General features: G+C 37.2%; 1 protein-coding gene across 1 annotated transcript; it reads left to right on the top strand.

The window, feature by feature from the left end:
- The first annotated feature begins 39,255 nt into the window (after nucleotides 1–39,255).
- Nucleotides 39,256–85,971, top strand: LOC146005375 (CIMIP2 protein CG18335-like). Its single transcript, XM_083144587.1, has 6 exons — nucleotides 39,256–39,402; nucleotides 41,249–41,345; nucleotides 46,979–47,075; nucleotides 52,106–52,218; nucleotides 61,411–61,573; nucleotides 85,337–85,971. The coding sequence occupies exons 1-6, from the start codon at nucleotides 39,368–39,370 to the stop codon at nucleotides 85,741–85,743; spliced, it is 912 nt and encodes a 303-aa protein (XP_083000713.1). The 5' UTR covers nucleotides 39,256–39,367; the 3' UTR covers nucleotides 85,744–85,971.
- The last annotated feature ends 58,208 nt before the right edge of the window (nucleotides 85,972–144,179 follow it).

Raw genomic sequence — 144,179 nt, 5'->3', positions numbered from 1 at the left:
CAGAGGGTACGTTTGAAACACGTTCGTCATTGAATTTTTTTCTGACCAAACAAATCAAATGCCTCCGTGTGACATAAAAATCCTGTAAAACCTATAAAAATATATAAAATCCTAAAAAAAAGTCTTAATTTAAGCGCATAAACCTAAAATAGGTTCTAACAAGCAAAATAGTTTTTTTTAGGTACTATAAAACTTCATCAGTCATTGCGTTTTTAAACGAAACGCTGACATAACTTATTATTTCTTACATACCTGTAAAGGAAGGAATACGTTAAAAACCTAAAATGCCAGGTCTAGTCTATAGGGAGGTCGTTCCACGCTCTGGTAGCAGTGACCGTGAAGGAGTTTCCGTAAAGAAACGTTGTCTTGTGCGAGGGGATGGTGCATTGTTCCGAGAGTATTCACAACTTCCAGTGATAAAGTCGAGTTGTGATGAAAACCGTAGCTACGGGGAAGGAGGGGGGGGAGGGGGTGTAGTCGTCCCGGGCGCCGAAGTCAAGAGCGCGCGAAAGGAACTAAAATCAATTGGAAACAACCTGGTGGCCTAATTATATAAAAGTAACAGAAGTGTACGTAGTAACAAATGAATTATATTGCATTAATGTAGATTTTTAATTCCCCAGTGAAGCTATTATAACTCATTACAAATTGAATATAACGATGAATTTCTTCCCTTAGGAAAATTAAAAATGAACCACCAGAATTGCGCCTTGGTGCAGAGTGGCGTGCCCAAGGGGGGTTTGGTTGGTGTTATTACCACTGCTGGGCGATATATCGGCCAGACGATATATCTTCCAGGCGATATCAACAATACGATATATCGTCCCGATATTTTGGCAATATATATCATGTAGGCGATATATCGTCACGATATTTGGCGATATAGCTATATCGTGTAGGGTATTCGATATAGCGTCACGATATTTGGCGATATATATAGTTGAGATGATATGTCGACGATATCACAATACGGAAACAAATATCGTATGGACTGTGATGATATTTTATTGACAATGTATCGCGATATACATTTTGATTTGTTGCTTTACGTCTATTTAATGCACAGAAAGGCTAATTGGGACTGGACATACAGTTTAAAGTTGAATCCGAACCACTGTGCCTCCACCGGGTATCGAACCCGGGACTCCTTCTTTACGACGTTACCACTACGCCATCGGGGAGACCCCATCGCGATATCAGATTTCAGATATCGTCTATCACTAGTTATAACCCCCCCCCCCCTTTGGCCCAGTATTCCTAAAAAAAATAGAACGTCAAAGGTAGGAAAAGTTGGCAAAATGAGGACTGACTACCAGAAAAAGTGTAAGTAACCCTCTCTTTCGAAATCCTAGGCACGCTACTGTTGCCACAAATAATAAAAAGTTGGCAGCAGGTCAGACGTCTTAAAACACCAGATCTGGTGTTAAAAACACCGAATTGGCAACCCAGGAGGAGAGCCGAGTCCCATTGAGCAAGCTAGCAGGAGGCTCGGGGCGTGCGTCGCGGCCGTTACTTGCAGCGCCACCTGGCCGCTGCGGCAGCTGGCAGCGACCGTTAGCGGGCACGCGTCACGGCATAGCCACGCTTCACAAAGCATTCCCACAGTCTCACATGTCTCGAAAACCCATACAAAGCCAGGTCGTGGACTCCGGCGAGATTTAAAATATCCCACCGACCCAGTGAGTTTCATTCTTGCAGCTGTTGGCGAATGGGATTTCAGGGGAGGCGATTCTCTCAGAGGAAACGATAGCCCATCTGCCTTCATATTGTATGAGCGTAATCTGCGAGCCCCTTCAGTCGAGTGAACGTTGCAAATTTGAATCAGAGTTGGGGAGGGATGGTCTTCACAATAAGATCACGCAATCACGTTGCTTCTTGAAAATTTTTTATTACTGCTTTCAAAATCCTTTCTTCACGTTACGTTAATACAGGAAACAAAGAGGAAAAGAAAATTGACAATCCAGTAGGGATTCTAATGTTTCCTCTGCATGTACATATTTTAAAAAACGTCTCAACGAAAAAAATGTGAATGCATGAATATCTAGTTATTTTCAATGTCATTGCTCTAAATACATCGAACTGTGCATCTCCAGTCCTGCTGGATTTCGTTCACTGGAGATGCACAGTTCGATGTATTTAGAGCAATGACATTGAAAATAACTAGATATTCATGCATTCACATTTTTTGGCCTGTCCAAAATGTTAAAGAAGGAAGGAGAGTTTCTATGGTGTAACAAAACCAATAAAATATTAGTTTGGACATCTTTCTTTCCATATAAAGAACAGACTATTGGCGGATTTCGGGAGATGGGCACGAGGGCACGTACACTCCCCCAAAACAAAATACTAAATGTTGATGAAAGTAATGAGTAGACCTCGGATTTTTAGGATCTAAAAAGTGTGCTTTTAGGTTCCTAAAAAAGCTCTAAAAATCCTAAAAAACGTTCGAAAAACCATAAAATAGGCTCTAAAAATCCTAAAATACGTTTGAAAAAACATAAAATAGGCTCTAAAACTCCTAAAATACGTTTGAAAAAACATAAAATAGGCTCTAAAACTCCTAAAATACGTTTGAAAAAACATAAAATAGGCTCTAAAACTCCTAAAATACGTTTGAAAAAACATAAAATAGGCTCTAAAAATCCTAAAATACGTTTGAAAAAACATAAAATAGGCTCTAAAAATCCTAAAATACGTTCGAAAAAACAAAATAGGCTCTAAAAATCCTAAAATACGTTTGAAAAAACATAAAATAGGCTCTAAAACTCCTAAAATACGTTCGAAAAAACAAAATAGGCTCTAAAAATCCTAAAATACGTTTGAAAAAACATAAAATAGGCTCTAAAACTCCTAAAATACGTTCGAAAAAACAAAATAGGCTCTAAAAATCCTAAAATACGTTTGAAAAAACATAAAATAGGCTCTAAAACTCCTAAAATACGTTCGAAAAAACAAAATAGGCTCTAAAAATCCTAAAATACGTTTGAAAAAAACATAAAATAGGCTCTAAAACTCCTAATATACGTTCGAAAAAACAAAATAGGCTCTAAAAATCCTAAAATACGTTTGAAAAACCATAAAATAGGCTCTAAAAATCCTAAAATACGTTCTAAAAACATAAAATTCGCTCTAAAAATCCTAAAATACGTTCGAAAAACCATAAAATAGGCTCTAAAAATCCTAAAATACGTTCGAAAAAACAAAATAGGCTCTAAAAATCCTAAAATACGTTTGAAAACATAAAATAGGCTCTAAAAATCCTAAAATACGTTTGAAAAACCATAAAATAGGCTCTAAAAATCCTAAAATACGTTTGAAAAAACATAAAATAGGCTCTAAAACTCCTAAAATACGTTCGAAAAAACAAAATAGGCTCTAAAAATCCTAAAATACGTTTGAAAAAACATAAAATAGGCTCTAAAACTCCTAAAATACGTTCGAAAAAACAAAATAGGCTCTAAAAATCCTAAAATACGTTTGAAAAAACATAAAATAGGCTTTAAAACTCCTAAAATACGTTCGAAAAAACAAAATAGGCTCTAAAAATCCTAAAATACGTTTGAAAAACCATAAAATAGGCTCTAAAAATCCTAAAATACGTTCTAAAAACATAAAATTCGCTCTAAAAATCCTAAAATACGTTCGAAAAACCATAAAATAGGTTCTAAAAATCTTAAAATAAGGCTAAAAATCTTAGGCTCGAAAAATCCTGAAGTAGGTTGAGAATAACTTAAAATAGTTCAAAATTCCTGAAAAATGCTGATTAGATATAGTCACCGGCAATGAAAATGCGACACCTATATCCTGAAATTATGAAATACGCACTATCTTGCATAACGTTGTGTGTGTTGCCTAACCCTACGGCGATGGCAGAACTTACCATTGGATATTTGTTATTAAAATCCACTCTTCGCTGTATACTTAGGCAAAAATCCTTTTTCATGTTATCGACAGTCAAACTCCGCAACTTTGTATGTGAGGATCATCTTGATATAATCTTTTGCACAAACATAACGGCGTAGATAAGCGAGTATTTCAGGATCTAGGTTTCCCATTTTTATTGTCTGTGACTGTACATGGCACAGTGGATTGGATCCAACTTTAGGCCTAATATCGATGAGCTTACCTGGAAGCAAAGGAAACCATAATATGGCTGCCATTATTATGTAGAAAACATTACATTCTATGTGTTTATTCTGGGCTTATGTATAGGGTGATTATAAAGTCACTATACATTTTAGTGATATCGTGACAAAATACATTTCGTTAACATGTTATGTGAAGCAATGCTAACAGTAGAAGAAAGAACAACCTTTGTTTGTGCTCGTCTCCATGGAATGACGTATGAACAGGTGCGGACGGACTTCGCTCGGAAATTCAGAAAACCAGGCCCCACCAGGCTGGCTATTAAGAACCTGGTCAACAAATTCAAGCGAACAGGTAGTGTTGTGGATGAAGAACGTCCTGGTAGGCCAGCCATAACACCACAAATTGTGCAAAGTGTACAGGACGCGATCACATGTAACCCCACCGCATCGACCAGGAGACTCAGTATCCATAATCCCAGCATCTACCAACTGTGGCTCATAGCACGGTGGATTGGGGCACACCACACTTCTTACTATGCACCAACAGGATGGGGCACCACCCCATTTTGCCATCATCGTTCGTGATCACCTAAACAAAGTTTCCACGGGTAGATGGATTGGTCGGTCTCGCAACGGGGAGTTGCCCCCCCCCCCTTTTTCGATCTGACCCCCTTAGACTTTTTCATTTGAAGGTTTATCAAGTCTAAGGTGTACGGGGCGAGGATCCACAGCATAGCCCAGTTGAAACAACGCATTACGGCCGCAGTTGCTGAGATTCCACCAGCTACGCTGGAGAAGGTGTTTCGGGCTGTGGTGGATTGTTGGCATATGCGCCTAGACTTGAGGAGTGGTCACATTGAGTTATACTGATTTTGTGTCCTACTGTGATGCATGTTTCAGCACATATTGTATTTTGTAAAGTAAATCATGTTCATGCAGAAATGTATAGTGACTTTATAATCGCCCTGTATATTCGTTGCTCTTGCTCTCAAAAAATAATTCTAGATTTACCTGTGGGACTGTCCTCTACACCACATAAGAAAAATATGAAAATATGTCTTTAAATCATAAGAAGAAAGCATATCGGGACATTCACATTACAACGCATCAATACAAAATTGGGTGAAGCTTTTATCTTACTGATATATTTCATACAGCTTCTATTGTAGTAACTTTGATTGATTTCTGTAAGGTATTTTTTTGAAAATATATCGAAGTATGAAAAAAGATGTTTTCAACGGGTAATTTTCGTCAATTCACATATTCATTTAACCTTACCCCTCCCCTTTATTGTATTTTAGCATAAAAGTTACAACTAAAATTGTATATACGGACCTCGGGATGTTGTTGGACCCTGATTTCCGTATATAAATCCTGACTTGTAGAAAAAATCACTGTACTCTGTCCCAACTATATCTGGAGCAAGCAAACGAGACGGCTCCACCAATGAACACGTGAGAGGAACGAGATTACGTGAATGGGGGAGCGACTGCAGCTACCAGCCTTCCCAGCAGTGTGTACTGCTTCGCTCTGCCCACTCGATTTTCCGCCTCTTCTCGGCCGCTATACGCGGCCTAGCTCCAGAGATATGCAAATATTTACGTCATTTGAATTTACATAGCATCTAGTTTAAGTTCACTTTATGCATAGGAATACTAATCGGGACTGGACATACAGTTTAAAGTAGGATCCGAACCACCATGTGCTTCCACCGGGAATCGAACCCGGAACCTCTGATTACAAAACAACGACATTACCACTACGACACCAGGAAGGCCCATATCATCGCTGCCGTTGACGATATTCTCTTTTTAAATCCTAGTTTTAAAGAAGTGTTTACTGAACTGTCGCGCTGCCATCTGCGATTAGGCTTGCCTGAACAGCCGCATTCTCGCAATGTCACCCGAGAGCAGGATCGAGAAGTTTTCAATGGAAACCCAAAAGTTTGGCATGCGTCTTACTTCCTCCTTGCAGGAAGCCTTTCATGCTAATCTTCTTGTGGAACCATTCCGCTCCCTTGCCTTCCTCTGCATGGTGCTAAAAGGCTGAGGAAAGTTGAAAGCAGCACCATCCCACCCACACTCCACTTGGCACGAGAGCCGCCAGTCTGAAAGTAACTACACGCATTCTATCGGTGCATAGAGGCGAGGAGCGAATTTACAATATAGAGAATATCTCCAATTTCGTTAATATTTGGTATACTAACTAATTTTGGCCTTCTAATCACGAATCTGTTGTTAAAATGCGGGGGTCACGTGTGCAAATGGGAAAAAAGCCGATGCAAGTGGATTTTTTTTAGCTGTATCGCATTGTTTTACGAACAAAATTTTAACTAAGCTTGCCTAACCTAACCTAACCTTACCGGAAATGGTTCTAGGGGCTACCCGTGCATGGTTCGTGGGGCTACCTGTGCATAATGTAAAATTTCATCCAATTATTGATATTATTAGATGTCCAACTATTATATTTGCTGCTAGTCGCACTGATAGAGTTATTGGGCGAATTAAATTTCTAATTATTTCAATACCTACTATAATTGGTATTAATAGTGCCTTCGGGTACAAGGTGTGCTAATATATGCTTTGTGTTATTAATTCACCCAAATAATATAAATGATAGTCATATTGGTAAGGCTAATGTTAAGGTAAAAACTAGGTGACTTGATCTAGTAAATACATAAGGGAGTAGTCCTATTGAGTTGTTAAATAAAATGATTGAAAATATATTAATAAATATGAGAGTTCTTCCTTGGTGATTAAGCATTCCCAAAAATGTTTTGAATTCTTCATATAATTTTGTTATTATTAAGTTATATATTATAGAGGTTCGTGATTGTATTAATCAAAACGGAGTAGGAATTATTAGTAATCCTAGGAATGTTCTTATTCAATTTAGTGATAAATTCATAATTGATGATGTGATTAGAAGGCCAAAATTAGTTAGTATACCAAATATTAACCAAATTGGAGATATTCTCTATTTTTGTAAATTCTTACCAGAGGCGACTGCCTTAGTCAGGCATGGGCTCAATGGGCCTCAGACTCTCCCGAAATTTTATTACACTAGAAATAGGCCTCCCCAATGTCGTAGTGGTAACAGTAGGTCCAGTCCCGATTAGGCTATCTGTGCATAAAGTGGACTTAAAACATTAATTCAAAACTATCTAGAAATGGTGATCAGTGTTAGCCTTAATTTTTTTTTCTTTACTCCCCTTTTCTGCCACTTTTGGTAATCGCGAAGATGAGGATGAATGGTGATGAGACGCCAGAGACTCGCTAGTCTGTAAAATACAGTCAGTGGCGTGTACTGGCTACAGCATCTGGGCTAATGGACAAAAAATTAATTGTGGGGATGGAGGGGGGTTCTTGTTCATTTTTCGGGATTTTGAAGTGATGTGATATTGTGAAATATTTATCTAGACTTAGAAGTGAGAATATAATACATATATAATAAACTTCTTACCTTGTATCCTTCTTTTGGAGTATCTGAGACCTACATATCTTCACTATTTGAAGCTTGGGGCCTCCTCGTTAGCGTAGTGACAACGTCGTCGCCTTGCTTGAAACAACAGGGTCCTAGGTTCAATACCCTGTTCGGATCCCACATTAACCTATAGGCCCAGTCCTCTCTCTGTGCACAATGTGGACTAAAAACAAAAATTCAACAACGATTTGAAGCTTATCCTCATACGTAAGCCTCTCCCTCTTGTTCTAATTGTCTGCAAGTGATGTACTTGGTCCAGAGGGGGAATTTCCCTGTCATAAGCAACCCTTTCCTGTTCCAAAATTCCCCGTTCCTGTGAAGATTCCACGCTGGGAACAAGGGATTCGCAACACTGACGGCATTCATGCTAGAAGACTGCCATCCTAAACTCACGGGACTTCTTACGTGCTTTTCTGCGTTTGGCTACCTCTGGAGCAAGGCCGCATAGAAGGGAGGGGAGGGGGATCTAATGGACAGAAAGAAGCAGTACACGCTGCGGAAGGCTGACAGCTGCAGTAGCTTTCTCCCTTCACGCATTGCCGTTCCCTCTCACTTTTCATTGATGCAACCGTTTCACTTCACTACTTGCGCAGGGACTTCTTTTCTTTCGTCTGCTCCAGAGATAACCGGGAGAGAGTATATGTGGAAATGAAGTTCACATTTTGAAATATTTAGAAAGGGCCATCTCTTACACCCTTAAACCCCCTTGTTCATAGAAATACGAGGGTCGTTCGGAAAGTAACTTCCGTTTGGGTATATAAGAAACACCAGGACATTGTGAGAGTTTTTTTATTATTTACAACTGAAAGAGACAACTCTAAGCTATTTTTCCTGGTCATTGTTGAAGCGCTGTGCCCCTAGCCACTTCTTAATTTGAGGAAAGACGTGATAATCGCTAGGAGCCAAATCTGGGCTGTAAGACGCAGGTGCCTGCAGTCTCATATCGCTCCCTGCTTTCGTTTTGAAGCCAGTGGGCGGAGCTTAAGTTTGTCTGCGTAAGCTGGCCGCATCTACTTCAACCAATGACTTAAAAGACAGAAGAACATCGCATCGGCTGCTGCTAGCGCACGCGGGCTGGAAGGAGCATGGAAGTAGGCTCCAACTACAAAACGCAAACTCGAGGTCTACTTTACATGTAAATACTACAAAACAAACTATAACTAGCTTTATTTGCTTATAGATTATTATTCCTTCAGGTTTTCTGTCGCTTCTGTTAGTACAGCCGTGTGTTGAGCAGGCACCATTGCTTCCTAAATCTGATTCAAATGTACACAAAATGACATGCTTTCTTTCGGCGTCTTGGAATATTTTGGTCTTTCTTCTCCGGTTCTGTCACGTGACCCGGCTTCAGGAAAATCGCGCTAGGCTTACTCCTCCCACTTCATACCTTCATGGAAAGGAAGTATGGTCAAACAATTCCCACTGAAAATGTTGGAGAAGGTCCTTGGTTCGAGCAACAGTATGCGGGCGAGCGTTATCATGCACGAGAACAATGCCAGAACTCAACATGCCACGTCGCCTGTTTTGAATTGCTCGTCGCAATTTCTTCAAGGTTTCACAATACACTTGGGTGTTGATTGTTGTGCCACGTTCCAACAACAACATCGTCTGCTGTGAGCTCAAGGACAGTGTTACTGCAGCGCTGAATGCACAGGCGGCAGATTTCTTTGACATGGGTATTGTAAACCTTGTTCGCTGATATGATAAGTGTCTTAACAGAAACGGTACTTATGTAGAAAAATAGCTTAGAGTTGTGTCTTTCAGTTGTATATAATAAAAACTCTCACAATGTCCTGGTGTTTCTTTTATACCCAAACGGAAGTTGCTTTCCGAACGACCCTCGTAATATATCACTACAAAGCTTTTCTGTTCGTCATCTGACACAAACGGATGTGTGTGGTAGGATGATGTGAGTGAGTGTTTCTTAACAAGAGCTTCCACAAAAACACCTAACACAGCTTTAAATTATTGCAGCTATTGAAACCAATGAAAGTAAACAAAAACGATTGTTTGCTTTCATTACTTTCTCATTTATGGCGGAAGTTGTGTTCATCCATTCTGGTGGGCGGCATTTCTTTGGAACCAGGAAGAATCCTGAGCGTGAAAGAGAAAGTGCTCTCGACACCAACCGACACTTTGCACTAGGACGTGCTTGTCAATTAGGCATTCTGTTATACTTCTGCTGTGTCTATTTGTGAAGTCGGCACATACAGTGGAAAGCACGAAACGTTAAACAAAGACAGGCCGCGAAGCAGAGAAGTATCCACGGGGAGGGCGGTGGGGGCTATAGCCCCTCCCAACTGCTCAGGTTAAGTTTTTACATACTTTTTTTTACGTTCTGCTTCATAATGTGTGTATATAGCTTATTTCATTGGCATGCTACATTATTCTTGTAACTGTTATTGATTTATTAATTGATTTGCTTTATTTTACCTTGCGTTTCTGCCACTTTTGGCTAATTGCGAAGATGAAGATGAATGGTGATAGTATGAAAGAAATTAAGGGACAATCACAAACACATCTAGATAACACACAACAAAGCCCAATGCGGCAGTGGTTCCCAAAGTGTGCGCCGCGGCGCCGTGACTGGCTTACAGGGGCGCCGCGAAATATTCCAATATTTATTGGATATTGATATGATTGTTGTTCCAAATATGTGCTTATTTAGCACTTTTTACACGTCTAACCATACTGAGCATTGCAAGTGTTAATAGGCCTACATTCTGACTAGGGTGCAGCGGAAAAAATCTTGAAACACTAAGGGCGCAGTGAAACGAAAGGTTTGGGAACCCCTGCCATAGAGTATTAACGCAGGGGGCTGTTTTCTCGGAAACCGCCATCCCTCCGGGGAGGGGGGAGTCTGGTGACGTCAGTTCTTGACCTCGACAGAGGTGAAATACAGCAGCGCCATCTCTTATTCTTTCTCGCAGGATAAGTGGAACCAAAAGTGTGAGTGGTGCCTTCAGCGCCTCTCAACGGATTATTTCAAAACTTCTTGAGAGTGGCGATTCTCAGCAGGTCAGTGCAACGGTTTTCCTGCCTCTTTCCATATCTGCTTATATACCTCTATAGTCTGCAAAATGCAGTCCAGACGTTGAAGGGAGGTTGACATTTGGGTGTCAGAAAGGGTACCAAATGGGCATGTGTAAATATTCGAAACAGCGATGGTCCAACATGTACATCAAGTCTGCAATGTTTCCTACTAAGAAAATAAAAATAAATAACTGTCTGATGTAAAATTCCATTTTTTTGACTTCAGTGCTTTTTCCCGGACAACACAGAATTGTCGCCTGGAGATACAACAAGCCATGAAACGTAACCTGTCGATATTTCGAAAATTACAGAAAGTGAATATCTAAAATTTCCTACAATGGAATGCCTATGAAATGCTAGTGTAAAGAAACATAAATTAATCTGATCGGTTCCTTCACCTATCTTTGGGGATAGCCAGGGGCGCAACCACGATTTTTTCTCTGGGAGTGCAAGTACCAATAATATAATAATAATAATAATAATTATTATTATTATTATGACATTATTATTATTATTATTAGAGCCCGGAAGTTCAGGCATTTATTTTCGTTAAAATAGGCAGGCAAAAAGGCATTTATAATGTGGTAAATAGGCACTAAAATGAAAAGAAAAGGCAAAATAATCCGAAAAAAGGCACATTTAGAAGTCGCTTACTTTTATCTATAATTTCTGGCAAAATGTTAAAATCTAAATTGGGAAGAGCATTTCAATTTTCTCCGTCTTGATTGCACATAACTACAAGGTGCTTTTTAAGTTCTCAACATTCATTGATAGTCGTCTGTCAGAGAGAATGTTTTTCATAATAGAAAATGATCTTTCTACTTCGACAGAAGTTACTGGAGCATACATAACAGCATTTTCACCTTTTAGAATATCACAAATTGTTTTCAATTGTTTCAAGTCCTCATTTGCACTCACTACCCGTTTGTACTTTTCCGCAACAGCTGACCCCTTTTCTCCTGGCACTTCCATCATCTGCTGCATAGATTCCTCGAAGATTTTCATGGATGCTATAATTGTAATTGTCTCTGGCAATGCACCATAATGTGCAAAAGTAAACTTTGTCACGGTATCCAGTGACATGTGAAACGCAGTTCGAGATAAATTATTTTTGTTTATTGATTCATTTTATGTTCAAATATAAAAGTGTGAGGTTCTTTATTTTGTGGATAAATTTGTATCCCAGCCAGACGTCGGGAGTTGGGGACGGGTTTTTCTTGAGAGACAGCCACCGCTTAGAACATGACATATTTGCACCAACGCGGAGATAAGGAAAGATTATTTTCGCCGCTACCGGGCTTGAGTCGCAGCAGGCGTTCGAACCCATGTTCACGGATGACCAGGAAAACCAGCGGGAGCCCAAGCCTGCAAGGATCGAGGACGCGTCGCCGACCGCGCCTTTCAAGACAATGGACAGAGGTCATTTCCATCCCCTGGGAAACCGAAGCGAAGCCAGCTTTAGCGTCCTTCCCAACGGACAAATTCGAAAGTGACATATAAACAAGAGTACCACGATCCCGGAGACAGTTTTTACCCGGATTTCATAGAGAGAGCATCTCCGCGCTACACTCTCGCGTGATCATTGTTTTGCGTCCGTGGACTTCGTTTTCTTACGTACCGTGAACGAATCGCAGATAGAGAGTTACCAGTGTGCGCCTTATTTTGGTGAAGATTACGCGGTGATTTGTTTTTGCCAAGCGTGGACTACATAATAATGGAGGGCTAAAGAAGATAGAGAAAGGAGTCCGTCGACTCCCCTGACGCCTGCAACGACGCCGAAGCCAGTCAGACGACGCCAAAACCAAACACTGCCCAAAGCCCGAATGACGCTTTCAGATCGACGTCCCAACCAAAGCCCGAAGGACGTTTCCAGATCGACGTTCCAAACGAAGCTCGTTACCAGAGAGAGAGAGGGAAGGACGATCCCAGAACGACGCCCAAACGAAGCCCGTCACCAGAGAGAGATGATTGCAGATCGACGTCCAATTGATGCCCGACACTGGAGAGATTCCTGACCGGCGCGTGACCACGTACATCCGACGCTAGTGGCTAGAGGAACGCCCAAAGTACTAAGGAGGTGCAAGTACACCAGATCGTCGCAATTATTCTTCGTCGCGATCGACCTCGGAGTACAATTTCGCCACAAAGGAACCGTGTGCAAGTCCCGCGTCCAGGAGAGATGAATGACCACGCCATGTAGCAGAGTCTGGTACAGTATACTTCAGAGGGTCTCATGTCCATGTAAACGTGCGTCGTTAGTATCAACACCGTACAGTTAACGCCGAAGTCTCACTTATTTGCAAAGTTACTCAGGAAACCCCGAACCTAACCCCCGCGTCTGATAATTTTTGGTATTGTTATAAAAAAGGGTAATTTCATGTTCAGATGTTCTAATTTAATTGTCTGCATTCAGGGTTAGAAGCTCCATTTCATTTGTTTAATATTTAGTATAAATTGTCAAAGTGTGCTCCATTTCTTGTGTAACCGACCGCCCCGTCGCGCCATTTAATTTGTCAATAGTTGACTGATGAGTCCTTTTTAATTGTGGAAAGCGTAGTTGTTTTTATTGCAAGGTCGTGTGCGTGAAATAGTATTATTTGTTGCATAGTGGTTTTTAAGGTAATTTTTGCTCGCGCCGACGATTGATTAGTGTATTCCGGCAGCTGGAGCCAATTAAGTTTTTGCATCACTATGTAATTGAATAGTTGTTCTCATTGGACGAGAGAGGCTTGTGTGTAATACCCCCGTCCGAGAAACTTGTATAATGTCGTGCTTACGACTCGATGCATACGTTCATTCGAACGAAAGATTTAACCACGCCGACCCAATTGTCTTAGTTTCCGAGGGGTGGCACTTAAGTTAATTTAAGAGAGCACAGGAGCTGGCAGACAAATGCCCTAACTTCACATAAAGGTTTAAAAAATTAAAAGGAATGATATGTTAATGAGATCCATGATTTGTATCCATACTTCACATGTAAAAATACCTCATGTGTGTGAAAGAGAGAAGAGTGAATGTTGTGAGCGTTTGTGGAGGCTTTGTAAACAGTTGTTGATTGCAATAATTTTTTTGTTGTTACAATATATATTCACTTTTTACCGTTCGTCAGTGTTGTTATTTGACGTTTTTTTTAGGTATCAGTGTGTTATGATTGTTCGAATCTACATATCAAAGGTAAACAAAACAGTGTAACATTTCAAGGTATTAATCCCCGCCTCGCAATAGTATGACAATAAACGACCGTCTCAGTACCGAACTTGAAAACCTGGACCGAGAGTCACGACCGGTCTCCCGTACACATAACGACGTTTGGCCCCGTGCCGGGGTATGATTGACACGTCATTTCGGGGACCGTGAGTGCACTCGTTACAACTTGAATAGCACAGGAGTTTTTTCACTTCACGAATTGAAGCCGCTTCATTTTCTGGAAGAGCATCGATCACCTCACTGATTTTTTCAAGGTTGTTAGCATAATATATAGCTGCTGATATCCAGGTTCCCTATCTCGTCAAGACTGGTTGCTGAGGTAAACTAAGCTCAATCGCAACTTCCTTAAATTTTCGGGTTCGAGAGGGAGATTTCAGAAATATTTTCTTTGTGTTCGAAATCAACCTGTCCACTTCAGCAGTCAATCATGCACAAGAAATGTTAACCGAAAAATGACTCAGCATGAAATACTTTTTTCTCACACTTTTCTCCTTCAGCAATGTTGAAACATGCGTGAGTTCAATATTACTTAAATAAGGCGAAAATTATTCACATAATAAACGGAAGAAAAATAAATGCCAACAACGTTTTTGGAAGAAAAATAATTTATATACAATTTTTTTTTTAAATGTCAAATTTCATTGAAAAAGACAAAAAGGCATTATAATTAAAAATAGGCAGTGGGGTCCCAAATAGGCAAAATAGGCAAAATGAAAAGGCTTCCAAAACATTCGAAACAACATAAGAAACGTATATCCGGAAAAATTTTATCAATATATGCAGTAGATAAAAAGAGGCATTTTGCCAAACTTCCGGGCTCTAATTATTATTATTGGTGGTAGTGGTAATAATAGTAGTATAGTAATGGCGGGGGGTTACGTGCTGGCCCCCACGTCACCCCATTACTGGTTGAAGATCTCCACACCTCTACGTAGGATTGTAGGAGAAAGAAGTAGGTCAAGGCCCGTACGGGCTGTAGACCAACGGATTGATCGATTGCTTGAGTTGGTGTTTTAAGTCCACTTTATGCACAGTAAGGTTAATCGGGACTGGACCTGTAGATTTAAGTGGGATCCAAACCACTATGTGCCTCCATTGGGTATCGAACCCGGGACCCCTTGATTACAAGGCGACGACGACCACTGCACAATTTTGGAGGCTCTGTACAGCCACAGGTTTTTGTTGTTGTTGATGTTGTTGTTGTTGTTATTATTATTATTAGTAGTAGTAGTAGTAGTAGTGTCGATTTATACCACCGTGCCTATCGCCTATTGCCTCATATAATAATATTCCAAACTTGTTGTGCCTAATATAGCAATATTCCAACTTTATTGCGATAAAACTGTTAGCATCAACAGTCTGAAGTATATAGTTTGCCTTCATTTTTCTCACTCTGGTAATTTACAATGCATATACGGCTCTGAACTTGAAGAACTGTAAGAAAGCGGATATTGCGGGCGTAGGGAGCAAGACAATTTTACGAAATGTAATTTTATTTGTATAGTATAATTTGAATCGAAGACAATTGCCCTTCTGTGGCTCCCCCCTCCAATTTGCAACTGCCTTTGGCCATCTGGAAGAAAAAACATGCAAGAAATAGGTGAAAACTAGTTCCATCTTGAGTATCCTTAGTCCTGCTTGTCTTGCTTTCCTTACTTCAATGTTTGCTTTTTCTCAACTAGAATTGATTTCCGTCTAAGGTCTGAGTAGTAGTATTTACAATAGGATGAGCACCACTTATAAGTGTAGAAAAGAAGAGGTTATTTGATTGAACAGCCCGATTTGCCTACACTTAAAACTATGCCAAGAGGGGCTTATACCCCAATTCTTCAAGTGTGATATGCTCTTAATTTTAAGAATTTTGAATCCTAGTGTAGAAAAAAAGAAGCCTCAACAGACAGATTTGCCTACACTTAAAACTATGCCAAGTTCCCATATGATCTTATTGTTTACAGTGTGTTTTTCTGTCAAAATCCCAGGAATTTTGAATTCTAGTGTAGAAATGGTGAGCCCCCCTCAGATTGATTCTAGAGGGGGCCGACTCAAACACAGAAGCCTCTGATTACTAAACCAAAAATATTTATATTTTTTTGCTCTTCAACTTCCCGATCAATACATTAGGGCAAGGGCAGGTGTGCAAATTGCTTGCGAGGCCTCCCCTGATGGCAAAGTGTTAATATTGCTGCCTTGTAAACAAGAGCTCTGGGTTTGAATCCTGGTAAAATGTGAGGCCTCCCCTGATGGCAAAGTGTTAATATTGCTGCCTTGTAAACAAGAGGCTCGGGTTTGAGTCCTGATAAAATGTGTAAGATTGAAATACATGTGGCAAAATAATATCTCCACACGTGAGATTTTGAGAATAATTACTGCTAGTTGATATACAACTGATAGCTCCCAGATCTGAAACCTGGTAAAGTGTGTTATACAACAGCATAATAGAGCAAAATTATTTTATATTGGGGATCACCAGAGCGTAGTTATTGCTGTTGTCTGGGTATTAAAGCACCACCTCAGCCACTAACTGCTGTTATAATTGTTTTGGCATAGTTCTGTTTTTTTGGACCAGGAAATTTTATATAAATAAACAACAAAAATGCCAAAAGAAAAATATTGCAATCAGTGTAATAAAAATATATCTAGTTCTAATTGGTCTAGGCACCGGCATATTTGCAACCGTAAGAAATGCAGAAAGACCACAAAAATGTGTCCAAGATGCCATAAAATATTAAGCAAGGCATATTACAAATGGCACAAGTGTAATTCTTATGTACAGTCATCAACATTGCCCCCACAACCATCTACATCTGGTCTGAAAAGAAAGCATGAAACACCTGTTAATGCTAGACCGGCAAAGCAGCCACGCTATGCACCACCTATCCATAGCAGTTTTAATGGCCAACTTAGGGATCACTATTTTAAATCAGAGCCAAGATGTGGTATTAAGAATTTTTTGAACAATATAAATCCTGATGTGCAGGAAATTCTAAATGCACAGAATGGCTCTTATAAGCTGTCCCTCAAATTGTTTACACAATATAAGAAACCAAATGGCACAAAATTTACACAGCCCCACATAACAGAAACTGTACCTGTATATTCAAATGCAAATTCAGACAAAATAATAAGCAGTTTGATAGATCAATTGAATATTAAACACTCTGAATTTGCAGCAAAAGAGTCTGGATGGAGCCTATGCGGTTCTCCACACAAGTTATATGTTAATATTTCTGAATTCAGCCCATTACAAGGATCTACACATCTGCCATTACCTGCCAATATTAAAAACAAAAAAGCCGTGGTTAATATAGAAAATACCGACCAGAAATGCTTTTTGTGGTGTATTTTAGCTGCTTTGTTTCCAGTTTCAAGGAATCCTCAGAGAATAAGTTATTACAAACAACATGAGCACGATTTTGATGAGGCAATGGAGGGTTTAGAATATCCAATGTCTGTTCAGAATATTGATAAATTTGAAAAAAAGGCCCGGGATATCAATGGTAAACAATTATCTATTAATGTATTTATTTGTTCCACTGGCCGTGGCAATTGCTTGATAGCACCTCTCAGAATCAGTACATTTGATGATGATTCTGCTGTTCCGATTGATCTGCTCTTAATTGAAGGGGATGGCACATATCATTACACTCTGATACACAGTCTTGAGGCTTTAGTCAGAAAACAATTAGACAAATTTAAGACAATATTCAAGTTGTGCCGAAGATGTTTAACTGTATTTGATGGTCAAAAAATGGTGAATGGGGTTCGGGAAGTGAATGCAGAAATTGCTAAAAACAAGTTAATTGAACATTTAAAATACTGTGGCAACTATAAACCTGTTCATATGGTGATGCCAATGCCAAGTGAAAATGCAAAATTCAAAAAGTTTGAAGCCTTGTTGGAACTCCCAGCATATATAGTCTGTGATTTTGAATCAAATCTCAAACCTCTTGCATTCTGTAGCCCAGACCCTGATGAATCTTCAATTACATCATATCAATTACATGAACCTTCCAGCTTTTGTTATATAATTATACAGGATGGTGTAGCTAGTGAACCACATTTATACATGGGACCAAATGCCATCAAAGAATTTGCACATAGAATAGAAAATGAGTGCCATAACATAGCATCTAATGTCTTATTAAAATCAAAACCCATGTTGCCTTTAACAGAGAAACAGATTGAAGATTTCAATAATGCAGAAAAATGCCCGGTATGTGATTCTGAATTTTCAGATATAAATATCAAGGTGAAACACCATTCTCATACAGATGGTAAATTCTTAATGGCCCTGTGTAATAGCTGTAATATTAAGATCCAGAGACCAAAATTTGTCCCCATATTTTGCCATGGTGCATCTAATTATGATTTCCATCATCTGATCAGGTACGAGGGGTTTGAGAAGCAGAATTTAAATATTTTAGATGAAAATGATGAAAAATATATTGCTATTAGCAAGAAAATTGAAGTTAATGGTGTTCCTATTCACTTAAGATTTCTTGATTCCTACAGAATTCTGTCTGCTAGCCTGGCTACACTGGCCACTCAATTATCAGATGATCAATTCAAAATCACATGTGCTTTGTTTCCAAATCAGGACCTGAAATTAATTAGGCGGAAGGGTGTATATCCATATGATTATGTTACAGATTTTTCTAAATTTGATGAGTGTTCTCTGCCACCACAACAAGAGTTTTACAGCAAAATCAGAGGATCTGGAATCACTGATGATGATTATCACCATGCCCAATTGATGTGGAACAATTTAAAATGCCAGACATTTGGTGATTATCACAAGGCATATTTAAAACTTGATGTGACCCTCTTAGCTGATATACTTCAGGCATTCAGAAAATCTTCCATGCAAAAATTATAAACTGGATCCAATGTATTTCTACAGTGCCCCAGGCCTAGCATGGTCTGCAATGTTTTTAAACACTAAAATGCAATTGGATCTGATCCAGGATCAGGACATGTATCTGTTTATGGAGCAATGTATAAGAGGAGGCATGGTGCAATGCTCTCAGAGATATGCCAGAGCAAATAACAAATATATTCCTGATTATGATCCAGCACTGCCATCAAATTATATACTGTATGTAGATGCCAACAGCCTCTATGGTTATGCTATGATGGATAAACTGCCATATGCAGGGCTTGAATGGGTTGAAGATTTTAATATTGAAGATCTTAAGGATTTTGATGACAGTGACTATGGCCTATTCTTAGAGGTTGATCTGACAATTCCTGATGATTTACACAACACAGTTTCTGATCTGCCCCCAATTCCTGATGTTGAGTGCTCATCTGGCTTTAAACAGAAGAAATTGATGATGACTCTAGAGCCAAAACAGGATTATGTCATATATTACAAAAACCTCCAGTTCCTGATGAATCATGGTATTCAAGTGAGCAAAGTTGCCAAAGTTTTGAGGTTCAGGCACTCAAGATGGTTGAAACCATATATTGATACAAACACAGAGCTTCGAACATCTGCAATAAGCCAATCTGATAAATCTTTGTTTAAATTGATGGTCAATTCTGTGTATGGCAAAACTATTGAAAATGTCAGAAAACATACTGATGTTAAAATAATTACTGACCCCAGCCTGAGCAAAAAATTGATTGCAAAGCCTAATTTCAATTATAGAAGAATTTATGATGAAAATATGGCACTTTTGAATATGAAAAAAACAAAGATTAAGTTTGATAAGCCTATTTATGTAGGGGCTGTGATATTGGAATTGGCCAAATTACACATGTTAAAATTGTATTATGATGTGTTGAAGCCTTTTTATAAGGATCGTGTAAAACTGATGTACATGGACACAGATAGTTTTGTTCTTGATATTCAGACAGAAGATGTTTATCAAGATATGTCACAGCCTGAATTGCTTGAATATTTTGATAGCAGTGAACATACAAGGATTCAACCCCACAACAAAAAGGTGCCTGGCAAGTTAAAAGATGAGACACTTGGTGATGTTATTGTGGCATTTGCTGGGTTAAGGGCCAAGATGTACAGCTTTGAAACATGTAGCGGTGTTGTTGCCAAAAAGGCCAAGGGCATTGGCAGAGTAACTGTAGACCAAGAGCTTGAATTTAAAGATTATGAAGATTGTCTCAAATCCCAGAATTTAATCAGAACATCAGAATGCAGAATTCAGAGTGTGGATCACTTATTGACTACAAATATTGTAAGAAAAGTGGCTCTAGACCCACATGATGATAAGAGATGCATTTTATCATGTGGCATACATACTCTACCATGGGGTCATTGTGATTTGAAAAATGGGAAACAATGCCCAATTACAGAGCATGATTTGAAATAAATAAACATGCCAATGAACTTATTTGGGTTCAAAAAACAGGCTGTTATGGACCTGCCAACACCACAAGCCTCTCCTGATATAATATCTAAACTAAGTGCTTTGTTAATTATTCACCTGAACAGCATATTTACAGATGTTGGTGATGAAACAGGTAAAATATTGTACATATTTAACAATAATTTAAATCATTACCAATTACCTGTAGGTGGACAATTGCAATTTATTACAACTCCTGAGGGTAATGTCAAGATTTCAATAGGGAGAAATATTTATAGAATTAAGCACTCAAACATGGTTTCTGGCACTGTATATACTGTTTCTGCTGGTGACTGCTTATATATTGAGGTCCCGGGATCATATGACAAGCTTATACCCTTTTTTATAGAATTAAGAATTAGATATTCAATAATAAATAACCGCTAAAACAAAAATGCCTAATGATATATTTGGCCATACAAGACATGAAGATCACAGTGATGAGATTCTGATGCTTGATGTCAGAGTCAAGAAATTAAGAAGTGATTTACAAGCTTTACAAACCACACTGAATGCCAGTCTTCAACTAGAAATTACAAATTTGCAATCACAATGCATGGACCCTCTTCTTAAAATTGATTCTGAACTCAAATTATTGCTTCAGAAATATACTGATTTGGCCACATTGGATAATTTTCAAAGTTTAGAAGAAGCTGTAGCAGCTCTTCAAGCCAAATTTAAGACCCAGGCCACCAACTCTGAGCAATTGAAACAACAATTGGAAGAGCAAATAAATAATGTCCAGGCACAGCTCCAAACAATTGTCAAAAGCATAAAATCACAAGAAGATTTTGATCTAGTGATTTCCACTCTAAAAGAACAGATTCAATCATTACAGATACCTAATCTGGACCCCTTGAACAATGCCATAGCCGAGGTTAAAGAAAAAATTGAGACACTTGAAAATTTTATGAACAACTTGCCTTCTTCTGATGCTTTGAGTGCAATAACTCGCAGTGTAGCCAATATTAAGCTGCAACTTGAAACATATGAAGATTTTGGAAAAATTCAAAGTACCATAACCCATCTTGAGGGTACAATAGCAGCAGTGCAAAATGATTTGACAAATGTACAAGAAACTCTAGAATCCCGCCTGCCCGGTATTGTAGACACACTTATCAGTGTCCAGCAACAAATCACAAAGCTTGAAAACCTCAACACTGAATCTGAGTTATCTCATTTTCATCACTTGATCGATGATATTCAAACAAAGCTTGAAATTTTACAACAATCAACACCCACTCAGGCAGATATAGCCCTGCTCCAAAATGCTATGCAAAATGTGGCTGATGCTTCTGAATTAAATAATGTGAAATTGGCACTTGAATTTTTGCAAAATACTGTATCAAATCTGCCTACATCACAGGAACTTAAAAATATTAAGAGAGCTGTGAATCGCATATTGAATTCAGAAGATATCAAGAATATCCAGACAGAGATCAAACAACTCACTCAGACAGTGGCCACTCTACCAACCAATCAACATATTAATGAACTGCATGCCCTGTTTGAGGATATCAGAAGACAAGTCCATGATCTTACTGCTCAAAATTCAAAATTGGCAGTTGTTGAAAATTTACAGCAAATTGTAGCTAATATCAAGCAACAGCTAGGGACCATGGAATCCAATCAAGCAAATGCTCTGTCTGTTTTTGCCACCCAGCTACAAGAAATTGTGCAACAATACAAGAAACTTGCTGTGGACATAAGAATCAAGCCGGGGCACGATGAGATTGTTAGGACCATCAATGAGCACCTTGAATCTGTAACAAGCAGATTGCTTACAGCAGAAAAAGAAATAACAAGCATAATCGAGAATCCAAAACATACAGTAATTCTTGAATTGTACAGCATCCCCAACAAAGAATATGATTCACCATTTACACCAGGTGGCAAAATATATATGCTGTCCCCTGCACAATTTTATTACCAGTTTTTTGTTGGGGGCACACTTAGACCAATCAAGATCAAATATTGGCATCAGCCACAGGCACACCACTACCCTACCTTATCAATAACAAATGCTGACAACAAAGCAAAAATCACCAGTGTGGAGTTAGAGGATTTTACAGATCCCAATACATTAGAAACATCTTATGTTGAAGATGATGGCTCTCTGGAATTTCATATACAAATAGGAGACAAACTGTATTTAGAAAATCCTGTAGTATCAGCTGCTGAACACCCCATAGTTGCAATATTCTTGTTTTCATATTATGTCTAGACAAATTATTGTTGATGAATTACACAGACAAGCCAGACATAATTATAAGAGACTGCCAGTAGTCACAAAAGACATAGATGATTTATGGCAAAGCGACTTGATTGAGATGGCAAGTGGACAGCTGAAAAACTTAGACAAAATCAACAAGGGCTACAAGTATCTACTCACTGTCATAGACACATTTTCAAAATTTGCCTGGGCTGTGCCACTCAAATCCAAGACTGGAAAATGTGTTACAGAAGCCATCAGTACAATCATCAATCAGAGTGGAAGATCACCGCGCTATTTGCAAACAGATAATGGCAAATAATTTTATAATTCTGTGTTCCAACAATTTATTAAAAGCCAGTCAATACAACATTACTCGAGTTACAGTGATCTCAAGGCCTCAATTGTAGAGAGATTCAACAAAACCCTAAAAAATCTTATGTATAAACAATTTACACTTCAAGGTAATTATAAATGGATTAATATTATTCCAGAACTTCTACATAAATATAACAACTCGGTCCATTCCACAATCAACATGAAACCCTCTGAAGTAACTTCATCTGATGAGCAAAAATTGATCATTACTGTTTATTATCCTAAATATCAGCCAACAACAAGAAAAGCAAAATACAAGGTGGGCGATCAAGTAAGAATCAGCAGATATAGGCACTTATTCAAAAGAGGCTTTACAAGAAACTGGAGCACTGAATTATTTACAGTGGTTCAAGTTAAACCTGGGACCCTTAACACATATATAATAAAAGACCACCGAGGAGAAATTCTCAAAGGCAGGTTCTATGAAGAAGAACTCACCAAAACTAAACAGCCTGACACATATCTCATAGAAAAAATCATCCGCAGAAAAGGCAACAAGTTATTTGTCAAATGGCTAGGACTTCCAGAACACAGCTGGATCGATGCAAACAAAATAATAATATGAACACCTGGGATGTTATAAAGAGGCTGCCAGAACCTGAACAGCAGATTAAGAAAAATGGCAACTTGCTGCCTGATAATATTAGATGTCTTATTGTTGGGCCATCAGCTTGTGGTAAAACTACACTAATGATTGATATTTTTTTATTGGCACCCAACTGGTTAGACTGGAAAAACAGGCACTTGTATGTTTTCTCTAAGAGCTTGGAACAATTAAAATATCAGCAGCTGATGAAGCTTTATGATGGATTGGATATTGCCACTTTTGAACCAGATGTTAAGCCACTCCATGAATGTCTCGATAATTCTGTTGTTGTGTTTGATGACATTATACTGGATAATCAAAACAAGGTTAGAAATTTCTTTACACAGGGCCGACACAAAAACATTGATTGCTTCTACCTTGCACAGACTTTTTCAAAAATACCCAAGCAGCTGATCCGAGACAACAGCAATTTTATATGTGTGTTTCATCAAGATCATACCAACCTCAAACACATACATGATGAATATGTAGGTGGGGACCTGAGCTACAATGATTTTTCCAAGATTTGCAGTAAGTGCTGGAACCAGGACAGTTATGGGTTTGTTACAATTGATATGACAAGAACACCTAATACTGGTAAATATAGAAATAAAATTAACAATTTTCTAGACATTGAAACATATATAAATAACCATGAAAAGGCCAATTATTGATGATCTTAAATTAAGAGATTATCTTGTAAAAAGATTTAAGGGATGGAAATCAGAGAACCGAGGAATTTATGAAAAACACAAACAAACAGAACAGCCTATTATTGATGCTATTGGTGAATTAGGTAAAAATATCAAAACTGTTACAGAGCAAAATCAAAATTTGATCACAGAGCTTGTACCTGTAGCTGCAAAGAACATATTAGATTATCCATTCACCCCACTTTCTAGTATTCATACACCTAGTCCTATTGCTCCTCGAAGAATTGAAGCTACTCAGGATCCTATTGAATTGGGTCTTCTTGCTCAAAAATATTTAAGCACACCTAAAGACAACAAAGGTGAAACATTTTGGCTTATATGCTGACACAGAGCGTGATGGTAGCATCATACATAGAATTGGCAATTTCAGAGTAACATTTATGGGAGATGAACTAATTGTATATTCAGAATTTCGTCTCGGAGAAAAAGGTGCTTTTGTTAAGTATCCCGGAACACCTGGATTGTGGGAACTGATGACTAGGAAGAGACCTGGCAGCTATACAGATCAAGATTATGAACATTACAAAGAAATATTAATAAAATCAGATGCTCTATACCAGAACAATGATCCCACACAAAAAAGAGTCAAGTCTAGCAGTGGAGCAAAATATAACAACTTAATCAAGCCCATATGGTCACAGATCAAGACTGGCAGTGGAATCAAACAATACAACACCCTGCCCAAAGAATTTGTGTGGGTTGATGATGTCAGGAAACTTGTAGATAGGTTATTGGTAATAGCGGGGGAGGAAAATGCTGGCAACCACAATTTTTACAATGAAAAGGTTGGAATTATGGACATGATAAGCACAAAATTGTCTAATTTTATAGTGAATGACACTAAGGGGATTGGATATCTTATAAAAATTATTAATACTCTACCACCTAAATTTTGGAATATTTCTGAGGGTCGGGGGCTGGTTAATGACATTATAAACAAGCTGCCATTTGAACTACATATTCCAGGCTATCGGTATTGTGGTCCAGGCACAAAATTGGACCATAGATTAAACAGAGGTGATCCTGGTGTTAATCCCCTAGATGCTGCTTGTAGAGACCATGACATAGCATACAACACAATTCTGATCTTGACAAAAGACATGTTGCAGACAAGAAATTAGAAGAGGCTGCATTTGGTAGATTTGTAAGCAAAGATGCTTCTTTAAGTGAAAAAATAGCAGCATTGGGGACCACCATAGCTATGAACACCAAACAAAAACTGGGGTGGGGTTTGTGAATATGCATATAATAAACCTACAATGAAGGCCAAGGGTGTTATGTATCAAATACCTTATGCAGGTCTTAAATCTCTTAAAACTATTGATAGTCTTTTAACCAAAAAGCAGCGCAAGAAAAAAAGCTCTTGTATTGCCAAGGGCCATGGTATGAAATTATTACTTAGTACCCCCCAATTAAAAAAATTACAGCAATCTAGAAAAAAATCACATGTGGGGGGATTCATATTTACTATCCCTGCCATCTTAGCTGCTCTCGGGGCTGTTGGGAGCTTGGCTGGGGGATCAGCTGCCATAGCAAAAACAGTAATACATGCCAAGAAGAATAGGGCAGAATTAGATGAATTGAAGCGCCATAACGTGGCCTTGGAGAAACAAGGCAAAGGTGTTAAGAGAGCCATGAATAAGTTTAAAAAAAACAAGAGCCGCTTACAAACCAAGATATTGAAGCTTTAATCAAGCCAATCAAGAATTTTCAAAAGGCCCTGTGGTATCTGAAACATCATGGGGGTATTCCATCTCACCAGCCAAAATTCAATATTGAAACTCAGATTACATGATGACATAGTGTATCCCAAAACAATAGCTCTCAGAGCATTTTACGGCATGTACTTGATCCCTAATATTACACACCACAACAACACAATTGTAGTTGGTGATCAAAAAATTGTCATCACTCCAGGGCAATATAATCTATCTCCTCTAAATGCTCAATTACCCAGAGGAATAGTATTAACTCAAAATTCTGTCACTCACAGAGTAGAAATTGTATCTGCTACAGAAACAGTGGATCTGGGTACTATAGGAGAGCTGTTAGGCTTTGAGAACAACACAAAACTTGAAGCGGCCATCAAACACACTGCTATTAATATACCTAAATTCTTAGCCATAGAGACTCTGAATATTCACTGTAATGTAGCTGAGGGTATGATCACCAAATCAAATGGCATAGGCACTCACAAACAAACTGGCATTATTGCAACATTTAAACCTAATTCTGAATTTATGGAGCCCATCATCTATACTCCATCCCCAACATTATATTTTCCTGTGTGCCATAATAGAATAGATTACATTGAGTTGATGGTCACTAATGAAAAAGAAGAATTAGTTGATTTTGCTGGAGCCACAACAACTGCAATTATAGAGATTAATATTTAAATAAAAATACATACAAGAAAAAAATGGAAAATATTGAGAGTTATGAGCTACAATCATTCCTCCCAAACAGGAGGACATTTGCAAATTTAAATCAACCCAACACAGAGATTGAGGTTGATCTTGATGTAGGGGATGGCTTTATACACCCCCACAGAGCAGATCTATACATCAAATTTGATGTTGTAAAACTCGATGGTACAGATTATCCGGCAAATTCAAATATAAGATTGGTGGACAATTTTGTGCCACATCTGTTCTCTGAAATTGAGATCAGAAAGCATGGTGTTGTTATAAACAGAGTAGATTATCCCGGCATTACCTCCACAGCTTTGGCCACACTAAAATTATCCAAAACCGAGGCTTCTTACTACAAAATAGGTGGATTTGAGGCTGGTGATAAAATATTATCCAAGAGCCATACTGTACTGTTCCCCATGCGCCTGTTGCCAGGATTCTTCTCAGATTACAAAGATATTATGTGGAAGGGTGGTTTAAGAATCACATTTAGAAGACCTGCCAATGATAATAATGCTTTGATGAGGTACAGTGCAATAAACTCCACAGGGGAAGCTCTGCCTAATACCCTAGCTGATGAAGGCAAATGCATTATTCAGACTATGGAGCTAAGAATCCCGGTTGTTGAATATGAGGCCAGTTATGCTCTTAAATACAAAGCTGATATCCTAAAAAATCCACAGATTCCTCTACAATTTTATACATATCAATGTGTACAGAAGCCTGCATCTGGTACCTATTATGAGTTTGATGCTACAAATTCATTCTCCAGTATACAATATGACATGCCGGATTTTGTGGTGGTACTGTTTCAGACTGGAAGACACAATAATCAGGAAAAAAATTCAAGTAAATTTGATAGCTGCAACATCAAGAACATGTATCTTAAAAATGGCAGAAATGAGGTATTTCCTACAGAAAATTATAATTTAGACATGTCCAAGGATGATTTCCTCAAATTATATGAGGCATTTACATCATACAAAAGGGTCACTACTGGCAATACTGACATGTATTACACACCAGATGAATTCAAAGCACAGAGACCCATGTTTGTTATCAACACTTCAAAAAGGAAACAAGTTGTGGTTAATGACAGGACAAACATTAAAATTATCTGTGAATTCCACGATACACTCCCCGATAACACCATATGTAGTGTTATTCTCATAGGTGAAAAATCATATGTTTATGATGTAAGAAATGAGAGAGTCACAGAGCAATTCTAAAGGGCCGACTCAAACACAGAAGCCCCTTGATTACAAAGCAATAATACCAACACTTTGCCGTCAGGAAGGCTCAGACACTCTCCCAGGTTTCAAACCTGGGGGCCTCAGGGAAGCTCAAATACAGCACTTCTGCTTATTGCAGGGAAGCTCAAATACAATTCAAAGTGGGACTTTGAAATGTGCAATAAATATTCTTGTAAGTCTCTCTCGGTATATATTATCAGAAGAAGGCAAAACTTGAATTGGCTCGGGCATGCAAGAGTGAAGTTCTGTGCTCTTCCAGTAAATTGGAGATTATATCTGCTGGCATGGCAATTTTCTCTGAAAGATGAAAGAGCACAGTGTAGATTATATGTCTTGCATGCCAGCAGATATAATCTCCCACGCGTGCATGATTTATTGCTGGCCGAGACATGGGACTGATCAAAAGATTAGAAAGAACATGCAAGCAATTAATTATGCATGCCCGCTCTTGTCCTATTGTATTGATCGGGAAGTTTTGCTTGCATGAAAATATAAATATTTTTCGCTTAATTTCAAGTATAGCCAATACAATATCAAGAGGGCCATATTTTTGACAAGCTTATAGACAACAAACTGAGAGATTCAGCCTTTGTACACATGGCAGAATCAATCTGAGAGGGGGCTCACCATTTCTACACTAGAATTCAAAATTCCTGGGATTTTGACAGAAAAACACACTGTAAACAATAAGATCATATGGGAACTTGGCATAGTTTTAAGTGTAGGCAAATCTGTCTGTTGAGGCTTCTTCTTTTCTACACTAGGATTCAAAATTCTTAAAATTAAGAGCATATCACACTTGAAGAATTGGGGTATAAGCCCCTCTTGGCATAGTTTTAAGTGTAGGCAAATCGGGCTGTTCAATCAAATAACCTCTTCTTTTCTACACTTATAAGTGGTGCTCATCCTATTGTAAATACTACTACTGGTCTGCCTGCTCTTCCCCCTTCCCCTGTAGTTGCGGCACTGGGAATAGCAAATCAACAATCTAATGTGTGGCCTACCCGATGCCGCAGTGGTAACGTCTTCGCCATGTAATCAAGAGGTCCCGGGTTTGATACGCGGTGGAGTCACATAGTGGTCACATAAACTGAAGATTTAGCCTTACTGTGCACAAACTGGACTTAAAAAACACCAACTCAGCCAACAAACCAACAATGGATGTGTTTTTAGTGCTGCGTGCTGACATGGTTGCGAAATTATTCTAACCATATTCTTGTTCATAAATGCAAATCACTACTCATCGAAACCAAAGTTCACGCTGCAATATACTGATGGTTCAACAAATAGCAGTAAAGACACACATATTTCATAAAAAAAAAAGATACCAACTCAAGAAAAATGTTGCTCCGTTTGTTCGTGCAATCATCTTGCACTCAGAGTGAAAACCTAAAAAAATAGAAAGTTGCAAGAGGAAAACACTAGAATTTAAATGAGATGTCACAAGTCTCACATGAAGCTGTGATGTTTACATATTCACCTGTTCTGCTCTAACAGCATTTCTACACTTTCTACGATTTTATATTGAGAGTGAGGAGAAAGAGAAGAAAATACTAATGCATGTGGACTATACATGCGACGGTAGACTAGAGAAATAACCTTAACCGCGGCTCTGCTTAGATCTACAAAAGCATCACGCTACAAGTAAACAGTAATCACACATGTTGCTGACCCCACGTCACCCCATTACCGGTTGAAGATCTTCACACCTCTATGTAGGATTGTGGGAGGGACACTGACAGTCGGGAGACAGGTCAAGGCCCTTCCAAGGGCTGTCGAGCCACGGATTATTATATACAACCCCCTTCTCCCTCCAAACATGGGTGTCAGCTGTTCCCCCCCCCCCACCAGAGGAAGTCAATCAATGAACCCTCTCCCCCTACGCCGCTTCTGCTTCAGTTTGAAATTATCGCGTTATTACAACAATTTGTACCAGCTTACTTGTAACTATCAGTAATAATATAATAATAACCCGTGGCTCTACAGCCCGTAAGCGTATTTACAAACCCTATAGTGCTGCAGAACCTGCAGCCATGTTTGGCTCCTGATTGGCTGTCTTCCGGAAGTTAATAAAGTGTTCCTTCAAAGTAACGCTAGATGGCAGTGTTCAAATTGACAGTGTAGATTTCAGACATCCATCCTAACATGATGAGAAACTCCTTTAAACTGAGATTGATTTCTGAGCACATTTTTAAAATTATTACACAAAAAAGGTATTATTTAACACATGTCAAGTTATGAAATTTCTCCTATAATGCGGTAATACGTTACAAGCGCTTTCAGAAATATTCAACATTATTGTTTTTCTAGGCTTATTGATTTTTATTGCCAAGAAATCCTGATGAAAGAAAGGATTCAATTGTATTTTTAACATTTTCCATATTTTTCCATACACATATATACATATTTCTTATCATAATTTTGCCAATTTGATTACAAACTTTATTACTAGGTAATCACGAGTCTATTTTTTCCTGTAAACGACCAAGCAAGAAAGGACGGACACGGATCATTGTGTAAATACTTCCGGTGCTCACAGCCAATAAGATAGCGTTATATACCTCTGGTTCTGCAGCATTCCAGGGTTTGTAAATACGCAGCCCGTAAGGGCCTTGGCCTATCTCCCGACTGCCAGTCTCCCTCCTACAGTCCTACCTAGAGGTGTGGAGATCTTTGTAGTAAGGCTTGATTCACATCTACGCTCAAGCAACACACAGGTCACCCTCCCCTAACGCTCCGCTCGCGGTCAGGGGTTATACACTAGCGGTCAAGCTTCGTCCCGCTCAAGGTACGATCAACGTGAGTCTGGTGTTGGTTTCTTCACAGAGTGCACCGATTTTTCTGTATAAAAAGCCTGCCGATTGTGTTAAGTGCAATGTTTAAGACATTTTCAACGACGGACTTGACTGTTGCAGCACTGGCGTTAATTAGAAGAAAAAGAATTGCGAAAGCGGGGATTAATTGGCTTGATTGATTTACTTTGCCTTTATGCCAGTTTTGACTAATCTTGAGGATGATAATGAGTGGTAATATGATTAAATTGATGAAGGAACATCACAATGAACATCCATGCCCAGGCGGGGATTCGAACCTGGTGCCGTAGCACGCTGTGCTAACCATTCGGACAGGAGGTCGGCTATTATAAATACAATGTTGTTTATTGATGTTATACTTTTGGTTAGAAATCGGCAAACGTTTATTTGCAACTACAATGTGCAAAACTGTAAATGTCAACAATGGTAACACTACTTTGTTGGTCTAGGTTTGACATGAAAAATTTCGGGCTCATTGTTTCATATCGACATTGTTGACCATTATTTTATTAGAAAGTTTCCGATACAACACGTGACAAATATACAGCAGGTTGTAAGGCTAGTTTCAGGGACCCGATTGTTACGCACATCGTGTGAAAAGTGGCCTCTCTCGACTTTTTTTTTTTTTTTTTAAAAAAAAGGGAGTAATTTTGTATTGTTTTCCGTAAACGAAGAACAAGTTCGTTGTTAATCTTGATTCGGGGCTGGATATCAAGAATGATTTTTCCATTGGCGGAGGGTCGAGCACCACCTCCTTTCCCTTTGTACACACAAAAAATGACAATTTGGTTGTCCGGGAAAATGTGACCGCCAATAGGTTAGCTTTTTGATTTAAGGCTGCAACGGGTTGGAAAATGGTCGTGATAACTATTGTTAAAGATCATATTTGTGGTTAGTCCCCTATTTAATTTTTTCATTTGCTAATTGTAATTTGGTTGTTTTGGTCAGTTTTTTTTCTTAAATTTATTTTACTCTAGTTCATCAAATCGTATACTTTGACCGATGTTTTAAAAACAGAATAGGGAGGAAAATATTGTGGGATTTTTTTTCTGAATGCCCCCATCCAGGCAGGTATCCAGAGGGGGGGCTTAGGGGGCTCGAGCCCCCCCCACCGAAAGTTTTAGGTTTACACTAGATAAAATTATTTTTTTTGTTTCTTGTGGTGTGAAATAAAATAATGTGACAATAATTTAATTAGAGAAATAATTATCAAGGCAAGATGGAGAATGTTCCGTAACCCTGTTATTGATAATAGCACGTTTCTAACCCTCTCCCCAGGAAATTTTTCAGTTTACGTCAGATAAAATTAGGTTTTTGGCTTCTTGAATAATGTGATGATAATTTGGGAGAAATAATTATCGAGACAAGACGGAGAATGTTCTATAACCCTGTTATTGTTAATATCACGTATCCAAGGTGCGGTTGAGGTGGCTCGAGCCCCCCCCCCCCCTAGGATTTTTTTTTTATTTTACACTAGATAAAATTAGGTTTTTGGCTTTTTGAATAATGTGACGATGATTTAAGGAGATAGACAATTATCGAGGCAAGACGGAGAATGTTCTATAACCCTGTTGTTGATAATATTGCACGTAAACTTTTCTTGCGCTTTCGGTGTTGTCGCAGCGCACTTGAGCACTATGTAGAAACTTGTCAGCATTTGGAATCTGCACAACAAAGGTAGCGCCACACGTAGGGCGATTCGTTGTAATTTCTAATCTCTGGAAGGCGGGAGAGGGTACGTTCTTGAATGAGAGAAGGAGTTAACTACTGGCAATATTAACGAATCGTTTTATCTGCGGAACGTTCTAGAATATAATGAAGATATAAATACGCGGATTCAATTTTTCGGTTGATCTGTACAAAGAATCGGTTAATGAGATTTCAGAGGTAAGTGTGACAATTCATACAGTCAATTGGTGATCAGATCAGTCAGCGTCCTCTGGTTGCTTTATAAGACATAGTGATTCGAAAATGAAGACATTGACGACAGCAGAACTTCCGGGGCCTCAGTGTAGTGCTAGTTCGGTTCGAGGGCCGAAGAGATCAAGGCATCTCTCTCTCTCTCTCTCTCTCTCTCTAAAGTGAATATTTCAGCATTACCGGATATTGGAGTGGTTTATTAAAACAAAAATAAGCTGCATAGATCAACTGAAAATCAAAGTTTTGAGTGATGATTTAGTTCTGCCAAAACTAAATTTCGTATATGCAGTCCGAGAAAGTCATGGTATAAAAAATACTTTTGTTTAAGCCTACTGGGTTCGAAACACATTCAAACACTTATCATAAAGAGACAGCCGAAAATTTTATGAATGTCGAGAAGAGAAAGCAAGATGTTGCATATGTAGACATTTTAGGTGGAAATTGCAGGCTCTACCAGGACCCAAATCAGGGCTCTACTAACTGAGCCACCTAGCCATCCTTGACTTTAACCGATTTTTCGTTAAAATGTCTACATAGTACATGTCCTGTATATATAAAATCGTAAGGTGTTGCCTGTATAGTGAACAAGCACAGAAAATATAGGAGAGAGAAGAAAACTGAGGAGCATTCCCACCGGTTGAGGAGAATTTTTTTCTGTGGTCAACAAGAGCTACTACTTCGAGGTGACAATGACAGTGGCCTAATAAGGGAGATTTCACACCGTGTCGCCTGAAGATTAGGTTTGTGCGGCCTTTTGTGTCGCTACGGTGTGAAACGTTGCTGTTGATTGGCCCATTCCAATCGACATGTATCGCGTGACCCTTCGGTCTGAAACCTGCCTAAGTCTTGAAATCCAAGTCACAAGGATGGAAAATTAGGTCCTTGTTAAGGTTAGGTGTGAAAGCAGGCAGACAACAGCACCCTAAAGGATCATATCCAAACCTGCAGGAAGAACGCATCTTACTTCAATCTCCAATACGGAATGATAAAAACTTCTGGTGAGTTGATTTTATAAAATGTGTCAGAGATAAAGTGAGGCGTGCCCAGGATTTTCGGAAGGGAGAAGGGTTACGCATACTATTTTTGGAGGTCAGTCCTGATTTTGCCATTTTTTTCCTGTCTTTGACAGGGTCAAATTGGGTTATGACCTCACCAACCCTCCCTTGGGCAGGTCAATGGAGATAAATGAGTAAGCATTTGATCATACTGGGAGACGAGACATTACATGTGTTGGGAACGGAAGGGTTTTCACTGTGCATTAATTGTTTCGTGATCCACCTGTATTCGAGAAGACTTCCTTTGTTTCGTGCCGATATATGACAAGACAGCGGAAGCTGTGGCAGGCATTTTTGAACACTTGTGAGTGCTAAGGCCTGAATCTGAACAATTTGGTGGGTTTTGGCTTTTTATAAGAGCTGCAAACATGGGAGCTCATGTTAATGCATGGAAACAGAGGAGTCGAGTGGTAAAAAATGTTCCGATTTCACGTTCTGATTAAAATGATAGCCTTACAGTGGCGACGATTTAAGGGATAGTTGCTCCCCATTTTTTTATTTTCTTGCCTCAACATTATGGCCTCTTAATGTTAAGCCTTGTCTACCAAGAGAAAGTAAACTTTCCTTGCAACGCCCTCCGCAACCCCCCCCCCCGCCCCCCGTTTTGGAACCCAATTGCCACCACTGGTCTTGAACATGCAATTGTGAGGTTCTTACTATACCCCTTAAAAAATGGTTTTGAGCCCCCCCCCCCCCCCGAAAGGAATTCCTGGATACGTGCCTGCCCCCATCAATCAATTTTATCATTACTCACCTTTTTCTGTGTTCTTAATAGGTCTTTTGCCTTCTGACGGGTCATCTTCTACTCACAAAACTGGGTTACGTATCTCTGCATCGGGGCTGAATACTGCTGCTGAACCGTATCAGACGTTCACATCTAAAATTCCTGCGTCTTGACACAAATTCACAAAGTTTTCGGGGAGACTTGTAAACTATTGATGAATAATATAACTGATGTCAAGAAGATTGGTTCCTCTTCTAAATACTTCTGGCATTACCCAACTTCAGCGTAGGACTAACATCAAAGGTTGATGAGAAAGGACGAAAAATGCGATGTAAATTATACCGATATTAAATAATTAATACTTTTTGACAAGGGAGATCATATTTAATTAATAGTTTATGATGTATCATTTACGTGATCCTTGCTTTAATAAATAATAATAATTCTTTAATAATAATAATAATTTTATAATTAGGCCTAACCGATTTTTCCTGGAAGGGGGGTGGGCCCGTTTTTGGGTCAAAATATTATGGTCACCCTATCTAAAAGTCTTAGCTCCCCCGGAAAGGAAATCACAACACCGCACCGAGTGGGCATCCCCATCAAAGCAAAAACTTAATTCGCACACTGAACTTTGCTCTCCGTCATAATCAAAGTCGACAGCAGGATTTTCTCTCAGGGGGTCAGCAGTGCTCAAATTAGGGGGAACGTGGGGTCATGCATTTTTCCTAGTTAAGATAATTCTCATAAAGCATCCCCAGCACTACGATAATTTGCATAGGCACTTAATTTGCTGTCTTTCACGGCACCCTCGTCCATGTTTTCAAGCTAACGTTCTCAAAGTATGACGATGGTTATATGAACGACGCAAGAGACATCTGTTAACAAAAGTATGAAGCTGGAGAGGAGAAACTTCCGCAGTTACCTAAACGATGGCGCTGTAGTCTGCAACTGAAGACGCGAGAAATAAGTTTCGTAAAAAAAGAGAAAATCGAGTAATTTTGCTGCAAAGGAATACAAAAATGCAAATTAGCTACATACGACTGCACAGAGGATTAGCTATTCTGCATTTTCCGGTGTGTATTAACCCCGTCTAGTTCGCTGAACTTTTTGACACTCGGTGTAGTGCAGGTGAAACCCGCTGTCACTGTCAGGCTGGTGCAAGGTCTATTCTTCGGACAGTAAAAATATATAAATAGTGCAAACTACAAGTATGGAAAAAGTGTGAAATCGCCATCTCCATGGAGCACAAGCAACTTTCTTCAGTTGAGTCCACAGTAGTGTCCAATATCGTACACAGGATATCATCAGGATTTCATCAAGGGGGGGGGGGTTATTTCAAAACTATTTCCAAATTCACATTACCGTTGTTTTATTATTACTTTAATTAAATAATAATACTCATAATTAATTCATAATGCTTATAATTAATTAGTTGAATTATATTAATAATCCAATAGCGCTACAGCCCAATATTGGGCCAAGGCTTACCTACCGACTGCTGGCCTCCCTCCCACGCGAGCCACCAAGGAGACGTGGAGATCTGCAGCCAGACTAGGGGGACGGGTGGTCAGCCCGACCGACCCCCAGCCGTTGTAGAACTTCGCGACCGGATTACGCTCACTCACTCGGAGCTCCCCAATTTCCTCACGATGGTGGGTTGCCACCGGCCCTATACGTAGGCCGAATAAATTCCGACCAGAGCCGGATTCGAACCTACGCCGTCCCGCAATTAGTTGAATTACTTCTACTAATATTACTAATACTACTACTATTAAGTAGTTGAGATCTACATACTGTAAATATATTATTTATGAAAGCAAAACAACGAAATTACTTACTAGTCATTCGATTTGTAACAAATTCTAGGGAGCATTTTTTTGTTTCTTTCTTACGAAATAATCGTGTAGTCAAGGAGGTGAGACATTTTAAGGGCGAAGAAAATACATGAAAACAAGACAATTTATTAAAATAAATTGAAATAATTAAAGTATGAAACTCTATGGTGGTCTGGTCTGTAGGATGTCTGACAACCACACAGGAGATCCGGGTTCGATTCCCGGAATTGGTTGGATTTTTTCCGGTTTTGTTCCCGATAATTCACATCTGGATTGTCTCGCTGTTCTTACCAACAAAGTATTTTTAAATAATTAAGCTTATTGTCGTTTGAATTCAGAAGTTCAAACGTTCCGTGCGGCGGTAAACAATGGGAAGGCGGACTGGTGACTGTTCTTGTCCGCCTAGCCTTTGTCTATACATTAGCAGCTTACAACGAACCAAGAACTTTATTTAGTTAATGTTCATTGTTCACACCAGCGGCGTATACTCTGGGTCATCTAGGTAATCGCAGATGACCCAGCTGTATTTTTTTAATATATATATATATATATATATATATATATATATATATTTCTTCCCAATATTCTTCCAAACCAATTTCGATGCATACATATCTTTGCTTCCAGCGCGCGAATGCTTCCAACCGTTTGCCGCTGAATGTCCGCGAACCTTTCTCTAGCCGGTGGAATGACATCAGGGAATCTCACCCTGACGTCATTCCTCCCGTTTCCCTTACAACCCTTGGCGAGGAGGAGGAGAGAGGAAAGAGGGGGAGGAAACACTTCTTCTCAGGCGCTGTGATTCCGTGCCCAGGGTAACCTCCTTCTTGTGAGAGTCCACCGGTCGCACTCTCAACCTTCAGAGCCTTTTCCGTTCCCTCCTCTGAACTAGGGAAAACATACCCGGTAGAGTGCGAAGAACAGGAAAACTGAATAACATGGGCAAAACCAATTCTACGCTAATTTTCACTTTACATTTGCTTCTGTCTTGCTGATTTCTGTTACTTGAACATAAATTTATCAAAAGGGAAAAGCTTAAATATTGAAGATGAAGGGTTGCTGACTCCCCCCATCCTTGTATTTACAAAAATAGTGATTGTTTCTCCTCTCTAATCTTCAAAAGCAGGGAGAATACTTCTTTCACGGAACTGAATATCTTTAAAGGGAAAGATATCAAAAATAAATTTTATATATATATATATATATATATATATATATATAAAATATATAAAATAATAACCCTTAGCGCGACAGCCCATGAAGGGCCTTGGCTTACCTACCGACTGCCGGTCTCCCTCCCACACTTTCCTTCGTCACCTCTAAGCGTGAAGATCTTCAACCAGTATTGGAATAGTCGGGGGGTCGGCCCGACGTATCCCCAGCCGTTATAGTAGGTCGTCTCGACCGGATTACGCTCACTCACTCGGAGCTCCCCAATTTCCTCACGATGGTGGGTTGCCACCGGCCCTATACGTAGGCCGAATAAATTCCGACCAGAGCCGGATTCGAACCTACGCCGTCCCGCAGCGAACGATCTCAAGACGAATGAACGCCTTAACCCCATATATATATATATATATATATATATATATATATATATATATATATATATATATATATTAGTTAATTTAAGTTGCTATATTCCGCCTGTTTAGATTAATAGTGATGAAGATGAACGAATTAAACATAAAACGAAAAAAAAACATATCAGGCACATAACCAGGTGGAAGACTCGGCGGGGCTGAAACCCCCCTCCCCGAAATCCTACAAATATCTAATTTAAAAAGTGTATAGTGGTAATTAATTTTACTTCATTAGCAGGATTAAACACTTTGCATAATACGTTGTAATAATCTGAGATTCATCTTCAGGACTTCTAACCCCACTGATTCAACTTTATGTGGCGGCTGCTAATAAGGGATGATCCCCATCCCGAAATAAAATTCTGGCTCTGACCTGCAATGATTCGAACTTTTAGTGTTAATAAGCTTTGCATTTTTGTTGGCCGTGCTTACTTTTCGGGGCTGAAAAGAATGTATGGACGCGTGGCTGATACTGTAATCTTTGCAACACTTGTGCCAAACATGAAAAATCCAAAAGTCACATAACTTCCTTTGTTAAGCTGCAATCTTTCGCACAGACACGTATTGACGTGAACTGGACAAACAGCGTGCTTTGGATGTGGTACGGCACAAGTAATCGGGTCCTGGAGTAAGTTGAATTTTGCACTTAAATTAATATTGCGGGTTTTTATTTCACTAGTGGACGTCTTTCATTTTACTATATTTCACAGGCTGTTTTTTATAGCTTTATAATACTGTCTTGTTTTATTATTTGAAATTCTACGCGTATAGTAAACTGCAATAACGAGAATTAATTGATTGTGATCGTAGCAATAAGACAAACATTCCGACACAATATTCCTAAATCCAATATGGAGCTTGACATAAATTGCACGGAAACTTTTGGAGTTTGAGGATCAAAAGTTCGGAGATTACTCACTCGTTAGAACCAGCATACGCCACTGGTTCACACACATAAAATACATGTTCATTGGACATTGAACATTATTGCAGCTGAGATACAAGACAACTTTTTTCTCTTTTATATCATAGTTGGCCTCATATTTTATTTTGAAGGTATTTACTCTGAAAGACACATGTGTTTGAAATGCTGTGATTTTCTCCGTGCTGCATGGGAATAATGTCAAATTATTATTATTTGTAGTAGTAGTAGTAGTATTGTCGCAGATCTTTGACTGTGATAAATTGGCCATTTTTAATTTTTGCACAGCATTTTTCATAATATTTCAAAAGCTCATTGGGTTTGGTTTGAGTTGCTGTTTTAAGTCCACTTTATGCACAGTAAGGCTAATCGGGACTGGACCTACAGTTTAAAGTGGGATCCGAACCACTTGTGCCTCCACCGGGTATCGAACCCAGGACCCCTTGATTACAAGGCAATGACGAAAAGCTCATTGGGGTTAAACCCCGTAACCCCTCTTGCGTACGCCACTGGTAGTGTCAAGTAGAGTCTAGAAAACCACAACTTTTTGTCTTGATACACTTTCATAACAGTGGCATGCGTGATGCAATTATTAAATAAAATAAACAATAACATTATTTCAACGATGCAATGATTGCTTAGCAACATTCTAACATTTCGGCCATTACTTCATTTCAGTCCGGCATCTAAATTTTCAGTTTTTTTTAATATTCAAACATATTTCCTTCCAAAAGTTAAATTATAAATTTTGATAAATTCTAGTTCGTCGAAACAAACAAAATGTCGATCGCTATCACAAACCTAGGCAAACTCAAGTAAGTATTTCTGAATTATTATTTTAAAATATGTACTGTAAGAAAGTGTTAACACAGCCGAGAAAATTTACGACTCGAATATTTTTATATCATAAAAATCTCCTATAACGGCTGGGGGTTCGACGTGCTCACCCCACGTCACCCCATTACCGGTTGAAGAACTCCATAAGGATTGTCGGAGGGAGACTGGCAGTCGAGAGATAGGCCAAGGCCCTTAAAGGGCTGGCGAGCCACGGGTCGAAGGTAGTATTTATATGCATTTTTTAAAAAAGAAATTACTTAATACATTTTAAAAGGTGATAAATATTTTACACTGTTATATATGAGGAAATTTTTTAAAAATATTGTGTAATTGACCATAAACTATCTACATATTTCTATTTATTCAAAGAAATCTTATAGAAAATCAGATTTTTTAGTCATCTGCGAGATAACAGGACGTAAAATTAAAAAAAAAAAAATGCAACATTAAAAAATGGCCTGTTATCTAGTTAATAATTTTCTTCTTCATTTAACCACGTGCAACGAGGTAAAATCTCATTTCGCCTAGACAGATTTTTTCGCATCACACCGGCAACTCCTCTCGCTATCCGCGGGTGTTTAAATCCATGAGAGAACGTCAAGTCAAGTAGCCAACCAACCTCTGGGATCCACATCGCTAGAATCTTACCATTTCATGAAATTCCATGAAATATTTCCATGATTATAGGCTACTATATTATATAACGTTTATGGTGTCATTGAATTATCTGCACACGATCAGTACTAATTATTTAGTTTAGTTTAGTTTAGTTTATTTGCGTCCAAGGACTACCGGTGTGTACAAATTACAGTACATGGTAATATAGGACATGTCAATACTTACATTACAATACAATACTACATTAATAGATTTTACAAATACAAAATATATAGCCAAAAATTGTAAAAAATTGGGTCTTACTCTGGTATTATATCAAAATCACAAAAAAAATATAACATGAGAAGATATAGAACATTACAGCCTACTTCTAGGTGATACTAATTATCCACTTTCATTTCACATTTAATTTTACAAAAATAATATGTGATTATACTACATTATGTACATTTGCCTTATGTAAAAGTCGCTTCCATGTATTCAACTATAGAAAAAAAAACATGCTTCAGAAGCATTGATTTTATCTTGTGCTTGAATATCATCAATTTTGTAATTAATTGCCTCCTATGACACAAATGTGTGCTATTTGAATTCTTGTGCCGGTAACATCTGCCGTATCAGACAGATGTTTTACACTTGAATCAAATCTTTAGGGCTATACTAACTACTGTGAATAGTTATCACACTCAATTGTGTTTCGCCGGGCCCTGTGGTCGAGTGGTTAGCACATCGCGCCGCAACGCCAGGGGTTCCGGGTTCGAATCCCGCTCGGGCTTGGTTGTTTGTGAAAGTCCATTCATCAATTTCATCCTTTCATCACTTATCCCCATCTTCGCAAATTAGCCAAGAGGCACAAAACGCGAAGTAAAATAAACTAAATCAAATAATAAAAAAAAATTGTGTTTATTTACCACTAAACGTGTGACAAATTTAGTATTTTCTCAAAAATATTCTACTTCAAACTTGACAGATAGTGTTTTAGAAAATCAAATTAATTTGTTTACGTGTTTGTTGTCTTTATTTTTAAACTTCAGGTTCTGAATATAGATGTATGTACGTACAGTCACGGACACTTCTGGGTTGTAATGATCCTATTGAAAGTCAACGGGGTTGTTACAACCCAGAACTGTCCGTGACTGTACAACTCACAAGTTTTTTACATTATAAGAGAACGTTAGTACTCCTAGCTTTGTTTGTTCTTTCTAGACTGGAGAAATTGTGTCCCTGCGAAAGGGCTAAGGAAGAAAGGGAACGGGCGGCCCAAAAGGTTGATGTGTGTTCCTACGACTACAAGGTCCCTCGGGTGAGTCAAGGACACACCCTATATTCTATAATTATCAACTAGAGGGTTCATATGCAGTAAAATGTTCGAAACGTGCTTTGAAATCATGATAACAATAGAAAGGATGTTCGTTTACCTGTAGATCCCTGTAGACATGATCGTCTCCGCTGATTTGGTAGATAAGGCACGGTCCTGAAATGAGACGTCTTTAGGGAGCGCAACTCCCCTCTTCTAACTCTAGTGTAGCACCGATATTCAATCTATAACTTGAAGACAACCACTGTTTACTCTATAACTTTCGGACTACAACTGGGGTGAGATCTGTTATCGCGATCTATTAAAAGGGGATTCAAATTTCCGATCGTTAAAGCCGTTGAGCGAGTTCCATTCTGTCTTTAACTGCACTTTTTGCATAAATCTGACTTTATTTCATAAGATTTCCTGTCGATTCCCGTGTTTGCGGAGTTAAAAGATCCACTGAAGGTCACCGGTGTAATATGCTTGTAACAAGCTACTTCCAGCGCCTCAGCCGGACCCCTTGTTTTAGTGATCATACTATCGAGTTACGACGCCAGGGGTTCCGGGTTCAAATCACGCCTTTGACGTGATACGATACTAATATAGAGGATAAATCGAACACAGAAAAAATAACTGTTGATGTAACCAGCCTTAAAGTGAATGTGTTCTAATTTATTGCATGTTACGGCATGGTATAGTTATTATGTATTTTTATTATTATTATTATTTATCTTTCAACCCGTAACGGGCGTGGTGCCAGATTGTAACACAAAGGGCGTCGTATGGTCCCGTGGGCAATGAACTTGAGTTTACTGTTTCCAAGAGTTATCCAAATATTATTTTGGACCTTCTTTATGGAATTATGACAAAAATTATTTAAACTATTTCCGTTATTGCCGTTTCTATGACTTACTTTATCTAACGCTACAAAAATATTGTCACATATTCGTATGTGGCTCTATAAATACATTGTCATATCGTAACAATCTGTAGATTTTTCGAAATGTAACGTCCAACGAACTCTAAAATCCCAGTCATTTAGCCATTGTGAAAACGTCGGCCCCCCATCCCTTGTTTTATCCGGGCCCTCTTGATTTACTTTCTGCCTTAATCCTTCAAATCTCTCCTTTCACCTCACCCTGGGTGCCAAGCGAGCAGATTATATTTGCGCCGGATTTACAAAAGGGGGTTTTCACATAACAATTTATATTTTTTAGTCCCTGGTTCGTTTACACATGTACAGCAAGTGAATAGACAACTGGTTTAAATGGACAGTACCGTAGTTCTTGGAATCATAACATTTCTAGTAGGATATATTGGTTTATTATACCTTGTTATATATGTACATATTTACATACTGCTTCCATGTGTGCATTTACATAATCAACCAATTTCCTTAATTCAACATAATTGCGCACCTATGGCTTACACCATCGGCACTTCCTTTACCGCAGCGTTAGCATAACTATCTCTGAGGGCCTACCCTCAGCTTAAATGATATTCCGTTCATTACAATGCGTTTCCTTACGCCTTCACTCTTTCTTTCGGGCATCAATTATTCAATACGGAAATATCCACATATTGAAAGCTTTTTCTAAAAGGGGACTTGGGACAGCAACAGGGGTTGGCTTACACCAAATGCTATATTATTATAGTAAGTCTAGCCACCAAAAATGGACTAAACTTGAGGAGATGTTCCTCTTTCGTCGATCAATGGGAAAACACTGTTTTTCTCTAAAGCCCACTGGCCTTTTTTATAGTCGGGGTAAACGTCCGTGGAAGTGGAACCCGTAGCGTTGGAAAATTCCACTGAAACGGTCTTTTGAAAGATAGCTAGCTCCCCCAACAGGGGAGATAAAAAACAGGGGAATCTAATATCCAATAAAGCACAATCCAATAAGCACATACACTTACATGCAATAATAACATAAAAGTACACTCACGGAAACATATTACTTAACCCTACACCTTGTAGCTGGCCAGCAATTAATTAATACAATATACCAAACCAGTAATGGTCAATCCGACCATTACACCATCACCTTTCCAAACGGGAAATTGCTAGAACCATCTAAGGAATGTCTTATCAGACATTGCCGAACTTCATTGATCGCCATCGTTGCAGACTGACGTAACCAATGGCAATCAAGGAAGAGACTACAGGTCTGACTCTGCATTTGTTTAGCAAAATCAATCTGAATAAGTATCTGGGGAGAGAGAGGTCAGTAGTCAGTTTCTAAACTAGCAGTCAGAGGGTGCAGAACTTCGAGCAAGAGTCAAGGAGAGAGGGAGTCTTAAGCAGTCCGATGTTCAACACCTCGAGGGAGCATTTCCATGCAGTGAGAGACATGTATTTCCATTCACCTTGCAGATCCAGTCTGTAGGAGTTTAAAACTCAGGTGTTGCATTTTGCCATTCATATATTTGTAGTTATTACCTCTCGCACCTACCATGAATAGCGAGATGCTCAATAGACGAGAATGAATGATCAGTGAGCTACATCAACCCATTGGGACATCTAGAAGTCCCCAGTTCTAGGAGACCGTCATGATATGACTGTAAAATACAAAAGATGATTTAGTTGTTCAATTATCACATAGCATAAATGCCGTTAACAAAATAAAATAAAATCAGATAAAACAAATCACACATAAAAATGTCTGCACAATATCAAAATGAGGGGAGAAGCTCATTGATCGAAGCGATAGTCAGTGGAAATAAGTGTTTCATTATAACCTTCATCACGTAGCATATCCGTTCGGTTAAGAAATATTGACCCTGGCAGATCTTGTCAGCTCCTGCTCAGAAATGTGCAGGATAAGCTTTTTACAGGAAATGGTAAGAACACTGGCCTTTGACTAGAGGTGACGAGAGCCCAAGCGAGGGTTTTAAATAAGTGTGCATGAGAGCGACACGAGGTCTTTTTACTTGAAATCATCGGAGAAGCAGGAGCTATTGGTCTGTTTTCTAAACCGAACAGGGTAAGGTAGCCTGCACCCTTTATCTGCCATTCGCATTGCCCATTTCAGTCTAAACCGAATCATGAGTCTATATTAATGTTAAGTTAGATATTTGTACCTGGCCCGTTCAGGGCTGTCTCTACCATCAATAGTAATAAACGGGAAGGGCAAGTTGCATCCCTATTTCATGTTGGAACGCTACGATCAGACTCCAGATCTGATAATTCAATTTCAATTGAAATTTTCTTTATTAAAAGGCGAGGTTCAGCCTTTCGCTTTCTCCCACCTAACCTAATTCACTTCCGCTTCCAACTTCTTGAAGTATGAGGAGGATATTTCCACTAAAAGATTTGGATTCTCGCACCAGGTTCCATATCGAAAGACTTGCGCAAAGAGCGTCGCGTGGTCCGTGGGACCCACGTGGCTGTTGCTCTGAAACTAAAACGCAGCGAGTGAAGTGGCGCCATTGGGTTACGTGTCCAAAATATGAAGCAACCGAATAGCTGGGGGACCGCGTGTTACTGCTTCCGTGAATGAGAGCTTTGTTCTCGGCCGTGGGTCCCAGGGACCATGCCACGCCACGGGTTAAATATAAGGAAAACATGAAAAGATTTCTCCATCACAACTGTTAGCTATTGTTTTACAAGTGTCTTAATTTTATGTTTGTTTCCTAACTCTGGTTTCAAGAAATACCGGGTGTCCGAATTAAAACGCCCTAATTTCAAATACTTATATTAGACATAACATACAGGTAAGAACAGTGAAATAGGGGGTATATGGTAGCTTAGCTGTGGAAATTTTGAATTGGTAATGATAAGACGACGGTTTCGTGCAGAGTGTCACAGAGACTCTCCTGATGCCAGGATAATCAAGGCGCGGAAAGCAGCGTTTCTATGTAGAGACAGGGTCTGTCGCTAAGAGACATGGTGGTGGCCCATCACGAACATCAGATTGAACATCAGCGCATTGAAGATGCATTTGCACGAAGTACCAGGTTTCAAGAAATTCGTTCGTACGGTGCCAAAATCCACAGTCCACGATGTGCTTCACAAGCGTCTTAAGCTTTATGCATCCCAATTCTGCGTACCCCCACACAGTTTGCGCTTTTTCAGCATTGATTGTCATTTTCACTTTTCACTCCCTGGACCGATACAAAATAAACGAATCCTTACTATTCATTACCTATTTAAAATTTTCGCAGCTAAGCTACCATAGGCCACCAACCACACCGTTCTTGCCTGTATATTATATCTAATATAAGTATTTGAAATTAGGGCGTTTCAATTCGGACACCCTGTATTTTAAAGTAAAAGTGCTGACCAATGTAAACGTAACATTTCCACCCTCTATACTGAACGCAACTCCAACTGGCGGCTGGGAAACAGCGAATCAGCGACCAGTTTAATTTTCTTCGACCGAGATCGGGCATTTTCGAGTCACAAGGTACCGAACGTTGTTCGCGGGACGAAACAAATGAGCGTTGCTTCCCCCACATGTTGCCAAACGTACCTTAAAGCGAAAGAGTCTTCTCGGCCAACGATATGTCAGCACCAAAAATCAGCGGGGTGCTAATGGTACAACTGAACACGTGGTCCTACACGAGGGAGTTCCACACGCAAACACTCTATGAACACGCAAATAGACAACTGGCAAAAACAGAAGTACGCTTGGCAACGTTGCTTCGGGAGAGCGATGTGACCTCTTCAGCTTGTACCTCGAAATTGAGTTTGTTGACACCCATCGAGCCCCCCCCCCCTGAAGACGATTGGTGGAGAGAAGGGGTCAGAAATAACCGTCAAGGTCAGTCGCCAGTTGAAGTTGCATTCAGTATAACAGGGTCTTCTTCAGACAAAGATTAAAACTAAAACACTGCCTTGGTCAGTATTTTCAGTGTTTTTTAAACATGGAAGGAAGGCTTAATAGTGTTACCATTTTATATTGATACTAAAACCTTTCTTTATTAAGAAATAGATCCGTACATTCTGCAAATTTTGCAATAGTCAAAATTCTGTCCATGAACTGATTATATTAAACATCAGAAAAATGAGTTAGATGTAAACAGATATGGAAACTGAAATTTTGAAAATCTAAAATAAATCGTCACGTTACAGTTAAATATTATACAGTAAAACCTCGTTAATCCGGACTAATGGGGGGATAAGTTGGCCGGTTTAGCGAAAGTCCGGTTTAACTGAAATAACCTAAAAGAAGAATAGAAAGTGCATTAAAAGTCCGTTTATAGAAACAAAACACATTTATTATGGTGTATATAAAGGGCATGGGCCTAAATACACTATACAGTACAGTACAAAGTCTGCGGGAAACAGAATTTCATCAGTGGTTGACTGCCTTTTCTTTGGGAAGTTCTCTTGTTGACTTCTAGCCACATTTAAAACCTTGCATTCTGCTATATATATTTACCTTTTGCCTGTCCGGATTAAGCGAAGTCCGGCTTATCGGGCTCCGGATTAACGAGGTTTTACTGTATAAATAAGAAACGTGTGCAAGATGGCAATTACATTTCGTTTGCTGAGGTTTATTTGCCCAGTGGAGAGAATACCAGACACCGTCGTAAATTTCTGCTTTCACAGAATGATGAACTTATAGCAGCCTAATCTGTGATTTTCAGCAGTATTTTGACAATTCACACCGTTTTATCTTTTCTTTAATATTTAGGACCCGGAGGATGGACACAAGCATGTCGAAATGGTCCCCAGTCGAGAATGGTACAAGAACAACGTTTACAGAAATCCTATGGTGCCTGGATATAAAGGTAAAGTATGCAATGTCGCTTATTCAGGGCTTGTGTCTGGTAAGCAATTAAAATCAATATTGAGGGACTGTTGTTTTTATTATGGTTACTTGCAATTTTTATCCAGATTGCTTGAGTACGACGGTTGTTTTGCCATTTAACAGAAATGGATACATACTACATACTAAAGGCATATTAGAAAAAGGAAGAATGAAACACACAAAGCAAAAGAAATACAAAATTAAGAACAAAAGCTCGGGAAAAACAAACAATAAAAAGAATTATTTATTTATTTATTTATTATTACCTTCAACAGAGGTATATCCTCCAATGTCAGAAGGCGTACATAATAATAATACTAATAATAATGAATAATAATTACAAAATTACAGAATTACAATACAACTACAATTACAATAGATACTTACGCAATCCAGTCACAATGTATTCATTACATAAGACATACAGAACAGTTTATAAATAATATAATGAAAAAAATAATAATCATATAATCTTGAGTATAAATACAGTTATTATGTATTAGCTATCGCATATTCCTACTCTCAGAATTGACTCTAATGTTTTCTTGGAAGTCAAGAATGGCATTGAAAAGTCTATGGAATGATTATTAATCATAATTTCATTATACATATCACAAATTCTATTAATCGGACAGCTCTTAAATTTTTGGGGTTTTGGAATTTTAGGGATGAAAATATTTCTACAATGTAAATTATTCTTCCTTAAATTAAACTGAAGTTGTCCAAGAAATAAACTATTATCTTATATGCCTTTTACTGTTTTGTACAGGAACAATTGATCTAACAATTTTCGCCTATTACGAAGAGTTTCGAAATTGAATTTCTGAAGTAGGTCTTTGTAGGGCGTTGTCATTTAAGGTGGTCTATTATATTTCTTAAAATATAAATATCTTAGAAACCTTTTTTGATTTCGTTCGAGACTATTTTCATAAGTTTTATAAATAGGGGACTCAAGTTTACTTCTCACTATACTTTTATATATGGTTTTAATACAGTCAATATCTCTAAAGTTCTTCGTACTTCTTATAACAAAACCTAGCGTTTTATACGCATTGGTAATCACATGTGAGACATGTTGTTTAAATCAAACTTAATTGAGAAGTGATAATATAATGATAGCTACCTATTATTGCGAGTGCTTGAACAGACATATTGTTAATTTAACAATAGATTTTTGAGTTCTTCTTTGAAGTTGTTGCTATTACTGAGGGACGTTATGGAAGGAGGAAGTTCATTCTACGCTCTTCTAACCGAATAGGTAAAAGATGTTTCGATGAAAATAAAACAAACTCTGGCCTTATGTTTCCCTAGCACACAACGCTTTGTGTGAGTGTGTGAAAGGTTTCACACATTCCCTTGAAATATTACTATAAAGGTTGAAAGTGGTGTTACTGGAAACAGCAAGAAATTTCTGTTATTTTCCCAAAATCAGTCCTGATGTTGAGTAGGATTTGAACGCTGTATCAATCGAAACGGAGAGTGATGAGGGTGTGTGGCATCCTCCCCCTCTCCCAGCTAGGAGAAATTATGCAAAGAATCACCCAAATATTGCATGGGCGTCGCCAGAATTTTTTGCGGGGTGTGGGGGGTTGGGCAAATGATAAAAGTTGAATAGTAGAAAAATAATAAGAATGTATTATTAATAAATTTTACTCGAAATAATAATAATAATAATTATTATTATTATGTAAATGGGGAGACTATATCCAGCACAACATCCATTATCCATTATTTCTTTTGCCTTTTATGCAGTTAGTATCTGAATGCATATTGATATTAACCTTTGCACGTCTCGTTCAAGAAAAGGCTTTAAATATTAGAGGGATTTTTTTATAAACCATGTTGTGTGACCTCTCACCTACAACTGTAATTATTAGAATTTTGAAAACAGTAGAACCATCTGTTCTGTGGATGAAATGGCAGAATATAACTTTCCTGCTATATTTTTCACTCAATGTTTTCGATACAATGCATTTTAACTTTGATTATTCTGGTCGAATACTAACTCAATTAACTTTATTTCTGTTCATAACAATAAGAGTAACAAACTTTCGGCTTTCTTGTATCCGACAAGTTCGCCCCCGCCTCCGACGCCTATGCCATCTAACGCTAAGGTTTAAGGAACCCCTTCTCCCACTTAATGGTGAAATGGTAATAATGGCCATATCCTTGCTGACTGAAATAACAGCAATATAACACTAGACCGGGTGTGGTTCCACCAAGAGGGAGATAGATGTACAACTCCCAACTGTCGAAAACAAGATGACAATTATTTTGACAACCTAGCATCGTTTTTCTATATTTCATTTTTGGTCTTGTGATGGTCGAGAATACCTTACCCGGGATTCAAAACCAAGGACTTCTACATTTCAAAGACTGCGTTACTAGGTCCTCGGAGACCTCGGTTTCTGTTTGTAATACTTAAGTTACTAGTTCACATTAAAAGACAGTTGAAAACAGTACGTAGAAATTGTCTGCCATAAACAGTAGAAATTTCCAGCACTTGCCATATGAAGGGATATTTTCCTCAGTGGAGAGAAATTTAAGTAACTTCAGATGAAGGTGAAAACAGAAAATTGTATGAGCTTACATTTAGATTCAATTTATTTTAAATATAAGGACTATTCTTCCGATGAACACGCAAGTAAAAAAAGATCCATAATTTGAAATGTATTTATATTTGCCTTGAGAAGATCAAACTATTAAAATCATTGAAATGACACAGATACTTAAAGCATAGTCTTAAATATAGCACGAAAATGTTTGCATTCTGTATTGTATTCATCAGGTAGACAATTTCATATATAAATAATCCCTCCTTCTCCCCTCCCCATTATGACAATTATGCTTCCTGCCCTGTGAATGACTTGGGGTTCGTCGTGGATGATCGCCTGTCGCAGTAATCAAAGGGTCCCGGATTTGATACCCGGTGAAAGCATATAGTGGTTCGGATCCCACTTTAAACTGTAGGTCCAGCCCCGATTAGTATTTCTGTGCATAAAGTGAACTTAAGAAAACAAACTCAATGGAACAAACAAGCATGTGGGAGTGAGGCGGGCAGTCGGTATGTTGTTATTCCCAGCGGCGTGCATTCGGAGTACGCAAGGTACGCAATGCGGACCCACAACATTTTTCGTCTTCCCCGAAAATGAAAATTCAACAATTATCGCTCCGAAAGCAGTTCCACTGCAAGAAATTCTGATTTCTGCACGAACACGCTGCTGCCTGTCTCGTGTAGCCTACCTAGCCTGGTCTTCCTGAAGGTAGTCCCGAAATGATCCCGATTGTGTTTTCGGCACCCACCGATCCGCGTTCCTGCCGATTTCCGCAGAAATACGCTGTTTCTTCTGTTTGGTACCCTAGAAATTCGGAAGGTAACCCCATTGGCTCATATCAGCCCCGACCACGTGTTTGGGTCTGCCCGCGCTTACCCTCTCTCTCACTTCTTTCCCGGTTCTAAGCATCGAGGGTACCCAAGATTTTGACAGCGTATGCAGTGTTGACAGTAGTCAACATATTTTTTTCTTCTGAAATGCTTAGTTTACTAACAATTAGCAGCCACGCGTAGATAGATCACTGTGTTGGGTTGCAATAAAAATGCATTATAAAAAATGATACAGGAATCAGAGAGGAGGGCAAGAATATGTAGTGGTGGAAGATCATATTTAATATACGCGTAAACTATCACATATAAAATATTTATATGAGGTTAAAGTTACGCTAGCAAGTTTTTTTTCGTATAGGGAGGTGAGAACCAGAATGGACTGGCCGACTGAGGATTGGGTCTTGCATGAACCCCCTCTTGGCGTCGTCACTGTGTCGAGGGGAAAATATGTGAACAATTTGCAAGTTTCGCACAATTCACAGAGTACGAGAGTATCTGTTTATCTCCTTTCGGGATCAACATTTTTTTTAGTTCCATGGCATGGGTGTTGATTGTTGACCCGACGATTTGAATGAATGATAAAAGAAAAACATAATAAAACACAATTCTTACAATTGGATTCGAACGAGCCCCCCTCCCTCTCGCCAGATATTGCAAAGTGATGTAATTGGATGTTATATTGTGCCTATCATAATTTATTTTAGTGTTCTGGGATGTATGCTGACGTATATTCTACTTGTCCTTAATTATCTCACTTCTGCAAAATACTTTGTAGACTGGCAACTCCGATTCATTCGTCCACAAGAACGCGCTGTTTTCGGGCATAGCGGACCGGACACAACGTACCGTGAGAGGTTGACTTTTGCTTTCTTCTGTCGTGTGAAATTTGCAGCGAGTATTTCGTTGATATTATTTACATTACAGGATCTCTATTGTTTGTCGGTGCAGTGAAGTGATAAAATAGGGGGACCGGGAGTTATTGATGACATTCTGGAGAAGAGATTTTCGGCATTTACGAAAAAAGTGTAAACAATCCGAAATGGAAGGTCTGTTCCTGATTTGGAACAATTGTTTCAGGCAGGAGTTGTAAAGTATATTAGGCATTTTGAGGAAAAAAAATATCTCTACAGAGTGATTGACTGAGTAGAAAAACAGTGAAACTTTATTGTTGGCCTTATTCGTTGATTTCCTCTGTGAAAGGTGTTGTGAAATAGTACAGGATACTGAGATTTATCAAATTTATTACATGAAATTTGAAAGGACGGAAAATGATTGTGCCATTTCCTTCCCGTTCAATGTTCATCGCACTGCATGAAGGAAATAATCTAAGTTAATTTGTTGGACTCTACGTAGCTACTATCAGAATATATTTGCGAATATAAAATATCATACATATATTTTACCTCTTTACATTTGGATATTGATACAAGGATGAGAAATTTCCCATTATAAAATTGTAGAAGGAAGTTATTTTCTGAATAACATGATGGCACGGGAGGGGGGGTTTTCTGGCCCCCATAATCCATTTCGGTTGGCCCATGTTGCGTACCCTAGTCTAAATGTCACCGCACGCCACTGGTTATTCCTGCCTTGTGATGTTATTCATTCGTGTGTTCCTTTCGCAGGGATTGTGCCCGGAAATGTGGAAGAGTTTGGTGAACGCTACGCTCTCACGTCAGCAGACGCTCTGAAGAAGTTCGAAGCGGCACAGAGTGAGAAACTCCGAGCTAAGCGAGACGTAAGGAATTCTCTTTGCATGTTTCTTAGCAGTGTAGTAGTAATTTAGTCCATACCCTAAAATTGAAATTAACAAATTATAAAGTACAAGCCACATACAGCGTGTCGAGATATTATTCAACCAATAAATGTTGTCCATAGAAAACTTTCTATGGAAGTGGAGTGGAGGTCTTTAGTATTAACATAATGGACATCTAAAACAATAAAAAACTTCCATGTACTTGGCAACACTCGGTACTAGATTGCTGCATCGAGGCCTTTTCGCTCGATCGTCTAATAGTTCGCAAGGATGACGCTAGATGGCGTACGGAATGGACAGTTTTTTTCGCTCAAGCGAATAACGCTCGAACATTCAAACGATCGGTATACGCTCGAAGCCCAGTAGTTCATGTGTAACCGTAATTTTTCTGTAGTGGTGGGCCTTCAAATATGGATCCTTAAGTGAAAGATGCAGTGAAATTGAAAGTACAGTGAACATAGTCCATGTTAAAATGTAATTTAGTCTATCTTAGAAATACATAAGCAATATATGAAAATGAATAGATGATTATAGGCTGAATCTACCAGGACGAATTTTTACACATATAAGTACGATTATGGTCCCATTGAAATGATATTTGATATTCTATATATTCGAGTGTGGGAGATTCGATCGAGTATTTTCGAGCGAAAGTGGTCCAATGCAATACTCTACTCGGTACCATCATGCATTGCGACGAAACAGTAAAATGGCGACAGTGCAACACGTGGAGTGAATTCATCAATACATTTGATACTGTGAAAGCCCACGTAGAGGTTTATTAATAATGAGAACTATGTTCACTAAAAATTCTTTGAGTCAATGAATGTTATGCCATATCTGTTGTTTCCGAGATACTTTATACAGTAAGGATATTTGGATCTGTTACCGGCTAAATCATTTATGGATTCGTTGGAGACTGTTCAACAAATCGCTTATAATATGTTTTGATAAAGAAAATCATTATCATTTGAGTGTACCCTTAAATACACTTATCTGACTGCCACCGTATCCATCTAACCACTGCCTGACGGAGTGTCAGCACATCGCGCTACGACGCCAGGGGTCCCGGGTTCGAATTGCGGCCTGGGTATGGATGTTTGTGATTGTCCATTCATAAATTTCATCATATCACCACTCATCCCAATCTTCACAAATTAGCTAAAAGTGTCACAAGAGGCCAAATAAAATAAAGCAAATAAAAAATATATCTATCTGTCAGCTTCAATGATAAAATGTGGTGTACAAATAGCCCAATGCAACATAAATTATCTGGTTCTCCGTGATAGCTAACAATTTTCATAGCTAATGTTTTCTTGTGTTGAGGAAAATGATTCCAATTTTTCTGTCCGTCTGTCTTTTACAGTAAAATAATCAAGATCAAGAAATGAATAATTTTTAATATTGAAATGTCCTTGAAACCATTCAAGATACAAATATGATTTGTTGAGTTGAAAGAACTGCGAATTATAAACTTGAAGCAATGTAGGTACATGTTTTAGAGTGCGTTGTTATCATATACCTTTTGTAGTCAATAATTGAACCCAATAGATATCTAATACTCAGAAACATTTTTTCGAGAAAGCACTGCGAGAAACTGTCTCACTGCAGTATTGATACGCAGGCCTGTAGCCAGGATTTCATTTCGGAGGGGCTAATCCCTTATGAGCACAGGCGTCATTAGAAATATTTGTAGGGGGGCTGCCTAAGGTAAAACTTGATTGGTAGAAATGATGATGAAAATAATAATAATTACCTCGGTTATAATTGTTATTTTACAATAATAACTGTTATAAGTTATGAAAAATAAACCAATTTAAATTAAAATTTAGCGTTATTATTATTATTATGTTGTCCATATATAAAAATATAACCTGCCTCCTCTATTATATACTAAGCTTTTTTCGATCTATTGTTTATTCCTGCTAAGGAAGTAAAATTAATTACCATTATACACTATTTAAATTAGATCTTTGTAGGATTTCGAGGGGTTCAAACCCCTTAGCCCTCCCCCTGGCTACGTGCCCGTTGACACGTATATACAGGTCTATGGGAACCAAACAAAATGTCAAACAAAAATAGTTATTGAAGATTAGGCACAAACAGGAGATGTACTACGTAGAAATTTTCAGCGAAAATAAATTATGTTTAAATTATTATATCTATAGGATATAAATAGAACCTAGATTTTTATGTAACATTAGCTTAAGAATTATGTACATAAATGTGCAGAATAATTTGATGAAGTATGCAAAAATGGCTCAAAATATGTAATTTCCTATATTTCTTGTAAATTCTCACTCACATTCCATTTCTCAAAAATATAATTGATTGATTTTGTTTATTTTACTTGGCTTTTCTTCCACTTTGCTTAATTGCGAAGATAAGAATGAGAGATGATACGATGAAATTGATAAAGAAACACAAAGGACGCCCACGTCCATGCAGGGATTCGAACCCAGGACCCTTGGCGTCGTAAGCTAACCACTCTGCCACGGAGGTAGGCTCAAAAATATAAATACATATATTTCTCAAACACTGAAAAATATTCGGTAATTATATTTTATAAAAGTCCATGCATTTATGAACACTATTAAAGAGGATAATTTGAGACAGTCATCCTTTATATGTAAATTTATGTAAAATCACTAGAAATATATAGGGATGTATGTATGTTTGTTCGTCATAACTCTCAAACGCCTGGAGCAATTTCAACCAAACTTGGTACACATATGACTTACAATCTGGAAAGAAATACTGTGGGGATAAGACACCCCTGGCACCCCTAGGGGTGCGGGTGGGAAGAGGGTGACATATAAAACGACCGATATTAGTGTGGAATCCATAGTTTTCGGGGCCGCTGAGATGAATAGTGACACTCCCAATGCTGTTCAACTCCAAGTTCATTTTACACTATAGTTAGAATTTCATTATTTTCCTGTCCAATAGAAGATTGGGATAAATAAATACCCGGGCAAGGCCGGGTAATCAGCTAGTATAATATACAATCCTTTGAAATATGTAAAAATAGACAAAGCAAAAATTACTATGAGAGCCCCTATTAGTATAATTCGTCGATATATGAACTTTTTATAAGTAAGCTGGAAAATGTGTAATGAAAAAACATATGATTAATACCTCCATTTGTGTGTTCGATTCGATACTCAGAAACTGTTGGTGATATAATGGCAACATTTGCTAATATGCTAATTCATAGCGATCTGGTCGACTTGTTTGTTCAAACACCTGCCAGCAATGAAATATGGATTAGATTATTCTGATTAGTGTTCAGTAATCGCAGTTCCAACTTGTTTTCATTCTGAAATAGAATCGAACCCTTAACCTTTCAATAATCAATTCAAATTACTACAATAAGTCAGTTAAAGGAAATACCGAGTATTTCATTGTAAGCTGCTGTTAAATGTTCAATTATGATTTCGTAGGTGGCTTTCAGACCGAAGTGACGAGTGACATGTGACAAGTGACAGGTGACAGGCGACATGGGAGTTTCACATCGAAGCAACAGGGATCCCGTCCAGCTTATAAGAAAGTAGGGCTGATGCCGATGTATCGGTACCGGCCAATACCAGTAGAGGAAAGTGACCAAAGTAGGATCCCCGTTTTGTTTGTCATCCCTGGTGTCATTATGGCATATTATTTCTATTAGAAATTTAATGAAATGGGTTCTTTCATATGTTTGCTAACGTTTTGAGTAACTTAATCCACCTTAAAGCGATGCTTTGCGAGTAAGCATTTCTGTAAAAAGGGGCGAAAAGTAACAACGAAGAAAAAGTGGCCAAAGTCGGACCCCTCCTTTAACAAGTTCCAAAAATTAGAAAAGACGCAAAGAAAAGTAAATATGTGATATGTAGTAAATGAATTACATTTATTGAGCTTGCATAAATAATATATATGTACAAAAGTAATATAACATAGACTACCAATATCCTAACTGTGTCAATCGCCCTTTCCATTTGTTGGACATCCGACCATCTCCCACCTGCATTGCCTTTTCCCTTGAACATCTGAAACAATATGTAAAAGGACTTTACTAACGAGTAACGACCCTTTGCTTCAATTACAATTGTAATGTTAGGCATCCATTGAGGGGTCCTACTTAGGGCATTTTACTCGTGGAGACTTATTGTTTATATAATAAAACCACACGTATCTTCAAACAAGCCATTACCATAATTTCAAAGTACAATACTTACTAGTGTCTAAATTGTAACAAGATTGCTACTTAACTCTCTCTTAATTAGCAAAATTCCCACTGTTGTGCACCGATGTACAAACTTTCATTCACACAAAAACAAGTCATGGCGGACTACAGCACCTGATACTTACACGTTACTCCTGATACCTTCCCTACGCAATCCTTTCGTTATTCTTGACGTGTTTCGCCCATTGCCACCACGCGGCAGTACCTACTTACGGAAACAGGAAAGGGGTCCGGTTTAGGAAGTGGGGTCTAGGTTTGGTTATTTTCCTCTAGTATAGGAAAGTATTGGTTGGAATTCATCTATCGATACTAGCCGATACTTTTCCGGCGTTATGGTCTTCCGCGGAGTTTAATTATCCTGGATATTATGAAAAATTCAAACTTTATTTTTATTTTGCACAAAATTTGCACGAAAAACTATATTTTTTATTACATAACATCTATTTTAATATTCTGATGTAAGTTTTGAATATACTAAAACAAATTTATTTGTAAATTGATGCATATAATTGGAGAAGAATATTTACACACCAATACTGATCAACATTTTGAACAAATTCTAATTATTGCAATTTTCAAGCATCGGTATCTGTTCAAAGTGGTATCGGTTCAGCCCTATATAAAGGCATTCACTGCACATCCGCGACCAACAGACCTATACGACAAGATGAACGATATTGAGAAAACAATGCAGTCCGAACCACACGCAAGCGACAAGCGACAAGTGCAGCTTGTCGTGTTACTCCGGTATGAAAGGTTGGGCTTATTTCCAGGGTTGTTAAAGGTCCAGGAATTTTAAATAAATTCGATTCCGGTCCAGGAGAGAAAATCAGGAAGCGTAAATGGGTTCTGGACCGTAAGGAACCTTTTTATCTGTAAAGTATTTCAATTCGGTCCACGAACCTTTTTACCAGATCGATTTAAATACGGTCCAGGAACCTTTCTTCAATGAAACAATACGCAGCTTGGACCGAATTTAAATTGTGCGAGAAAAAGTTCCGGTCCTGCGGCGGAACCCAACAGATCGTATTAGAATTTATTGGTTCCTGGACCATTAACAACCATGGTTATTCCTGAAAGCTCGTTTCTGAGGCAGCTTTCAGACCGGAACTTTAAGCACGCCTTACTTGGAAACCAACGTTCAGAAATAAATGTAATTCAGAAACATATAAGATAGGGACAGGACAAGCTTTGACCGGGCGTTTTCAAAATGGTTCATTTTGTCGTATTGGTCTGCTGCTCGCAAAAGTGGATGTTTATAGACTGTGTCGCGATTCACATCGGTGTGAAAACTTCGTATCGCGTGTATCTTGTCCAGGTCCGTAGCAAGGGGTAGGCGGGGGGAGGGGTTTGGAGCTTAGGGCGCCATGCACAGAGGGCGGCAATGAAAGCATCGTTTTTCAAGATGTTATTGAGACACTAAGACCTGAAATAAGGTACCCTAACCCAATATGGCCTACCTAAGGTTTACGATTGTTTCTGATGGTGTACTAAGAAAGGTAAAACTAATCGCGAGATTCAAAAGAGGGAACATTTCTGGACGTTTACTGAAAATTGAAGTCAGTTCCAGATAATAACATGGCTGCAGAGAAGATTTTGTTAAAAAGTTACGTTTAGCCCATATTGGGTACATATGTACCCAATATGGCTTAGTAATATATTTTGTTCTTTCACATAAAAAAATGCAACAGATATTGTGAAGAAAAGTACAAGAATGTTATTTTTACAGGTATTTAAGTATATTAATATACTATTCTTTTATTTACATAACGACATAATGATATTACACAAGGAAATAACATCGTATACAAACCAATAAACAAGGAAGTGGCGTGTCATACTGATAACTTGTTACCGGAAGACCATAGATTTTACACATCATAGTCTGGGCAAATGAAAGGCCCTTCATCATCCTTAGGGATTCCCACACACTCTACGTGAACATAAGAGTATGTTACGTTCCCCGGAATATTCTCAATGGATCTACTTACGTTTATTCCTCCACGGCGATCATGAGACTTATCAGCCTACTTTGAAGCCCTCAGGTGGTGGGGAATCAGATAAGGATATGTTAACGTAAACCTTGCTAACTCTCGCACACCAAAAATATATTTAGATGTCAGTTAATGTTAATATATTACACTTGCACTCGCAATTAAACTTCTTATTACAAACAAAATTGTATTAAAATCAAAATACTTCTTCAGTACACCAATTAACACATTCATATTTCCAAAATCACTTCCATTATCCAGCAACATTCATAATAAATCTCTCACCTCACAATTCTTCTTCTTCTTCTTCTTCTTTTTTTTGTCCCTGTCAGCATTATCTTGTCGACTTTGGACATCGTTATTGTTTTTTTTTTTTAATTTCTTTTAATGTTTTCTTCTAAAGTTGGTAGTTAGTCTCACAAATTAATCAAAATCACAAATATATAACAATTATTATAAATAATTCACTTTTATTTTTGTCCATTTTGCTGTTTCTTAAAATTCACTTTATATTTCAAGTCTACATTTTCGAGAATATGCATACAGCATCCATATTAATGAAGGGGATAAATCTGTTAAAATGGATGATAGTGATATTGGAAATGGAATTTTTAAACGTTGAAAACCTTTGTAGAGTATGATTTGTTGATCTGAATAGATCGGACACTCACCTCACAACCCACAATCAAATGTTTTAAGGTTAGTCCATAACCATAACAGACTACCCAATTGAACAAAACAAATTACGTCATAATAGACAATTAACATATTAAACATATCAAACACTTAAACTGATACAATAAGTGGGTGCGTATCAAGTAACAAATGTCACATTTGCGCATGTTCTTTACGATATATTTCTATGTAGGCCATATTGAATGTACCTCACATGTTGTTCGTTTTTCGATCTCTTTAAACAAGACTTTAGATTAAAGTCTAAACTAAGTACATTGTTGTAAAGTACAAATTATGAGCTATCATAATATGTACTAGAGATATAAACACCTATCACTTGAAAGATGGAATAAGTAATAACTAGGGAACGGAACTTTAGGTAAATAAATGTTTTTTTCTGAGATAAGATAAGATAGAGACCCTTGTTTTTGTCAAAATTCTGATCATAGCCTTACATGTCAACACAGCAAATTTTATTTTACATAAAAACACATATTTTCCAGTTTTCCACATGTAAATACATATTTAGCGAATTTTCATTTTAAATACATAACATCGCTCATTGACTTCAGCTACCTCGAAATCCTCGAAGGAAAAATGTTTATTCTCCGCACCTCTTTCATATCGAGAGTGTTAGGTTTGTTTTGTCTTTGAACACGCTCGTTGGCAGACTTCTGGCGCCTCCCCTACGATCCTATTGGGGGAAAATATTACCCCCACTGGATCGAAAGCACAAGTGCTAATCTCTAAATGTACAGACATTTTTGGAACTTTGTGCCAAATTGCACGTGTTTTGGAAGGTGAAGTAGAGGAAGCTTTGGAAAACTTCAGCGTTAGTGACATTTCGTGTTTCAAATATACAAGAATTGTTTCTTGTGACGTGAAGCGATCTTTCTCACAATATAAGATTTTTTTTTAGAGATAATCGTCACAGATTTACAATGGAGAATTTGGAAAAAACGATGGTGATCCACTGCAACTCTTCCAAAAAATAGCTCACTAAGAGATAAGCATTTAGAAACTGATTTCAGGTGTTTAAAATGCATTTAATGTTTTTTTCGTTACCAAATGTTTTTTATTTTATTTTTGTAACATATTTTCCTGTTTCTATCACATATTTTCAACATTTATGACACATAAAAAAATAAATATTTCTGAGTATTTTAGCACATAAAGTTCCGTTCCCTAGTAATAACTTACATATGCAATATTAGATCACACAGAACACAATCACGAGGTTCAGCTATTTCGCTTTTTTGTCTTCAAGTTACTGTACTATAACGTCCGCTTTAGACGAGAGCATTTTTCATAACATTTGTGCCATGACCAAAAAGCTACCGCATAAAGTGAAAAATCTTATGGCATTTCAGATGACATGGCATCTCTAGGTCACGAGTTAAATTGTAATGGCGGCCGCGTGAGATGTAAACAATGTATCACTTCACGTTTTTAAAAGTCGATAACTATTGAACCCAGAAGAATAACGTTTCTTATAAAACATTATTAGGTATAAAACAATGGCACTGCTGAAATACATACTTTACAACGTTTACTGTACACGTATGGAAGAATATTTTAGTTGTTTCAATTGTAAACACCGTGCACTCAGCAAAGATGGTGTAACTCAACGTGCCTTTCATGCTGTATATAATCGCAATAGCTAACCGAAATGTTACATGAAATGGTTCCGAGTAAAGTACCATATACTATAAGATTTTTGGAAGCATGTACATAGTATTTATGCTAGCAAAAATGATGCAGGAAATGCTTTCGTCTAAAACCGGCTTTAGTCCAGCCAACAGGTTCAATCACGTCATTCGGGCAATCTAAATGACATGCTAACGCCATCTGTTGAATTCATCTTGTAACGACTTAAAAACAGCAAATGGGCCATATTGGGTACTAGGCGATATTGGGCTCAGGTACCTTATTCTTAAATATGCCGTAGGGCCCTGCACGTCAGAAATGCAAACTATGAATCTTTAAATATAACCTAGAGCCTATTATTTTTTAAAGAGTTTTCTTTGCTCGTTTGAAATTTGTAAGATGTATGTAAATATCATAAAACGCAACATAAGAAGAAAATAGCGCAAGTCTCACATAAAATATCAGTACTTGGTATTGGGGGCAGGGGAGGCATAATCCTGCATAGCTACGGGGCTGATCTTGTCGCTCCCTTATGTCATGGAGTTTCAAACGATGTATCTTCTGATAACATTAAAGGATGTAATGTTGAATCTTGGTGCACATTTCATTCCATTGATCTAATTATTTTTCCCACAGGTCGCGACCAGAGGTCCAGCTAGGAAAGGGCTCTGCGGCTGTCAAGGGACAGTTGGGGAGCAACCGCGCAGACCACATCCACAGCCACAGCCACAGCCCTCCGCAGAGAGCACGTCCCCCTACTTCATGGAATGCGGTCGACCAGATAAATACTTCGTGGGAGGTATGGATCCTTATTGTCACTAGGGTTACGTATATAGCGATAGGGATGATAGGAGTATATTATTCTTTATTTTTGCTAGTGTGTCATTAGAATAGAATAGAATAGAATAGCGTAACTCGCCAACTGCACCCACCTCCTGACAATCCCAACACTCACCTCACGTTTGCCTAATTGCTTATTCTGCATTCCTTTCTCTGCTTCCTGCTATCCTAAGACTTCTTACCCAATACCTTGGGTACGATACGATAGAATATAACTTATTTCAAGTATGAGCCTTTACAGCTGTACATACCATACAAGGATGAAAAAAAATTAGTACAATTTTCCTACACCCTTCCTCCTCTGCCTACTTCCACATTCACACTGCTTGGGAGTTCACAAACACTATTTCACTTCAACTCTTTTACTACACTTGCACTGTTACCTGAGTGATTCCTAAATTTTCTCACGTAGGGGAAAGTGGCACCTTGCAACAGCAGGCACGTTGCAACAGTGCTTTTTAGGTTATGTAGGATGGCTCTACTGCGTTGCGCTTACTGTCGTTCCAACACACGTTGTGGTTAGGCGAAACCGTGGAAAGTGTTTTCAGAGGAAGAAGAGAATATCTTCAAAATGCACTTGCAGTGTTCCAGTGAGATTATGTTTGGATTAACACCACAGGAAGTGCGAAAATTGGCTCATCTCTATCCAGTTAAGTTTGATAGGCTATAAGTGCTCCTTCATCGTGATCGGTAAACGGAATGGCTGGTATTGAATGGTTCAGGGGATTCCTGCAGAGAAACAAAGATCTTTCGGTGCGCTTGCCTGAATCAACTTCTTTATCAAGAATGTCCAGTTTCAACAAAGAAAATGTGCTCATGTTTTTTGACAAAGTTTCCGAAGTTCTGTCCGTAAACAATTATTCATCCTGAAGAATGTGGAACATGGATGAAACTGGTGTCACAACTGTTATGAAACCAAATAAGGTTGTAGATCGAAAAGAAACAAACCAGGTTGGCATAGTGAGCAGTGCAGGAAAGGTGAACTTGTGACAGTAAGTGCTCGAGGGACTTTTATACCTCCAATGCTAATATTTCCACGTAAAAATTTTCGGAACCATTTCATTCGAGATGGCCCAACAGACTGCATTGGAGCAGCTACTTGTTCAGGTTGGATGATAGAGGAGACGTTTGTCCAATTCATTCGACACTTCATTTCGCAGGAGAATCCTAACGAAAACTCCTCTGTGCTTCTTTTTATTGATACTCTTCCCATCTCAGCTGTGAAGCTTTAAATAAATGCAAAAATAATAATATTGCCCTTTTGTCGTTTCCTCCACACTGTTCGCATCGACTACAACCCTTAGATGTCAGTGTTTTCGCCCCATTTAAGAAAGTGTGTGGCCGAGCAATTGATTCTTGGCATAAGAATCATCCAGGAAAAACTCGTACAATCTACGACATACCACAGATAGTTAAAACAGCATTTTTGAATGCAGTTACCCCTACCAACATAACATCAGGTTTTGCTGAAACAGGAATATTTCCCTTCAATTCTGACGTATCCCAAGAAAGCGACTTTGCGTCGTGTTTCGTTTCAGATCGACCAAATCCAGCCGGACAGGTAGATAGTAGGCCTCTCGTATCTGATAGTGATGACATAGTCCAAAATGCCAGGTGCGATGCACTGCCAACTAAATCATCTTCAGGTGATGTTCAAAGTGAACTTTTGCATTCGCAAATTGAAATGCCGGGTCCAAGTTGCACACAAATGTCTTCAGTAGTGAGTAGACCTAAAGTTTCCTTCTGCCATGAAAATGTTACCCCATGCATGGGGCACATAGCAACACTCGGACCTGCTTTAAATTAACATACTTTTCTCACTTGAGGTTCAAAACTACAATTTCATATTTGTTTCTTAAGTAGCCAAAACACGTACCATTTCATAGCATATTTGCAACTTGTTCCAACTGTAACAATTTTCGAATAAAGAAAATAAACTGAAAAGTGTTGCAAAGTGCTCCACCTTCCCCTATATTTATTTATTTAGTAGCCTCCCTCCCCCCGTTTCACACATGTTCGCTATCCCCACTGAGATGCTTTGCTCTCTTTGCGCAGGCATAGTGTAGGAAAGTTCCCAGATTCCTTATTTGCTCCTCCCCCCCTCTCGGTCTCTCCCTCCTAATAACGCTTGTCATTATATTCTCAATGTTATCTTCATTCATTTCCCTGATATATTTTTGTCTTGCCTCCCCTGTTTCTTTGCACTGGAGGAGAATATGAAATTTCGTCTCGTCTTCACCGCATAGCGGGCATTCTACGCTCCCGTCCTCCCGTTTTAGTTTAAATTGTGTCCACCTCCCAGTCTGAACCAGGCCAATCCTGACCTTTCTTTTGCTCCACACAAATCCACGTAGTTCCTCCTTCCCCATTCTCGATCCGTATCCACTATTTTCGCTGATGTTAAGGATATTTTTGCGTGGCATTGTGCCAAAATTTTCTGTTTGTTAATGTCTTCCAGTCTGGCACGTATGACCCCTAGCATCTGCATATCAATTCTTCCCTCTGTTCCCCTTCCCACACCCATCCCAGCCCTATACTGTATAATTCTGTCTTTATTTTAGCTACCCATTGCCTCCCATTACTCCCACTTATCTGCGATTGTACACAGAGTTTCTTCAAATTTCCCCCCTGCATGGTGATCAGTTTTGCCCAGTATTTAATGCTCCTCATTTTGGCATCCACTTCCTCTTTCAATTTTCTCATTTCCCTAAGTGACCCACATGTTGCCATACCCCTCCCTACTCCTAGCCCTTGTTTTAGGAATGTAGACTGTACGACGTTTACGGTTTCCCCTCCCTCCCAGACCCATAGTTCGATGCCATAGAACAGTGTTGCCTTAACTGTGGCCTCGTAGACCCCCTCCAGAATTTTGATTGGTATATTTGGTACTTCGTATTTCACTTTCCTTGTTTTCTCCAACGCAAATATTGCCTTACATTTATTCTTGAGTACGTGCCTTGCCCACCATGCCTATATAATCGTACTGTTTCACCCTATCGATAGTGTGTTATTATCTTTTACACACTTTGTGCTTAAAAAATCTACGCAACAGGGATCCCGAGTTCGAATCCCTGTTAGGACATGGATATTTGCTTGATTTGCTTGATTTTGTGTTTTAAGTCCACTTTATGCACAGTAAGGTTAATCGGGACTAGACCTACAGTTTAAAGTGGGATCCGAACCACTATGTGCCACCACCGGGTAACGAACAAGGTACCCCTTCGTTACAAGGGGACGACGCTACCGCTGGGCCATCGAGGAGGAAACATGGATATTTGCGTTCGTCCGCAATGAGAAAACGGAGAATATAGTATGACGAGTATGGTCATAATTTGTTAAATGTTTGTCAATTTTGAGTAAGTAATTATAAATTCGATTCAATGTTAGAATTTCTCGATATATTTGAAAGTGATTGGTTCATTTAATTGTAAGAATTCACGCAAGGTGGCTGGTAACTACGGTTTGGTGCGATCTCCACCCTAAATGCAAGAATGTCATCGCTAGCTGTTTCTTTAATTATGTTCCAAATTTCAGTTATATAATTTCTTCAATTACTAAATATTAATCGACTTCTTTGATTGTCTAACTCCATATTTACGTTTGTTAATAAGTGTGTTGTATATCGTGTTAAATATAGCCTTTTTAGCATATTTATGATGCTTCTAGTTAACACTCTGGTTCCAGGCTAAGGGAGATTTCCTTTTGCGTAGAGCGTGAGTTCAAGATTTCATGTGAGAAAACACACACTTTAGGAACGTTAAAATTTGATAAAATCTTTAATGAATAACTATGGATGTGGGGAGATCATGCTACAGACACCAAACATACATATAAGATCCTTGTCACACTCTACATGTATATATTTGTAATGTTTATGCGTGTGCAACTTCTTACAAAGTTAATGGAACCTGCGGTTTTTGAAAGTGATGAATTGTTGAACGAGCGACGCGGGAATGTGAATTCGTGCGGGAAGCGGGTTGGAGCTCGCAACATGGACGAGAAAGGTGATGGCTTCAGCAGCTGATCGGTGCAAGAAACGGTTTATTTGGATAATATTCTGGAGAGTAGGAATACATAGAAACTCTGAATAAGGAATACAGTTACCAATGAAATCATTCTGCTATTATTTCCTTTGGAGATGCTTCGTCGCGGAGTGGGAAGTGGTGAAGTTTATCCTTGTCTGAATTCTTGAATCGACCCCCCGCCCCAAGTACGTAAGTAAAAAGCTTTGTTCTTTATTGCTCTCGAGAGACACTTTGTATCGAAATTCAAAAGTACTGCTGATTAAGATACCCCGTTCATAGCTAGCTATGCGTGTGCAGTGTTAATTGACAAAAAGCCGTGTCTGATCTACTTGGACATCGTGTACATAACAAAGAAAAGTGCGACGCCATATTAAGAAAGTTTGCAACTGAAAGGAAACCTTGCAAATTCATGTAAAAATCGCTATATCGATTGACTTAAGTAATAAAAGATCGTACGATTACAACGGTTAGGTGAGAAAAAAAGTTATAGGGTAATTTCAGTAGATGTCACGTGGCCAAAATAAATAAGAAAGTAAAGCTCTTATCATAAGGCGTAAACGATTGGCGTTTAAACAATATAGGGCATGCCAAACTCAGGTAAAAAAATCGGCTGAATTGTTTCTTAGGAAAATATGTTGTATGTGATATCCCTCTAATTTTTAATTGAGCATATGAAATGCGCGAAATGTGGTTGGTGAAGGGATGTATACAAATAAACTGCTGTAATCAGTTTTTGGATACCTATGTTTTTTAAAACAAATCTTTTTTTAAAAAAAGGTCATGCCAGAAATAGCGGATCTTTCACCTATTAATTCTGAACTTTCAATCAGTTCTTGCTTATGAAAAGAGATAATTATTGGCAGTGAAAATTCTGTTCATAGATATCTTGTAATTTTGAGAACAGAACTGATTTAACAAGATGTTATTTGTGCGATTGAACTATTACCTTTCTGTTGTTTGAATAAATTTTACATCTTATAAACAAGCAACGTGATACAATTTCACCCAAAAACAAGGTCTTTAATATATTTAGTGTCCTATATATTTGTATTAATGTGAAGTTCCTTTCCAGCAAGCGGAAAAAACTCATGTTCGAGTCAGTGGTTATTAAATGATTGTATATGCACTTCGTCCTGTTTAAACTTCTTGAAGAATGTAAGGATAGGCAACGGGAATTGATCTTATGTGGCAATGTCCTGTCAATGAGTATCCAAGTGGGTGTGTAATTAACCAACTAGTTAGTTGGAATTTGTTCATTTTAATTGACATCAATCAGTTTTATCTTGACATACAGGGCATCCTACATTGGTCAACTGTTCAGTGTTGGGGAGCATTCTTTAAGTGAATACTCAGTTGAATGACAAATTATGGGTCATTGTTTGATGTTGAACTTTGATAAATAACTCAACGATCAGTTACTAGTATTGAGTTAATTGAAATAAATCAGGGTGAACAAATTGGGTAAATGTCAAGACATACACAAGGGCTGGTCAAAAAGCAAGAAAACTTAGATAACACAATACTTCAATTGTAATCTTATATTTGGGTGGTATTTTTTTTATATATATAGAACTTAATAGTAAGGATTTTATTTCAGTTATCAAACCAGTGGTCCGTTAATCCTACTTCTAGCGCTGTAGGCGAGACACGCAAAGACAGTGAAAGTTTAGTGGAAATTGAAGGATGGTATGGGAAAAGGGTTTGGCATTAGAGTTGGTAGTCTTTGTGAAGCGGGTGGTTAGCAGGGTGAACACACCGTCAGCTTAACGTCTCAATAGTAAAAAAATTATGTGTGAAAGGTGAGAAAAAAGTGTATGAGAGGGTACTACTCGTTAGGGCATTCCTTTAAAAAAAAAAAAAAAAGAAGTGTGTGTGGCGTCCGACACGTAGCAGACCCTTGTTCGATTCCCGTGTGTGTAATGTAAGATCAGAACTTTTCCGCCCTTGTCCTCGCATAAAGCAGCTGTGGGGCTTACCCAGCCTGAAACAAAATGGGTACCTGGGGGTAACCCTGGGAGGGTAAAGACAGCTGGAACGTGGTGCTGATCACATCATCTCGAAAATGATGAGATCGAAGAATGTATGGGGCCTATCCCCATATCACACCTTATATGTATCATGGCATGTTGGCGGTGCACGTGAAACTTCCCCTTCCTTGTAAATTTTGTTATCTGTCACGTACAAATCTCATTTTTGGATTTTTGAAAATTTTCAAAATTTCAAAATGTAGGTTTGAAAACATAAAGTTCTGACCTGGTCCTTGTATTTTACGCTAAGTCATCTAGCTACGTTGTCTCTTTGGTTGTCCTAGTGCAATTCTAAATAACTGAGCTGAATGATTGATTGATTTTTATATTATGGACATATCAACACCTACATCATAGATTTGTTGTGTAAGGTGCTGCAACCTAGGCAATCAAAGCTGCACTATGCCAGTGCCTAGGGCAGTACGTCCTCGAACCCACAGCTGGAAACCTCGCTTATCTCTTGATCCTGCTAACACGACAGATTACACTTATACATTACACATAGATTATTACATACCACGCACACAATACGAGTATAAGCCCCTTAACTAATAAGAAATGGAAGACGTTCCTAACAACAAAATAAAATATGCTTTTAAAAACTTCTTAGTTCAATTGTAAAAACTTCTTCCTTCAATTGGTAAAACCAATTCATTCATTTATTACCTAATATGAACTTACTGTTTCCGAGGTTAAAATCTCTTCATCAATAAAAATTTGAGGCTGTAAAGGATCACACAGCACACACAAGGACACACAGGAACCAGAGCCTCGTTAGCCTGCAAGAAGCAGTTTCTGGGATGTACTATGGGAAAGTGTGGTTGACTGTTGGGTACTTTACCTGAACATTGATTGATTGATTTGGTGTTTTAAGTCCACTTTATGCACAGTAAGGCTAATCGGAACTGGACCTAGAGTTTAAAGTGGGATCGGAACAACTTGTACTTCCACCAGGTATCAAACTCGGGACTCCATGATTACGAGGCGACGCCTCTACCACTGCGCCATCGGGAAGGCCTAATAACTAGAACAGAAGATCACCCTTTACACTTATAATCCTGTACGTCTCTTATTTTCCCTTTATAAATAATAAAGAAGTGAGAAGTGGATTATATTATCGGCGCACATTCAGTAGGTAATTAAACTATTTAATGTAAAGCGTAATATTCATTCAACCATAACATTTATTAACAAATCAGTATACTTTCCACATTTATATATGTATCATGGTTCATTCACAACCCATCTAAACACCTAAGAACAACATTTTGGTTTATTCAACAATAATAACTATGTATAATCTCCCCATTAAATTGTAACAGTCCGTCCAATTAAATCGTCAAAAGTCAGTACGTAACGGCTATACGAGTCAACTGCAACCCCGCCCAACAGCCAACATGACCCGGAGCAATCTACCCTAAAAAAAATCCTTCCTTAGCACTTTTAAGAAGTCGAAATAACTATATTAACATTAGGCAAATTCCACCAGGCCATGCAGGCCCAAAAAGGGTAATAAACGGAAAAACAGTATAGGCTACTCAGCCTGTGTCCAGTTAGTCCTACGTCTCGCCCAGTCGGCAAGGATCTGCCACGCCAAACTCCTCGCTCACCTAGCGCAGAAGCCTAGCCAATGGCATACCCTACCTTACATGTATATTGAGTTTTCAATACGTCACCAATGAGTTATTGTACACTATGGGCTGACAAAACAACACCTCCCCCCAAAATACAATTTTTCAGCACATAGCGTACTCCCAGTTACACATATCTCAGAATTCACATTTCAAACATACTGTTCATACATAATAAAGATTCAAGCTTTAGAGCGAGGTTTCGTAATAGTTATAGGCATTTGCGCATGTCATCCCTCCAATTCCATCGCCTGTAAATATTCAAAAAGAATATAAATCATCCATTCTCACTATAATACAGGCAACATACACCAAAATCTACAATAATTTACATTCACAAGATGGGAGAATTCTTCATTAACCTTACATAAATTCTGAGATCTTGCCGATCCAGGTAGTACGTAAAATGACATATTATTTATTGCCTCTCCTGGGCTCCAAATATCTTTTCAATTTATTCACATGTACTTTAGAACATACATTTTCATCATCAACTTTCTTAACCAGAACTGAATTCTCTGTTAGAAATTTACTTATGAAATATGGACGCTCATACGTATTAGAAATACTTTCAGTTATCTTGTCCTCCAAGGAAGATTTAATCTTAGTCCTAACCAATACCTTGTCATTGATTTGAAATGTTATGGGAGCATATCTCTTCTTATACAATTGTTTCTCTTTTCCCATTCACTTTGCATATTTCTGATAGTTCTTTTCCATTTATCTTGCAAATTACCATCTGATACATTAAAATCAAAATCAGATAATTGCCATTGATCTTCCAATGGATCCCACAATTGTCTTCCCAAAAACAATTCCGATGGAGTATATTTCAATGTATGATGGTATGAACAATTTAAACTATACTGTATCTTTCTCAAACCTTCATGCCATTTAGTAGTTTGATCTGCTGAATAGTAACATCCCAAGGCAGTTTTCCAGGTACGTATGTATCTTTCACTTAAATTGGCCTGAGGATTGCCAACAGACAATCTAATATGCTGAATTCCATGGTTAAATAAATATCTGGTAAATGCATCTGATACAAAATATGAAGCATTGTCTGATACAATCTCATAACAATAACCATAAGTCATAAAGATATGATGTAATTTATCAATCAAGACCTTTGAACTCAATTTCCTAATTCGCTCAAATACACAAAATTTAGATGCACCATCTACCAGAACAAAAATATATTTATCAGATACCGGTAATGGCCCACAAATATGTATGTACAACCTTTTCATGGGAATTGTTACAATTTCAGACGTTAATATATTTTCAGGGGTTGTGTTTTTACACTTAGCTCGTTGTGTAAAAGATTGAACTAAATCCTTAACATCCTGAGACATATGCTCCCAAGTAAAGTGTATTTGCAGACGCTTAAGTGTTTTCAACAAATTTCCATGAGATCTTGTTCGCATATTAGTGTGATAATATAATATTAAAGGGTGTTTCAAATTATCTGGTACACATATCCCGTAAGGAAAATTCTTGGCTTTAGTTCTTTTGTACAAGAAACCTCGATGCAATCTATAATCTGGTAGATTTATACCTTGCTCTATTTGCCGTATGATATTAGCCAATTCCTGATCGTTCAACATTTCTTTCTTCAAGGTATCGGCATGAAATGGGTTCACCAACATGGTCAAATTAACATTACTAACATAATCAGAATCTAATTCTTCTGTCTGATATTCTCTCCAATCATACGTACGAGATAATAAATCAGAAGTCACATTTTGCTTAGAGGGTATGTGCAGCATTTCCATCCACCTCGCATATTTGGAATATTTCCTGGATTGTTTAACCATATAACTCAGGCTCATATTATCTAATTGAATTATGAAAGGCTGAATTTTCAAACAGTATTCAAAACGTGATATGGCTTGCATTAAACTCATAAGTTCAATCTCATAAATTGTTAGTTTTCTATAAACTTCCTTTATTCTTTTAGAAAAGAAAGCCACTGGTCTCAGATTATTATTTTCATCCGCTTGCAAGAGACAAGAGCCGAATCCTCTCAAGGAGCCATCACATTGAATAACAAACGGTTTATTTAAATCAGGCAATTTCAAAAGTACATAATCTCGTACACAACATTGTTAACCCATATTCTCATAATCTCTGCAGTACTAAACGTAAATGTTCCAGATGTTCTTTCTCATTAGCACTATGAACAATTATGTCATCACAAAATAAATGTAAAAACCTTCCCTTATAATCATGAAAAACTTTGTTCATGACTCGTGAAATGCAACTTGGCCCAATACTAATGCCTAGGACGTTGAATTTTCACGATGCGCGAAATCGCGAAATGTGGAAAAAAGATGCAATTTTGAACATTCTGCACGTAACTACACCCCGTATGATGAAATATGCATGAGTTTTATTCGCGAAGTAATGCGAAATGTGTGCTTTTCCACGAAATGAACGCTTTTTCGCGAAATAACCGTGAAATATCATCAAAATAAGTAGAAAACACGCAAAAATCGGCAATCGAGGTTGTGCGCGAAAACTGTCGATTTGTAACGAAACGTTTGCTTAAAGTTTCCTACCACTTGCACCTGAAGAACGTTTTATCTTCGATCACATCAGGAAGACGCTGCAAATTGGGATTTTCCATGCACATAATCTCAGTTCGAAAACTTCGCTCCATGTCAAGCTGCATTCCTTTCTTCCCCCGAATGTCTACTCAACTTCCAGTTTCATTGAACTTGCTAGCTGTAGCAGCGATAAGATTTGTCTGTTCCCGCACATCAGGGAAAACAATGGTGTCATTTGTGTTCAGTCATGAATGAATTTTGTTTGTCATCATGTGATTTTCAACATGTGTTTGTGTATGTGCAGTAGTGATTATTTTATTTGTTGGACAGCAAGGACATGCTTTAAATACATACAATGAATAAATCACTTGAGATATACAATTTAGAAATGAAGTGATTTTGTGTTGATGTTTTATTTTTGTTGGACAGCTAAGTACTTGTGTATGTGTACAGTATATAAAAATGAAGTAGTTTATCAATTTATAGCTCTTTTGCATGTTGTTTCCTCTCATGATGAAAAAGTGTGTGCCAATTTTTTTTTCCACCGCTGGTATATACCGCTGATCTAACATTTTATTTACCGCTCTCCTCAGTTTTTATTTACCATAAATTTGTCTCCCTACGTAATGCCAAATGGAATGACCTTATATCTATACTGATTATTAGGAGTTACAAAGGCTGTTACATCTCTACTTGGTTGAACGCTCTTTGTAAGTCAATAACAGAAAACACTCGCCCCTGACTCAATGGAGCCATAGTTACTTCCATATTAGCCACTGTGTGCGCATCATATATTATTTTCTTATTCACTGCAGAATAATCACAAATAAGTCTTTTAGTCCCCCCTGAAGAAGGAATTACAAAACAATGTGCTGCGTATGGTGACGAACAAGCTTAAATAATGTTTTGTTCTAATAATTCCGTAATCACTCCATTTAGTTCATGTTGTTTAGATGGCGAAACAAAATATGGACTCCGATGCACAGGAACATTATCATATAATTTGATTTTATACTAAAAGTTCTTTAAACGTCCTAGCTTAGAAGTAATAACATCAGAAAATTCGCTTTTCAACTTACATAATTGTTGTTCAGTATCCTCTAATGCAAACTGTCCAAAAAATGCGCCAGAAACATCAGAAGATCTGGATTCGAGTCCACGCCTTCTCACTTGTGGCCTCCACGAAGTCCTATATTGGCCACAAAAGGAGTTCTCACCAGTGTTTACATTTTTGACGAAGTTTTCCTGGTTCGCACCTGCTGCCTGCTGGAAAGCTTCATGTTGACCTTGATCTGTTCTCGAGCGCTGATAACACCGAGCTCTGAATCCTCGGCCTTGCTGGCGGAACCATGGGCAGGAGAACGTACAGGAAATGAAGGACGATCTTGTTTTTGACCTATATTCTGTAAAACACGAAAACTTTTGCATAAGCTTTCAGATGTCCACTTGATAGGAATTTTCTCATCACTTCCGGAAAAACGAACAATTTGTTCTAAATAGTTAATCACCATATTGCACTGTTTTTGAAACCTCACACCAAGCACTAAGTCTAGAGGCATGTTTTTACAAACATGAAAGCTTGTTGTCCACGATAAATTTCCAAGAATAACATGTAACATAACTTCGTTATTAATATTCATAAGGTTATTGTTACCAACTATCACTCGCATATCAAGATCCCATTCTCGAACATTTCCTCTAGTCTTGATTCGTTCCAATAGACTTTCACTAATTAAACTATATGTTGACGCAGAGTCTAATCTAAACATGCCAGTAAATTCGGATTATTGATTTTACTGTCAACAAACACAGCAGTCACATTAGTTTCACCACCTTGTCTGAGTCCTCTATGTCACTACGCGATCCTTGCAAGGCAAATTGAGCACCTTTCTCCTGCACCGGGCACCATCGCTCAAAATTATCACTTGCTGAACATTCACGACAATATTTGGGAGTATAGTCTTTGAATGCATGACCTTTAGCCTTGAATTGTCTTTCCATATTATGCAATCCCAAAAACTCCTTGGACAAATAAGAAAGTTTTTCCAAAACTTTTAACTAGTTCTGCAAATCATTTAAGGTATTCGATATCCCCTTTAGATACAGTTTTTCGGAATATTAAGGTTTAAGTCTATCCACAAGATAGCTTACAAATGTACTTTCATCAATATCATACTGCAAAATCTTTGCAGCTCGAGCTCTACTTTCGAAATACTCTAAGGGAGTTTCATTCTCTTTGATTACCCATTAAATACTTATTACATAAATACTGCCTCCCAATAGAAGTTGCATACTTATTTAATATCATTTGAACTACATCATTCCAAGGGATATTTTCAATTATACATTTCATCCATAATTTTCCCATATCAGCATTTAATTTGCGTAAAACTGCGAGCATAATCTCTTGAGAAGGAAACATTTTTCTGTCTTTAATACCCTGCAATACATACAGAAATCAATACAGGCTTTCAGCACTAATTTCCTTAACTATAGGTACAGTAGCTATTAACTGAGTCAAATTTTCTTTAGCCATTTCCATGTTTAACTTTCTCAAATCGGACCTAATATATAATACTCGTTCGTCTTCATCATCAGACGAAGTGGATTATTTTATCGGCGCAGTGGAAGTTAATTATCATTCAGTAGGCAATTAAACTATTTAATGTAAAGCTTAATATTCATTCAACCATAACATTTATTAACAAATCAGATTATACTTTCCACATTTATATATGTATCACATGGTTCATTCACAACCCATCTAAACACCTAAGAACAACATTTTGGTTTATTCAACAATAATAACTAAGTATAATCTCCCCATTAAATTGTAACAGTCCGTCCAATTAAATCGTCAAAAGTCAGTACGTAACGGCTATACGAGTCAACTGCAACCCCGCCCAACAGCCAACATGACCCGGAGCAATCTACCCTAAAAAAAATCCTTCCTTAGCACTTTTAAGAAGTCGAAATAACTATATTAACATTAGGCAAATTCCACCAGGCCATGCAGGCCCAAAAAGGGTAATAAACGGAAAAACAGTATAGGCTACTCAGCCTGTGTCCAGTTAGTCCTACGTCTCGCCCAGTCGGCAAGGATCTGCCACGCCAAACTCCTCGCTCACCTAGCGCAGAAGCCTAGCCAATGGCATACCCTACCTTACATGTATATTGAGTTTTCAATACGTCACCAATGAGTTATTGTACACTATGGGCTGACAAAACAACACCTCCCCCCAAAATACAATTTTTCAGCACATAGCGTACTCCCAGTTACACATATCTCAGAATTCACATTTCAAACATACTGTTCATACATAATAAAGATTCAAGCTTTAGAGCGAGGTTTCGTAATAGTTATAGGCATTTGCGCATGTCATCCCTCCAATTCCATCGCCTGTAAATATTCAAAAAGAATATAAATCATCCATTCTCACTATAATACAGGCAACATACACCAAAATCTACAATAATTTACATTCACAAGATGGGAGAATTCTTCATTAACCTTACATAAATTCTGAGATCTTGCCGATCCAGGTAGTACGTAAAATGACATATTATTTATTGCCTCTCCTGGGCTCCAAATATCTTTTCAATTTATTCACATGTACTTTAGAACATACATTTTCATCATCAACTTTCTTAACCAGAACTGAATTCTCTGTTAGAAATTTACTTATGAAATATGGACGCTCATACGTATTAGAAATACTTTCAGTTATCTTGTCCTCCAAGGAAGATTTAATCTTAGTCCTAACCAATACCTTGTCATTGACTTGAAATGTTATGGGAGCATATCTCTTCTTATACAATTGTTTCTCTTTTCCCATTCACTTTGCATATTTCTGATAGTTCTTTTCCATTTATCTTGCAAATTACCATCTGATACATTAAAATCAAAATCAGATAATTGCCATTGATCTTCCAATGGATCCCACAATTGTCTTCCCAAAAACAATTCCGATGGAGTATATTTCAATGTATGATGGTATGAACAATTTAAACTATACTGTATCTTTCTCAAACCTTCATGCCATTTAGTAGTTTGATCTGCTGAATAGTAACATCCCAAGGCAGTTTTCCAGGTACGTATGTATCTTTCACTTAAATTGGCCTGAGGATTGCCAACAGACAATCTAATATGCTGAATTCCATGGTTAAATAAATATCTGGTAAATGCATCTGATACAAAATATGAAGCATTGTCTGATACAATCTCATAACAATAACCATAAGTCATAAAGATATGATGTAATTTATCAATCAAGACCTTTGAACTCAATTTCCTAATTCGCTCAAATACACAAAATTTAGATGCACCATCTACCAGAACAAAAATATATTTATCAGATACCGGTAATGGCCCACAAATATGTATGTACAACCTTTTCATGGGAATTGTTACAATTTCAGACGTTAATATATTTTCAGGGGTTGTGTTTTTACACTTAGCTCGTTGTGTAAAAGATTGAACTAAATCCTTAACATCCTGAGACATATGCTCCCAAGTAAAGTGTATTTGCAGACGCTTAAGTGTTTTCAACAAATTTCCATGAGATCTTGTTCGCATATTAGTGTGATAATATAATATTAAAGGGTGTTTCAAATTATCTGGTACACATATCCCGTAAGGAAAATTCTTGGCTTTAGTTCTTTTGTACAAGAAACCTCGATGCAATCTATAATCTGGTAGATTTATACCTTGCTCTATTTGCCGTATGATATTAGCCAATTCCTGATCGTTCAACATTTCTTTCTTCAAGGTATCGGCATGAAATGGGTTCACCAACATGGTCAAATTAACATTACTAACATAATCAGAATCTAATTCTTCCGTCTGATATTCTCTCCAATCATACATACGAGATAATAAATCAGAAGTCACATTTTGCTTAGAGGGTATGTGCAGCATTTCCATCCACCTCGCATATTTGGAATATTTCCTGGATTGTTTAACCATATAACTCAGGCTCATATTATCTAATTGAATTATGAAAGGCTGAATTTTCAAACAGTATTCAAAACGTGATATGGCTTGCATTAAACTCATAAGTTCAATCTCATAAATTGTTAGTTTTCTATAAACTTCCTTTATTCTTTTAGAAAAGAAAGCCACTGGTCTCAGATTATTATTTTCATCCGCTTGCAAGAGACAAGAGCCGAATCCTCTCAAGGAGCCATCACATTGAATAACAAACGGTTTATTTAAATCAGGCAATTTCAAAAGTACATAATCTCGTACACAACATTGTTAACCCATATTCTCATAATCTCTGCAGTACTAAACGTAAATGTTCCAGATGTTCTTTCTCATTAGCACTATGAACAATTATGTCATCACAAAATAAATGTAAAAACCTTCCCTTATAATCATGAAAAACTTTGTTCATGACTCGTGAAATGCAACTTGGCCCAATACTAATGCCTAGGACGTTGAATTTTCACGATGCGCGAAATCGCGAAATGTGGAAAAAAGATGCAATTTTGAACATTCTGCACGTAACTACACCCCGTATGATGAAATATGCATGAGTTTTATTCGCGAAGTAATGCGAAATGTGTGCTTTTCCACGAAATGAACGCTTTTTCGCGAAATAACCGTGAAATATCATCAAAATAAGTAGAAAACACGCAAAAATCGGCAATCGAGGTTGTGCGCGAAAACTGTCGATTTGTAACGAAACGTTTGCTTAAAGTTTCCTACCACTTGCACCTGAAGAACGTTTTATCTTCGATCACATCAGGAAGACGCTGCAAATTGGGATTTTCCATGCACATAATCTCAGTTCGAAAACTTCGCTCCATGTCAAGCTGCATTCCTTTCTTCCCCCGAATGTCTACTCAACTTCCAGTTTCATTGAACTTGCTAGCTGTAGCAGCGATAAGATTTGTCTGTTCCCGCACATCAGGGAAAACAATGGTGTCATTTGTGTTCAGTCATGAATGAATTTTGTTTGTCATCATGTGATTTTCAACATGTGTTTGTGTATGTGCAGTAGTGATTATTTTATTTGTTGGACAGCAAGGACATGCTTTAAATACATACAATGAATAAATCACTTGAGATATACAATTTAGAAATGAAGTGATTTTGTGTTGATGTTTTATTTTTGTTGGACAGCTAAGTACTTGTGTATGTGTACAGTATATAAAAATGAAGTAGTTTATCAATTTATAGCTCTTTTGCATGTTGTTTCCTCTCATGATGAAAAAGTGTGTGCCAATTTTTTTTTCCACCGCTGGTATATACCGCTGATCTAACATTTTATTTACCGCTCTCCTCAGTTTTTATTTACCATAAATTTGTCTCCCTACGTAATGCCAAATGGAATGACCTTATATCTATACTGATTATTAGGAGTTACAAAGGCTGTTACATCTCTACTTGGTTGAACGCTCTTTGTAAGTCAATAACAGAAAACACTCGCCCCTGACTCAATGGAGCCATAGTTACTTCCATATTAGCCACTGTGTGCGCATCATATATTATTTTCTTATTCACTGCAGAATAATCACAAATAAGTCTTTTAGTCCCCCCTGAAGAAGGAATTACAAAACAATGTGCTGCGTATGGTGACGAACAAGCTTAAATAATGTTTTGTTCTAATAATTCCGTAATCACTCCATTTAGTTCATGTTGTTTAGATGGCGAAACAAAATATGGACTCCGATGCACAGGAACATTATCATATAATTTGATTTTATACTAAAAGTTCTTTAAACGTCCTAGCTTAGAAGTAATAACATCAGAAAATTCGCTTTTCAACTTACATAATTGTTGTTCAGTATCCTCTAATGCAAACTGTCCAAAAAATGCGCCAGAAACATCAGAAGATCTGGATTCGAGTCCACGCCTTCTCACTTGTGGCCTCCACGAAGTCCTATATTGGCCACAAAAGGAGTTCTCACCAGTGTTTACATTTTTGACGAAGTTTTCCTGGTTCGCACCTGCTGCCTGCTGGAAAGCTTCATGTTGACCTTGATCTGTTCTCGAGCGCTGATAACACCGAGCTCTGAATCCTCGGCCTTGCTGGCGGAACCATGGGCAGGAGAACGTACAGGAAATGAAGGACGATCTTGTTTTTGACCTATATTCTGTAAAACACGAAAACTTTTGCATAAGCTTTCAGATGTCCACTTGATAGGAATTTTCTCATCACTTCCGGAAAAACGAACAATTTGTTCTAAATAGTTAATCACCATGTTGCACTGTTTTTGAAACCTCACACCAAGCACTAAGTCTAGAGGCATGTTTTTACAAACATGAAAGCTTGTTGTCCACGATAAATTTCCAAGAATAACATGTAACATAACTTCGTTATTAATATTCATAAGGTTATTGTTACCAACTATCACTCGCATATCAAGATCCCATTCTCGAACATTTCCTCTAGTCTTGATTCGTTCCAATAGACTTTCACTAATTAAACTATATGTTGACGCAGAGTCTAATCTAAACATGCCAGTAAATTCGGATTATTGATTTTACTGTCAACAAACACAGCAGTCACATTAGTTTCACCACCTTGTCTGAGTCCTCTATGTCACTACGCGATCCTTGCAAGGCAAATTGAGCACCTTTCTCCTGCACCGGGCACCATCGCTCAAAATTATCACTTGCTGAACATTCACGACAATATTTGGGAGTATAGTCTTTGAATGCATGACCTTTAGCCTTGAATTGTCTTTCCATATTATGCAATCCCAAAAACTCCTTGGACAAATAAGAAAGTTTTTCCAAAACTTTTAACTAGTTCTGCAAATCATTTAAGGTATTCGATATCCCCTTTAGATACAGTTTTTCGGAATATTAAGGTTTAAGTCTATCCACAAGATAACTTACAAATGTACTTTCATCAATATCATACTGCAAAATCTTTGCAGCTCGAGCTCTACTTTCGAAATACTCTAAGGGAGTTTCATTCTCTTTGATTACCCATTAAATACTTATTACATAAATACTGCCTCCCAATAGAAGTTGCATACTTATTTAATATCATTTGAACTACATCATTCCAAGGGATATTTTCAATTATACATTTCATCCATAATTTTCCCATATCAGCATTTAATTTGCGTAAAACTGCGAGCATAATCTCTTGAGAAGGAAACATTTTTCTGTCTTTAATACCCTGCAATACATACAGAAATCAATACAGGCTTTCAGCACTAATTTCCTTAACTATAGGTACAGTAGCTATTAACTGAGTCAAATTTTCTTTAGCCATTTCCATGTTTAACTTTCTCAAATCGGACCTAATATATAATACTCGTTCGTCTTCATCATCAGACGAAGTGGATTATTTTATCGGCGCAGTGGAAGTTAATTATCATTCAGTAGGCAATTAAACTATTTAATGTAAAGCTTAATATTCATTCAACCATAACATTTATTAACAAATCAGATTATACTTTCCACATTTATATATGTATCACATGGTTCATTCACAACCCATCTAAACACCTAAGAACAACATTTTGGTTTATTCAACAATAATAACTATGTATAATCTCCCCATTAAATTGTAACAGTCCGTCCAATTAAATCGTCAAAAGTCAGTACGTAACGGCTATACGAGTCAACTGCAACCCCGCCCAACAGCCAACATGACCCGGAGCAATCTACCCTAAAAAAAAATCCTTCCTTAGCACTTTTAAGAAGTCGAAATAACTATATTAACATTAGGCAAATTCCACCAGGCCATGCAGGCCCAAAAAGGGTAATAAACGGAAAAAACAGTATACTCAGCCTGTGTCCAGTTCGTCCTACGTCTCCCCCAGTCGGCAAGGATCTGCCACGCCAAACTCCTCGCTCACTTAGCGCAGAAGCCTAGCCAATGGCATACCCTACCTTAGTCACATGTATATTGCGTCTTCAATACGTCACCAATGAGTTATTGTACACCATGTGCTTACACACTCCATAAGTAACTATATTTTACGTTATCGAATATCAAAATGAGAAACATTTTGCAACTGGCGAAGCCAAGAAGGGCCTACTGTACATGCGCCTCTCACTTCATTTTCACCAAACTATACAAAATTATAGATCAATACACCGAGGATGTTCGCAAATGTTTTTGGGGCACATATAGTGCTGATTTTTGAAAATCGCGTTTTCTTCATTCTTCACGCAAAATCGGTTTGTAATAGCAGGAAAGCTTCACATCCGAAATCACCAAAGGATCTTATGGGAGCACTAGGGTGAGCATAATGTTTTGACCGAAAAACGGGACATCCCAAGGATATCAGTATACCCCATCCCCTTCCTGAAAAATCTGTTAGGTCTAATTATAAAAGTATTTTTAATATTAACGTATTGTTATTATTTATTAAAGGATGGTTCGCATAAATTGTACATCATAAACAATAAACGAAATATCATGTGTGTAGTTAAGGAGTGTTGGAGTTGTGTGGATAAATCACTGGACGGATTTCTGAAGCTTCTGTGGCGAACGATCACCGCCTTATGAGTAAACGGGGATAAGTGCATTTTAATAGCAAATTTTCAATCGCAAGTTTTTCCACCGCCGTAGAGTTAGGCAACACACGTAACGAATTGCTGGGAAGCGAGTATTTTACATCACACCGGGGGAGGTGTTAAATGTGCATACACGAAAGCACATATAACATTTGTAATGGAAGGAATTGCTCGAAGTGGGAGGGATGCGGGGAATGTTATCCCCCAGGTAGAATACACATGTTCTATAGTCTCAATCAGTGGCGGCGATTGGGTTCCAAAACCGGGGCGAGGGCAAGGTGCCAAAATTGGGGGCAAGGACAGTATATTTCCCTTTGTAGATAAGGTTTAGCATAGTGCGGGCACAAAATTGGCGTTTGGGGGGGGGGACTCGAAACTTGTTGCTAGCTAGGGGGATGTTTTCTTCTGTTTTAACATTGAGACCAGTGGCTGCGATTAGGAGGGGGAAACATCTCCCTAGCTAGCAACAAGGTTCGAACAGCTTCTAAGAATTTCAACTTCCACAACTGATTTAAACCTTTTGTATTTTGACTGGAAACTACAATTGAAACAAAAAAGGTCCAACTGTATTGATGCTAAATGCACTAATGAATACAGTAGTACTTGGAGACGGGTATACTTTCAAAAAACGCAACAAAAGGCTCCATACAGTGGTGTAACAAGATCCCACACAACTATAATTCCACATTGTCACCAAAAAGGGTGCTCTTTTACACAAAGCCCATGTTATTTTAAAGACCATGTTTGTTCTACTTTACACTTTGCACCGCAACAAACCATTTTCCAAGACGCTACTTTGCTTATGAAAGGCTGAGCCCACCTAATATCAATTTTAATTGGGAGTGGTGAGAAGTTGGACTGAGATTACCCAGAAGTCCTCATTCTTTTGTCTTTTTTACTCGACATGCCCTTCATTTTAGTCTTTTTTAAAAACATACAAATATTGTAGGTGATTTATATTTTGATATCAAGAAAATACTCTTCTTAGTAGGAGAAACAGAAAAATAATGGGGAGGGGGAAGAAAACCTTGAAAATTGGCTCCACAGACTGCCTCGAAAAATACTATGTTATCAACTACATTTCCTTAGTATTTACAAGTTCCTGGGTTTGAGTCCCGGTATTATCATGGGTGTTCTATAAGTTCATAAATGTCAATTAATCGTCACTCATTATGATCGTTGCGATTTCCAAAAGAGGGCAGAAAGGCGACACTAAATAACGATAGTACTCGTACAGTACAAATACTTTAGAACACTATTATAAACTGTGATTGCGTCCTTAATTTAGAGTAGAATTCCTACATTTTGGGATAGTGTGTCCTGCTTGTTCTCTGTAGAGTCGACTAGGCGTATCCTTGCGCGTGAACCCGAACCAAGCCTGGCTGCACAGTCGCAAGGAGAAGAAAAACAGGTTGCACTAGCCTGTGCGAGTCATTCCCATATTTTACAAGAGTTGTCGACCAGCCACTTGCAGGAAATTCGGACCGAATTTTAAGCCAAAAGGGGAAAGGTTAAATCGATTAAAAATTAAGAAATTTCAAGAACATTTGAAGAGGACAGACTCAGTATTGGTGCAAATTATATTATACCCTGTCCAAGGTAACTGTGGAGTAGGACGGCGAATAGCGGAAGAGGAGGAGGAGGGAAAACGAGTGGTGAAAGTGCAGCGTTGCCAACCGTACGGTCCTGATCGTAACTAACTAACTCTCTAGCCTTCTTAAACCCGAAGGTTATGGCTGCAGCAACACAGGCCTTCCATCTGTCCCTATCCTGAGCAAGATCTATATACTCTTTTCCATCCGTACCGATTCCCTTTAGGTCCACCTCAACGTTGTCCCTCCATCTTCGTCTTGGCCTTCCTACAGGTCTCTTACCATCAGGTTTCCCAACAAGAATCCTGTCAACTCGTCTTTCCTCTCCCATTCGTGCCACATGGCCAGCCCACCTAAGTCTTCTTGATTTAATCATTCTAATAATAACGGGACATGAATACAAATTATGTAGTGCTAAATTATGTAACCTTCTCCATTGACCTGTCTCCTCATCCCTTTTAGGTGCAAATATTTTCCTAAGGATCTTATTTTCAAATATTCTCAATTTACGTTATTCTTTCAATGTAAGGTACCAAGTTTCACAATCGTACGAAAATTTCATGGCATGTACGGACGTACGGTCCAGACCTTAGTCCGTACACTAAATGCACGGCTTGTCAAAATTTTCACTGTTTTATTCCTAATAAGCAAACGGACCTGAAGACAAAAATACGGTACGTTTGCCTAGTGCGTACGGTATTATCGCTTTGAAAAGTTTGCAACACTGACAGAGCAAAGCAGCTAAAGCGGGTAACTCCAGTCGTCCAATACGCAATCCCGTTTCTCTCACTGTTCATTGGTGGAGCCGTCTTGCGTCACTACTTGCGCAGAGACTTGCTCTCGTTCGCCCGGTGTATAGTTAGCTGGTACGGGGTTTAAGTTCCAATTTCGTATCCATTGGCCTGAATTCTCGAAAGTTGGGTTACGTATACTTTTCTAGTAGTCATCTTCTCCTGTCTTTGTGGTTCTTTCTTTCTTGTTTTAGGAATTCTGGGTCAAAAGGGGATGACCCCGCTAACCTGTCCTTGGCCACGCCACTGTTTCAATCCATTATTTATTTCTGTTCCTTCTCATTTCTACTGCTTTGCGTTTAATCCTATATATCTATTTACTTACTATTTTGCTTATTTTAAGTCAATTTTCTACTTCTTTGGTTTATAGCAACGATAAGGATGAATGGTGAACTTACGATGTAGCCAATGGAACAAAGACAATTCTACATTCATGCTTAACCTGGGTTAGAACCTGAGACATCTGGCCCATCCGATTAATTTTAAAAAATCATATATGAAACATAGGCCAAAGAAAATACTATTAACTAAATGTTATTATTATTTCTTATACGAAGAGGAAAATTTAACGAAAAGGGAAACTGACCCTTTCAAAGGGTAATTATGCCCTCAGATTGAGGCAAAACTGACCACAATTGAAAGTAGGTAGCAATTGTAGGATTTTTTCGTTGTCACACTCACTCGGAGTAGCCAGGGTCACTAACAAAGATACAGCTCGCCTATTCTATACTCTGTCTCAGGTATCTCTGGATCATGCGAACGAAAACAAGTCTCTACGCAAGTAGTGACCCGAGACTGTTCGACCAATGAACACGTGAGAGGGAACGGGATTGCGTGGACGAGGGGAAAAGCGACTGCAGTTACCAGCCTTCCCAGCAGCGTGTACTGCTTCGCTCCGCCCACTCACTTTCTACCGCTATGCGCGGCCTTGCTCCAGAGATAGTTGGGGCAGAGTATGGAGCCGCGTCTTCCCCTCCATGCACTCACTTTCTCTCACGCGTTCATTAGTCGAGCGAGCAACTACTTGCGCAGAGACTTGTTTTCATTTGCTCGTTCCAGAGACACCCGGGATAAAGGCCGTGTCCGAAAGGTGCAAGACCGTACTTGAAGCGAGCGTCCTCCGAGTATGGACTGGAAGTCGAAGTCTTGCGAATTGCACTTCGACTGCAGCGCCATATGTGATCAGGAGATATAACTGAGCACACGTTGTTTTCCCCTCCTTTGAAACACTTCTGTTTCACCATAGAAATCACATACCATTTCCAAATGTTCGTACACATACATTTCCATACATTAGAAGAACTTTAACCAACAACTTGCTGGCCCATAACGTATATTTAACCTGTGTTGCTGCCTTTCTACCTCCGTGTTTTTAAACAAGTGAACAACGAGTGCGGAAATCACGTGACCTAGTCAGCAACCATCCGTACTGCGAGCTGCGCACTTGTGTGGTTCTGTACTTGGTGCTTTCGAACTGTACTAGGTGCCGTCACTTCCGACAAGCCCATACTTCAAGTCTGTACTTTGTACCTTTTGGACAGAGCCAGAGTGTAGAAGCCATAACCCCCTTGTCAATTCGAACATCGACTTTTTTCTTAATTTTTTGTGCTTTGTATGCAGGATATGGAGGCCACGTCCCTCGCACTATGGAAAAATACGGCCAAAGCAACGTCCCGGTCATGAAGGAAGCCCTGTGCGAGTTCACCAGCGACTACAACAAGGCGAAGACCGACGCCGAGAGGATGCCAGGCGTCAACATGTACCACCACATCAAGGAGGAGGAGGAGAGGAAACTGCCCAAGAACACCCCCAGAAAGGGAAGGGAGGTCTACTACCCCAAAGCGGGGGAAGTGTACCTCAAGAAGGAAGGCATGATTCCAAACTACGCCGGCCACGTGCCCGGAGTGATCCAGGGACTTGGCAAAACCTTCGCTGAGGAGACCGTGGACGCCAAGAGATGGATACAACCCCCTGAACCACCCCAGCTCAGGAGATTTGTCTGCGACGATCCGGACCACGGATTCTGAAATCAAACATTCCGCGTTGTTCACCGAAGGAGGGATATACAATCACCGGAACATGATTTTTTTAATAATCTTTTACGAGGTTAGCAAGTCGTGGATTTGCAGAAATACTTTTATCAAAACATGATGCTTGCAAGTAATTCTATGCCTACACTCACTCCTAATGACTGTTAGAGCCACTACATTTTTCCTGGTTACTTGACTATCCTGGACAAATAAAGTCAAACCCTTGTCAAATTATCTGCAGGATTTAGGATTATTCTTTCACTGATCACCTATTATTAAGGTGACCGATCATATGTCCCGTTCCGACCGGGACAGTCCCGTTTAGGAGACGTGTTCCGTCCATATTTTAAAAATTCTCAATATGTCCCGTTTTATGAAAATCTAGAATTTAGATCGAAAATTAGATTTAAAATGCTAAAAAAAAAAACAAGGGAATTTTTAAAACTAGTATTATGGAAACACTGTTTCAAGTTATTTATATAAAATTGTTATTTTTATATTTGTCATAGCTTTTCTGCTACTTTTGGCTACTTTTACATAACAATCCAAATGCTACAATTTCCTAGCGAAGATTCGAAACGGCATCAGTTTAGTGTTAAGTTAGCTCGGGTTCCGTTGTTTGAAGAGCAGTGAATAAGTATGACCAAAAAGTGTTGTTTCAATGCGTGCCTGCATGATGAATTTAAATTCTGCGTATCGACACAAACTGAAAAGAAATTCCTAATGAATTGGTAAATGCTAACATATTTTCTAGTTTAACTAATAATGATAATAATAGTTCTATGATTGCCGATTTTTCAAGAAGGGGTAAACTGACTTCCTTGAGTCATTTTTGGGTCAAAATATTATGGTCACCCTACCTATTACGAGGGTCATTCGGAAAGTAACTTCCGTTTGGGTATAAAAGAAACACCAGGACATTGTGAGAGTTTTTAATATATACAACTGAAAAAGACAACTCTAAGGTACGTATTTTTCTACATAAGAACTGTTTCTGTTGAGACACTTATCATATCGGCGAACAAGGTTTACAATACCCATGTCAAAGAAATCTGTCAAGTCTCACACTGTTTTGGTGTTTCTTTTATACCGAAACGGAACTTACTTTCCGAATGACTCTCGTACATAATAATCGGCTAATGATTCTAAGTTTCCCTCTTCAAGTCGTTACACAGTCAACGCGCACGCACACACACACGCACACACACACACAGATACACACAACCTTGTACTTGGGTTTCAAATGCTGTAGCTTCAATTAAATATAATTATTAAATCTCATACCAATATAGCGGAATTGTGAACAATATGCATGATTTATTTATTTATTTGCTTTATTTTACTTCGCTTTTTGTGCCACTTTTGACTAATTAGCGAAGATGAGGATGAGTGATGATATAATGAAATTGATGAATGGACACTCACAAACATCCATGCCCAGGCCAGGATTCGAACCCGTGACCCAGAAAAATATGCATGAAAACGCACTTCTCTCTTATATATAGTCCCCACATTGATAAACTTCATTTTGAAATTCTTAGCACAAACATAATCAAAATTTACTTCTTACACAAATATACAAAAATCACGTGTAAATTACGCAAATAACAACATATTAGAGAGTTTTTAATATATACAACTGAAAAAGACAACTCTAAGGTACGTATTTTTCTACATAAGAACTGTTTCTGTTGAGACACTTATCATATCGGCGAACAAGGTTTACAATACCCATGTCAAAGAAATCTGTCAAGTCTCACACTGTTTTGGTGTTTCTTTTATACCGAAACGGAACTTACTTTCCGAATGACTCTCGTACATAATAATCAGCTAATGATTCTAAGTTTCCCTCTTCAAGTCGTTACACAGTCAACGCGCACGCACACACACACGCACACACACACACAGATACACACAACCTTGTACTTGGGTTTCAAATGCTGTAGCTTCAATTAAATATAATTATTAAATCTCATACCAATATAGCGGAATTGTGAACAATATGCATGATTTATTTATTTATTTGCTTTATTTTACTTCGCTTTTTGTGCCACTTTTGACTAATTAGCGAAGATGAGGATGAGTGATGATATAATGAAATTGATGAATGGACACTCACAAACATCCATGCCCAGGCCAGGATTCGAACCCGTGACCCAGAAAAATATGCATGAAAACGCACTTCTCTCTTATATATAGTCCCCACATTGATAAACTTCATTTTGAAATTCTTAGCACAAACATAATCAAAATTTACTTCTTACACAAATATACAAAAATCACGTGTAAATTACGCAAATAACAACATATTAAAAAAAATCGTTAATTGAACTTTTACAGCTGAATGGGCGCACTGTGTCACTGAAATCGATACATGAAAAAAGTTTTGTTTTTGGAAGGTACGATATTATTATATATATCTTGTGTGAGATATTAGAAACTTAGCCGGCCCCCGTAACGGAGTGGTTAACACATCGTGCTACGAAGCCAGGGGTCCCGGTTTCGAACCCCGGCGTGTTTGTGAGTGTCCATTCATCAATTTCATCATATGATCACTCATCCCCATCTTCGCAATTAGCCAAAAGGGGGGAAAAGCAAAGTAAAATAAACCAAATCAATCAAATGAGAAATTTAAGAAAGAAAAGAACACTACACTGTGTCCCACCTATCTCTGGAGTAGGCGAACGGAAACAAATTTCTGCGCGAAGTGATGCAAGACGGTTCCACCAATGAACACGTGAGAGGAATAGGATTGCGTGGAGGGGGAAAAGCGACTGCAGTTATCAACCTTCCCAGCCGAGTGTACTACTTCGCTCTGCTCACTCCATTTCTACCCTTCTTGCCGCTATGTGACAGAGATAGTTAGGACAGGGTATAGCTTCGATCTTTTGACATTTGAATTAAACATTGCTTCCGATAAAAAGTGTTTCTTTCTGCCAAACTGAATGAACCAACCAACTACAAGGAATGTTGTGGCGTGTTCAAAGAAATGGCATCAAATGCAAGAAATTGATCGAACTAGAGTAATCGTATAGTTATTGCATCGTGTGCATCAACATGCTTGGTTTGTGCCATTAATTTCTTCACAGGTTTGAAGTTTCTATGTCTGTTGTACTATCACTGGCGCGACGTTAACAATAACCGTCGAATTTCAGTTTGCACCAAATGTGAAGTATGTTTCTTGTGGGTTGAATGTGCAAGCACGAAATCCATGATGAACATGCACACGATAGAGCCTGAATGAACCCCACCCCCAATCTAGTTTTCTTATATTTTTCTCATGGATTGTTTTTAAAAAAGAAGATACCTTAATATACCTGTGTAAAACGATAGTTTGTCCTCTTCTTGAATACGTTGATGAATTATGGTTTCTGAAAGCCACCAGTCACCTTCAAAAAGTTGAATCAGTTCAAAAACTTTATTATGAACAAAGTTTAAAAGAAAATACTATGACCAACATTACTCTGAATGGTTAACACAGTTGAATATGTTTACCTTAGAACAAAGAAGAAAAATGAAAAGAATACATTTTCTACAGAAGATCTTAACTTTCCAAGTAGACAGTGAATATATTTTTTAATAATATATCTTATAAAATTCCCAGATATTCCCAGAGAAATATCTCAATTCTTACATGTCTAAATAAAGGCAGAGATTTAGTAACTGATCTTGTTGAAACCTACAATTTGAATTTAAGATGATGTATAAGATTGTAGGATCCATAGTATTATTTTATAATAATGTATTCAAGTCTGTAATTTTATATGACCAATTTGCACATAGTGGTATACCTGATTGTCAAATCTCGCTTATCACGTAAATAAGTATTACTATTATTATTATTATCATCATCGTCAAATTAAGATGGACACAGAAAGTAAAAAAAAATCGTCAATGAATCCAAGAGGAAATCACGATTGTGGGTCTTGAATACTTAATTTAAGCAATAGAACTTCCCAAGATGCCTGAAGCTAAGAAGATGTCTGTAGTAAACATAACAGGAAATAGTTTCAGCACAGTATGAGAACAGTGTTTGACCGCAATGGAGTGCCTACGAATGAATTGAAAAGATCAAAAATAGTCTCATAAGAATTCGAGTTCTGGCATGGACATCCGCCCACGTCTGGTCATGTGTGTCAGAAAAATAAATGTAACTCATTACTAGACCTCGGATTTTACGTTTTTAACCTATTTTTCCTTTGCAGGTAAATAAGAAATAACAAGTTATATCGGCATTTCATAAAAAAAACGAATGAACTAAGTTTTATAGTGCCTAAAATAACCTATTTTGCTTGTTAGAACCTATTTTAGGTGTATGTCACAGAGGTATTTACTAGGTTTGGTGGCGAAATAATTCAATGACTGGCGTGCTTGAAACTTGTTTTCTGTCGATTTCCCTCCCTCCAGGTTTATGCTGTTCATCAAAGCTTTAAACAAAACAAAAATATCTGACGTCACTGTTACCTGCAGACAGGTACTTTTCACCCCTGCACTATAGACTATTAATGCTAAGCCTTGCATACTAAGAAAAAGTAAACTGTCCTTGACACCCCCCCCTCCTCCCTATCCTCAGTTTTGGCACCCAATAGTATCTGCTGGCTGCACAGTCAAAGTTGTAACGACCCTGCGTGGTCGCCATTCAATTATTATTAGACCCTGCGTGGTCGCTATATCCTTTTTAATATCGGATGAAAGGGTTAAGCGGAATGTCCCTGCGAGGCGTACGCTTTTAGTTTAAATGTATTGTATGTATCCACCTCTAAGTTTATTAGCTTCACTTATTATTACACCCTGCGTGGTCTCTGTATTCTGTAAAAGTTATCAATTATTATCATTTAAACTGTTTAGTATTGCTGCAGAGTCCTGCGTGGCTCATTATTAATTATATTGTCTGGATGCACACAGTTTTAGTTATGGTAGCACGTGCATCTAGTGATTTTTCCACTAGTGTTTTCTCAATGTCAAATCACGATAATTCTCAGTACGGAGTTTGCAATATGTAAAAAAAAAATGAGTTGGCAATGCGTACTTGTAGTTAGAATTTTCTCCGCCCATGCGCCACCACGTGTATAAAACCCAGCGCAGAGAGACCGCAGCTCAAAAACGAATTAACAAGTATGTGCCAGAATTAATAAAATGGACTCAGAAATGGAAAATAAAAATAAATCCAACAAAAAGCAACACCATAGTTTTTGCATCGAGTGGAGCTAGGGAGAAAATCAAACTCCAAATATTCCAGACGCCAGTCCCTACGGTCAATAAGATAAAGTACCTAGGAATAAGCCTTGATACAAGACTGACTTTTGGCCCACATCTAGATGAGGTGGCAAGAAGGGCAAAACAAAGAACAGGATACCTCATGCCTCTACTAAGATCACCAGCGTTGTCAATTGAAACAAGACTCCATCTGTATCAAATGATAGTAGTGGGATTTATGATATTATAAACTCGAGAAAGTATGAGCCCCCCTCAGGCAGATTTGGCTACACTTAAAACTAGCTCAACATGCCCATATGAGCTTTTTGCTCAAGTGTGGCACCCTGTCTAACCCAAGATTTTTGTAAAAATGCCCTCGGGAATTTCCTGTGAAAGTATGACCCCCCTCAGATTCATTTGGCTACACTTACAAAAGCTGCATCTGCCAGATTTTTGTCCATAAGCTTGTCAAAAATATGCCCCTCTTGATATTGTATGATATCTTATGATATCTTAAGTATAGTGATTGCTATAGTGCCCTAGCATGTATAGATTTCAAAATATTAACAATTCTGTTAATATTGCACTTCTCAAAAAATTCTATTTATAAAAATTAGGCATTTACAGCTTAAATATTGCATATATCAGGAAAATTATAGAGACAAAAAATGTAGAGAATCATGCCTAGAATATGCCTACAAAATTTTAAGTCTCCAGCACTGATAGTTTTTGAAAAAATCACAAATTCAAAAAATTATCGATTTTTTAACAAAACTTCTAAACAGCCTCTAGATTTCAAATATGCAACCCCCATGCTCCTATCTTGAAAAATAGGCAAGTTATTCAAGATCTAGAGAACAAGAAGATATTTTGAAAAATTTATAGAGATCAAAAAGTTGCATCTTGAAATGCCCATGTTAAAGCAACAAGCCCCATGTCTCTAGCATTCATGGTTCCAGAGATAATCAAAATTAAAGAAATTATCGATTTTTTCAAAATTTGAGTATGTTGTTCTGGGGGGCATGCAGAGTCACCCCCAGAAATATAACTGGCCTAGGATCAAAACTAGTGAAAAATTCAGAAATAAAATTATCGATTTTTTAAAATTTCAGTATGTTGCTCTGGGGGCCATGCAGAGTCACCCCCATAAATATAACTGTCCTAGGATCAAAACTAGTGACAGAATGTAGAAACAAAAATTATAATAGGGCTTGGATACAACAAGAAGGGCATTCTGCTGGCTTGTATACAGCTACCAGCCACTATATTTTTATTTTGAACACAGCACTTAAAACTAAGCCAAGATGCTCACCCACCCACACCCACCCACATCCATACATATTTACTTCCGGTCCACTTCTATTGCATCATGTTGTGCAATATTATGCAATAAATTATTGGGCATGTGTTGGTTTCTGATTAGTTGGTTATGACATAATGTGATGATGTGGTGTTTTCTGATTGGTTTAAGTAAGCAAGATTTCTATTGGCTCTATAAATCTATATAAGCCAGAGCACAGTGCTGTTTGTTACCATTGCTGGATCGGCAGTGGAACCCACAAGTGGGGGGCAGAATCTGAACAGGCTCTACCAGATTGTAGGAGACTTGAAGCATACAGTCTGGTAGAATAACCCAAGTAAGATCATAGGGACAGTATACACTGATGCAGTAAAAGCCAATTTTTGGCAGGGGGGCCAAAAATGGGCCAAAGTGGTTCCTAAATACAAAATAATTAATATCCCAAGAACTAATTGACATAGAGCTATGCAGTTTTTTTGTCTGCAAAAGAAACTGGGCAAGAGTAGTGCTGTTTTTACATGATATGCTGTTCAATCAGGTTCCTAGGCATGTAGTTGAAGGCAGAGCTATACCGGTAAATGACAGGTTTACAAATGTTTGGGATTTTATAGATACAAGACCTGTGCTCTCTGCAAAAGTTCCATGTTTTATAAGATCCTCAAGATTTACTAGGGAAACACTTACAGAATTTATAAATAAGTTCTATCATATCCTATACAAGGATATATACAAATATATGAAGGAAAGCATGTGTATAAGAGTTGAACTGTATGAGAAGCTATGCAATATTGATGAACCCAGTGATATTGATGTGCACAAGTTGGAAAATGCCCTGGGTGATTTTGCAAATATGCTGGGACAAATCCCACCCTGTACTGCTGGACCTTCCGGAAGCAATAATGAAATTATTTATGACAGGTATTTCTGGTGGCTCCCAGGTCAAGATATGTACAAGACATTTGTACCATGCACTGTGTTTGAAGGAGATGTACCTCAAAATGCTTAGAAGAATTATGCTTAATGTTGGATGCATGTCTCATGACACTCGTCCAAATTATGCAGCATACTCTGAGGAATTGAATGTTCTCATCAGGAGATTCAAAAATTACAACAGGCACAATATTGCTGTGATTCCAAATATTGTTGGAGGCAACACACCTGCACCTTGGCTGTGTCAGTGTATTCTGTTCACTGTTGATGTTGCATTTCAGTGCGGGCACATATTTTGCAGATACTGTTTCCTAAACAGGATTGTCGAGAACAAGGCCTCGTGCTGCCCAAAATGCAACAGTGCAAATAATAGGACTTATGTGATATACAACTGGATATGCAGCAGTTGCCAGAGGCCTGTACACCATCCCAAAATTCCACTATCTGAGGAATTGTACTGCAGGGCGTGCTGTCCTGGAGACTATACAGAGCTTCTGAAAACATGCTGTTGACATTCAAAAACATTTACAGGTTCAGGGATTATTTCAACATACAAGCAGCTCTATGCAACAATGCAGATGCTGATCTTGACAAGTTGATAAACAGTGGCAATCATGTTATATTTGTGGCTGATTATGATGTGCCTGGTGATTTGAAGATACTAACACCCAACAGATACAGTGCATCCATAGATTGGAATATTTGTATCTTGTTCTACAAGAAAGATCACAGATATAAATTATTACCCAATGTTCCAATAGATTGTTTCCTGATCCCAGGATATTTTGCATTACAAATAGGAAACAGGGTATACAAAACAAGATATGATGACAAGTTTGTTGCAGGAAGCTGGCCTGTATTGTACAGCTCTGGCTTGTTTGTGGTGGATCTGCAGAACAGCATATTTAAAACACAACTATACTCTGAATGTATAGAGTGTCCAAACAGGTGTGTGCATTTTACAAATTATTACACTCTGTCAAAATTGTTGTCAGGTCCATGTTACAAGGGACCATACTATTACAGACTTTTAGATGTGGACAACATTAAATTGATAAGAATTGTGAAAAAACAAATTAAGATTGCACCCAGCCCTTACAAGTATATCCAGAATGTTTTGAACCTGCCATACACAGATAACTGGGCAATATGTGTAAATTTTATAACCCACAACAAGACATGCAACATGCTCTTCTATTGCCTAAAATTGTTGGGAGAGATACACAAGAATTGTAGAGTTTGTGTAGGTGCATTATGGTACAGAATTTTACAAAATGATCCTGTATCTATAGAAGATTTTAAAAAATATTATTATTGTACACTCAACATATACAGAAATAATAATCACTCTCAGCCAAGAATACCCTTCAAAATTGCCCACCAGTATAACCCAGAATTGCCTAATCTACTCTATGAATATGTTGAAATTGTAGATGGGCCTATCCTATTGCATGTGTGGACAAACATTATTAATTTCTGGACACAGAGTGTTATGCTGTTTCATGAATTATGTTCATATGTGCCCAAATATTTAAACAATGTGAAGAAATTTAAGATAGACCATCCTGTTGATAAATTGTGGCATCTTACCCTTTATCATGAAATTCACAAGTTTATATTTTCTTCAAAATTTACAAAATCTCAATTAACTGATTTTATAAACAAGTGGTACTGTGCTATGTTTAAGCATGATGTGTGTTCATATATGGAGGATCCCCTGACAATCAAGATAGAGTGCACTTTAAAAGGAGTTATAGAATCTTCAGAAAAATTAGATAGGTACCTGTCTGATTTTTCAAACATGCTGGGACTATGCCCTGAGATACATGTGAAGAAGCAAAATAAGCAAGATCACAATGAGATGTACTACTGGTGGCTGGATGACAGGGAAAAAATAAATTCTGACAGGCATCACCTCATGACAAGTGACCCCTTCCAATTTTCACCTGCAGATGTTTTTGAGCAGAGGATGCTCATAGAACTGCTCAGAAGATTCTGGATAGACAGGTTGTTTGGAAAGCACTTCCATGATACACATCCATATTACAACAAAAATCTTGACACCAGAATCAACAACCTGAGGAATTTTAAAGATGAGAATATTGCATATATGCTTTTTGAGCGTGTGGCATGCAATTGTGGTGTGTTCAACAGTGATGTTGCATACAGCTGTTCTCACTTATTCTGCAGGTACTGCTTTATGAATCATGTAACAGATGATATTACAAGATGCCCATGTTGCAATTGCAAAATTCAATTGCAATCAACAACAACTAGGGTCTCAATTTTGTCTCTGGAATCATAGCTTTTCTGTCTAATATTCTCGAGATCTTGCTTTTCAGATATATTTCTGATGGAACTATCTGGTGTTGTTCTATATTTGTTATTGCATATAATGTGTAATAATTTAGGAATGTGTTGGGGGATGAATTGAATATTATCCAGATGGATTTTGTAAGGCAACCCCCAACATAATTGCTGGGTGGCACATCTATGCCATTGTTTCCACACAGTAGGGGAAAGAATATAAATCTGTTGCTGTCAATATTGTAGATGTTTATCTGGTTGCTTCTTATGAGGTACTTTGCTCTCTGCTTTAATTTCTTGGAGATGCTTCTCATTTGCAAGTCAAACATGTTTGCATTGTGAGCCTGGCATCTTATAACCTCATTGATGAAATCAATGCACCGGCAGGCTGGATAATTCTTTCCCACAGTTGCATGTGTTGCTCCAGTTGTTCTTCTCTAGTGATAGGGTAATACAATCATGATCACAATTCCTAAATTTTTGCCTTAAAAAATACATAACAAGCTCATTCAAATATGTGTGCTTTGAGTACTCAACCCGGTCAGGATCAAAATCCACCCCACTATATAAATTCCCCTCATCTGTGGTGATAAATTCTGTATCACTATACACTAATTGCTTATTTTTATTTAAAAATCTGAAATGCTTCCAATTTGAACTCTGAAATGCAATCATGTACATCCTATACTCAAAACACCACCACTCATGGCAATTGTTGAACCAGTGATCATCAAACAATTTCAACATGTAGTAGTATCGATACCTATCTGTATAAAAATTAACAAAAAATCCAACAATCCTTCTGCCCCTGTTGTATACAAATCTTTCAAACTTGCTGAGAAGCTTAAGACACAGGTATTGGAATGGCCTGTCACTGATAAGCACCCACTGCATTTCAGTTTCATTCTGTACAGCAAACAGGTTATACTCAGACAGGCCAGAGAACCTAATCCTGAAATCCTCAACAAGAGACTTGGATTTTATGTACTTTGAAATGCATCTTCTCTCAAAAAATCCAGTATCCATAGTTATTTACATAAACACTTCCCTGCCTGTCCTATGTTGAGATTGTTTCTAGCAAATATTTAACAGTTGCAGAGCTCTGTTTTAACAGAAAAAATAATATTACCTGATTGCTGTGTCTGTCTTGTTTGTGCTGAGATTCTTAGCAGGTTGATGTCCACTGCCAGATTCTTGTATCTGAAATACATGAAATTACACTGCCAGACTGGACAATTGCTATGAATTGTTTGCAGAGTATAGGATGTACATACTTGCACATCAGAGTTTAAATTGGAGGCATTACAAATTTTTGAATAAAATTATCAACGGTGGGTTTATAGATAGGAATATTGAATTTGTTATTGTTATTGTTTGTGTAATTTCATGTATTTCAGATACAAGAATCTGGCAGTGGACATCAACCTGCTAAGAATCTCAGCACAAACAAGACAGACACAGCAATCAGGTAATATTATTTTTTCTGTTAAAACAGAGCTCTGCAACTGTTAAATATTTGCTAGAAACAATCTCAACATAGGACAGGCAGGGAAGTGTTTATGTAAATAACTATGGATACTGGATTTTTTGAGAGAAGATGCATTTCAAAGTACATAAAATCCAAGTCTCTTGTTGAGGATTTCAGGATTAGGTTCTCTGGCCTGTCTGAGTATAACCTGTTTGCTGTACAGAATGAAACTGAAATGCAGTGGGTGCTTATCAGTGACAGGCCATTCCAATACCTGTGTCTTAAGCTTCTCAGCAAGTTTGAAAGATTTGTATACAACAGGGGCAGAAGGATTGTTGGATTTTTTGTTAATTTTTATACAGATAGGTATCGATACTACTACATGTTGAAATTGTTTGATGATCACTGGTTCAACAATTGCCATGAGTGGTGGTGTTTTGAGTATAGGATGTACATGATTGCATTTCAGAGTTCAAATTGGAAGCATTTCAGATTTTTAAATAAAAATAAGCAATTAGTGTATAGTGATACTGAATTTATCACCACAGATGAGGGGAATTTATATAGTGGGGTGGATTTTGATCCTGACCGGGTTGAGTACTCAAAGCACACATATTTGAATGAGCTTGTTATGTATTTTTTAAGGCAAAAATTTAGGAATTGTGATCATGATTGTATTACCCTATCACTAGAGAAGAACAACTGGAGCAACACATGCAACTGTGGGAAAGAATTATCCAGCCTGCCGGTGCATTGATTTCATCAATGAGGTTATAAGATGCCAGGCTCACAATGCAAACATGTTTGACTTGCAAATGAGAAGCATCTCCAAGAAATTAAAGCAGAGAGCAAAGTACCTCATAAGAAGCAACCAGATAAACATCTACAATATTGACAGCAACAGATTTATATTCTTTCCCCTACTGTGTGGAAACAATGGCATAGATGTGCCACCCAGCAATTATGTTGGGGGTTGCCTTACAAAATCCATCTGGATAATATTCAATTCATCCCCCAACACATTCCTAAATTATTACACATTATATGCAATAACAAATATAGAACAACACCAGATAGTTCCATCAGAAATATATCTGAAAAGCAAGATCTCGAGAATATTAGACAGAAAAGCTATGATTCCAGAGACAAAATTGAGACCCTAGTTGTTGTTGATTGCAATTGAATTTTGCAATTGCAACATGGGCATCTTGTAATATCATCTGTTACATGATTCATAAAGCAGTACCTGCAGAATAAGTGAGAACAGCTGTATGCAACATCACTGTTGAACACACCACAATTGCATGCCACACGCTCAAAAAGCATATATGCAATATTCTCATCTTTAAAATTCCTCAGGTTGTTGATTCTGGTGTCAAGATTTTTGTTGTAATATGGATGTGTATCATGGAAGTGCTTTCCAAACAACCTGTCTATCCAGAATCTTCTGAGCAGTTCTATGAGCATCCTCTGCTCAAAAACATCTGCAGGTGAAAATTGGAAGGGGTCACTTGTCATGAGGTGATGCCTGTCAGAATTTATTTTTTCCCTGTCATCCAGCCACCAGTAGTACATCTCATTGTGATCTTGCTTATTTTGCTTCTTCACATGTATCTCAGGGCATAGTCCCAGCATGTTTGAAAAATCAGACAGGTACCTATCTAATTTTTCTGAAGATTCTATAACTCCTTTTAAAGTGCACTCTATCTTGATTGTCAGGGGATCCTCCATATATGAACACACATCATGCTTAAACATAGCACAGTACCACTTGTTTATAAAATCAGTTAATTGAGATTTTGTAAATTTTGAAGAAAATATAAACTTGTGAATTTCATGATAAAGGGTAAGATGCCACAATTTATCAACAGGATGGTCTATCTTAAATTTCTTCACATTGTTTAAATATTTGGGCACATATGAACATAATTCATGAAACAACATAACACTCTGTGTCCAGAAATTAATAATGTTTGTCCACACATGCAATAGGATAGGCCCATCTACAATTTCAACATATTCATAGAGTAGATTAGGCAATTCTGGGTTATACTGGTGGGCAATTTTGAAGGGTATTCTTGGCTGAGAGTGATTATTATTTCTGTATATGTTGAGTGTACAATAATAATATTTTTTAAAATCTTCTATAGATACAGGATCATTTTGTAAAATTCTGTACCATAATGCACCTACACAAACTCTACAATTCTTGTGTATCTCTCCCAACAATTTTAGGCAATAGAAGAGCATGTTGCATGTCTTGTTGTGGGTTATAAAATTTACACATATTGCCCAGTTATCTGTGTATGGCAGGTTCAAAACATTCTGGATATACTTGTAAGGGCTGGGTGCAATCTTAATTTGTTTTTTCACAATTCTTATCAATTTAATGTTGTCCACATCTAAAAGTCTGTAATAGTATGGTCCCTTGTAACATGGACCTGACAACAATTTTGACAGAGTGTAATAATTTGTAAAATGCACACACCTGTTTGGACACTCTATACATTCAGAGTATAGTTGTGTTTTAAATATGCTGTTCTGCAGATCCACCACAAACAAGCCAGAGCTGTACAATACAGGCCAGCTTCCTGCAACAAACTTGTCATCATATCTTGTTTTGTATACCCTGTTTCCTATCTGCAATGCAAAATATCCTGGAAGCAGGAAAAAATCTATTGGAATATCATCGGGCAATAGCTTATATCTGTAATTTTTCTTGTAAAACATCTTGCAAATGTTCCAGTCTATGGATGCACTGTATCTACTGGGTGCAAGTATCTTCAAATCACCAGGTACATCATAATCAGCCACAAATATAAAATGCATGCCATTGTTGATCAACTTGTCAAGATCAGCATCTGCATTGTTGCATAGAGCGGCTTGTATGTTGAAATAATCTTCAAACCTGCTAATACTGTTAAATTGTATCAACATGTTTTCAACAGTGCAGTATGATCACCAGGGCTGCACTCTCTGCAAAACAACTCCTCAGACAGTGATATGACAGGATTAGACACTTGTTCCTGGCAGCAGCTGCATATCCAGTTGTGTATAACATAGGTCCTATTATTTGATTTGTTACATTTTGGACAGCATGCAGCTTTATTCTCAACAACTCTGTTTAGAAAACAATATCTGCAAAATACATGCCCGCATTGAAATGCAACATCAACAGGAAACAGAATACACTGGCACAGCCAAGGTGCAGAGTTGTTGTTCCCCCTCAGCAATGTTTCCAATCACAGCAATATTGCGCCTGTTGTAATTCTTGATCCTTCTAATGAGAATATTCAACTTCTCGGCTCCTGCTGCATAATTTGGATGAGTATCGTGAGAGATGCATCCAAATAAATCATTCAGCATCATTCTTCTAAGCATCTCAATGTACATGTTCTTCTCAAACACAGTGAATGGTGTAAATGATTCAGTGTTCCTGGCCATGTTCTTCATCATCTGCCTGTTTGTAATATGTTGCTCGGGGAGCCACCAGAAATACTTGTCATCATCTTCAATTCTATTATTGCTATCAGGTGCAGCAGGTAGGCATTCTCCTAGCATATTTGCAAAATCACCCAGAGCATTTTCCAACTTGTCCACATCAATATTACAGGGTTCATCAACATTGCACAGCTTCTCATACAATTCAACTCTGAGACACATGTTCTTTTTCATATATTTGTATGGATCCTTGTATAGGATTGAGTACCAGTAGTTGTATTTACAATATAACCAGGACGAGAAAGTATGAACCCCCCTCAGGCAGATTTGCCTACACTTAAAACTAGCTCAACATGCCCATATGAGCTTTTTGCTCAAGTGTGGAACTCTGTCTAATCCAAGATTTTTGTAAAAATGCCCTCGGGAATTTCCCGGGAAAGTATGAGCCCCCTCAGATTGATTTGCCTACACTTATAAAAGGCACTTCTGTGAGATTGTTGTCCATAAATTTGTTAAAAATATGCCCCTCTTGATATTTTTTTTGGCTACACTTAAAACTAGGCCAAAAAGCCACCCACACCCACATACACACCCACACCCACCCACACACACACCCACACACACACCCACACCCACCCACACACCCACCCACACATATTTACTTCCGGTCCACTTCCGGTCCACTTCCGGTCCACTTCCGGTTCACTTCCGGTCCACTTCCGGTTTGCCTACTTCCGGTCCACTTCCGGCCCACTTGTGGCCTATTTCTGGTTTATTTCTATTGCATCATGCTGTGCAACAAATTATTATCCAATATTATGCAATAAATTATTAGGCATGTGTTTTAATCCATGCTTAGGGTATATAAAGAGATTTTGCATTACATATCAGCCAGTATTGTGAGAGTGGCTGAGGAGTACAGATGTGTTGTTACAGTGCTTTTCATACTACAGGCCTGTTTGGTTTAATATATAATATTTCTTATTATTCAATTTCTGATATATTGAACAAAAAGGCTTATATTTTGTATAAAAAATCTGATATTTGTTACATCCAGCTTGTTTGTTGTAATCCACTCATATTTAGAGTCAGGCTTATATCTGTCCCAGCCTGTTATACAAAAATCAATACATAACACAGTGTAAGGTCATTGCTTTTCTAGGACATGCATGTCTGTGCAGGTATTTGTGCTAGGTCAGTGTGGATCAATATTTATTCTCTTTTTCCACTTGTAGGCTATTAGCTTTACAACCTGTCATAAGATAAGTATAGAGTTTTGATTTGAACCCCAAGAAATTTTATATAAATACCAAAGCCAAAAAATATTAACACACACACACACACTAAATATACAAAACACACTGCTGAACCCAACTGATATTTTTTATTAAGCATAGAATTTTGATTTGGACCCCAAGAAATTTTATATAATGAACCAACAACAAAAATGCCGAATCAAAAATATTGCAATCAATGCAATAAAAATATATCCAGCCCCAATTGGGCCAGGCACCAAAGAAATTGTCTTCTAGACAAATGCAGAACTCCCACTAAAATATGCCCCAAATGCCATAGAGAATATAGCATGCAATACTTCACATATAAACATACAGATACTTCTTCTGCACAGTCATCAACATTGCCAAACAAAATTGATTGGAAATATTTGTGTTATTGCCCTGTATAGCTTGGATTGCAAGGCCATATTTTGTAATTTTGTAGACCAGGAACTTGACCCTGTGCACCAGAAACAGGCCATAAGATGTTTATCTACAAATTATGCAAATATAATGGAGCATATAATATATTTTACAATTTTGATAACAGAAGATGATGAAAAATATAATATTGTTCCCCTATTACCCAGGCTGTGCTTAAATATTCAATATGAATACCTGATGATGTGCATGTATTTCCAGGATGACAATAAAACAATTACAGATGTGAGCAGGTGCGGGCAGCCCACTGTGCCCAATATTGAATCTGCAAAAATTTGTTGCACTGATGTGAAGAGCCTATTGAAAATTAAACTTGTTAGAATTGACAATGTTCGTATCACCGATAAGAATAATTATTATAAGATTACAGATATGTTTTCAGGTTTATTTTTTTGTTTAGATTATGAAGTTGTTAGAGCATATAATCACAGAACATGTGGCAGATATTATTACAGTGATGGCCCATATGTTGCTGAGTACATATACAGGGACAAGACTGAAGTGTTTGTAACAGCAGAGCTTGAAAAATACAGAAACATAAAATCAATAAAACATCTCATACATCCAAATTGTTGCAGGTTGTCATATCTTATAGAGGTTTGTTCTGAGTACAATTATATCTTATCAATTATGAACAGCTCTGCTGCATGTTGTGATGATGAATATCTAGTCCCTAAACCTAACAGAGCTGTGCAGTGATGTTGTTATTGGGAACAGGATTCAAATCCTACACAGATTTATGGATAGGAGTGAAGAATTAATTTTTGCCATGAAATTATATCTAGATACTCAATATCCCTGTGCAATAATGCTGTTATTGGGAACAGGATTCAAATCCTACACAGATACAGATTCTTGCTGAGCTTAATAGGTGATTGTCATGGAAGATACTCAATATTTCTGCTGTTATTAGGTACAAAATTCAATTACACAGACACAGATATAATATCTAGATAAATAATAATGCATACAGAACTGTGGTTTCTATAAATCTATACTCAACATCCCTATACCTGACAGATGTGCGGTGATGCTGTTATTGGGAACAAGATTCAAATCCCACACAGAAACAGATTTTTGCTGGGCTTAGAACTATTATGGATAGGTGATTGCCATGAAATAATATCCCTATACCTGACAGAGCTGTGCAGTGATGCTGTTATTGGGAACAATTTTAACAGAGCTGTGGTTTCCATAAATCTATACTCAATATCCCTATACCTGACAGAGCTGTGCAGTGATGCTGTTATTGGAACAGGATTCAAATATACAGATCCTTGCTAAACTTAGAACTATGCCATGAACAAAACTGTGCGGTGATATAATTATTGGGAACAAGCTTCAAAACCTCGCACAAATACAGATTCTTGCTGAGCTTAGAGTAAAGATACCAGTGATATAATTATTGGGAACAGGATTCAAATTTTGGAACTATTATGGATAGGTGATTACCATGAAGATACTCAATATTTTTGTTATTAGGTACAAGATTCAATTATACATTTACAAAAATATTCATTAACAGAGCTGTGCGGTGATGTTGTTATTGGGAAAAGGATTCAAATCCTACACAGATACAGAGCCTTGGAATTATTATGGATAGGTGATTGCCATGAAGATAGATACTCAATATCCCTTTACATGACAGAGCTGTGCAATAATGTTATTATTGGGAATTGGAACTTAGGTACAAGATTCAATTACACAGATACAGACACGGAAATAATATCTAGATAATAATTTTTAACAGAGCTGTAGTTTCCATAAATTTATACTCAATATCCTATACCGTGCAGTGATGCTGTTATTGGGAACAAGCTTCAAATCTCACACAGATATAGAGCTTTGGAATTATTATAGATAAGTGATTGCCATGAAGATAGATATTCAATATCCTATTAGACACAAACACAGTATCAATAAATTTATAATATTTTTATATTTAATAGAACTGTGCTGTGATGCTGTTATTGAGAACAGGATTCAAATCATAGATAGGTGATTGCCATGAGGATAGATATTAGACACAGACACAGAAATAATATTTATCAATAAATTTATAATATCCCTATACCTGACAGAGCTGTGCGGTGATGTTGTTATTGGGAACAAGCTTCAAATCATGGATAGGTGATTGTTATGAGGATAGATATTAGACACAGACACAGAAATAATATTTTCCATAAATCTATACTCAATATCCTTATACCTGACAGAGCTGTGCGGTGATGTTGTTATTGGGAACAGGATTCAAATCATGGATAGGTGATTGTCATGAAGATAGATATTAGATACAGATACGGAAATAATATTTTCCATAAATCTATACTCAATATCCCTATACCTGACAGAGCTGTGCGGTGATGTTGTTATTGGGAACAGGATTCAAATCATGGATAGGTGATTGTCATGAGGATAGATATTAGATACAGACACAGAAATAATATTTTCCTTCAATCTATACTCAATATCCTTATACCTGACAGAACTGTGTGGTTAATATTATTAGGAACAAGCTTTAAATCTTACACAGATATAGAGCGGAATTATTATGGATAGGTGATTGCCATGAGGATAGATACTCAATATCTCTGCTGTTATTGGACACAAACACAGAGAATGAAATAATATTTAATAACATAAATCTATGCTCAATATCCCTATACCTAACAGAGCTGTGTAGTGATGCTGTTATTGGGAACAGGATTCAAATCATGGATAGGTGATTGCCATGAGGATAGATATTAGATATAGATATAGAAATAATATTTATCCATAAATCTATACTCGATATCCCTATATTTAATAGAGCTGTGTAGTGATGCTGTTATTGGGAACAGGATTCAAATCATGGATAGGTGATTGCCCTATACCTAACAAAGCTGTGCGGTGATATAATTATTGGGAACAGGATTCAAATCTTACACAGATACAGAGCGGAATTATTATGGATAGGTGATTGTCATGAAGATAGATATTAGACACAAACACAAACAGATACAGAGCCTTGCTGAGCTTGGAATTATTATAGATAGGTAATTGTCATAAAGAACACAGAGAATGAAATAATATCTAGTAAATAAATTTTTGTAAATCTATACTCAATATTCTTTTGATAGAGCTGTGCGGTCATAATGTTATTGGGAACAGGATTCAAATCATGGATAAGTGATTGCCATGAAGAGGTAAATAATATTTATCCATAAATCTATACTCAATATCCCTATACCTGACAGAGCTGTGCGGTGAAGCTGTTATTGAGAGGATTCAAATCCTACACAGATACAAATTCTTGCTGAGCTTAGAATTATTATAGATAGGTGTGTTATTGAGAACCGCATTCAAATCCTACACAGATACAAATCCTTGCTATGCTTAGAATTATTATGGATAAGTGATTGTCATGAAGATAGATATTAGACACAAATTTTATAAATCTATACTCAATATCCCTATACCTGACAGAGCTGTGTGGTGATGCTGTTATTGGGAAGAAGCTTTAATACTGAGCTTAGAATTATTATAGATAGGTGATTGCCATGAAGATAGATATTAGACACAAATTTTATAAATCTATACTCAATATCCCTATACCTTACAGAGCTGTGCGGTGATGCTGTTATTGGGAACAAGCTTTAATACTGAGCTTGGAATTATTATAGATAGGCATGAAGATAGATATTAGATACAGACACAGAAAATGAAATAATATTTAGTATTAATTCTATACTTAATATCCCTATCTCTAACAATTACAAATCCCACACAGATACAGAGCCTTGCTGAGCTTGGAATTATTATGGACAGGTGATTACTATGGAAATAACATCTAATAGAGCCTTGCTGATATTTCTACAGCATGGAACTGTTATGAATCCCTAACAGAGCTGTGTTGTGTAGGTACAAATCTCACACATAGATATAGAGCCTTGTTGATATTGTTATTGTCATAATCCTTATCTCTAACAGAGCTGTGTTGTGTAGGCTGCCTTGAAAATATTATTTACCCTTGCTGATATGTTATAGATAAGATGTGAATAATACATACCCTGATAATCTGATTCTGATATTTTCCACTATTGTTTTTTTATAAACGTTTCAACATACGTTCCAGCTTTGTTTTAACTTCATCATCTGTTATCAAAATTGTAAAATATATTATATGCTCCATTATATTTGCATAATTTGTAGATAAACATCTTATGGCCTGTTTCTGGTGCACAGGGTCAAGTTCCTGGTCTACAAAATTACAAAATATGGCCTTGCAATCCAAGCTATACAGGGCAATAACACAAATATTTCCAATCAATTTTGTTTGGCAATGTTGATGACTGTGCAGAAGAAGTATCTGTATGTTTATATGTGAAGTATTGCATGCTATATTCTCTATGGCATTTGGGGCATATTTTAGTGGGAGTTCTGCATTTGTCTAGAAGACAATTTCTTTGGTGCCTGGCCCAATTGGGGCTGGATATATTTTTATTGCATTGATTGCAATATTTTTGATTCGGCATTTTTGTTGTTGGTTCATTATATAAAATTTCTTGGGGTCCAAATCAAAATTCTATGCTTAATAAAAAATATCAGTTGGGTTCAGCAGTGTGTTTTGTATATTTAGTGTGTGTGTGTGTGTTAATATTTTTTGGCTTTGGTATTTATATAAAATTTCTTGGGGTTCAAATCAAAACTCTATACTTATCTTATGACAGGTTGTAAAGCTAATAGCCTACAAGTGGAAAAAGAGAATAAATATTGATCCACACTGACCTAGCACAAATACCTGCACAGACATGCATGTCCTAGAAAAGCAATGACCTTACACTGTGTTATGTATTGATTTTTGTATAACAGGCTGGGACAGATATAAGCCTGACTCTAAATATGAGTGGATTACAACAAACAAGCTGGATGTAACAAATATCAGATTTTTTATACAAAATATAAGCCTTTTTGTTCAATATATCAGAAATTGAATAATAAGAAATATTATATATTAAACCAAACAGGCCTGTAGTATGAAAAGCACTGTAACAACACATCTGTACTCCTCAGCCACTCTCACAATACTGGCTGATATGTAATGCAAAATCTCTTTATATACCCTAAGCATGGATTAAAACACATGCCTAATAATTTATTGCATAATATTGGATAATAATTTGTTGCACAGCATGATGCAATAGAAATAAACCAGAAATAGGCCACAAGTGGGCCGGAAGTGGACCGGAAGTAGGCAAACCGGAAGTGGACCGGAAGTAAATATGTGTGGGTGGGTGTGTGGGTGGGTGTGGGTGTGTATGTGGGTGTGGGTGGCTTTTTGGCCTAGTTTTAAGTGTAGCCAAAAAAATATCAAGAGGGGCATATTTTTAACAAATTTATGGACAACAATATCACAGAAGTGCCTTTTATAAGTGTAGGCAAATCAATCTGAGGGGGCTCATACTTTCCCGGGAAATTCCCGAGGGCATTTTTACAAAAATCTTGGATTAGACAGAGTTCCACACTTGAGCAAAAAGCTCGTATGGGCATGTTGAGCTAGTTTTAAGTGTAGGCAAATCTGCCTGAGGGTGGTTCATACTTTCTCGTCCTGGTTATATTGTAAATACAACTACTAGTACCATATATTTATAAATTTTGTAAGTGTTTCCCTAGTAAATCTTGAAGATCTTATGAAACATGCAACCTCTGCAGTGAGCACAGGGTTTGTATCCAGAAAATCCCAAAAATTTCTAAACATATCATCTCGGCCAGCATATTGAGGCCTTCAATTATATGCCTGGGAGCCTGAACAAACAGTATGTCATGTAAAAACAGCACCATTCTTGCCCAGTTTCTTATGGTTCTTCCCCATAGCCTGTACAACATTCTGTTGTTTTCAATTTTTTTGCACTCTGCAATAACATTCACCATGTATGGATTGTAGAGCTTCACCAGATCAAAAGGCAGATCGGGTTCAAATTCTACAAAATTATTTTTCACCAGCTCTAATTTACATGGTGGATTCTTAAATTGTTCAGGAATCAATCTAACATTTTGCAAAAGCTTGTACCATGCAGATGGCAGGCAAGACTGGCAGTTTCTGTGTATCTCACCAACATTTTCAAGGTGTAGATAACCCAGCTGTTTTCTTGCCTATTCCTAAACAGCTGCTGTGTGTATTCTTCCCACTTGTCTGTGTAGAATACCTGCACAATTTTGTTGTAGGAATCAAACATTCTGAATCTCACTTGATTGTTGAGCAATATCTCAAGCATCCCGGTGTTGCCTGCTGCACGGTAGTAGGGCCCTCTTCTTGCACATGGGCCCAATAGGTGATTCATCAACATGTTCTGATCAGGGTATATCACATATCTTTTGAAACTGTCAATCCCAAAGGATTGCAGGTGTGTATGAAATATTGAATTCTGATAATCTGTAATATATAATCCAAAATTCCCAACTCTAACAGGGGAGCTCTCTGGGAGTAGAGCCATCTTATCCTGGTATGTTCCCCCATCATATTCAATTCCAATGCCCCTTGGATATAGGTGTATTTCTCTTATTTTATCTGATCTGTCACTTGGTTCTGACAACAGGTAAAATTGATTATGTTTCTTGTACACAAATATTATATGCTTATATAGAATAGATTGCCTGTAGCCCTGGTTTCTCTAATCTACAGTGACATTTCCAGTGTTATTGCACATCAACATCACAAGAATCATGCTTTCATTGTCAATATTCTCATAGATTTCATCGAGAGTGCTGAAGCTCACATAATTGATAAAATTTTTAATCCTCATTTTTTTTATTCTTCTTGCAAGGGACCATCTTCCATTTTTATCTCGAGTACAAAACTATCATCAATCTCATGATTGTAGCATAGAAATTGTTTTGTGAATGTATAAACATAATAGCCTTGTCCTGAACACAGTGCACATGATAGATTATTAATTTTGTAATATTTTGTTATAGTATTGAGGCACAATTTGCAGCAATCTGATGTTGTGTAGGTATTTAGGTAGCAATACCTGCACACAACATGCCCGCATGAATGCACAACCTCTCCAGGATACAGGGCACACATGCATGGGTATAAATATCTAGAATTGTTTCCACTTGCTACAGGAATTAAACTTGCACCCCTGCATCTATTTATCATGCTTTCAAAATTTAAATTCTTGTTAAAATAATTGGGGTGTGTATCCAATTGTAAATTAAACAGCCTTGTTAATGTTGTAACCCTTTCCAAAAAAACTGAAAAAATCCACAGGTGTGTCAAGTGGACCGGAAGTGGACCGAAAGTAAATATGTGTGGGTGTGGGTGTGTGTAGGTGGGTGTGGGTGGGTGTGGGTGGCTCTTATGAGCATTTATGGCTTAGTTTTAAGTGTAGCCAAAAAAAATATCAAGAGGGGCATATTTTTGACAGGCTTATGGACAACAATCTGACAGATGCAGCTTTTGTAAGTGTAGGCAAATCAATCTGAGGGGGCTCATCATTTCACGGGAAATTCCCGAGGGCATTTTTACAAAAATCTTGGATTAGACAGAGTACCACACTTGAGCAATAAGCTCATATGCACATCTTGAGCTAGTTTTAAGTGTAGCCAAATCTGCCTGAGGGGGACTCATACTTTCTCGTCCCAGTATTATAGCCAATTACACTACTAATGATGATTAGACCTATATTATTATATGCCGGCCCTACATGGTTACAGGCCGCTAAAACACATTTACAGAAATTGCAATATGTACAAAACAGAGCACTCAGATACAGTCCAGCCAAGGGAAACGAAACTAGCTGGAAAGTGCGATTTTTAACGCGAGAGGGGAAGCAGGTAGAACACACCAAACCACACTGTGGCATTTTGCTTGTATGGGTTAGCTTGTTGGGTTTATTACTGCTTACTGTGTTTGTGATATCTCTTACAATTCGTAACAAACCGTTTCGAAGTGGAACAAAGAAAACTGTGTCATTTTGGTCCCTGTTGCACATTTTACAAAACGCCCTCGATATAATACACAATGTCATAAACCATTCAGTTACTACATATTCTTTATTATATTTATAATACTATGTGCAATGATAGTAATACTATTATTAGTGAATACTAACCTGATTACTGCTGTGTACATTTGAGGTTACTGGTTTACAAATAAGTTTATCTACTAATGTGGCATGTTCCTGATATATTCTGTTTGCTTATATAGCATATGGATGGCTATTTTTTCATTCTGTACCCTTACATAATTCGTAAACATCTCTACGTATTTCAGCGGCGATGTTTCTACGTTTGAAACTTCATTGTTGTTTCCACAGAAGACCATTTTCACGGAACCCGCTTCCTGACCAAAGTGCCGTCACCCCTATTTTGCCAATGAACACGTCCAGTTAGCGCATGCGCACTTCCGTCCATGGTCTCAGCTAAGGTAGCCAGACAGTACATTGGACATTACCCGTTAGCGACACGTATACAACAACTCCACGAAGACATGGACCAGCCCAGGATTGAAGATTTACTACATATTGCCCGGGATAACCTGTGGAGGCGGATTACGATGCATCCAAACCCATTAGTGCAAGCTATAGGTCAAATAAAACCCTGAGTAGAGAGGGTTTCACTTCCCCGTCCATGACTGTTTATATAAACCAGATAAATGAAATGACAATCAAGTTAATGTAATGATTATGATTGTGAATGTTCATATATATGTAGTAGTGAGTAGATTTTTGGGATTTTCTGGGAACATTGTAAATTGTACTAACGCGACAGTTGCATTAGTTTTTGTAAAATATTGATGTAAAGAAAAGTAAGTATTGTAACAGTATTGTAAATTATTGTCGATTCCAGTTAATGTTAAATAAACAATATGCTGGGATACACAAATCCTGACGTCAAATAAAAAAAACAACAACAAAAACCGCAGCTCAGTTGGCTCCCGGATGTCAACTGGCAAACATCCTGGGAAAAACCGGCCATCGAGCCAGAAGCCTAGCAGCCATCCCAGAAGGAAGGAAGTAGGAAGACAGAAGAAGAAGAAAAGCCTAGCAGCAACCCAACTACCTGGTCTAATCGCTTCGGCTGGTAGGTGCTAGGTTCTAACTGCCCTGCTTGTCTGGGAGCACCAGGACCTCCTTCCTAACCTGCCGTCCTTGTACAGGAGACACCGGTCGGCTTGCCGATTCCTAGCTAGCGCCGGGGGTGTCGCGGCATCCTTTAATCCTTTTCCCAGCATCCGCTTGTCGGAGGTGCCGGCTGGCTACGGCCAGTTCCCAGCTGTGTTTGGGGGCACCGCGCACATACTACTTTCTTTTACAGGGGAGCCCGTGACGTCGGCCGCAAACAGCGCCCTAAATAAAATTAGGTCCCTATACTCCCCCTGGCGCCTCACTGACAGGAATAAATTGAATGGTCCCTGCCCACCTTTGAGTCCAGAAGTGGTGAATGCACGTGTAGGGTAAATGTAAATGCACGTAAGTGATAAAGGTTAAAGACTAGTGTGTTAACAGACTTTCTTATGATAAGTTTATAATAATCATATATATATATATATATATATATATATATATATATAAAGCTGTTGTTCACGTTTTACCCTGCAAGCCCTGAGTTACCTAGAGTCTGTGTCCACCGATTAAATTAAGGAAGTTAGCACTTATGGGTAGACGTTTGTCGTCCTCCTAGCTGAAGTGTGGCGATTACGTGGTGGTAAAGGTAAAAAAAAAGGTAAAGTGTTCCCCTGTGCATAGCACCACGCCATGAAGGCGTATAGGGGGTGTGGGGGTAACGCCCCACACTTTCTTGATCCGGTCGTGAGTGGGGGTGATGTGATCAGCATCACGCCCCTGACCGCCTTTACCCCCCAGGGTTTCCCCCAGATACCCATGTTATTCGACGCTGGGTGGGCGCCGGGGCCGCTTCCACCGTTAGAAAAGTTCCCGGATTTGAACCGGACGGGGATCGAACCCGGGACCTTGAGCATGGTAGTCAGACGCGTTACCGACTTTTTTTTCACTTTTTTTTATTTACATTTCTTTTTACATTTAATTATCCAAAACTACAATTCTTGTTACATTAAATTATCCAACTACAGTTTGCAAATAATTTGCATACATATGTTTTCTCTTCCATACACCACAAGAGTTTGCATAAGCATTACAAAATACTCGAAAGTTTCCTGAAACCGGATTTTCTATATTTTCATACATTACAAAGGTGGCTAGAAGCCACTGTAAAGATTGTTGTTTGGTAGCCGGAAAAAAATTGAACTCCGGCTTTAAGATTTAGTCTACCTTAACACTAGTGGGTGACAAACGACAAATTCTACTTATGCATTGTTGTAAAAATAACCATGCCTCTTTCATTTTTCCACACTTAGTCAGGCGATGTTCGATTGTATCAGTTTCATTACACGTGGTACATAACGCATCTATACTAAATCCTAATCGAGCTCTTTTTTCTTTACAATCTATTAACTCATTTATCGCTCTAAACCAACTTGATCTTTGTTTTTTTGTGAGGTGGCGTGCATGTATATTTTTCCAAATTATGTTCCATTTATAAGTTGGATATTTCCCCATAATATGTGAAGCAGGAGATTCCTTGTCCATATTTTGTTTATAGATTTGACGTACAGTTTGTTTTGGTGGATTGTCATTTCTCATCAAAGCGTATATTAACTCAATTATCACAGGAGAGTAATGACTGAAGAAATGTGGCACCTTTGGTTTGTTTACCGGAGACACAAGTGGAATTTCAGTGAACAATTGTCGTAAGAAATCAGCATTTGGTTCATTTACGCTGAAAACCCGCGCTACAAACCGCTGATAGAACAAGGTTCTCGCTTTCACTTGGAAATCTATCAATTCAAGGCCATCCTGTACATAGGAACGTGTAAGACTAGATTGTTTAACTTTAAAAACGTTATTTTTCCACACAAATTTACCAATCAGACTCTTGATTGTGGCCGTATATTGAGCTGTTAATGGTAGTATCTGACAAGTATACCATAATCTTGACAGGCCATATATATTTAAGAAAGTAATTCGTGAAATTAAACATAAGTCAAGATGATTATACATGTGTAAATAATACCTTAAATTTGTACATAATTTCTGGTAACTTAAGTTTATACTTTCTTTAATGGTAGAGCTAAACATTATTCCCAATATCTTTAGCGAGTTTTGCATTGGGAAGACTGTTGGAGCTGAAACAGGCCACTGTAACCCTAAAGCCATGCAACGTGTTTTCAAGTTGTTGACCTTGGCACCGGATACTCTCTCGTAATCGATAAGAAACTTTTTTAAGGCCAACGCATCTGCAGTGTGTTTACAAACAACCGTTACGTCATCCACAAAGGCGCTGACCTTCATGTGGAATCCGTTTACAGAAAATCCTTGAACTTGTTCATTTACATGACATAGAAAGGGGGCCAAAGATAACGCAAATAGCGCCAGAGACAAGGGATTACCTTGAGGTAAGCCATTACTTACTAAAAAGGGTTTAGAGAGAAATTCATTTACCTTTGTTTTGATGTGTATACCTTCCATTTAATATCGAATTTGAGTAACAAGGATCGGTTGTATACCCATATAATTTAACACCTGCCATAAATACTGGTGGTTTACACGATCAAATGCCTGAGAAAAGTCAACAGACACTAAGAAAGCATCTGTCTTAGTATTTTCACACAGTGAAATACAATCTCTTATGTTGGATAGCAGATGATATACTTTTTTATTACCTAGTACGCCATATTGAAAGGGCTGAACTAATGTTTCTATATTGTTTTTTAACCTATTTAAGATACATCTGGTTAATATTTTATAATCCGTATTAAACATTGTTATGGGTCTATAATCAACTGTCTTCCGTGGATTCTCTTTTTTTTGCTATGAAAATTGCAACCCCCGTTTTACATAAGGTACTCAGTTTTCCTGTCGTAAGGACTGCATTTACCCATTCTGTTACCGTAGGTCCTATAAGGGTCCAAAATTGATAATAAAAGGTAAGTAGGGAGAACGGTATGTTTCGAGCCACCCCCGAAATTTTAGTTTACTTTTATTGTGTATACCTATACAGTAATATACTCAAAATCAAACTTTGACTGTTACAAAAGTGACACAATACAAGCGCAAAAAAAAAAGTCAAAGCTCAAATTCCAATTTTCATAGTGCAAAATTGCTAATTTTTGAAAATCCCTCTATAACTTTTGCTAAACTTTTATTTTTCAATAATTAAAGCGAAGTGCTAAGTTAAAAGTAAGTGCTAAGTTACTTCCGGTCTACTTCCGGTCCACTTCCGGTCTACTTCCGGTCTACTTCCGGTCCACTTCCGGTCTACTTCCGGTCTACTTATAAATTATTACAAATTTTAGCAAAATACCCCAGCATCCTGTATTTGTATATTTCTATATCACCATATGTGTACTAATTTTTATTTCTTATACTGTTAGGAAGTTGAGAGAAAGAGGTTTGTTAAAATAATTAATTATCTAAAATTTTATAGTTTTGAGAAGAATCCTAAACCTCAACATATTTTATGCAAATATATTAATAAAATAACCATATAAATATTTTCTAATTATGCCAATGAATGTGTTTGGGTTTAAGAAACAACATATTCAACAAATAGAGAAAATTCCAGTCAACATGGATATTATAAAAAATATTCTTAGTAAACTGAGAAGTTTGGTCATCATTCATCTAAATAGTATCTGGTACCAAATTGATGAAGACACAGGGAAACAATTACATGTATTCAATAATAACAAACCATCATATAAAATTCCTGTCAGTGGGAAAATGCAAATAAGTATCTCTCCATCCAATGCAGCACTTGTACACATAGGTCGGAATTTGTATAGAATTAAGCATAATGCAATTAGTCCCGACACAACATACGAAGTGCAAGCAGGTGAATTCCTGTATGCTGAAACAATTGGGGAGTATAATAAATTAATTCCCCTCTTCATCGAAATAAGAATAATCTATGAATCTATGAATTTATGAAATATATAAAATACCGAAAACAAAATAATAATAAATAAATAAAATAACAAATATATTATGGACATATTTGGGAACAGGAGAAGACAGGAAATACCGGATAATTCCAATGATATTGCTAGATTAGATGAACGTCTAAAAAAACTTAAATCAGATTTATTAATTTTACAAAATTCATTAAATGTGAATATACAAGCAGAAATCACAAATCTTCAAACTCAACTGATTGACCCCATAGTAAAAATTGATGGAGAACTCAAATCTCTACTGGAAAAATATACTAATTTAGCCTCAATAGACAATCTTCAAAACTTGGAGGAAAGTGTAGCCAAATTAAAAAATGAACTCGATAAATTTCGACAAATGCAGATAACCAATACCGAACAATTGAAACAGAAATTAAACGAGCAAGCGAATAGTATTCGCACCGAACTGCAAACCATTGTCCAGGGTATCAAAACTCAAGAGGAATTTGAACAAGTAAATGCGAGTATTACCAAATTACGAGAACAGTTTCAATCTTTCGAGATTCCTACACTGGAAAATATTAAAATAGAACTGCAGACAGATGAACTGCATTCAGCCATAACCGAAGTTCAAACCAAACTTCAAACATTGGAAGATTTTATTCATAATTTGCCTTCATCTACTGAACTTAATGCCATTGCTCGTAGTGTAACAAATATTAAATTGCAGCTGGAAACTTTTGAGGATTTTGGTAAGATACAAGCAACCATAGCTCACATCGAAGACACTCTTAAAACTATGAAAAATGAATTAATTACTGTACAGGAAACTCTGGAATCAAAATTGCCAGGTATCACCGAAACTTTAGCCCTAGTACAACAACAAGTTGCTAAATTAGAAAATCTCAATACCGAATCTGAATTATCTCATTTCCACCATCTCATAGACGACATACAGAATAAGTTAGAAACACTGCAGCAATCTACGCCTACTCAAGATGACATAACCCAACTGCAAGAAATTTTGAAAACTGTTGCATCTGCAACCGAACTGGATGCTGTAAAATTAACTCTGACCACACTTCAGAATATTGTAGCAGGGTTGCCTACTTCACAGGAAATAAGAGCCATGAAGAGAGCGGTAAATCGAATACTCAAATCTGAAGATATTAAAAATATTCAGGGGGAAATTGCACAAATCAAAGAAACTGTTGCTAATCTTCCCACCAACCAAATAATCAATGAACTAAACTTATTATTTATGGACATCAGAAATCAAGTACACGATCTCGCTAGCCAGAGTTCGAAATTGAAACTAGTAGAAAGTTTACAGCAGATTATCTCGAACATTAAGGTGCAAATTAGCACCATTGAAGCAGCACAAGAATCGAACTTATCGAATTTCGCCAATCAATTGCATGATTTGAAAGAACAATTCAAACAGGTATATGTGGATGTGAAAATTAAACCGGGTTACGATGAGTTGGTTCGTACTATGAGCGAACACCTGGAACCAGTATTAAGCAGATTAGACGATGCAGATTCTCGTCAGTTTTATTCTATGGAAATTGTTAGGTTACAAAGTATTCCAAACACTCGAGGGCACTGGACATATGTTAATGCAGGTAATGTTTACAAATTATACCCGTACGCACAGGCACACGAATTTTTTGTTGATGGCCAACTTAGATTTTTGAAGTTTAGATTTTTAAATAATATAAAACATGTCGAAGTTCCCAAATTTACTATAATAAGAAGAGATGGTATACACAAAGCAGTTCAAATACCTATAGCATACTGGGATGAATCTGCCAACAAATATAAAATACATGAGGATGAACAATTATCGCTTTTTCATATTGAAACTGGTGATAAATTAATTTTTGACATAAGACAATTATACCCTGAGGTTAATCCATTTTATGTAATATTTTCTCTTCGCACTAGATGTCTAGACAAGGTATAGTTAATGAATTACACAGACCAGCCCGTCGTAATTACAAACGATTATCTGTGGTAACAAAAAGCATAGATGATCTGTGGGAGGGTGATCTGATAGAAATGTCTACGGGGGTTTTAAAAAATTTACATAAGATAAATCATGGTTACAAATATTTACTTACCGTGATAGATACATTTAGCAAATATGCATGGGCAATTCCTATAAAATCTAAAACAGCAACTTGTGTCGCTGAAGCTTTCAAATTTATTTTCGAGCAAGGTAGGATACCGAATTATTTGCACACAGATAGAGGAAAAGAATTTTACAATTCCACATTTACCAAATTAATGAATCAACATAATATTAAACATTATTCTACATACAGTGATCTTAAAGCAAGTATAGTAGAACGATTCAACAGAACATTAAAAAATCTCATGTGGAAACAATTTACTCTACAGGGTAACTATAAATGGGTAGAAATTTTACCTGACCTAGTACATAATTACAATAATTCCATGCATAGAACCATACATATGAAACCTGCCGAGGTAACTAAATCTGATGAACAACGATTGATTTCTACTGTTTACTGTCATAAGTATAAATACACAACAGAGAAACCCAGATTTAAAATAGGAGATAAGGTGCGAGTTAGTAAATTTAAGCATTTATTTGAGAAAAGTTACACAAAAAATTGGAGCACCGAATTGTTTACAGTGGTTCGAGTTTTACCAGGCAACAGGTATACTTATATATTAAAAGATAATTATAATAAAATACTGAAAGGAAGATTTTATGAAGAGGAACTCAGTAAAACAAAATATCCAGATACATATCTTATTGAAAAAATATTAAAGAAAAAGAATAACAAATTGTATGTAAAATGGCTAGGATTGCCAGAAAAAAGTTGGATAGAGGCAAACCAGGTGATTCTATGATACCAACTTGGAATGTTGTGCAACGTTTGCCAGAGTTAGTAGAAACTAATAAAAAAAAATGGTGAGTTGTTACCAGACAATATTAGGTGTCTTATTGTAGGCCCATCCGGTTGTGGTAAAACTACACTGCTGGTAGATAATTTCTTGCTTGCGCCTAATTGGTTAGACTGGAGAAATAGGTACCTGTATGTATTCTCAAAAAGTTTAGAACAACCAAAATACCAGCAACTCATGAAATTGTATAAGGGACTGGGTATAGCCACATTTGGATCAGAAATTAAACCTCTCGACCACTGTTTAGAAAATTCTGTTGTGGTATTCGATGATGTGATTCTGGAAAATCAAAATTTAATTCGAAATTTCTTCACTCAAGGTCGACACAGAGGAATAGATTGTTTTTATTTGGCTCAAATATATTCTAAGATTCCCAAACAGTTACTGAGGGATAATTCAAATTTAATATGTTTGTTTCGTCAAGATCATACTAACCTTAAACATGTTCATGATGATTATGTGGGGGGAGATTTAAATTACGACCAATTTTCCAAATTTTGTTCATCCTGTTGGAACGATTATGATTTTGGATTTGTTACAATCGACATGACTAGAAAACCTAACAATGGAAAATATAGAAACAAAATCAACGATTTCATGAACGTTAAATCGATATTAAAAACGTTAAAACGTTATAAAAATAACCTCTAATCAAAAAATGACAAAACACAAAATAGAAGACAATTCTAAATTACGTGAGTACCTCACCAAACGATTCAAAGGTTGGAAATCAGAAAATCGAGGATTCTATGAACAACACAAACGTCAAGATCAACCAATTATAGATGCAATCAGTGGTCTTGGTAAAGAAATTAAAGGTGTGACAGAACAAAATAAAAACCTCATCAATGAATTGGTACCTCTTACTGCTAAATATTATGCAGATTTTCCTCCTACACCATTATCTAGTATCCATACTCCCCTAACACTCCAACAGCCGCCTATTAAAACTATAGGTGAACCTGAGAAAATTGAGTTGGGTCCTCTGGCAAGAGATTACCTAAGTACTGGAAAATTTGAAAAAGATGAAGTGTTTGGATTGTATCCGACCATGGAACCAAATGAAGGTGTAGTATGGAAAATTGGGAAATCTAGAGTAACATTTCAAGGCGATGATGTGAAAATAAATTTGGGTGAAAAAAATAGTTGGTCGAGATACCCGGGAACTATAGGGTTGTGAGAACTGATTACCAAGAGACACCCTAAAGATTACACAGATGAAGATTACCAGAGTTACTCCGAAATTTTGATATTGTCCGATGCTCTATACCAAAATAATGATGCCAGTCAGAATAGAGTTAAATCGAGCAGTGGCGACAAATACAAAAATCTAATTAAACCGATCTGGAACCAACTTAAAACCGGTAGTGGTATCAAACAATATAATACTCTACCTAAAGAGTTTGTCTGGGTGGATGATGTGAGAAAACTCATAGATAGATTGCTGGTTATAGCCGGAGAAGAAAATGCTGGGAACAATAATTTCTATAATGAAAAAATAGGTATTGTAAACATGATCAGTGATAAATTAGCCAATTTTATTGTAAATGATCCAAAAGGTATAGGATACTTAATTAAAATTATCAATACTCTACCTCCTAAATTCTGGAATGTTTCAGAAGGTGGTCGAGATTTGGTTAATGATATTATAAATAAACTTCCATTCGAATTACATGTACCTGGTTAGCAGTACTGTGGTCCGGGCACCAAACTTGATAAACGATTAAAAAGAGGAGATAGGGGAATTAATCAACTTGATGCCGCTTGTAAAGATCATGATATTGCATACAATACACACACAGACCTCGACAATCGTCATGCAGCCGATCAAAAATTGGAGCATGCAGCATTTGGAAGATTAACCAGTAGAGATGCTTCTTTGGGTGAGAAAATAGCAGCATTGGGTACAACAATTGCTATGAACACAAAACAAAAATTAGGGTGGGGGTTGTAGAGAATTAGTTAATTTAAGTTAATAATTTAGTTTGTTAATATATAAATAAATACCCTTAAAAATAATTTTAAAAAAATATGAAACCGAAAGGAGTAGTATATCAAATTCCATATCGGGATCTCAAAAATTTAAAAATTGTAAATTCAATTTTAACTAAAAAACAACAGGAGAAAAAAAAACAATGTATATCCAAAGGAAATGGGATGAAGTTATTACTTAGTACACCACAATTAAAACGATTGCAAAATATAAGAAAAAAAGCACATAGTGGTGGATTCATATTCAGTATTCCTGCTATCCTAGCTGCTTTGGGTGCCGTGGGAAGTTTAGCTGGTGGCAGTGCTGCTATTGCAAAAACTGTACTCGATTAAAAAAAAAATAAAGTCGAATTAGAGGAACAAAAACGCCATAATCTGGCTATGGAGAGCCCCCTACGAGGGGGCAGTGGTGTGAAATCCAGAGTACTCAGAAAATTAAAAAAAAAGAAAAGCCGCTCACGAACCAAGACATTGAATCTTTAGTTAAAATATTTAAAATTCAACATTTCAGAGGAGTTTTCATGTCGGATTCTCTCCCTAAAAATAGTCACTCTCGAGAATGTGGTGTGGTCAATTTGGATAAGTCCGAAAATATTGGTACCCACTGGATCTGTTATTATAAACAAAACAACAATGTTTTTATTTTTGATTCTTTTGGAGGGAGACCACCTAGAGAATTAGTTAATTATTTAAAATATTGTAATATTTATTACAACGACCAGCGCATACAAGATTTTGATCAAATTATATGTGGTCATATTTGTATTACGATGCTAAGAATATTAAATAAAATACCACACATAAAATTACAAGATTTTCAGAAAGCAGTATTATACATAAAGTATGGGAATTTTTCATCTTTCTAGTGAAACTTCGATCTTGGAACTGCATCTCCACGATGATATTATATATCCAAAATCTATAGCTCTGAGAGCATTCTACAGCATGTATCTGATTCCGAATGTAACATCATACAACAATACTATATTAGTAGGTACTGAAAAAATTATTATTCCTCCTGGACAATATAACTTATCTACTTTACAATCTGAACTTCCAAACACTGTATTACTGTCTCAAAATTCTGTAACACACAGAGTGGAGATTGTATCCACCAATGAAACAGTAGATCTATCTAACATGGGTGAACTTCTAGGATTTGAGAACAATTCAAAATTAGAACCTGGTACTAGACACATAGGTAAATTTATACCGAAATTCCTAGCTATCGAGACGTTGAATGTTCACTGTAATATTGCTAAAGGAATGATTATCAAAGCCGAAAAAAATTCAATTGGTAGTCACAAGGAAACAGGTATTATTGCTACATTTAAACCGAATTCTGAATTTATGGAACCTATTTTCTATTCCCCAATCTCACCAATCTATTTTCCTGTTTACTATGATAAAGTTAATTACATAGAGATAAGAATTACAAATGAGAAAAACGAGATAGTCGATTTTGCCGGTGCTAATACCACTGCAATAATAGAAATTAATATATAAAAATTATATATATAAATACCAATGGAAAATATCGAAAGTTATGAGTTACAGTCATTCCCTCCAAACAGGAGGACATTTGCTAATCTTAATGAACCGAATAAGGACATTCAATTTGACATAACTATAGGCGATGGTTTTATTCATCCTCATAAATCCGATCTGTATATAAAATTTGACATCGTCAAGAAAAGTAATGGTGAAGAATATCCCCTCCCTGGGGCTAATATAAAACTTATAGATAATTTTGTTCCATTCTTGTTCTCTCAAATTGAAGTCAGGAAACATGGTACAGTTATTGACAGAATTGATTATCCTGGAATTACATCCACTACTGTGGCAACATTAAAATTATCAAAATCAGAAAGTGTATATTATAAAATAGGTGGATTCGAAGCTGGAACAAAAATTATGACAAAAAGTCACACAGTACTGTTCCCCATGAGATTGCTATTTGGTTTTTTCTCCGATTATATAGAAATTATGTGGAAAGGTGGTTTAAGCATCATATTTCGCAGATCACCCAATGATCATAATGCTATTATGAGATATAAAACTTTAAATGCAGATGGAACAGCCAACGACGCTAGTTTACCCGAAGTTGCAAAATGTGTGATCCAGTCTATGGAGTTACGCATGCCTATAGTTGAATATGAATCGAATTATGCTCTGAAGTACAAATCCAACATTTTGAAAAATCCTCAAATTCCAATACAATTTTATACATATCAATGCATACAGAAACCTGTAGAGGGTAAATTTTTCGAGTACGACATTACTAATCAGTTCCAATCTCTACAATATGACATGCCAGAATTTGTAGCCGTATTGTTTCAGACAGGGAGAGATGACAATCAGGAAAAAGATAGCAGCAAATTTGATAACTGTAAAATTAAAAATATATATCTTAAGAATGGTAGGAATGAGGTATTCCCACGTGAAAATTACAATTTAAATATTACAGAACAAGATTATTTAAAATTATATGAAGCATATTCTGCATTTAAAAGAGTAACTGAAGGAAATATCGATATGTATTATAACCCAGACGAGTTCATAGTTCACAGACCTATGTTTTTAATAAATGCATCAAAAAGAAAATTGGTGGTTATCAATGATCGAACTAATATTAAGTTAATATGTGAATTTCATGAACCATTACCTGAAAATACCATATGTAGTGCAATTTTAATTGTGGAGAAATCATACATATAAGATGTAAAAAATGAAAGAGTGATAGAACAATTTTAACAGTGTTAGGTTGCTGTATTATTTAAAAAAATAAAAAAAATTTAAAAAATTAAAAAAAAAATTAAAAAATTTAAAAAAAATTAAAAAATTAAAAAAATATATTAATTATATAAAATAAATTATGTAATATTTGAATTTTTGAATTTATAAAATAATTTTAATAAAAATATAATAGAATAAAATAATTTTAAATTGTTGTAATATTTATGTTAATTTTTGAATTTATAACATTTAAAACAAATTTTTAATGTATTATAGTGTCCATATTCTCTAGTATGGATATTGCAATTTAATACTTGCAATTTATTATCATTCCCATCGAGAGCTATTTTATTTTCTATTGTAGTATAAACACCATCTAATTTACTATTAAGATGGTAGGCAGGCATGTATATTTTTTATTTTTATTTTTTAAACATTGTTTGAAATCATCTATTGCAAGTTTTCTTGTACATGCCTGTTTTACACCCTTAGCTTTTTTAATTTCTTTTTCTTCCCCATCCATTTTCATGCAATACATTTTCGATCTGAGTCCGGCAAATTCTGATATTATGGACCCTGCTGCCTCATCTTTCATTTTCCCAGGGATCATCTGGTTTTCAATATTGTATAATGGATGATTTTCTGGATAATTGCTAAAATCAAAATATTTATTTAGAGAGAACAAGTCATTGTATAAATTATTTGTTTCTATCTCATATACAAAACTATCAGTATCCATATAAGCTACTTTAATTCTATTTTTGTATTTAGGTTTCATAACATCATAATGAAATTTAAACATTTCCAATTTTGATAATTCTAAAACTGTAACACCGACAGCTATCGGTGCATCACACATTATATTGGTGTTGGATCTTTCAATAAGAGTTAGATTATTAGTAATTTTTGTAAAACTTTTATATGTGGGGTCGGCAATAAGTTTCAGAAGTTTTTTTCGGTTTGACACCAAATTACACCTCACTCGATTTCTTTTGTTCTCTAAACATTTTCCATATATGGAATTACTCATTAATTTATAAAGATTTTTTCAACTTTAGAATTTGTTTGTATTCGATTATTTGTATTTTTCTCAATATATTGAGCTAACCATCTTTCTTGATCAAATTTTAACCCTTTATGGATTTTTGTTAATTTCATACCATGTTTCAAATAATACTGTAACAGTCGATAATGAAGTACATAATTATTTTTATTTTCAAATGATAATATCAATTTTGTTTCCTCTGTACCTGGTACTTTTTGAGAAACTGGTGCCATAGCAAAACCATTGTGTCGGTCATGTAGATGTGATGGATATTCCAAATGAACTTCCAGTAGACAACCTTTTGCATGATCTTCAGACCACTTTAAGAAATCTTTGTCTTCAAGTTCTGTATCTGTCATCCATTCGTAATTGCCAATTGGTAGTGATTGATTCATGACATAACCATATAAATTGTTCATGTCAATATATAAAATATATTTAAATTTTTTATTAGCATTATAATTTCTAGATAAATATTTATTATTTGCTTTTGCATATCTTAAAGGACACTGGACTATATCACCACGCTTACCAGATTCAACAAACATGAACTGTTCGATATCGGTAACAAGACCAATTTCAACCTCTGTATTTAAAAGCATAGCTTGCCAGGATAAACCAGGTGTTGTATACATAAAAACAGGATCCAAATTGTATTTCTTGAAACAACGATTTCGAAAAATCTCGAACACATCAGCTAACAAAAGACCATCCAGTTTTAAATAGATATCATGATAATCTCCCATTGTTTTACAATTTAATATATTCCAAATTGTCTTTGCATATTGATAATCTATTTCACTACATTCTTCATCCTGAAGATGGTTATAAAATTTATTTTTCCGTGGTAACTGTGTCTCATTAAATTTATCAAAACTATCCATGTATTGATAGGGGTAAACTCCTTTTCTTTTTAGCAATTCCATATTAACATTATTAAAATATTTTCTTGTGTGAATAAATTCATCATCGGATAATTGTTTCACCAGATTTGCCAAACTACTAGATAGAAACTGATATGAATCTAGAAACCTAAGTTTAATTATTTGTCCATTTTCTAATCTGATAGTTTTTTCTATGGTAATATATTTATCTTTACTGCGTGGTATAATATTAATATTTTCTGTATCATATCCTAATTCTTTGATAAATAAATGTGCATCAAAATTTTGTAAATTATGAATAAATACTGGAATAAAATTTGGTTTCTTTATTTTCAAGTTACATGAATTGCAAATTGTTTCAATATATTCTCCATTAAAATGGTTATGGTGTTTAACTTTTGGATTAAATAAATTAAAATTATTTTTACAATATTTGCATTGTTTGGTATCATAATGTTTCTGATGTTGTTCTGGTGTAAGTTTATTCATCAATTTTGTATTATATAAAATTGGAGCAAAATCTTTTACCCACTCTCTAAGTTTTTCAATAAATATTCGAGATGCATTTTTACCTCTATAAATAAATAATTGTTGTGGATTATTTTCTTCATAAGTTTTTACTAATTTTAGTACAAAACCACAAGATTCATGGTTAGCTATATTTGTTGTATATGATTCATTTGGATCGGGAAGACATGTTTGCATCGGTATCTGTATTGTTTCAAAATCAGCATAGATTACAAATGGATGTTGTACCAGCGATTCATAATTAGAAAATTTTATACTTTTGGATGGAAATTTGTAAGTTACATGAGGATAATAATAACATTTTTCAATATATTCCTCTAATTGCTGTTCACATGATTTGTCACCTCTTCCATAAAATTTTGACAAGCATCTATCACATAGAGTAATTTTATGACAATTTGATGTTATTTGATTATGCACCAATTTTGTTAGATGATGTATGAGACAATAGTGTTTCTTATTTCTCTCTGTAACATATAATAATCTTATGATATGTGCACCAGCAGATGGTGGATGGTGTCTGAGTGGATAAATATTATTATTTATATCATAACCATAAACATGAACATTTATAAATTTTTTATTGTATTGTTGATATTGCTTTTCAAATTTCTCAATATCTGAGATTTGTACTGGATATTTTATTCCTGACATGGATTTTTTAAATTCTGTTTCAAATTTTTCATAATGGGAGACACGATATTTGTGATCAGTATGATTTTTAACTGGATGAAAATATGCTATGATGCACCAGAGGAAACATTTATTATCATTATTTTGAATATTTAATACAGCTAATTTGTTTCCAATCTCTTTAGGTAATTTAATATAACCAGATCCTCCAAAAGGGGCATTTTTTGCTATTTTCAATTCAAGTTCATGGTTTGTATCACAAAGAGACCAACCTGAATCTTGTTTTTCGAACTGTTGTTGTTGTAACTTAAGTTCTTCACAAATTCTATCATAAATATTATCTAAATTATTAGTATCATTATAGTATAATTTTGTCCTCCTCCGTAGCCGAGCGGGTTAAGGCGTTCACTCGTCTTGAGATCGTTAGCTGCGGGACGGCGTAGGTTCGAATCCGGCACTGGTCGGAATTTATTCGGCCTACGTATAGGGCCGGTGGCAACCCACTATCGTGAGGATATTGGGGAGCTCCGAATGAGTGAGCGGTAACCCGGTCGAGAAGACCTACAACGACTGGGGGTTCGTCGGGCTGACCACCCGTCACCCCAATACTGGTCTAAGATCTCCACGCTCTAACAGGTGACGGAGGAACAGTGTGGGAGGGAGACCAGCAGTCGGTAGGTAAGCCAAGGCTCTCACGGGCTGTCGCGCTATGGGTTATTATTATTATAGTATAATTTTAACACATGAGTCTGATGATAAAATTTTTCTATTTTATTACCAGGATTTATATAATTTGATGATAAAATACAATATAATTTGAGAGAATATTGTTTAAGTTTATCACAAATTAAATTTTTAAATTTAGGTTTAAGTTTAGTTAGAAAATTTGGAATATCTAATTCTTCATTATCTACATGTGTTGTATTATATACAACATGATATAAAATATCTTGGTTTGGATTTTTAATTTGATTATTCATTTTGTTATCATTGGGTTTCATATCTATATTTTATAATTGGGTTTTATATCTATAATTTTATAATTTGGGTTTTATATATACAAAATATTTTTTTTAGGATTCTTCTAAAAACAATAAAATTTTAGGTAAATTAATTATTTAATAAATCTCTTCTCTCAACTTCTAATTCTCAAATAATAATTGAAAATAGCAAAATATTTGTATTTATAATCTCAATTTATTAATCAGTAAACTTTTGGTTTATATCAATATTTTTATAATTTAGGTTTTATATATATAAAATATTTTTTTAGGATTCTTCTTAAAACAATAAAATTTTAGGTAAATTAATTATTTAATAAATCTCTTCTCTCAACTTCTAATTCTCAAATAATAATTGAAAATAGCAAAATATTTGTATTTATAATCAGTAAATTCTCCGTTTTATATTTAATCAGGAAAATTTTTGATTTATATCTATATTTTTATAATTTAGGTTTTATATATACAAAAAAATTTTTTTAGGATTCTTCTCAAAACAATAAAATTTTAGGTAATTAATTATTTTATATATATATATTTTTTAATTTTTATTTTTTTATTTTTTTTAATTTTTAATTTTTAATTTTTTAATTTTTAATTTTTTTTTCGATTTCGGGGGTAGCCTAGACCGGAAGTAAACCGGAAGTGGACCGGAAGTAGACCGGAAGTAGACCGGAAGTAAACCGGAAGTGGACCGGAAGTAGACCGGAAGTAGACCGGAAGTGGACCGGAAGTAGACCGGAAGTAGACCGGAAGTAACTTAGCACTTACTTTTAACTTAGCACTTCGCTTTAATTATTGAAAAATAAAAGTTTAGCAAAAGTTATAGAGGGATTTTCAAAAATTAGCAATTTTGCACTATGAAAATTGGAATTTGAGCTTTGACTTTTTTTTTTGCGCTTGTATTGTGTCACTTTTGTAACAGTCAAAGTTTGATTTTGAGTATATTACTGTATAGGTATACACAATAAAAGTAAACTAAAATTTCGGGGGTGGCTCGAAACATACCGTTCTCCCTACTAAGGTACCAGAAATTCCATCTAGGCCTGGGGAGGATTTCGATTTTGCCGCACACACTGCGTGATAAACTTCGTCTATCGTAAATTCTGTTCCATTTTCTGTTTCATTTTCAAACTCAGCATGGGGACAATATTGTTGGATATATTCTGTGGAATCAGACAGGGAATTACTTGCAACATTATATATTTCACAAAGGTTCTCCCTTAATAAATTACGTACAGTTTCTTCGTTTTGACACCATTCTCCTTCATTATTTTGGAGTTTGGTAATTAAATTTTTTGATTTTATTTTATGTATTTGAACTACATGATTTAAAGAGACATTTTCATCGGGGTCAATATTTATTAATTTACTTCTTGCCTTTATGCTATTTACCTTTTTGGCATATAACTGAAGTAATTGCGCCTTGACCTTTTTTATACGACTTTGTGTCGATCTATCCATTTGTGCCTTATTATGAAGTTCTCGTAACACACAAAAATGAAAATTTACTAAATTTTTCCAATTTCTCGTCTTTTCTATACAATACGTACGACAAAGACTTTGGAGGGATGGTTTAAAAACTTGATCCCACCATCGTATAATATCGGTATTTCTCAGCGTTCGTCTTTGCCAACCTTCCCATGCCGTTTGAAAGGCTTGAATAAATTGATCCTCCTTTAGTATTATGGTATTCATAATCCAATATCCCCTTCCTACATGTATATATTCAAATGGGGATCTCATTTTCATTACTACTGCATCATGATCGCTAAAAACTACAGGAATTACCTCAATTTCTGACACCAAATGTTGTAAACTACTTTGAACATACATACGGTCTAAACGCGATGCCCCGGTTTGTGTTTTATAAGTAAAGCCTAATTTTCCTGGTTGTAATTTTTTCCATACATCAACGAGATTTAGATCAGTTACTAAAGAGTTGAGTTCTGGGGAATAATTGAAGGTGGAGGTTTGATCTTCTTTATGTAACGTACAATTCCAATCTCCAGTAACACAAAGTTTATCTGTGTGACCATCTAAACAAGGGGATAATTCCTGTGTTATAAAATTTCTACGTCTATTTCTATTTTGAGTACCAGAAGGAACATACACATTACAAATACTTAAGTTACCCAATTTACCAATTATAATCCTCCCACCGGGGTGAAACTGAACATTTAACATATTTAAACCATGACGTACCAAAATAGATGTTCCCGTATAATTTTGAACACAATTATTATATTCTTCATAGTATTGTTGACACTTCAAGGAAGGAATCCCCACCTCTTGAATGCAAGCAAAATCTACATTATTATTAATTAAAAATTCACGTAAAGCCATAAGTTTAGTGTCACTACTTAACTTATTTACATTTATGGTTGCTAATCGGAGAACCGGATTGGCCATTTTACTTTGCAAGAGGATATAAAGGGAACATATTAGTATAAATAATAACATTGTGCAAACATTTTTGGTCATTATACACGCAAATTTTTTAACCCGCCCTTTTGCAATGTCATGGTTTATCAACCATTGGCTCGTCATTTGTATCGAATTTTGAGTCATTTGTTTTCAAACTTTTCGTCGTAGGATAAGCAAATGAAGCATTTTTTTGTTTATTTTTACGTTTCTGTATTGTTTTACTTACAGTTCCAGCCGATAATTTCTGTGAGGAGGATCGTAGTTCTCTCTTTCGCACACCTCTATTTGGAAGTAAGGAATCCTTACCAACATCCGTTGATTCGTCATCCTCTTCTTGTTCCGTTGGATTTGTGTGGTCCATTTCTCGGTCGTCCACCTCATTGGTTGGTGTGACGTCGATTTTTGGTTTCACTTGTTGTTCCGGGAGGGAGTCTGGTTGCTTCCTTGTAAGGGTGGACACGTTTTCTTCAACTGGAACGGTCGGAATCAATGGGGGTAAGGGGTGTATCTTGGTCGGTATTGTTGTCATTCACTTTTTGGTCACAGGTCTGCTGAGGAATTCCATTTTCCATCCCGTCATCTTCGTCTTCCATGGATAACTGCACTACCGCTCCACTATACGATCTAATGGGGCGAGTTGGAACACGTAATATCGTTGTTTTCCGGCGAAGACAGTCCTGTTTTTTGTGAAGGTCACTAGCACAAATTTCACACGTGGGTGTCTGTCCAGTATATATTATGTGCGCCATAAATTTATCGACCTGAATAAAGGACGGTATGGGTTTTTTCAATGACATTTTCACTACTCGCACTCCGTTTTGTACTTGATATCTAACAGTACTGTTCCCCATGAGATTGCTATTTGGATTTTTCTCTGATTATAAAGAAATTATGTGGAAAGGTGGTTTGAGTGTCATATTTCGCAGAGCACCCAATGATCATAATGCCATCATGAGATACAAAACTTTGAATGCAGATGGAACAACTAATGAGGCTAGTTTACCCGAAGCTGCGAAATGTGTGATCCAGTTTATGGAGTTGCGAATGCCTATAGTTGAATATGAATCGAATTATGCTCTCAAATACAAAGCCAACATTTTGAAAAATCCTCAAATTCCGATTCAGTTTTATACATACCAATGCATACAGAGGTCAGTGGAGGGTAAATTGTTTGAATTTGATCTTGCTAATCAGTTCCAATCTTTGCAATATGAAATGCCAGAGTTTGTGTCTGTGCTGTTTCAGACAGGGAGAGATGACAATCAGGAAAATGATAGCAGCCAGTTTGATAATTGTAAAGTTAAAAATGTGTATCTGTAGAATGGCAGAAATGAAGTATTTCCTCGTGAAAATTACAATTTAAACATTACAGAACAAGATTATTTAAAATTATATGAAGCTTATAGTGCATTTAAAAGAGTAACTGAAGGTAACATAGACATGTATTATAATCCAGATAAGTTCATAATTCACAGACCAATGTTTTTAATCAATGCGTCAAAAAGATAATTAGTAGTTATAAATGATCGAACTAATATTAAATTAGTATGTGAATTTCATGAAACTATCTGAAAATACTACATGCAGTGCAATTTTAATTGTGGAGAAATTATATATTTATGATGTAAAAAATGAAAGAGTGATAGAAAAATTTTAATAGTAGAGAATAATATATAAAAAATTATACTACGTGTAGATTTTTTTGTTATTTTTTTCACATGTGTTGACTGCAATTATTATTAACTTCTAAACTAAAGTGCCCCCAAGGCAAAGTATGTATTCCACACTCGAGAATACACCTCTTGTCGTCGTGTGGATCCAGGGCTACTTTTTTATTTTATTCGTTGTAATCTCATGGTTTGAGCTTTGTATTCTATTATCCTCTCGAAGTATCCTCGACTGTGAAGAAAGACAAAAAATATAATCCTGGAATGTTAGTTTGTTTTCCACACTATCTTTGCACGTTCCTTTTGCTTTCTTCGTGACGCTGCTCTCTGTTCTGAATGTATACATCTTCGAACGCAAACCAGCGAACTCAACAATAATATCACCGTTACACTCATCTTTGAACTTACCGAGAACCTTCTTGTTGCGGGAAGGAATTCCAAATCTGTTGGGTTGAGGGTAGGAAGAAGTGTCGAAATACCCAAGCATGGAAGGATGTTTATGATCTTCGTAGAGGTTAGATGTTTGTATGTCATAAATAAAACTATCAGTGTCCATGTACAAAATTGACAGCTTATCATTATAGAAAGGTTTCATAATATTGTAGTCGAGAACTTTTGCGCCAACATAAATAGGTTTTCTGAATTTTATAAATTTTATATCTAGATTAAAAAGTGCCAAATTCTTGTTGTAAATTTTTCGCGATTTGAATCTAGGATCAGATACTAATTTTCTACATTTATTGTTATCTGAAACCAATTTTATATCTATATGCTTTCTGACGTTCTCCATCGTTTTTCCATAAACGGCATTATTCATTAGTTTATAAAAATCTTTATCTAATTCTGAAATGGCAGCTGTTCTGTGTCTCGTGTTGGTCTCAATATAAGATTTTAACCATGGAGAGTGTTTGAACTTGAGAATTCTTCTCACATTTACTACCTGAACACCCTTCCCAATCAAAAACTGGAGATTCTTGTAGTGGACGACATATCTCTCTTTTCTCTCTAGAGTTAACATAAGCTTGCTTTGATTAGAATCAGGTGGACATTTAATTTCTGGAGTCGGAGGCAAATCGGAAAAAGTAGCATGTAAAGTATTTGGAAATTCAATGTCCACCTCAATGAACAGACAAAATTCACGATCGTCGAAACAATTAATATCAATTGAAATGGGATCCAGCCACTCGAATCCTCCGTATGGAAGTTTTTGTATCATTGCGAACCCGTAGAGATTGTTAACGTCAGCGTAAAATATGTAATTCTATGGTCGATTTGCATCGTATTGATTCTCATACATGTGAATATTGTTTGCCTTTGCGTGTCTCTGCGAACATTGCACCATCCCCCCACGTATCCCCCTTTCTATAAAAAGTAACATGTCCACGTCCGATATCAATTCCAACTTGATCCTGGTCTGGAGCAACATAGCAGACCACGCCAAACCAGGAAGACTGTAGAAGTATGCTGGATCTAATTTATAAATATTTATTGCTATTTTTCTAAACACTTGGAAAACATCAGCAAGTATTGTTACGTCTAATTTGAGATACGCATCGTGATAATCGCCGAGAGTATTGCATCTCAATTCCTTCCATATTAATTTCGCATGTTCGTATTCTTCGTCCGTGATTCCGGTTTTTTTTTTTAGTTGACTGAAGAATTCTTTTTGAGATGGGAGAGTGTCATCGTAAAATTTAGATTCATCAGTTACATATTCGTAAGGATAAATGCCTTTACGTTTAATCAGTTCTAGGTGTATGTTGGGAAAACTAGCTTTCGTAATTTTAAATTGTTCGTCAGTAAGTTTACTCGCTAAAGCATCGAGACTTGCCGATAGGAATCTAAAAGAATCTAGAAACCTCATCTCTATGATTTAATTCGTTGCTGGAATTTTAACTTTCTTACTTATAGAAATATAACGCTCTTCGTTTTGAGCAAGAATATCTATTTTTTGCGTATCGTATCCAAGATTTCTAATTAAGAAATGGATATCGTAATTAGATCCATTGTGAAAAAATATTGGTACGAATTTGGGCTTCTGGATCTTGATGTTGCAGGTGTTACAGATTCCACTAATGTAGTTTCCGGTGTAGTGATTGTGGTGAAATACTTTCCGATTCTCATTCGTGAAATGTTGATCACACACCGGACACGTTTCAATGTTATTGTAAGATTCAAGTTCATCGCTTGATAGTGGAAGCATTGATTTCGATTGACATAAGAAGCTGCCAATGTTCTCAACCTCCTCCACCATCTTTTTGAAAAAGAGTTCAATAACATTCGGTCCGCGATATATATACGTTTTATCTATTCTATCTTGCCAAAGAACAACATATCCAAAACTATTTGGATCATGAAGCTGGTACGGTGTTGTGGAAGACAAGTCGGGATCCGGATCGCAATAAGACAATGGTTTGAGAAAAGCCTCAAAGTCCGCAATGATGATGGCCGGATGTTCCAACAAGGCCTTGTGCATTTTAAATTCTTCTAATTCATTTGCTTTGGGCATTAACATTCGAGCTGGTCTGTTGACTCCACAGTAGACTTTATGTTCAGCAAGTTTTTGTTTGGCAATTTCTTGATTTTGGAAATATTGGTAATTACGTTGGTCAAGATCGTCGAATACGGTTAAACACCTTGGACAAACTTCAATGTGTGCACGATGCTTGGTTCTTTGGCTTCTGACTAAGCGGGAGAGTGAACGAATTAGCGTGTAATGATGAACATTATTGTCAGCAATAAGAAGCAGATTGATTTCCATGGCTTCGTCATCAACAATATTAGTTATCCTAACAGGATGCACAAAATGCTTAACTGAAGTATACGAATATACATTTATAGCTAATCGTTTTCCTTCTCCATTTCGTGCCCTGTTTTCAAACTTTGTTATGTCGGATATAGCAACAGCGTATTCAATGCCTGTCATAGCATATTCAATCTCATCGATATATTGTGTGTAATGACTAACCCGACATGGATTATTTGAACAATGAACCGGGTGAAGCGCTGCTAAAATGCACCACATAAAACACTTATTGTCGGTGTTATAAATGTTCAGCACGGCTTTTTTATGCTGAATTTCTACCGGAAGTGGAACGTAGCTCGAAGCAGAAAAAGGTGTAAATTTGTTTACATAAGCGATTAACCTGTAAGGACTTCTACTTAAAGACCAACCTGATCCCTTAGCCTCGAATTCATCGTGTTTCCTAATGAATTCACTATACCTGCCGCAAAATTAGTTTGGTATTGAGAGCTGAAGGAACAACAATGATGAAATGTGTTATTGTTATTGTCATTGTTTTTCGAGGAAACCGGGATTCATTTACGTGTTATGAAAAGGAACGACAATGATGAAATGTGTTATTGTTTTCTCTCTTCATTTGCATATCCCTTGCAACATGAACGAATTAACGAAACGAGCATTTTTTACAGGTTATCTTTTAAATCCATTCTGAAAATATTGAATATATACACATGCAATAACCATTTCTTTCCGAAGTCGCCATTCAAGTCTGCCCATCTTTCAATTATACCGCAACTGAAGTGCACAAAGGTCCAGCTATTGGGGCGTCCGACTTTCATGCGGGGGACCTGTGGTACTTTGTGGAACTTTTTCAAATATCCTGAGCGACTACGGGGTCGACTCAGCCCAAGTGATTACCTGGGGCAAACCTGGGGTAAAGGCGGTCGGTGAACCACATCCACATCACCTCCACAATATGGTCTAGGTCGAGGTCGAGAATGTGTGGAGCCCTAACTCTACATCCCCATATGCCTACATACTTTATATACATTTGTTTAAAATATAAAAAAGATAAGTCAGTTACATCAGATATATAACATAAGATTATCAAAGTAAATGAATAATAAATAATTTAAAAAGCACTGTACCTTGAAGATTATTCCAGAGGTAAAACACCACTCATCTCTAAATCACTAATGTTATCGCTATCCGTGCTGGAGCTGTCGTCATCTTCATCTGAGGAATCACTGGAACTACCGATATTTATGGTGAGTTCTTCTACACTTTCCTCCAAAATACCCTCATATTCCCATGCATCTTCAATAACTTTTTTGGTGTGGCGCACAACATTTCTCCAATTCTCGGGTGTTACCGAGGCTATAGCTTCTTCAGTCAGTTTCACTACAGATGACATGGTGAATTCTTTGTTGTTGCGACCAACATATCCTTTGATCTGCGCCCATATCATTTCAATGGCATTAAAATGGCAATGGTAAGGAGGGAGTCTAACTACTTTGTGCCCATGTTCTGCAGCAATTCTATCAATGACGTACGTAGGAAACTGCGGCATGTAACGGTTAACGAGTTCGATTAATTCCACCTTCTTCAGGTCTTCATTTACTGGTACATTTTTGCGTGTAAGCCACTGAACAATATCACTTTTTTTAGTCGCCATAGTTGGAGCTTTGTCCAAAAGCACGGAGTGATAACTTGCATTGTCACATATGATAGTGGACGGTGGTTGTAGATTGTCAAGAAGCGAGTCCTAAAACCATTTTAAAAATGTGGCATGGTTCATTTCTTCATGATAGTCCCCCGTTTTCTTAGAAGTAAAAAGCAGACAACAGTTTGGAATGAACCCTGAGGATGTACCGGCCCGAAGTAATATTATCCTGCCCCCTTTACCTAAAGGCAATCCCATCGTACCCTCAGGTGTGTCATCAGTCCATCCTTTATTCACACTGTGATTGGCGTTTACCCAGGTTTCGTCAAGCCAAACAATTTCGTCAAAAATTGTGCTTCGTAATTTCCCTGAGGAATCTACATCGCCATGCAGAAATGTAAGGTTTTTCCATCAGTATTTTGCGTCCATTAATTTTCTTGTATGAGAATCCCAGAGATTTTATCACTGTCCTTAAAGATGTTTCCCCACCTTGAAAAAGTCCCGAATCTTTCAACGAAATGTGCAGTTTCCCAACAGTGGGATGATCTTTCCTCCTATAATAACAGTAAATATGGCGACGAATAGCGTCTTGCTGAAAGGTATCTAAATTTGTCACGCGTTTACTGATATTCGTCTTCTTTCCTGGGGTTTCCAATTTTGAAGCCTCGCATTGATTTATTTCCACCACATTATATTTTTCTTTCCCTATGGTAACAATGGTGTTCTTAGACACGCCGACAGCAGCAGCAGTCCTGTCCACAACTTTATTTACAGATATGATTGGACCCCCATTGTTTCTCTCTTGCTCAAAATATTTGCGCACAGAACAAACCATCTCCCGCGTTTGGCCTTTGAGAGGAATTCCTTTACCGAAGGCTTTATTTCTTTTAGTGCATGGCCTCTTTGGTACCTTGTTATCTCCATTATTGTCTCCTGTGTTTGACATTCTTCACATAACACACACACAAGCAGAACACAGAAAATTATGTACAAAAAATAACACTAAAACAACACGTTATATACAACAAAGAATACGCTAAATTCAGTAAACACTAAACAAACGGACCGGTTAAAATATCACCGCACCGCAACGCAACGCAACAAACAAACAACACGTCCTCTCCCACAACATGAAATCTGATCGCAAGAACAATCGCCCGATAAGTGGCAACACCGTGATAAACGTATTCTGTTTTTAGGTAACCAGGGCTTTAGTGAAGCATTGGGAAGATTTTGATTGGCTCGCATGACAGTAACCCACCCTCCCGCAGTGACGTAGACCCCTTTCCTCCACGTGCTTCTCAAGCGTCAATACCAAACTAATTTTGCGGAAGGTATAATAAGATTAGAATAAAAAACGTTCAAATTATTAATGTCTGCCAAATAAAGAACTTGGTTTTTCGTTTTGTGAAAGAAAAAAAACATTTCTTGTACCATTGGGTTTCTCATATTCAAAAATTAGATCAACATATACTTTTATGGAGTTGTTTTCTAGTTTATTTTTCAGAATATTTATGATAGATGTTTTAATTTCACTCAAGAAACTAGAAATATCACAGCCTGGGTTCGAAGTAAAACAGAAATCCTGTAGTTGGTTGTTGAATGCAGATCTAATCGGCTTTTGGTCATTAAACATCTTAATTTGTTTGCAATTAGAAGCTTCAGTTTCAGGATGATCAATTTTTCTTTTCAATGTTCCATGTCCGGTTGATGCCTTGCAACTTTTCATGTGTTTACTTAAATTAGCAATGCTAATTATTTTTTCGGATTGAGTACAAGGCCTAGTAGGTAACGAACGATTTATTTTCGAACCTGTTTCGCTACATCTTGCCCTATGTTTGCTAATATTAGTTTTGGAGATGAATTTTCCACAAATAGCACATTCGATGAAATTGGTAGATGACATTTTTTTAATATGCTTTAAGTAAATAACAATAAGACGCACAATCAAGTCAAAATTCAGTAAGACACTTTTAAACTTACGATAATTGATAGAATGTAACTTAAAAAAGATAATAGTTATAACTATAATATTTTTTTCAGCTTTGGTATTTATATATAAATTTTCTTGGAAAAAATACAAAATTCAATACAAATACAAATTCATACAAATTCAATCTGTGTGAAAAAACAACTTGACCAACTTCAAAATAAAATAATTGTAGCTATTACGATAACACTTTCAGCTATGTTATTTATACAGAATTTTCGGAGACAACAAGTAACATCTGATCACACCAAAACTCAAGCTGATCGAAATTACTATGAGCTATGTAGCTTTAAAATAAATTAAATGCTTAACTTTTAACAAAAAAATTATGAACAGAACTGCAACAACACGTCCGCACTCTTCAACCACTCTCACGATACTGACTGATCTGTAATGCTTTCGCATTTATATAACCTAAGCGCGGACCGCGTTGAAAACATCAGAAACAGTGAGCCAATCAGAAAACATCACGTCATCGCATTACGTCATAATCCAATCAATCAGAAAACCCCACGTCATCGCATTACGTCATAACCAACCAAGTAGACCAGAAGTAAATTTGTGTGGGTGGGCGTGGGTGTGCGTGGGTGCATACTTAAAAAAAACTGGAAAAACTCACAGGTGTCTGTCAAGTGTAACGGAAGTAGACCGGAAGTGGACCGGAAGTAGACATGAAGTAGACCGGAAGTAAATAGGTGTAGGTGGGTGTGGGTGTGGGTGTGGGTGAGTGTGGGTGGGTGTAGATGGGTGTAGGTGTATTTTAACTCGTAAGAAATTATGACATTCGTACGAAGTACGAGATGAAAAAACACAGATTTACAATACTATAAAATCAAGAAAAACATGATCAAAATAGGTTTTCCATTGTGGTTAAATTTATAAAAATAATAGGCCTCGTATCACTCGTACCAAGTATGAGGTGAGAAAACACAAATTTGCAATAGTATAAAATCGACAAAAACATCATCAAAATAGGTTTTCCATTGTGCTTAAATTAATAAAAATAATAGGCCTCGTACCAAGTATGACCCAGAAGGAACATGATTACACTACAACTGTTAATGGAATGTGTTGTTTCTAAAATTCTATATAGAAAGCATATAACAAGAAAAAGAAGAAAATAAATGTTGCAGGTAGATACAAAGCTTCAACCCAAACACATATATGATCAGACAGGATGTCAACGATGCGTTTATAACTAACATGTGATTATTCAAAATTCAAATAGTGCAGTGGGGAAACAACTAACTAACTAACTCTCTAGACTTCTTAAACCCGAAGAGAGCAAATACAAGCACAAGTGTAAATAATTAAATAAGTTACAAGGGGCTGAGACATGGTTCGAATCTTTTGATCTAGGTATGGATGCAGACAGGTACTAAGTTTTGTGTGTGGACACAATTGATAATGGAAAAATCCCCTTCAACACAATAACATAGTGGTAATGTTGGTCTTGATTGTTTCTATTGATAACATAGTGGTTACACGAAAGAAAGAAAGAAAAAAATTAAAACACTGTCCCCTATTAAGAAATACTTCTCGAAATTATTCAACCAACTTTTTTCTCTTCCTATCTTCGTAACTAAAAAAATGTTTTGTCAAACGTTTTTATGACTATGAAAATATTGAAACATATGACGTAATAATAAAATGTTGTTGCATTGTAATCAAATGAATTCGTTGAATACGTAGAATATGGTAGGATATATCTTAAAATTTTAGAAGCTATTTGTTGTGGTATTCTCTCTCTCTCTCTCTCTCTCTCTCTCTCTCTCTATCTATCTCTACTCTTTCTTAAATTCTCATCCTCATAGTTAAAATTAATCCAAGAGAAAATATATATTTTGTGTTGACATGGGAAACATGCAATAAAAATGCATGATCAATAGTTAAGGTCAAAAGCTGAATAAATAGTGAGGGTGATACACGCAAGCTTCCGGGCATGTGATTTGCACAGAATTAAATACAAAATTGAGAGATGGAAGGCTTTTGTTGCTAAACCTTAGGGTTTAAGAAGGCAAGAGAATTAATTGGTTAATACGGAGCTAATTAGAAACTTCCATCCTCGAGGCTTCATGATGCAAGCCTCGCCTTCTACAAGTTTATTTTCGACATGATTCTTGCTCTTGTTATGCTTTTTACAGATAACATCAAACAAACGTTAAAACGTTTATATCCTCTGTCTGTCATCCTCATCTTCACGATTAGTCAAACGTAGCATTCATTTGCTGTTCATATTTTCCGTCCTTAAATTCTAATAATTATGTATTTTTGGATTAAATTATATACCAAACATTACCGAGAAGCAATTCTCAAGACATTATACTAAAATATTAACATTATAATAAGTGTCCTTGCATAGCCATTTCAGTCTTCAAACTGCTTCCAACGGCTTCCGCTTGCTTTAAAATAAAATCTAACATATGTGCTGTTCAATTTACGGTGCTAGCATGTCTCACTATTACACAAAAAATCCTACAGGAGTGTATTTTTCCTGGAGGTCTGAGACTCACCAAAACCCATATAATACTAACGATCCTCATCGTTGCGATGTAAAAAGAAACATGAGTGTCTGTGTTGTAAGTAGAAGAGCCAGAAAATCGCATGTCACAACTTTTGATGTTAACTGTAAAAAGCATAACAAGAGCAAGAATCATGTCGAAAATAAACTTGTAGAAGGCGAGGCTTGCATCATGAAGCCTCGAGGATGGAAGTTTCTAATTAGCTCCGTATTAACCAATTAATTCTCTTGCCTCCTTAAACCCTAAGGTTTAGCAACAAAAGCCTTCCATCTCTCAGTTTTGTATTTAATTCTGTGCAAATCACATGTCTGGAAGCTTGCGTGTATCACCCTCATTATTTATTCAGCTTTTGACCTTAACTATTGATCATGCATTTTTATTGCATGTTTCCCATGTCAACACAAAATATATATTTTCTGTTGGATTAATTTTAACTATGAGGATGAGAATTTAAGAAAGAATAGAGATAGAGAGAGAGAGAGAGAGAGAGAGAGAGAGAGAGAGAGAGAGAGAGAGAGAGAGAGAGAGAGAGAGAAAGAGAATACCACAACAAATAGCTTCTAAAATTTTAAGATATATCCTACCATATTCTACGTATTCAACGAATTCATTTGATTACAATGCAACAACATTTTATTATTACGTCATATGTTTCAATATTTTCATAGTCATCCAAACGTTTGACAAAACATTTTTTTAGTTACGAAGATAGGAAGAGAAAAAAGTTGGTTGAATAATTTCGAGAAGTATTTCTTAATAGGGGACAGTGTTTTCATTTTTTTCTTTCTTTCTTTCGTGTAACCACTATGTTATCAATAGAAACAATCAAGACCAACATTACCACTATGTTATTGTGTTGAAGGGGATTTTTCCATTATCAATTGTGTCCACACACAAAACTTAGTACCTGTCTGCATCCATACCTAGATCAAAAGATTCGAACCATGTCTCAGCCCCTTGTAACTTATTTAATTATTTACACTTGTGCTTGTATTTGCTCTCTTCGGGTTTAAGAAGTCTAGAGAGTTAGTTAGTTAGTTGTTTCCCACTGCACTATTTGAATTTTGAATAATCACATGTTAGTTATAAACGCATCGTTGACGTCCTGTCTGATCATATATGTGTTTGGGTTGAAGCTTCGTATCTACCTGCAACATTTATTTTCTTCTTTTTCTTGTTATCTGCTTTCTATATAGAATATTAGACACAACACATTTCCATTAACAGGATTTCATGTTATGCAAAACATTTAAGTTTATACACCATCAGAAGTGTGATTGCAACAACGTTACCACTACGTCATCCGACAAAAAGCCAGAATCGGTATTGTTATATTTTATTGCTCAGGTCATTTCTTTCTTTATATGTACAGCTATAGGTGAACATAGTAACTTAAGCCTTCGTAACCAACAAAAGTACACGTCTGTTAACTACCTTGTGTGGCGGAGGGGGGGCAATGTAGCTGTTCGTGCAATACACTCTGAAGGTTTTGTTTTCTAAGTGCCACACATCAATTTCATCATAATTATCATTATTCATCCTCATCGTTGCATTAGCCAAAATTGCCTCTTCTTTTTAACAAATTTTCGTACTGATATCCGTACACCCTGGGCCTTAGCAGATTAACAGAAATCGTCTGAAGTTTGAACTCGTGACCCCTCCCAATACCGTTGCAAGCCTCTTTGTGATTGTTCTCCTCAATTATTCAAAGTACCTCACTTTCATATTCAAATACACACAAGTGAAAAAAGTTCATATTACATTAGTGATTTTAAATTGTATTCTTGGGGGCCATGCGCACACTTTCTAACATTATTGTCTGATATTAAAATAAGTGAAAACACACTGCTATGCTTAATAAAAAGAAACATCTATTCATTGCGAGATTGTACAACTGTATAGGTCGAGGTTCATAAGCCTCGTCCATCTCATTCCAGGGCTGCATATTTCGTATACAGTTTATAGTGGTATCACAACACAGGTTATAACTCATTATTAAGTCTGTTAAAAAAATCGTCAGTCCATATGAGAATTCTTGCTGTGAAATTTTTATGCTGTTTAAGCTAACAAGATTCGAATCTCCGAGAGATTTGAGGTCCGCCTATGGTACCTGATAGACGACACCTTTGGGTTTCATAGTGATAGTATTTTATTTATATATCATGCGAGGTTAGGAAGAAAGTTCGCGCCTCAATCAATGCGATTAGTTGTGTGATAATGCTGTCTGTTTCCGCGTTTGACTCATACCAATCGTACGTATATCGTCTCCTTCCTTCCCTCGCCTCATGAAGCTCGTCCATCCTATCGGCCAACTTTTTGCCTGCAGCCCGAAAAAGAGAATCAGGATTCTGCAAGTTTTTCATACCGCTTATTTTGCGAAGATTGTCCATAAAAATCATCTCGCACGGTGGACGAAATTCAGGCGCTATTTTGCTTAAGTCGACGAGCCTCGCGACATCCTCACCTCTAGTCGAATGTGTACGCAAAAATCTTGTGCAGCAGTTCGAGTGGTAAATCGGTTATACGAGTTGTCACTTTTACAAAGTGTTATTTAAATAGAAGTTTCTCGGTATTTATACACTGGTCAAAACAATTAGGGGAGCAAGCAAGAAATCCCAAAACCAAAGTTGGAAAATCAAAAGTAGCAATGTATGTTGATGAAGTGAGTATGTCCTCAACCAGTACAATTCATCTGTGATGAATCATCAGCATGAGGAGCTCTCTAGTGATACCATAAGGCACGTGGGAGAATTTGTGATATGAGGAGCAATCACGAGGTCACTTGGGAACACCGGTTGTTTGGTGCTGGCAGACTGTAAGTGCAGGTGGGATTCAGTTGAGTAGTGTTGAATAGGAACGACGGCAGAACAACACGATTTAGGGGAATCTAGCGCATGGAGAGCCATTGGGAGGATGGAAACAGGGCAAACACAACGTGAGGTGGCTGCAGCCCTTGGTGTGTCACGCAGTGTCATTTCCAGGTTGTGGACACGATTTCAACAGACAGGTACAGTACGAAGGAGGCCTGGGCAAGGTCGCCCACAACAAGGTCAACAACAGTTAGGGAAGACCGGTACTTAGCATTGTCGGCTCGCAGGAATAGGCAGCAAACTGCAACTGACTTGCAACGCGGCCTCGTTTTGGCAACAGGACGAAGAGTCTCGGGCCAAACTGTACGAAATCGCCTGCGGGAAAGCGGTCTTTATGCAAGAAGACCAATGGTGTGTGTCCCTCTGAATGCCCAACAACGTAGGGCCCGCAGACAGTGGGCTGTGGAACATCGTGAGTGGGGACATGGAGAGTGGAGTACAGTTCTCTTCTCGGATGAGTCGCGTTTCAGTCTCCAGTCAGATAATCGACGCATTCTCGTCTGGAGGGAACGTGGGACTCGCAATTATCTCGCACATGTGCGCGAAGTGTCTCAGTATGGTGGCGGTGGCTTAATGGTATGGGCAGGGATCAGTGTTGGTTGACGTACCCCCCTGCACATTATCCGGAACGGTACTTTGACAGCCTTACGGTACCGGGATGAGATCCTCAGGCCTCATGTTGTCCCAATGGCTGCAGATATCGGTGGTCGTTTCATTTTTGTGGACGATAATGCCCGACCTCACCGAGCACGTCTGCTTGACGCCATGCTACGGGATGAGGGTATCGAACGAATGGTATGGCCAGCGTCCTCCCCAGACTTGAATCCCATTGAACACGTGTGGGACACACTCGGAAGGCGGCGTTGACCGAGCAACAATGCGTCTTCCGAGTGTGTCCCACACGTGTTCAATGGGATTCAAGTCTGGGGAGGACGCTGGCCATACCATTCGTTCGATACCCTCATCCCGTAGCATGGCGTCAAGCAGACGTGCTCGGTGAGGTCGGGCATTATCGTCCACAAAAATGAAACGACCACCGATATCTGCAGCCATTGGGACAACATGAGGCCTGAGGATCTCATCCCGGTACCGTAAGGCTGTCAAAGTACCGTTCCGGATAATGTGCAGGGGGGTACGTCAACCAACACTGATCCCTGCCCATACCATTAAGCCACCGCCACCATACTGAGACACTTCGCGCACATGTGCGAGATAATTGCGAGTCCCACGTTCCCTCCAGACGAGAATGCGTCGATTATCTGACTGGAGACTGAAACGCGACTCATCCGAGAAGAGAACTGTACTCCACTCTCCATGTCCCCACTCACGATGTTCCACAGCCCACTGTCTGCGGGCCCTACGTTGTTGGGCATTCAGAGGGACACACACCATTGGTCTTAACAATTGGAAATGGCCCTTCTGGAGGAATGGGTGAATATCCCGCAGGCTGTCGTTGATAACCTTATTGGTTCCATGCAAA

Source organism: Lepisma saccharinum, chromosome 23, assembly GCF_977018435.1.
Source record: "Lepisma saccharinum chromosome 23, izLepSacc3.1, whole genome shotgun sequence".
NCBI classification, from domain to species: domain Eukaryota; kingdom Metazoa; phylum Arthropoda; class Insecta; order Zygentoma; family Lepismatidae; genus Lepisma; species Lepisma saccharinum.
This window is presented reverse-complemented; position numbering and strand designations above follow the sequence as displayed.

What these genes read in the sequence shown, in the direction of transcription:
- LOC146005375 (XM_083144587.1), top strand. Translation starts at nt 39,368, where the DNA reads ATGTCGATCGCTATCACAAACCTAGGCAAACTCAA. An exon ending in ACAAACCTAGGCAAACTCAA is followed by an intron (nt 39,403 to 41,248) that starts GTAAGTATTTCT and finishes TGTTCTTTCTAG; the next exon opens with ACTGGAGAAATTGTGTCCCT. An exon ending in TATGGTGCCTGGATATAAAG is followed by an intron (nt 47,076 to 52,105) that starts GTAAAGTATGCA and finishes TTCCTTTCGCAG; the next exon opens with GGATTGTGCCCGGAAATGTG.